This window comes from Mytilus galloprovincialis, chromosome 8 (assembly GCF_965363235.1).
Source record: "Mytilus galloprovincialis chromosome 8, xbMytGall1.hap1.1, whole genome shotgun sequence".
Classification (NCBI taxonomy): Eukaryota; Metazoa; Mollusca; class Bivalvia; order Mytilida; family Mytilidae; genus Mytilus; species Mytilus galloprovincialis.
In genome coordinates this window covers 28,637,628-28,781,806 of record NC_134845.1, presented here as the reverse complement: position 1 = coordinate 28,781,806, position 144,179 = coordinate 28,637,628, and the positions used below count along the sequence as shown (strand labels likewise).

At 31.2% G+C, this 144,179-nt stretch overlaps 1 protein-coding gene across 4 annotated transcripts; it reads right to left on the bottom strand.

Annotated features, from left to right (window-relative positions):
- Positions 1 to 45,378: 45,378 nt before the first annotated feature.
- LOC143085490 (glutamate receptor ionotropic, kainate 2-like) lies at positions 45,379 to 118,390 on the bottom strand. Of its 4 annotated transcripts, none has more exons than XM_076261865.1 (13): positions 117,951 to 118,390; positions 87,234 to 87,374; positions 80,951 to 81,196; positions 80,196 to 80,374; positions 79,439 to 79,492; positions 67,873 to 68,085; positions 66,607 to 66,711; positions 65,874 to 65,897; positions 62,960 to 63,103; positions 60,964 to 61,176; positions 58,807 to 59,624; positions 52,574 to 52,748; positions 45,379 to 50,301 (listed from the first exon to the last, which is right to left on the bottom strand). In XM_076261865.1, the coding sequence occupies exons 1-13, from the start codon at positions 118,021 to 118,023 to the stop codon at positions 50,140 to 50,142; spliced, it is 2,547 nt and encodes an 848-aa protein (XP_076117980.1). In that variant the 5' UTR covers positions 118,024 to 118,390; the 3' UTR covers positions 45,379 to 50,139. The 4 variants fall into 4 exon arrangements, with proteins under 4 accessions (XP_076117980.1, XP_076117981.1, XP_076117983.1 ...); XM_076261866.1 differs by having other exon boundaries at positions 62,960 to 63,088; positions 117,951 to 118,389; XM_076261868.1 differs by lacking the exon at positions 79,439 to 79,492.
- Positions 118,391 to 144,179: the final 25,789 nt, after the last annotated feature.

Here is a 144,179-nt window from a genome sequence, read left to right as displayed (position 1 = left end):
AGCAGAAAATAGATTGCAAAAGAAAACAAAGTAGACAATTGATACATCATATCATATCATCTAAAGTGTTTTCTCAAAATAACATTTATCAATCGCTTACCGGCATATATAGAGTCAATATTATCTCTTATCTAAAGCGTATAGGCTATTGACGCTTAACAAAGAATCTTAAATTACTTCATTGTTCAAAGATGAAGTTTGAAATATTACATTTCAAAAGACCAATACAAATGTATAGTTGTCATGATCAGTTAGAAGTAATGTCCTTTCGTTAAACAAAATTGATTTGACACATTGCTTTTTTTAACCGAACAGGAAAAAAAAAAACGATAATAGTAATGGTAAACATTTCGTTGAAATCTCAGTTTAAAATTAACGATATTTTACATTCGTTACAATAATTTTTACCTAAATCCTTAATCATCGCTCGTATTTTAATTATCATGGAAAAAAATCAACACATTGTCTGACATATACATAGATCGACGTTTATGATATTTTCTTTTGAATACAAGAATCATTTTCAAAATTTCATTTGAAAAAATATCAAGCTAACTTCAAACAGACCAAAGTTTTACCTTTAAATAAGATACAATCCGTGTTCTTTTTTGCAGTAATTATTTTTCTTGAAGAAGGTGATTCTAAAGATAGTTTTCCGACAGTCATATATAACTAGACCAACTTATAAACGGACAAAGAGTTTCTTCAAAGACTTCTGCTTTTCTGCTGGGTATTTTGAACATCTATCTTCAAACTTCTTAACCGCAATTACGGGTTATTTTACTCAACTCATTTATCTCATCATATATAAACCATATCGTTTTTCATTAATGTCTATCTTAAATGTTTGATCGCTTCTTTTTCTTCGATATATCACGCCGATATTATATATATATTTATACATATAAAGTAACAGCAGATAAAATAAAGACGAACATCAATAAATATTTCAAACGGCGATTAAGTCAGGATTAGAAATCCTTAAAATCTTAGAAACTGAACATGGTTTTAAGATGAAAGATATTTGTGTTTATTATGTAATCTTCTTAGTCACACAGTCTAGTATATTATTCACAAGTTTGAGGGAACTAAAATCAATTGTCTCGTACAAGTATAGCCTAAGTTTGTTAGGTGGACTTGGCCGTATGAGATATTTGTTGCACTGTCAACATTGTTCTAAATCTACTCCAATCTGAAGGCATGGATGTTTTCTGAAATGTGTTTAGTATAAAGTGCTTGGTTAAGTATAACAATTCCTGATATTGGTATGAAGGGGAAACAAGCACACAATGATTGAAAGAGACGAACAGAAACAGACTTTTGCATTGAGTACAATGGAGATTATTGTCTGCTTAACATTCAAATCAAAGGATGATAAAGGAAAATGTGCCCACATAGTCTCTTCATTGCTGCTGTCAGCCATATTATGATTTAAAAGACAACACGAGGGAAACTTACATTTGACCAAATTTCATTCTTGAAATAGCTGCCGAAACATTGACATCTCAGCTGTTGACCTAAACCTTTATTAGAGTCTTTTTCACCCAATGATACATACCGTTACCGAATTAAGTAAACGTTAGACATATGTTTCGAAAGACAACATCTGGAAGCTAAATTTTGCATGTATATTTAGAACTGATGTTACATGTATATTTAGAACTGATGTTACTATATTTAGAACTGATGGTACTATATTTAGAACTCATGTTACTATATTTAGAACTGATGTAACATTGATTTTTAAATTATTGACACCAAAATCAACAGGATTTTTCTCTTTCCATGGGAAAATATCTAGCCAATGTGGTAAACTTTAGAAAATTTGACTGGAGACTGAAATGTTGACGCCCGTACGCCCAGAAAACTGGACGGTCGAGCATCAGGACGTCATTCATCATATATCTTAATCCGAATTTGACTTCGTCATATGTTGATTCTAAAAAACTAAATAACCTCTGGATAATTTTAAATCTCAGTCTTTTTCTGATATTAGTTCTATCAAAAGTTTTGATTTTTTAACCCGGAATCGACCATTCCCCACAAAACAAAACGTCTAAAAGAAATAGTCCACAATGCATTTCAACATAAGGGAGCTACCATTTGATTTTTATGGGGGGGGGGCTAGGATGAAAAATTTTGTCCTGCATTTTTTTTTTTAGCTGTAATCTCTGTCCTGCCTTTTTATTTTTTACTCTAATCGGTCCTGCCTTTTTTTTTTTTTTTAGTTTATCCTGACTTTTTTTTACCTAAATTGTCGTCCTGACTTTTTTTTTTTGCAAGTGTCACATCCTGCCTTTTTTTTTTTTACTCAAAACTCCTGTCCTGCCTATTTTTTTCAAATTTCATCCTAGCCCCCCCCCCCCATAAAAATCAAATGGTAGCTCCCTAAAAACGGTAGCATACGCTATACATTTATTATTTGGTGATACCATTAGCCATATTTTGTTAAAAGTGAACAAACAGCTAAAACATTCTACACAGATGAACAAGTGATCAAGATACTGGAGTTCCTTATTGACAACATATTTGTTTAATTTTGAGGCAGATTTTTTTTAACAAATTGTCGGCATTCCTATCGGAAGTAGCTGTGCGCCTCTCCTTGCAGTCCTATTCTTATTTTCATATAAATCGGAGTTCATTTAGACACTGTCAAAAACAAGAAGATAAAAGAAGCCAGGTGATTTGATTGTACATTCATATATATTGATGCTGTTCTTTCCCTTTACAATCCAAACATTTCTTATTGAGTTCCATTTGTATATCCCCTAGAACTCGAAAGAAACAATAGACACGGCTTCCTCCGCCTCATTTTTAGACTTATACCTCGAATTTGAGAAACACGGTCTTCTCAGTACCATAATCTATGGAAAACGTGACGACTTTAATTTTGAAATCTTAGTAGCAATATACCAACTTCCCCTGCATATGGAATATACATTTCCTAGCTTTTTCGGTATATTCAAGAGCATGCAGCTCCTACTCAGACTTTTCAAAACTCCACCAATACCTGAGCAGAAAGTTGATGAACTTGTGGTATGTCAATGAACGTCTCATCCTTTCTCTGTTAAAGTACATCGGAAGGTACCTAAACCTTGTTGATAACTATTCCGTATCAACTTCACAAATAATACACGATAGTCTTGAAGTATGGATTCTAGGTACTGACCATGATTATTATCTTAATAACGTGTTATGGTTTTAATTTATTTGTCTTTATGAATATTACTTTTACTGTTCAGGTATTTTTTGGTAATATGCATTTAACTTATACTTCCCGTAATTGTGGTATTGTTCTATGGTAAACTTTTTGTATTTGTGTCTTTCATTTTTGCTAATGTGCTTTGTTTATATGCTTTATGAGTTTCTGTGTAGCAAGACGTGACTCTGTACTTATATATTCCGTCATTGTGGTATTGTGATATGTTATTTTTCTGTATTCTTGTCTGTCATTTTTGCTAATGTTCTTCGTCTATATATCGTTTTTGTGCTTCTTTGTTACACATTTGCATAAACAGTGATTAAGATTATAACACAATGTAGACTGCTGTACCCCTATTTTTGACATTTTACCTATTATGTCTTTTGTTTTGTTCACACATACCGTTGTCAATATGATGTAATTTCATGATACTGTTATACAAGTGAACGGTTAGGCTAGCTATACAACCAGATTTAATTCACCAGTTTTTACTTAGGAAAATGCCCGTTACAAGTCAGGGATACTTTTGAAATTTGTTATCCATTCGTTTGGTGTGTTTGAGCTTTTGATTTTACAATTTCAAAACGGATTTTCGTTTTGAATTTTACTCGAAGTTCAGTAATTTTGTGATTTTATTTTTCATAATTAAAAGAAAACACGCATTAAACATTATCTTAAAAGAGGGACGAAAGATACCAAAGGGACAGTCAAACTCATAAATCTAAAACAAACTGACAACGCCATGGCTAAAAATGAAAAAGACAAACAGAAAAACAATAGTACACATGACACAACATAGAAAACTAAAGAATAAACAACACGAACCCCACCAAAAACTAGGGGTGATCCCAGGTGCTCCGGAAGGGTAAGCAGATCCTGCTCCACATGTGGCACCCGTCGTGTTGCTTATGTGATTACAAATCCGGTAAATAGTCTAATTCGGTAGGTCACATTCATGAAACGGAAGGGGATTGTAGTTACGACGTAAGGAACATATCCGATATCATTTGTAAAACGGTTATTCCATAACGGTCAACCAACTCGTGATGGCGTCCGTAAAATTTACGAAGGGATGATTTCAACTTCACCATTTGGAACTCTTGGTTTAATAGCTTCCTTGTGAGCAGTAACCCTCTATCAAGAAAATCATGATAGGAAATGCAAGCACGGGAATATCGTATCAATTGGGATATATATACCCCGTATGCAGGTACTGCTGGAATGTTGCTACTTAGAAATGGAAAGTTCACAATTGGAAAGCTGAAATCATCTCTTTTGTCGTAAAGTTTTGTTTTCAACCGACCCTCATTGTCAATTTCTAGATGTAAGTCAAGATATGAAGCCGACTTAACTGTATCTGTAGTATCCTTTATCTCCAATTCGATGGGATAGATGCGTTCCACATAGTCACCAAATTTTGAATTGTTTAGTGAAAGAACGTCATCTATATAGCGGAAAGTAGAGTTAAAGGATATTGCTAACTTCTTATCTTTCTTCCTAAGAAGTTCCTGCATGAAGTCAGCCTCATAATAATAAAGACACAAGTCGGCAAGTAGAGGGGCACAGTTTGTTCCCATTGGGATGCCGACAGTCTGTTGAAAAACACGTCCTCCGAACGTTACAAATATGTTGTCAATCAAGAAATCAAGCATCTTGATAATATCGGTTTCAGAGAATTTTTTGTTTGAATCAGAGTGATTCTTTACAAAGTATGATTTATCCCTCCCTAAGACAAGATACTTGTATCTACGTTGGCCATTCTTTTTTATGAAGCAAAGTAATACCAACTCTTTCAATTTGTCTTTTAGTTTGGAATGTGGAATACTTGTGTAAAGAGTAGAAAAGTCAAATGTTTTAATACTGTTACAAGATGAAAGAGAGTTAGATTGTATGTACTCTAAAAGATCTTTGGAATTTTTAAGTATCCACATCTGATTCACGCCACCTCTAGTATAGGCAGTTTCACAATAACTTTGAAGCCCGTCTTTGATTGCTGATAAAATAGATGTTAATAATTTAGAAAGAGGTTTCGTGGAGCACTTGGAAGGCCCAGCAATATACCGTTGTTTGTAAGGACACTTATGTAGTTTAGGTATCCAATACAGTGATGGAAGATCCAGTTCTTCATCTTTGGTTAAACATTGCCGAAATCACAGATTTAACTTTATTCCAAAAGGTACATGTATATCTTATATTCATTATTTGTTATACGTTTAGCGTTCCCATGATAACATTGTACTACACAAGTCTTCAAAAAATCTTCCGAAACTACAAATGTCAACTTTGCTTGAGGGAATTGGTCACTTATTACAAGTAAAATAATATGGTTGGAAGAAAACGAAATCAATTAAGGATCTGTGGCGCAGCGATAGCCCAAAACAATTATCGAATGTTTAGATGTTATCGCCAGCTCGGACAAAACAAAATAGTAAACCACTGATAAATCATCTAGAAACAATTTGTATCCATAATTTATCAACTTAGGTGGACAGGTCAGTAGAAGGTCAGTTTCAATCTACTCCTCCGTAATTATATTTGCATTTAATCATTTGTGACAACAAAATGTATAGCTTATGAATGATTAATATAAACAATTATATGGACAAACTACAATAATTAAAAATACTCCCGAAGATACCACATGGTAGATCATAACACTAAAAAACGAATAAAGACAACGATTATTTAAAATAAAAAAACAGTAAATAAAACCCATTGAATATATCAAATATTTTCAGTTTATTTTAATGACACACTATTGGCTAGAGATATTTTTAAGAGTTATTGTTTTGTTGAAATGAGTAATTCATAATCGACTTTTTCTGTTTGGATTTTTGGTATATCTATATTTTCTCATATCAGTATGTAAATTAAATTCAAAAATTATGTTTAACACAGCACGAAGACATTTTTTTTATTGCAATTAAAAAAACAAAACACCTGCATAATTATTGTCTATTTGCTGAAGGCCGTACGGTTGAATATAATTGCATGCTTACATTCACTTCATTTAAACTTTGATGGGTAGATGTATCATTTGCAATCATACCACATCCTTTTATTTCTATATTGAAACATTAAAACAACTCATCTCAAACTTCCAAAATGTTACTACATTTAATCACAAATATCATCTGTCATTTATTATACTGTAAGTCAATAACATGATCAATGCTTCAGTATAAATAAAGCGGCCAGTCACCATGATTATCTGTTTATAACGCTAAATTGTATTTATACAGGAATACAAATGTAGTAGATATTATATTATACAGTGAGCGGAGCTAATGTAGTGATCTGTGATGCTCCTTGCATGACACTTGATGGTCGACCGATGACACTTGTTATCAGAGAAATGGAATAGAAGCTGAATTCATCAAAATTGGATTTCTAGCTGAGTTGTTTGATTGGTTATCCTTATATATGATCAACATTGACCGATCATCGACTGAAGATGAAATATTTGTTGAGAAAATTAAAAGTAAACAACATTATTTTATGTGTGTAATATTTGCGTGGGTTAATATATCCGAAACATATTTCGATTCATTTATCATGTTCATCGACTGAGGTTAAAGCGTTGGTATTACGAACACCAATAAACGAACAGTAACTCCTTAACACAACCACGTCAAACTCTCATACACAATGAGGGGTTAAAAAAACGGCCAAAATTGAATGTTATAGTTCATTTTCTTTTAGCATACGCGCGACACTTTTATTTTCAGTTTAGCATAGAGTTAAAGACTTTCGAACACATTTCTTTTATCTGAAAAATTCTTATTATTTAATGTCTACTTTTATGGTAATCAGTATTAATCATTATAAATGACACCACAAAGTTAATCCATCTGGGACTTTCTATTTCATAACGTTTCAAATTATATAAGTAAGAAAGTGAGTAAAATTAAGAAAAGACATGGCACAATGGCAAAAAACGTCAATGAGACAACAACCCAATGAAACAACCTGGAAATGGGTTAATTTATACTTACTTCGCATCTGTAGTAACTTAAAAGGCTGAAAATTAAAGATTACATGTAGTGCCGATTTGTAAAAAACGTGATGTGTCTGGGACGACTTATACGTATATGTAGATGGTTATTGTAGAAGCTAGTTTCTTTGGCATGCATAAAGATGGTTATTGATGAAACCTACGTATTTTTACCTCTGAAATCGCTAGTATGTGCAAGTTTTATCTTTCTGGTCTAAATTTGTTACAAGTGTTCCTTATAATTGAAGCTTGCACTTTAAAACAGTATTTGTTGCATAGTTTTCCTTCTTGACTCAAGCTGTGTATTGTAAAAATATCCATATCCATTTAGTTGTAGTACAAAGCACTTGAATTGTGATTTTTCTTTATTAGTATTGCAAATCTATAACCAATTTTCATTACACTGTCACTATTTCTATTAACTTTTCTTGACAAACTTACAAACAGTAATTACCGTCACTTTGCAGATTTCCTATATCTTCACCAGCATTGAATGACTGTCTACGTATACAAAAGTGAACATGACTTTATGTTTAAGTAGCGTACAATTTCCTTGCAATAAAGTAACGGAGATTAATTATCAAGAAATGTCTGGTCCGATAACAAATAATGAATGCATGACTCCGATTCTCGTAAACTGCAATGCAGTACTTTTAGAAGGCATAAAAAGGCAATGTCTTATACATAAAAATTATTACAATAATAAACCTAAAACAAAAACAAAGCAAATAGCGAATGACAGAATCTGATTCGCGTAATGAGCAATACAGAACGTTAAGAAAAAAGTAAAATCACAAAAATACTGAACTCAGAGGAAAATCAATTCGGAAAGTCCATAATCACATGGCAAAATCAAATAACAAAACGCATCAAAACGAATGGACAAGAACTGTCATATTCCTGACTTGTTACAGGCATTTTCAAATGTAGAAAATGGTGGATTGAACCTGGTTTTATAGCTAGCTAAATCTCTCACTTGTATGACAGTCGTATCACATTCCATTATATTGTCACCGATGCGTGAACAAAACAAACAGACACAATAGGTAAAAATGTCAAAAACAGATACCAAGAAAATCAATGCATAAGACATAATAATGAGATAACTCTCCATCTAAGTCACAATTTACAAAAGTAAACCATTATAGATCAAACATTCAAACATATATTACAATAATAATACATAAACAAAATATAAAACAAAAACAAAATACAATTTGAAAGCAAATAATGAATGAATGACTCTGGTATTCGTAAGCTGCAGTACAGAAATTTAAGCATGTATACAAATAGCGATGACAAAAACATGAACAAATATTGCAAACATGAAACAAAACACAAAAAATAAAACAAACATAGATTGAATGACTGACTCAGATTCTTGCAAACTACAATACAGAACCTTTAGAAGGTAAACAGAGGGAATGTCTTAAATATAAACAAATAATTCAATAATGAAACTAAAGCAAGTCAAAACAAAATAAATCAAATAACGAATAACTGACTCTGATACTCGTAAATAGTTATCGAAGGTACCAGGATTATAATCCAATACGCTAGACCCGAGTTTCGTCTACATACGACTCATCAGTGACGCTCATATCAAAGTAGTTATAAAGCCAAACAAGTTCAAAGTTGATGAGCATTGAGGACCCAAAGCTGTCAATCTATTCCTGGGATAAGAAAATCCTTAGTTTTTTCAGTTTTGTAACAGGTATCTTATTAAAATGACCATATAATTGATTTTCATGTCAATACCGAAGTGCTGCAATACAGTACTTTTAGAAGGTATAAAAAGGCAAAAGAAAAATTAACATATATATTACAATAATAAAATACAAAACGTAATACTAAACAAACAACGAATGACTGTCCAATTCTTGAAACTGCAATACAGTTTGATAACTTCTAGAAGGTACAAAAAAGCAATGTCTTATACATAAACAAATATTGAAAAATAAAAAACAAAAACAAAACAAAACAAAACAAAACAAAAAAGTAAATAAAGATTGACTGACTTTGATTCTCGTAAGCAGTAGTGCAAGTAACGTCTAGCAGGTGCAAAGAAAAGCAATGTCTAACACATCAACATATATAACAATAATAAAGAATAAATAATGACTCCGATTCATTAAACATGCAATGCAGAATATTTAGCAGGTATAAAAAGGCACTGTCTTAATCATCAACACATATTACAATGATGAATTAACACAAAACAAAACAAATAGCTATTGACCGACTCTGATTCTCGAAAGCATCAGTAAAACTTACGTAAAGCAGATAAAAAAGTGCAATGTCTAATACATAAACATATACTACATGAATTAAACAAATACAAAACCTAAAACAAAACAAATATTGAATGACTGACTCTGATTCTTGAAAACTGCAATGCAATTCTTTTGGCGAGTATAAGAAAGATATTTTTTATGCATAAAAACATAAACAAATATTGAAATAATGAAGAAAAAACCCAAACAAACAAAACATAGCAAATACTATACGACTGACTCTGATACTCTTAAGCTGCGGTGCAGAACTTTTAGCAAGCATAAAAAGCGGAGTATAAAACATAAAACATATATTACAAAAATTAAACAAATCCAAAATATGAAACAGAACAAATAGTTTAAACATATATAATAGATTGTACCACTTTATCCACTCGAGACAGTTAAATTTTCAAATATAAGGCACAGGGTCGCCGAGCGTATTAAATATTTAAAATATTTAACTGTGGAGAGTGGATAAATATCGTATTACACGATATTTGGTGGTAGAATCTTTTTCTCTAATGATTTTCAAACAATATGAAGGCAAACGTATTCTTTCTTTTCGAATGATCTGCAAAAAGATGTGTTCTCTCTATGTGACGTCATAAGGCATGGTCGCCTTTTTTCATGCCGTCACAATAAGAAATTCAGAGGAAAGCAAAAAAAATCGACGTCATAATCGGATTTTAACCAATGAAGAACTGAGATCAAACGAATCGCACGTTGATTAAAACATTTTTAAACAATGGGTGCAGAAAGGGATAAATTGACGAAGAATTAGAGAAATATCTATAGTGGATTGTGAAATAAGTTTTTATTTTTTTTTTCGAAATCTACAAGGGTGTCTTTTATGTACACATCTTGCGTAGATATTGCTCTCTCTGAACACAGGTCAGTCATTCAACGTCCGCTTCCTTGAGACTGTCATCGTGTCTGGAGACAATACTAGCAAATGGTGTCATGGGAGAACAAAACATGCAGTACAAAAAAAAGGTATGACTTACTATTATTGTCGTAAACTGTCATACAAGTACAGCACGATTAACAGATGTAAAATAAACGATGTATTGAGGATACTAATAAAAAATGCTAATACGAACACATTCATTGTAAAATACTATTAAGATGCCTAGCATGGCGTAAAAATAGTATAAAATTTAAACAGCACCTAGCAAAAACAACTCTTTTAAATAGGGAGACTATTGAAAAGGGACCATTGTTTTGCGGAACTTATATCACGGAACATAGCTTGACAAATTCCAAAACATTATAAGTGAAAACATATACCCTTCTAGTGAACATATAATAAGTCTTTACGACTTTAGAAACAGTGTCAAGTCTTCAGGTTTTAGTATTTATTTTGGTGATGGGAATCTATGTGGAAAGTTTAAATCAAATGGAAAATCAAATCAAAATGACCAGACACAAAACATAAACCAAGTTAAAACCTAACCCACATAGGCTCTACACGTCGACCAGATTTCAAGGGTTGCAAAGTTTTAATGTTTACTGGGTGTAGGATATCGTCTGTCGGCAGATTTTGTTTTCATTTACAAAATATGTTCTATCACTAGAACACCATGACAAGACGGTTACAATCTCGATGAAAAAATCATTTATAAAGAATGACATAATGGTTTTTTTTGTAGCCGTTAAACTGGGTATGAGAAAAAATGTCAGAAGTCTAAACAGTTTAAATTGATCTGACAAAGTATAAAACCTGGTGTCGAAACGTTATTAATTCATATAAATGAAAATTATATTATCTAATAAAACACCATTGATTCTGGTGTCGATCATAATTTACTATTTTGAGCTCGACAATATTAACCAAGATCACATATCCGATATGTTTACAAAGCTATCTTATTTCGTCAATGTTTTATAAGATAAACAGTGAGCACAATTTCATTGTTTACGATTGATTTTATATGGCATTAAAAGGCATGTGTCCACTAGGACAAGCATTTAAAGTCATTAAAAGCCAAATGTCCACCGAGAAAGATTTTAGAATAATTAAAAGACTTGCGTCCATGCAGAAAAGGTTTTAAAGTCATTAAAAGCTTAAGGCATACTTAATTTCAAGGAAAACATTAAATTCATTAAAAGGCATACGTCTACTGAGGTTATAGCTCATCAACGGCCTTAAAAGTATTGCACATAATTTCATCCTACCAGCGGTGTCACTCCGATGTGGAATCTTTAAAATAATTTTAAAAAGTTCATGTCAGAGTAATTAAGTTTTGCAAAATTTTTACACCTTTATTGCAGATCTTAATAGAAAGATCGCCTTTATTTTCAGGTCTTCTTCTGTAATAAGATTTTTGTCCGATTACAAGAAATAAGATCAGCACTGTTTACAAAACTTTGAGTTTTTCGAAAAACTAAGGATTTTCTTATGCCAGGCATAGATACCTTAGACGTATTTGGCACAACTTTTTGAAATTTTGGATCCTCAATGTTCTTCAACTTTGTACTTGTTTGCCTTTATAAATATTTTGATATGAACGTCACTGATGAGTCTTATGTAGACGAAACGCGCGTCTGGCGCACTAAATTATAATCCTTGTACCTTTGATAACTATCTGATAAGAGAAGAAAAAATAACGGAAATTTTGATCAACTTCCAATTGTTTAGTTTACTTGATTGATAATCCAGTGGAAACTGTGATTATAAAGGGTAGTACTTGTGCACCTATATATGTTGACTGATTTAACGCAACTTGAAACCACACATAGTCCGCTTTGTATCGTCATTTTCATAATATATACTTTAGATGAGAACACACAATCCTCCTATAATGAATAGTCTCACATTTAAATCTGTATTGATAAACATTAACCAAAGACATCAAAGACATCAAAGTAACAATCTAACAAATAAAAACGCAATCTTGTAATGATGGATTTAAATGGAAAAAAGAAACATCCCTCCATTTGTTTTTAAATTTAGAAAAGTCAAACCAATTACAAACACAATTCCATTAAACTATTGTTATCATGGTTAGAAAATACATGAAATAACACCAATTTACCTGTGAGGATATAAATTACGTCATTTTTTGTGACGTTTATCAATTCATGTGATACGTAGTTTATATTACGTCGTAAAACATGTTTTCCTCTTAAAGTTGATGTGTTTCCCGTTGTTTTTCTTTGTAACCAGGGCTGCGTTCAATATCGTAGCGGCTACGTAGCGCTACGTAGATTTTCATTATTGAACGTGTAGCTATATACTAGTTGTTACATAGATATAGATAGCAGCTACGTAGCTGCTACGATATTGAACTCAACCCTGGATTGGTTTTGACTATTCAAATTATGGCTATAGTTCAGCTGTATACTACTGTTTACCTATAGGAGAAATTCTCTTATTTTATATGAAGCTGGTTTAGCCAAATTGTAGTTGCTTGCAATTGTGTTATTTGATGCTGTTAATTTCATGTTTCTAGTTTAAATAGATTTCTTTCTTTTTTCAATTGACATAACTCTCCGTTTTCTCCTTACTCCCAAGAAGATTTAAAGATAGTTATCTGATGTTAAAAATATGTTTTAAATATATTTAATATGCAAGGCAATAAAGTTACATGAGGGAATCGCATAATCTTAAAGCGGAGCGAAAATACAGTTGTGTTAAACTTCCAAGTAATCATGTATCGCACGATAGGTGACTCCAGCCGAAGTCGTAATATCCTTGACATTTTTTAGGGTCATGTAGAGCGTCGATTTCCTCGCTCTACATGACCCTACTCTAAAAAATGTCAAAACTGTCCATCCCTGTCTAAAATGTTGTAATTTTAAATTAGTAAGTTTCTTAGTTAATTTTCAAAATTTGTTTTTTTTTTCACAAGAGAATTGATATCATATATAATCTTCTACACAATTTGCATCAAAAGATGCAGTAAATGCAAATATTTGTGTGATGGTTTCACGTAATATATGATGTTTGGATTTATTGTATAAATCGAAACATTTTCAAAAATACCTTTCAGATCCTTTCATTAATTGAAAAAAATTGCAAGGTTTGTATATACACAACATTGCAACGATTCTGATGGTATAGTTTCCCCTTCAAAACAGACTCGTTTTAAAATTCATCACTTGTAGGATTGTACTGATATTTTGCACCAGGTAAAGGTCAAACATAAACAAATTTCTTCTTTAAACTGACACATTCTGTCTGATCACTAGTGAGTGTATGACAATTTGAATATATTCTGACTACAGTCTGGTCTCAAAGGAAAATTCTTGTTATATGGTAGGATATTAATCAGACAAAGTATAATAATTTGTACAAACTCTTAACGATTATAACGAATACAAACATCAACTAATTAGCTTCACTGATTTTTGCATTGATTTATTTTTGAAACTAAATGTTTGCATTGACATCAAATAAAGAGACCTTTAAGTAATTTCCCTCAAATGATATTTGTGTACCCACAATAATATAAATAAAATGACAAATCTTCCAGATAAGTCATTTGTTGTACTGAAGTAGACCTGGTGGGGGTTGTTGAGAATTACAAAAACGTTGCTACAAGCAAGATTCATTTGACACATGTCCAACATTGAACTTTACAAATCCTGAAATTGCCCATTTTGTGTTTTTCTTTTCTTTTTTTTTTTTGTGTTTTTTTAGACGTTTGAAAAAATATAAATTATGACAATTCTAGACAGCTACATTTTCTTCTCTTCACTAGATGTGACTTTCGTTTGATCAATATGTACTTTATACCAAGAATGTTTGTGTAAAGAGATTGGAATGGTTTTAATTCAAAGAAGTCTACACAATCAACTCAATGATAAAATCATATAAATATATGCTATCATATCTTATCATTTCCAAACGTTCGAAGTAATAAAAGAGCATTTTTGCAATCTTTTTCATAAAAAAAAATCAAATGCATTATTGGTTTCATCTTTTAAAGTATTTTATAAATAACAGTATACAGAAGGCAAGTTTTTGGTTAAATTTTCTATACGTTCAAGACATGGTAATGCATGCATTTTTCAGAAAACAGTTTATTGAACAGTAATGACCCATCTTTAATTTACTAGTGTGTAATAACATTAATGTAAATATCTGTTTTATCTCGGCCTCTAATATGTGGTCTACAACTAATCTTTAAGTGCTACATGTACATACAAGTTCCTTAACCTAATCATTAAAAACTTGGTGACTATGTTTAACGCATATATCCCATCTAACTTAAGATAAAGAATAAATCAGATACAGTTTAATTAGACGAACATCTGGACTTACATCTAGAAATTGACAATGATGGTCGGATGAAAACAAAACTGTAAGACAAAAGTGATAATTTCATATTCCCTATTGTGAACTTTCCATTTCTGTGTTGCAACATTCCGACATCGCCTGCATACGGAGTATATAGGTCCTAGTTGATACGATATTCCAAAACTTCCTGGTATAATTTTCTTTCAAAAAATTGCTGCTCACTATGAAACAACTAAGCAAATAGTTCCAAGCGGTGAAGTTGAAATCAAACCTTCGTACAGTTACGGGCGCTATCACGAGTAAGTTGACAGTTATTGAATGTCTGTTTTACGGAGGACAACGAATATGTATCACGTGTCGTTTCATTTTCAAGAATGTGACCTACCAAATTTCACTTATCAACGGATTGTATTTACATGAGTAACAAGATGAGAGCCACATGTGGAGCAGGATCTGCCTACCCTTCCGGAACACCTTTGAACACACCCGATCTTTGGTGGGCTTCGTGTTGCTTATTCTTTAATGTTCTATGTTATAGTGGAGTTCTGCGGTTTGTCTATTGGTCTTTTCCCTTTTTTAAGCGATGACGTTGTCAGTTAATTTTCGACTTATGAGTTTGAATGTCCCTTTGATATCTCACGCCTCTTTCTTTAGCTTATACCAAAGATCTTATCATTAGCTTTTGTAGTTAAGCAGATGATAATGGTGACTTGGTATTGACTAGTTTTCAAATGTAAATAATTCTTTATATTCTAATTCAGTTAGGTATATAAAAAAGAAGATGTGGTATGATTGCCAATGAGACAACTATCCACAAAAGACCAAAATGACACAGACATTAACAATTAAAGGTCACCGTACGGCCTTCAACAATGAGCAAAGTCTCTTTTATATTCAATGACCTTGTATTTGATTTAATATGTAGAGTGTGGTCAAATAAATATGCAAATATTGCATTCCTTATAAATGCGGCTTATCTTGTATTTGTGTAACTAATGATTTAAGACTACCTTCATTCCTCCAAGAAATATAAAATGTAAACCATATTAACAAATGCATTTAACGTTAAATTGCATTACCTTTCAATTTTATCTTTTTAAATCAAACTTTACTATTATTTTAGCTACCAGTTTGAATATATAGTCATTTGAATAATTATGTAATTATAGTAAACTGAGATAGCATTTATCTAAGACAAAGTTGATGTTTGTATATAAATTGTTTTGCTGTAACGTTCAGACATTGTTAATGTTTCGAAACGTGATAATGCCTTATTGTGAAAGAAACGCCTTTGCAAAATTTAGATGTGGGGTGGCGTGGCTCCTTTTAGACTGGAAACTGGAAGGAATGAAAATTTGCCACTGGAAGAGAGATGTTGTTTTAATTGATTTAATACTGTCGAAGATGAAAATCATGTTATTTTACAATGTCCTCTTTATAATGATCTTAGACAAGTTCTTTTTACTGAGTCTCTAAAATTGATTAACATTTTAATAGTTATACAGATTGTCCGAAAATGGTATTTTTATTTTTGAATGAAGATATTATAAGACTATGTGCCAAAACCTGTAATTTTATTCTTAAAAGACGCCGAGACGTTTTATATTTTAAATAATAATTAAATACTTTTGTTGTATCATTTTACCATTCAGATTTAATATTTATTATGTACATAAACATATTGTTTTAGTTGATTATCGTCTCTCATAAATCTGTACAGATTGGATAATGTATACAAAATGCATCTTTTATAAATGTATTGTGTAAATTTATACATAAGGTGAGACGTAAATAAAATATTGAATTGAATTGAATTGTATTCAGTTAGAAAACCCAAAACTGATCATTGAAGTCCAAGAGTTTCCACTGCAAGTTATCATAATTGTATTTCATTCTGAATCTTTAGCGTATGTATTTGCTTGCGCATAAAAGGTTATATTACGGTATTTTTTTCATTTATCGAGAATAGTTCTCATTTAACCAGATTGACAGGTGTATTATCGATACAATTTGCTTGTATTTACATGATGACAGTTTTTTAGCATTATGTCTTTTATTTTGTAGATGCATATTACTGTCATTGAGGACATCAATCGTTTTGGACACTTTATTGAAATTCAATGTCAAATCTATACTATTAAACGAGAAGACCTCATTTTGTGTGTCGCTTCTCTTCCTTTCACAATAAATTAATCATCATGCCTCTCTGTTCTTTCGGTAACATGCATAGTCGCATTTGTCATCCATTCTTATGATTATTCAGATTGAGTTATTTTGCGAGAAAAACGACAAAATAGGTGTCCGGATATTGTTTCCGTTATCAGACTGACCTTTAGTAATAGATAAGACTTCCGGTTTTAAACATGCACAAGAACAACCAATCGTAGGATAGATTACAACAAGAATGTGTCCAAAGTACACGGATGCCCCACTCGCACTATCCTTTTCCATGTTCCATGGACCGTGAAATTGGGTAATTATCTAATTTGGCATTAAAATTAGAAAGATCATATCATAAGCAACAAGTGTAATAAGTTTCAAGTTGATTGGACTTCAGCTTCATCAAAAACTACCTTGACCAAAAACTTTAACCTGAAACTCCCACTTTCATTTTCTATGTTCAGTGGACCGTGAAATTGGGGTCAAAAGTCTAATTTGGCTTAAAAATTAGAAAGATCATCTCATAAGCAACAAGTGTACTAAGTTTCAAGTTGATTGGACTTCAGCTTCATCAAAAACTACCTTGACCAAAAACTTTAACCTGGACGGACGAACGGAACCACAGACGGACGGACGAACGGAGCCACACACCAGAAAACATAATGCCCCTCTACTATCGTTGGTGGAGCATAAAAATGAAAAATAAATAAGCCAATCAGAGCGTTCTCCATATCATGGTTTTTAGATCGCAAGAACCACAACTATTATACCTCCTTAGAGACAATTATGTTTTCGCGTTTATCCACCTGTAAACTACAATATACAGAGACTCTCTGTATTCTGTCTACTTTTTTTTGAAATATTTACTATCTAAGGGGTCATACCAGTTGCATATATATTGAAATAAGTAAAACATGGAAACAAGAATGTGTCCATAGTATACGGATGCCATATCGGCACTATCATTAACTATGCTTAGTGGACCGTGAACTAGGGGTAAAATCTCTAATTTGGCATTAAAATTAGAAAGATCATATCATAGGGATCATATTTACTAAGTTTCGAGTTGGTTGGACTTCAACTTCATCAAAAACTACCTCGACAAAAACGTTAACCTGAAGCGGGACAGACGGACGGACGAACGAACGGACGAACAGACTAGAAAACATAATTCCCATAAACGGGGCATAAAAATTTAATGTTGAAAGTGAAAACTTTAACCTGAAGCCGGACAGAAGGACGGACGAACGAACAAACGGACGAACAGACTAGAAAACATAATTCCCATTAATGGGGCATAACAAATTATTGTTGAAAGTGAAAGTAGTGATTTGGTCAAAATGAAGTAGGGTAGAGATTAGAGGGAGGCAGGACTTATTCGGGACGTCGGGGTCGGGTGTTTTTAAGCTCGGGATTACGGGATTGATCTTTACGGGATGCGGGAATATTTTTTTTAAATTTCGGGAAGTCGGGATATGAATTTCGTTAAAATACGCACCTCTGGATTTTATGTTTTTAAGCCCGTGATTTCGGAATCAGGGCCCCTCAGACCACCCCTCAAATGAGCCTTAGTCATTTATACGAGACTCAAATCCTACCATCGGCATGTTAATAGGGCTCACAAAAGGAAAAGAACTGATGGATTGTCATAGAAGAACATTTTATTAGAATAATAATGGTCTATAAGCAGTTTCATTTATTTCATGTTTAATTTAATTTGACTTTTACCAAAAAATGCATTGTAGCAAAGGGGAAGAATAATTGTGGTATAAGGCCAGAAACACGAAAAATAATTGAATTTAACAGAAAGGAAACACAGACTTTGGAAAAAAGGAGAGGGCTTTTGATACCTTATATGATCAGAAAACGGGAGCGATAAGAGTTCGGTTTTTAATTAGATTGAAATTTTCCAGTCATAATATCTTTTACAAACATTCATCCTACAACAGTTTACAAGCTGTATATGCCCGTGATTTCACGGGTGTGTTCTAGTATTATATAAAATAAAACTGATTGGTTTGCCATCTCAATCCCTTGGGTGTTGTGTGATTTATTTATTAAAATGAAATTATATATGCTTTATATTCGTATGAATGAAGTAAAACAACAAATATAATTAACTAGACCAGCAAACAACTTTTGAGAAACTAAGCTGGAAAACAAATTTGAACATAAAATTTGTGGTACATGACATATAAAAAGTAAAACAAATAATAAGATCCAAGGAAAAGTCAAAACGGAAAGTCCGTTATCAAAAGCTCGAACACACAAAACGAATGGATAACAGCTGTAATATCGTTGACTTGTTACAAGCATTATAACTCTATGAAATGAGCTTAAAGAGAGAATATTGATGAAAAAAATATCGTCCATATGTTAAAACCTCCTAATAAACTGCAAAAAGATGTGTAACAATTGAATAGTGTACCCTATTTTATGATGTCTCGTTTAACAATACAAATTGCAATCACTGAACAATTTGTATTGTTAAAGGTGATTGAATTTGTAATACAAAATGCATTCATTGCCACTTATTATGAAATAAAACACTGTAATGCATTACTTGCGTCACTTGTTAGTCTTGTGTGGATGAAACGCACGTCTGGTGTATCACATTTTAAATCTGGTACCTTTTGTTAGCTATTATTCGTGTGTTTCTCTGTCCTATATGTTCTCCCATTTATTTGTATTAGTCCTGTCATGTAATGTTGTCATTTTAATGTTTTATTAAAAATAAACGCGGTAGGTTCGGCATGCCACAAAACGAGTTCAACCCACCGTTTTTTTTTTCTTGTCCTGTACCAAGTCAGGAAAATGGCCATTGTTGTACTATAGTTCGTTTCTGTGTGTGTTTCTGTTGTGTCGTAGTTCTCCTCTTATATATGATGCGTTTCCCTCAGTTTTTAGTTTGTAACCCTGATCTTTTTTTTCTTAATCGGTTTATGAATTTCGAACAGCAGTATACTACTGTTGTCTTTATTTACGGCAATAAACACTTTTTGAAAATAATAAGTTTCTTTTGAAACTGACAAAATGGCGTCAGAGTAAAATTGATGGAAGCCGAGTGCATAACAACATTTGTTTTTGTATTATTTTGAGGCACCTGTTTTAGATTGATTTCTTCATATTTTTATATGCGTACATATTGACCGACCATCAGTTTCAATGCTGTCTGCGTACTAATATACTAAGTCTCAGAAAAGTATTCTCTCATGGATTCTTCCTTGATGAATTTTCTTTACAGCAGAGCGTTTATTTTCTATTTTAGTATATGATGATCTTGAAATTATCTTTTAAGATAGTCATATCGAAATAAAAAAGACTTTATAAACTAATAGCTTTTATATCAAAGAACTGTGTATGCTATAGAGATGTCCCATTTGGCATTGATAAACAATCGAGCCTGCAAAAATAATTAGAAATTAACTGGAATGTTTCAAAGCACATACACCAGCTGGTAAACAACTGATACGACATACATCTTGTAATTAATCTCTGTTAACAAACTTTTAAAAACTGCTTCGAAATAACGCCAAAGTTCTTGAAAAAAAACAAGACAAAACCCACATGACATCATGACATCATGCATTCATGTTCGAACGTCTCAAAATCTCTGAAATTTTGCCAAATTTTCAATCGTAGTTGTCACGGCTAAATTCACAAAATTTTGAATTTATGAATAATAAGGCTTTTCTACCTCAGGAATATATTACCTTAGCTGTATTTCACAACCTTTTATGAGTCTTTGGTCCTCAATGCTCTTTAATTTCGTACTTTATTTGGTCCTTTTAACTTTTTGTTATTCGAACATCCCTAACGACACAAATACAAAATTTCAATCCTTGTATCTATGATGAGTTTATTTGTACTTGTAGTTACTTACGTTTGAATGGATGGAGACATACATTTGCTTACCCTTGCTTGTGCATAAAATCATCCAAGGCTTTTTTTAGTGGGGTTCATATTGGTCTTTTTTTAAATTGTATGCAGTGTTTTGTAGACTGTGACAGTTGTTGGTGTTTTTGTTGTTTTATTTATATTTTCTTTGTCAACGTATTGTCATTTTTTATTTCTTCGATTTAGCATTTTGATTGTCGTTTTTGTATCTATAGCCTCTGTTTGAAGTTAGGGTTTTCTTTAGCTGTTTGTATCATCAAAAGGTGCCTTTGACGAGTTTTTACGATGTAAGTTTACAATCCATTGATCCGTTTATTTAATGAAGGTAATCACATAAAACATATTTAGGTGCTTGTTAAAGAAATATGCATTCTCCATTTGTTAATGTTTGAAAATGTTTATCAAACTACCTGTTATAATACATAGTTCTGTGTTATCTAAAAGCTTGTACCTATGAATTTGTCAATTAACACGTTTACTATCAATGCACATCAGTTTACAATAAATTGAGCAGATGAAGATTGTATTGATAAAGATCAATCGTTTAATTTGTTTTACATAACTTGAAGAAAAAAAGTAATGCCAATCAGAAGAAAGAGCAAGGAAATCAAACGAACAAGTAAGATTTCCGCATTAAAACTACAAATAACTTATTTAAAAATTCGAAAATAGATATAGGAATGTGTGGTATAAGTGTCAATGAGGCAACTCTCTATCCAAGTAAAAATTTTAAAAAAGGAAACCATTATAGGTCAAGGTATGGCCTTCAATATGGTTCACTATCCTGTACAAAACAAAGCTATGTAGCCTTGACGGTCCTGAGTGGTGAACTTAATTTATTTACATATACTTTTCTTATTAGAATTACAGGGTCGGCTCGGTGCCTGATGGTGTTTAGTATGCAATTAAATATTTCCCAGAAAATGTTCATACACCTGTGTAATTTCTTGTTATGTCGTCAAAATCTAACTAACTTTTAACTAATATATTAGGTACATCTGTAATCGAATTAAGCAACCAACATTTGATGATAACAGTTATATTGGTAAATGGGTCATACACCGTATTCATCATTATAGATACTCTTTGATATAACTTTCTCGTCGAAAACAGTTCATTATCCTGCAAAGTGTTTTTCATTGGCATGCAAGGATTTTATGACAGTTTCGATAACAAAAATCAGAGCTTGCCCTTTTTATTTTGCTGTTTGCTATTGACGAATCTTTAGCTTATTACTATAAACTGTCTGTATGACACTATTTACTAAACAAATATCCTTCAATATTTATCTATGTGATTTACTTTTAAAATATTATTGTATGAGTTTAACTCTTTGACAATTCGCTAGATAGTGAATGAACTAGAAAATATACCGATGACTTTGGACCCTCACACATCTATCTTGATATTAGAAAACGCAAAACTAACTTCGGTAAGTTTAAAACTAACTTTAGGTACTGTGGTAAGGTCTACGTAATTAATATTATGAATCAGAGAATCTCACAATCAGCTTCAAAAGTCAAGGATACTTCTGAAATAAAAGATTATTTCAGTGGTCTAAGTAGTTTTACTACTGTAATCTAAAACTAGTCACCACTGAGGTTGTAACTTCGAACCCGACCCGTGCGGGTGCACTCGACTACATTCTTAGTTGACTAGGATCGTCAGTTTTCTTATTGAAGGTCTGTAATTTTTTCCAGGCATTCCTGCTTCCTCCACCATAAAAAAGCTGGTCGCCACTAAACAGCACAAAAATGGCTCTTAAAATTGGCATAAAAACATCGTTTATCAATCGTTCAATTTCTTTAAACATTAGAAGATAAAAAGCAAGATAAAGAATAAAAACTGATAATACCGAGGGATTTGCACGACTATCTAAAGGAGCAATACAGGATGTGACGACAGGCTTTAAGTAAGTTTGTATTAATCTTAGTATTTGTAAGTACAATGATTTCTCCATGAAAAGTTAATACTTTGTAAAGCATGCATTAAACGGCGTACATACTAGCGAATTCAGATATGTGCCGCATTAGTATATATTTAACTGATTACACTGCTTATGATATATTCTATATATAGAACTTCTGATAATACTGGAAATATATTCACTCTCTAATTAGACGAAACGATGCACTTATATAACCATCTGATACGCGCTGCACCAATAATTAGTTGTTTAACAGTTATTCTAAAGCTGGTTGCTGATAAAATATGTATTAATACTTTTTTAAATAAGTTCAGACATATATATAAAGCAAACTCATGATTGTTCAGGTTATTATCATAAGAAAGTGCCATGTGAGCTTTTTTGGGGTTTCATATTTAATTGTCAATACATTATTCCATAATCAAGCAGTAAGCCGGTCAAACTGTTCCTATATGTGTGTGATATCGTGCATCACGATCTGTAGTGTTGACAAAACGAATAACTTTAACATGTCTGAATATCTTACGAAGCTTTTGTTGTTTTTTTTTTCGTTGTATTTGATGGTAACAAACAATAAATTTACATATAATTTACTAAGTTCACATTTTCACATACAGTTGTTCTGTAGAGTTCTAAAACACGATTAGAACTGATCAATTCTAGATCTAGAATCGACTCAAATATGATAATCTTATTTGTAACCAATTTAAATTCAACACAACACCCACTTATACGTAATGCGTGGGACTAAAACATTTCTATATTCTTACATAAATGTTTAATGTATTGGAACTCTTATAATTAAAAAAATCGTTTCATATTATCCAATCACAGGAATGTACATTTTGTTCAATGTTCCTTTGTACTTAAGATTTAAACCTAAATTTGTATTAGGAATCCTTTTATGTAACAAATGATCAATTGCTAACAAGAAAAAACGTTCATACCAAATTACTTTTATACCCATTAAACTAAATAAACGGAACACGTGATACGTCCATCAATTAAGTCTATCACTGCTTCGTGGGATTATTGCGTTTAATGTGATGGATGGGACGGAGCTTCAGGAAATTTAAGAAGCAAAATAACTTTGACAAACTTAGTACCAACAATGTCATGCAACAGCGATTATAAAAAAATCACAACAAAATACAGTAAGTTGTCAATTACTGATAGTCAACCTCGTAGTCAATTATATACAGTAAGCAATGATCAAATGTGACTGTATATAATTGACGTCAATACGCCCTGCTTTGAGTATTTATTCTTTATGATAGAGTATGTGGTGTTAACTATATACGCCAGTGTTAAAGATATATAACTGGAAAAAAAACATCAGTTAAGTATTGGGGTTTTAAATTATTAACTTCTTTGCACGTTTTATACCTTGAAACTTGTAATCCATATAAGTTTTTGTAATCATTGTAGGCATACGTTTGCGGTTCATTTTAGAGACTTTTATATAACTGCATACAATATTATAATGTAAGTAATTTCTCTCTTTATCAACAGTGTCCTAATGATTCAATACTATTTTCATCGAATAACTGAATATTAAATATGTCTTTCATTAGACGATAATAAATATAGAGAAAATCATAAATGCATTTGTACAATAGTTACAGTATTTGTATATGTGTTTTTAACGTTAATTTAGCAATACAACGCTGTAACTTTTTGACATTTAAGTATATTCATTAAGGATCCATGTCATCATTATCTCATAATCATTCAAAGAATTATATATAATTCTACATCATTATAAAATCGTGAGAAAGGAATGAAATATGTTCATAATCAATACAATGAATAATAAAGATATTACTGAGTATATTACGCAACGCCAACAATTGTGTCAGCAGCTCAATAATTACTGTAAAATATTGGAAAAAAGAGCTGAGACGCTTCACAAATGATTATGTTTTTTTCTGTAGCCACACTGAAATAAACGGGATTTCTATTCGGAAACTAAAGCATGTCTCTGAAGTTCCATAACTTCTATTTTTGACTGGTAAAACAGGTACAATAATTTTTTTTAGAAAAGGAAAAATATTAATTCAATGAAAGAAATGAAAATTAAGATGATGTGTATATATTATTGAGATATGTTTATATTTGAGGTACATTTATTTGTTTAATTACTGTGGATATATATTTTTTCGCGGATACTAATTTTCGTGATTTGAGGAAATCTTGTATATTCGTGGATATATAATTTCGTAGGTTTTGTCAAAATCTGCATACATTACTTTAGAAAATTAGCAATTTGTTGAATATTTAAATTCGTCGTTTCTTTGATTTGTACCCCGATATTTACGTAATTGATATCCAACGAATATTAATGAATCTACAGTATATAGAATGTCCAGTAATGTTTTCATTTTCACAGATTTTTTCCGAAAGTCCGCTGCTTCCAGAAGTTCATTACTAGTAAAGGACTTCTTATACAAAAAATGTATTTGATTTATATCTTGATCAAAAGTGATTTCTCGTTTGATAACGTATGAATAGTTTTACAATATTTTGAAGGTCGGATTGTAATATATGAACATATTTTTATCTTTTGATAGCTATAGTAAGATCATGAAAATACTTTCTCAGTATTATCAGATGGTCACCATCATGTAGTATATAATCATCAATGTAAGCAGTCAAAGACATTTTGTCATCATTTAATATGTACCGACACGACACATAGCTAGTCTGTTTGTCGTTTTATAAATGTTTTACATTGTAACAAACTTTTCATGCTGAATACATTTTATTAACAATACAAATACTACGATAATTACAGATTTGCCTGAGCTACCAAAGATTTAATACTCAATTTTAGAGTCTTACTTTTCATCAATACACCAAAGATTTGACTTATTGATTTTTTTGGGTATATAGTTATCAGTTCTATAGACTTCCTACTTTTTACCATGTTTTTAATCACTGAATGTTTTTTTATATATAACTCAGTTTAATATTTTAATGACTCCCAAATGAAAGTGAAAATAGCAAGTGACGAAATATTGATTATATAACTTGCGTTCAAATTAAATCATAGATCATAACTTAAATCCTTAATTTTTAAAACACATCATTTATAAATCCTTCTAAGAATTAAAATTTAATACGGCAGTCAAATTTGGTCTATGTTACATATAAAAAAGTTTAAATAACGAAGTTGGAGAGTGCAGTGTTAAAATGGCCTCTGTGCACTCCACCTTCGCATTTAATCTTGATCAGCGGAACAGTCAAAATGACATTTTAAAACGTGTAGCAAGTTAGGCTTTAGATACTCTCAATAATATCAGTATTAAAAAAAGCTATATCACATGTACAAGCTAAACACTAATACATATGACCGTTTAAAAAAAGGCTTGTGGTTATATAGAGCAAGCTTTGAATACTTATCGATAGAGAAATTATTCAGTCTTAGACTTCGAATATTGATGTAACTTTTGTGTAGAACAAGGGAAATTATTCGTCAAAATGTATCCGAAAAAAAAAATTATGTTCAAGTAATTTTTAAATATTTCATTTAATTTCTTATTCATTTGTAGTAAACAAACTATCTGGTCATTGTCTCGTTTGCAATCACACCGCATCTTCCCCCTTTTTTAGACCTGGTCTTTGATTATGAATGATAAGCTGACATCATCTAAACTTATTTTACATCGAATAACAAATGTGACCAGACTTTTAAGTAATGTTCCCTGATGGTCACATTAGTGGAACAGACACCGTCGAAATAATCAACGACCAATGATTGGCCAACTTATTATAAGAGTGTAAATAGTTAACTTAAATTTTACATCGATCCTCTTATATGGTTACCAGTCGTCTCTCTAGTGTTATTGACGAGTCTGGAAAAGATTGGAGTGCCATTTAAAAATAAAAATGTCAGTGAATGATCAACACAAACACCTGCTGTAACGTATTCCGCGATGCTTGATCGTTGCAAGTAATATAGTAGAGAAGATTCGATACATCAATGGGTGCATTTGTTATGAAGACGATACGCGCGTCCGGCGTACTAAATTATAATCCTGGTACCTTTGATAACTATTATGATCATCATTTGTTAAATACTAGATCAACAATCAATATCTTTTGGAATGGAAAGGGGATACTTTTGTATTTTATTGGTTAGCTACAATGGGGTATCAAAAAATGTTAAAACACAGTAAAAACAAGAATCCTAAATTACCATGTTCTTGTGTAAAAAAACAACCATATGGGCAATTACATTTTGTAGATCATGTTAAACTGCTATAAAAAGATGATATAATTTTCACTAACAGAAAACTATACACATCATTTTTACTTTACTTACTGACTTGTTAGCCGAACAATCTGATATAATACGTTTTTAATTTAACGTTTTAAAATGTGCATACATTGATCCATATTTATACATTCCACACAATCAAATATAAGAGTTAATTGCCAAAGACCGTTTAGTATTCCACACAGCATACAATTCTTAAATTGTTTGATTAATTTTAATATTGTATACACTGAAAATAGCAAAAATACCATACAATTATATTGAAACAAATACACATACCATTTCCGATACATGTGACAAGACATTGCATGAAAAAAATATCTTCGTTTTGCTTAAAAAAAATAGTAGGAAGATGCTTAAGGGATATCAAGACTCGTAATTCGAAGATAATTGGACAAAGTCATGAACAAACACGACAAGAAGACAAATTACAGTCTGTGTATTCCATACAAATTATAGATAAAAAGACTGAGCAACGTGCACACAAACTCCAACAAATATCGGACAAATCTCAAGTGCTCCTGGGTTAAAGTAGATTATTCTCCACAATGTAATCACACAATGCATTCATTACAAACGGACAAAAGTAGAGGTTTACAAACTAACACAAAACATTAACAACTAGAATCATTTGGCATAGAGAAATGTAAGAAAAAACACTTGACTATAAAGACAGACTACATGAACCATAAATAACATGACAAATGTAATTTTAATATGCAGTTTCTTATTTCCTCTTATATATATGTGATGTGTTTTCCTTGGTTTTAGTTTGTAACTCGGAATTGTTTTTATTTTCTATCGATTTATGACTTTCAAACATCGATATACTGCTGTTGTATTTATAAGGTCAATATGTACAATATACCATGTTCTGGTTCATACTGGATTGTGTTTACCTTAACAAAGACACTTGTTTCACTACTGTTATAACAAGCGTCCTGTAATTTGTATATACCTTGTTTTACTATAACAAGTAAATATTCAGCACTATATCATGCAATATCAGTCTATTTTCACTGTAGAGCAGATCTGGTGGAGTAATTAGTTCATTGGAGCCAGTTTACTTGCACTGCAGACCCTACATGATATAATAAGTAGACTAGCATTAGATCAAGTCTACTTTGAATGTATACCCGATATAATGTTATAAGTATACGATGTTATATTTACGAGATCATAGACGCCAATCTTATTTCACTATAGACCTGATCTGATGAATAAGATCATTTGACCCAGTCTACCTACACTGTTGCCTGATCTAATGTAGTATGTATAAATAAAGGCAACAGTAGTATACCGCTATCAAATAGTCATAAATTAATAAACAGATTCAGGTCACAAACAAAAACAAAGCTTCAGGGAAACACAACAACTATAGGATGAGAACAACTGAACAACAACATAAATACTAAACTGCTACAAAAACCACTGTCATATCGATTATTAGAATCAGTCTACTGTCAATGTGGACACGATCTTATGTAAAAAGTCATATTTATAGGAATCATTTTACTTTCACTGTAGACCCGATCTAAAGTTAGAAGTTTAAGATCGTTGGATCCAGTCTATTCTCATTGTAGAACTATCAAGATTTAATAAATATAAAACCGTTTGATATTTTTTTTTCTCTAATTCTATGGGAACCCATTGTATAAAAAAAAAATAATCAACGTGTGGTTGCCGGGGATCCCAGAAGATGCTTGGCTGAGTGAAAGGATCATAACCTTTCACAGCTCCCTGAAATGATCAAAATGTTCTAACAGGTGTTAATGAAATCGACAATTTCGTCGAAAACGGAAGGCACTCGAAGGGGATTTTGGGTTTAGAAAACAATTTTTTTTTCTTTTTATCATTAGAGAAACTGATTATTACATAATAACGAGTGGATTATCGGATTTATCCAGTCTCGATAGATAAATTATCAATGTTAAAGTCCTCGCCGAGGCTCGGACTTAAAATTGATAATTTAACTATCGAGATTAGATAAATCCAATAATCCACTTGTATCTATGTAATAATCTATATTTATTCAACAACAGCATTGCACGCAATTACTTCACTGACACATCTATCTCAGTGAAAGTCCTTGTTTTATTAGTACCAGAAGTTCAGGGATTCTTCAAGTAAATAAACTGCATATTGTTAGTCGTTTACAAAATATTAATATAACATCAATAGATAAATAATGCTATTCTATTATATTAAAGTATTTATGTCATCTGGCGTCATTTTCGGAATTTCATAGTTCATCCGAGTTTGGGTTGATTTATAACTTATTACCAGTTTTCATGTGTTTCAAGATAACGTTTTTTTTTAATCAATATCGAAATCGATATTTCTACCTTCACATTAAACCCAATATGGTATCATACAAATAAGATCATTGGAATAAGTTAACTCTTATAACAAAACCCTACAAGATAAGACAATTTTAAGATCAAATGTGTAAGTCTACTCTCAAATATTAGTGATTACATTCAAAATGAAAAAAAGGTAGAAATAAACTGACAACGTCGTAGCAAATTATCTGTCCCTAGATGATACATGTATCTGTTTCCAATAATGCGCCGTATTAAACTAGTTTTACTTGAAAATAGAAACAAACGAAAAACAAAAACAAATAATTCTAGAAGTGAGGTTATTGAAGAATCGATTTAAATGTTCGATGAATATAAGGCATATGATGGTCATTAAACATTATTCTCTTCAGAACACACGGTTAAATGTGTTTCTTCTTCTTTTCTATTATTTCCCCACCTTTGCATCAGTGAGTTTAGTTTTCCGATTGATTTTGTGAAATCACACTGAAGTCCAAAGATATGTTTGTGATTTCCTTTTCTTGATGAACACGGAACGTATAATGATATCATCGTTAATCAAATACTAGTCCATTCCATAACTCCAATTTTGTTTCCTTTATAATTGCTTCCCTGTATGGCTTCATTGTTGTCTACCTAGTGCCTCATTAGATTTGCAATTTTATCTGATACATTCACTTTTTACTGATGGAATATAATAAGATACTCACGTTTGTTGTCAAGTCTGATTCATTAGATGCGGGTGACATGTGGTCATGGTCATCTGTATGGTGCTTGAGTTATAAATGAAGTATATGGTTATTGCTAAATACAAGACAAATAAGTAAAAGGTTTAAGGATGTTTAAACTTGAATAGAATTGAATCAAGAAAACCCCAACCAGATCGAGGTACCATCTTTTATACGCTATTTATATTCATAAAAGAGGGACGAAATATACCAGAGGGAGTGTCAAACTCATAACCCATGTAGATTTAAAGAAAAGACAGTAATTTCTTATAACTTCAAATGAGTATTAAATTATGAATAAAAGAATATGCAGTTATATTTCATTGAGACAGTTACTCGACGAAAAGAATTACCAAAAATGTTCATCCTGTATAATGAGGGAAAAATGGAGAGTACTAAGACATCCTGGAAATTCTGTAACATATCCAATACAGTTACAGTTATTGAAATATAAACCTAGTAACTTATATAACTATTAGCAAGAAATATATACATTCACTAATATTTTTTTGGATAAAAATAAATGAATACCGTTTCTTAACAGAATGACACAGCTCATTCTCTATGCTTGGCATTACAGAAGTTTAACCAATGTTTGATCACAGCCTTGCCTTGTTTCATTTGATTTCATAATTTTTTCGACTGTTTGTACTATTCTTCTATATTACTTTAATACAATATGTTCTTATAAAAGCAATACCAAAACAGCTTATTAACAACTTAGCTGTATTGTGTAGCTATGCTTTTTGTCAAGTGTACCTGTTCGAAGACAACTTGACTGATTAATCAAGTCCTGTAAAGACAGATAATTCTGAGAAATTAGCCCATACATCAACATTTAATTCTATTGTAGATGAATAAATATTTGATAATGTTCCATTGCATGGAGACTACCCAGCACATATCGATTTCGTTTTCATCTTCTTTAACATTATGAGTAGTACAATTGTATTGTTATATTTACTTTCTGGAAGTTTTATTTTAAATTATGACGGTACCCCTTACGACATCGCTCATACATAAGTAAATAGCGTGTAGAAAAGTTGTATTTTCAGCTTTAGTAATCACTTTTTCTCCACCTATCTCTTAAAAATATTAAAACTCGGACATTTTTAAAAACAATAAAAAAAAATCCCTACAAAAATTATTTGAGAATGTTTACAAGGTTTCCTCAACTATATGTTTTAATAACATAGTAATACACAACAATAATAGATAACATGACGTGGTCTGTGATAAGAGGTACCAGTCTGTCACAACGAATCATTAATCGAGTTAGTTTCCACTTGGAACGCTGTTTGCGAAGTCATCATGAAGTACACCTACTTGTACCATTCCAACTGCTCTACGACGCTCATTTTGGCGTAAACGAAGCATACGAAAAAGATTTTTTTGAATGTAACCTTCAATTACGTTTTGTTATCCAGGATTTATCGGATATCAATTATTGTTTTATAATCCTCATTTAATTCAAAACCCATTAAATTAAATCAAGAAATTATTGTACAATAAAAGTTTGCATCCATTGCTTTAAAAAAAGAAGTATGCTTGCCAATTATGTAAAAATTAGCAACTACAGGTTCTTGTTACTGATTTCATATCAATGAATAACGATTTAAATCTTTTCTTCATGCTTAATAATAAAATGTAAGGTAACGAATAGACATACGGAACAAACATTCAAAATGTTTCAATAGAGGAATGCATTTAGTCCACAAAGAATACATTACAAAAAACCTGTTAACTTAGCATTTTAAAACAACTATTTAAATCTTTATTTCCCACATTGACGAAATTGGATTTAGCAGTGAAATCCCATCATGTGATGTGTCGTGATGAAGCCATATACAGGAACACTGATTGGTATCATTTACAGTGAGAAAGAAGAAGACAGCCTGGTCTATTTAATTTACAAAGAATGATGAATAAAGAGACTGATCGTCTTACTGAGCCCCCGATTGCAAATATCTTTATCCGTTTCTATTTGTTTTAATATGTTTTCCTTACGCTGGTGATACCATCATCTAATTGATCAGATTACAAACAAATGTAAATTCGTAAACAGTGTTCAAGTTCACTTTTATTAACAATGGAGAGTTCTTGGTCATTGCTTAAATGAGGAGAGTCATTTTGACATAGACAGATCTCAATTATTTAACAAAATATACTTCAAGCCATACAACACCAAACCTGTTTTGCTTTGAGATAACAGTGTTTTAAATTAATTCAGACATACACCACATGAGCATGATTTTCGTTGAAAAAAGAAGATAATCACCTGTTTTTTCTTCAAATTACATTGCCTTTCTAGAATGTCAGTTATTTTTTAAAACGTTTAGGCGCAAGTGATATCTGATTGACGTTGGCGTCAAATTATATTAACGTTCGGAGTAACACAGGTTTCTGATCTATCGATCTGAAAATGCGTTATAGGTTGTTTTCTTGTGAATCCTTGTCTCATTGGCAATCACACAGCAAGAACTATTAATGCATGCAAAATGAAGTTTTGCTGCGTGTTAATTATCATTCTAACTAGTCCCTATTGGTTAATAATTTCTATAGACAGCTTGAAAAAATGAAGCATTCACAAAATTATTTTCCACAAATAATGAGAGACATATTGTTGAAAAATAAAGGCAACAGTAATATACCGCTGTTCAAAACTGTAAATCGATAGACAAATCATAAAATCGGGGTAACAAACTAAAACTGAGGGAAACGCATTAAATATAAAAGGAGAACAATGACACAACATTAAAATGTAACACACACAGAAACGAACTAAGGCAGCAACCATTTGACTTTCTGGGGGGCTATGTTTTTTTTTTCTGTGCAAACTTTTTTTTTCGCCTTCGGCGAAGAACAATCTATTTTTTTAGCGACAAACCGAAGACATTTTTTTTCTTTCAATTTTAGCATTACATATAGTGGCAGCTGAGGGTGAAACAAACAATTTTTTTTACTCAGGGTTCAAAACAAATTATTTTTTTCACCAAAACCTGGAAACAAACTTTTTTTTCCAAAAAAAACCATAGCCCCCCCCCCCCCCCCCCCCCCAGAAAATCAAATGGTTGCTGCCTAAGCATTAGACAAAATCCGATGAGCAAGAGATGTGTATCCTTTCCAATAGTACATAAACTACTAAAGAACACACGTAACATTATTCTAATATCTTTCATTGGACTAGTTAAACTCACATAAAAAAAACATTGAGAATCATTAAATGAAAAGCACGTAAATATGTGTTATTGATATAATATGAAATAAAACTTTGGTGCAAGTGATGCAACAATACTGAAAATCGCATAAAAATGCACGTAGCTACTGATAGCAAACCCAATGTATACTTAACCTGTGAATACATGTACGGAATCCAACCGTCCTATCCTATTATATCAGTCAGACAAGTTCACTTCGATGAGTGCTAAACAGATAATCTAAACTTCAATTTGAGAGGGAAATCCACAAAATGTTTAGTTTTTGTATAAATTAATCTTCTGTTTAGTACATCTCAAATAAAATCTTAAATCATCAAAGTCGGTGCGTGTTAATTCGATGATATCTATTATTCTATGTATATGTACTGCACAAGATAAATATGATGCAGTAAGGTGCAAATAGTTAATTCGGTGTACTTTTCAATTGCGTGACAGAAAACATTTTAACTTCATAATATTCTTATCAAGAATTTCTTTATTACAGGAAATGCATAAAATGAGTTTCCTAGCGACTGATTACTGAACGTAGACGGGAAATAATCAACCTTTTTCTACATGTTACAGATAGTTACTGTCATGTCATAAGAAGAGTAAGACAGAAAATATATTACAGGAGGGAAACTTTTTTGTCTAAAATGTAGATAAATTTTATTTTGAGCAAAAGTTTTGCATGAATGGTAAGATTAGTAATTGATATTTAATAAAACAGCTGAAATGTGTCCTCTTGTATCTGTAAAGGATATTTTTATCGTTAAACTGTTTAAGGTGGCATGAAAAAATGCAAAGATGTTTGCAAAATGAGTAAACTGTGCTCATCCAGTAGGGTCGTAATGGGATACCTTCTTGACGAATAACAATAAAAGTTCTTGTTTAATGATGTTAACGGTTATTTTCGATGCATGACGATTACATGTAAATATACACTTTCTTTTGGACGATAAAATAATCGACAGGTTTTGACGTATCACGTTATTTTTTTCCAAAAAATAATGGTAACGATAATTATTTACAAACTCGTACGAATCACGATAAGGATATTTTGACGAATCACGGTAAAATTTAAACCAATTTGACGTTAACGGTTACCGAAAATGACTGTTTGACGACTGACGGTAAAGACCATTGATACCCTCATTCTGATTACTCATTTCTCTATGGTAATAAATTCTTATCAAAATATATTATTCGTTCACATATCTTCATGGTCGAAATTAAAGATGACATTAACTTTGATGTTTTGCAAATCTGCTCAAAAATTCTTGTGTGAAGTCTTGCTCAAATGAATAAAGGAACTAGTCATATGTCCTTAGATGAGTTGAGTCTTTTCCAACTGATTTTTATAGTTTATTCTTATGTTGTACTTTGCTCAATGTTGACGGCCGTAAGGTGACCTATTGTGTTAAATCTCTGTATTATTTGGTCTCTAGTGGAAAGTTGTGTTTCATTGGCAATTATAACACATATTCCTGATACTTATAATGTAGATGCATCCTAACATTTTGAGCATATTACACATTATACAAAATTTAGTCCTCGTATCTATGATAAGTTTATTTACTTCTACATTTTTATAGATAAGTATGAACATGTTTCTATTTAACCTTCAAAAAAATGCATTGCATTAGGTTTAACCAATGGTCAATGGTTTACTGGACTGTCTGGTAACAAAGTAAGTTTGTGTATAACTTCAGGAAACGACATTGTACGTTACAGTTCAGATAAGAAATGTAAACTTTTTACCCTGAAATTTTTGTTGTATGTTTTTCTCAATCATACAAAATATGAAGATGCGAACAGTATACTATGTATAAAAGGCAGTTGATTATACGAATGGTGATTTAGACTCCGAAAGAGATCACATGCAGATATTAGTTTGATATATTTAGATGTACAAAAAGGCAAACAGTATACCGGTGTTCAAAAGTGATAAATCACTTGAGAAAGATACTACATTTACCCAAATGTACTGAGAGGACTTTTTTTTATGAAAATACGGATGTTCTTTTATATGTCGTTTGTCGTTAATTAGGTTCATGGATAGTCGACAAATAAATCTTAAGTAAAATTACACCAAGATATCTCAATTCTTCCAATACAATTTAACAAATTAGCAGTGTAAAACCAAATCATGGAAAGATATGTCCGCATTCACCTTTGTCGTGTTGAGGTAATGTTTATAATTGAAAAACTATGTTGTCTTTATATCTGCTATCTAAATAAGACTTGTTTATCTATTAGGAGGATCAAATTTTCCGTGTAATGTGGAAAGGAAGCAATTCCTCAATCAAGACATAAAACAATCGATTTTAGAATGATATAGGTGTTGCTGAACAGTAAAACAACCAACTAATAGTCAACCTAAATTGCTTAATTTAAAATATGGTAATAGAGCAAGATTACAATTATGTTGAAAAGTCACGGAGATGTGAAAGTTTTATGATAAAAATGCAAATGCAAAAGCGCCGATACACTAATGGTCCAGTAATCGAATTTCATAAAAAAAAAACAACATGTTCTTGCATATTGATATGATTAATCTAAAATTTGTTTTTTAGTTAGTTTGCATAAAATAAAAATAAACATTTTAAAAATAACCGCCATGTTAATTATTTGTAACGGACATCAAATTTGTTTTCTAGGTTTTGAAAAGTAGTTTATCCAAAGTTGTGAATATTTCAAGCTCACACATTAAAAGTCATAACGAGAAAAACTCAAATACTTGAAAATTAGATTGTAATTCTCCGACGAGATTAGTCCGACTCTGACATATTCATTTTATACAATGTTAGATAGTCCAAAAACAAACAGGTTTGAACTGTGTTCCCCTGTCTCGCCCTGCTTCACACTAAGCTTTGTCAAACTTTTACGACAATATGCCCTGTTAAGGGAATTGTGCCAATAAACTACAAATTCTATGTTATTTCTTGATAAGCACATACTAGTAAGTATTCGGTTTAATATTTATCAAATCTCTATTACAAGAGCAAATATCTAGCCTCCAAAATATTTTGAACTGATCGATATTTACATTCGGTGTAAAAAATTTCTGATTTCATAATTTGTGTATACAGGTTACAGTTATGTTTCTCGAGCACATACTATCAATCCGAGATGTTATGGAAATTGTATTGCATTGTTCAAGATTCAGTTTGCAGTTTGTTTTAACTGTGTATGTGCTTATTGTTTTGTGTTTTTCACTTAATCTGAGTTGTGCCGGATCTGTTACAGACCACAACAGTCATGTTTTTCTGGTTAAATATTAAGACATTTTAATTCATATGCTGTCAGTATTATTTGGGCACACCATTCACTTCTCCAACCAATGCAATTTGTAAATATCTATATTATGTTCCAATGTATATTGTATTAAATAGATTCTGACCTTATTATGTTGATCTCTAACTACTGATTATAGACTTTCTGATATGATTAACACATAAGACACAAATAAAAAGACAAATGCAAAGGTTCACCCTTGACAGCAGATCATTTAATAACCATAGATAGCTGCAAGTTTACTGTATCATTACAAGTATGGATACTATGCCGGTTAATGTTATTTAATGGACGATTGATGTTGCTAACGTCCCGTTTTAAATATTTAACGCATTAATTCAGGATGAATATGTCGTTGCAGTATGAAACAAATGCATGATGTAAATTATAACTTAATGTATCGTCCTCATAAAACTTGATAAATTTGACAGATGCTGAGTTTGGATAGAGAATAAAAGAAACATTGATAAAAATATCAACTATAAATTTCTAATTTGTGTCTTGTGCATTGTCATATCTTGTTAATGACTTTTAAACTTGAACAATAAATCGCATGTAAGAGTAATAGGAGTTCATCATAATATAAATGGTGTATTTGTATTTGGAATAATGTCATTGAAAAAGTCTGCACTTAACTGGACATTAACCATGAATGGAACATTACTGGCGGTGTTGATACGTATACTATCGAATAGTGTGCGTCAATATGTGGGGAACACTAATTTTCTGTTGCATCCTACAAGGAATACTATGTAGCAACATAATACTATACTGTTACAACACGTTCCGATGTTATTGGAAGGTCTGCTCAAATGTTTCACCACGCAACATCCTGTATCTGTCTGTCCCAGTAGCCTGAAATTCAGTGGCTATGGTTTGTTGCTATCTTTCATATTTGCTTTATAGATATAGGAAGATTTGGTGCGAATGCTAATGAGACAACTTTCTATCAAAATTATAATTTATAAAAGTAAACCATTATAGGTCAATGTACGGCCTTCAACACGGCGCCTTGGTCAACACCTAACAACGAGCTATAAAGGACCCCAAAATTACTAGTGTATAACTATTCAAACCGGAAAACCAATGGTCTAGTCTATATATAAAAAAATTATGTCCACATTTACCAGACCGTTGACTTTCTCCTTTTCCTTTACATTTCGTCATTTGATGATGTCCTCTGTAGCTTATTATACGGTATGGATTTTTCTAATCGTTGATGGTCGTACGGTGACCTTTTGCTGCTTACATCCACGCAATGTGGTCTCTGGTGAATAGTTTTCTCATTTACAGTCATATCACATTTCCTTGTTTTAATGTTTAAAAGAAGAAACGACAAACATATATATAACGACAAAACATACACAATGAAAATCCTGTTGGGTTTGAAAAGATTGGAATTCTTTTGTAATTTTAATAATCAAATATAACCTACAGGGTATGTATAGGCTTTATGTGTATAATAGAGTTATACGTTTTCAAAAGAAGGAAGACTGCACATGTTGTGTTTTTTTTCTTTCGATTGACACAATATAATGGAGAAAAATGTTACATTTTATTACATTTTTCTCGTACAAATGTAATATAAAAAATACTTAAATCAATGGTGTCAGTTAATTATCTTAAACTTCGTGATATCAATAATAAACGTTTGACATGATTAGGCGCCTTAGAACCTAAGTTAATGCAGTATAAAAAGACTATACCCACCTACTTAATAAAGTAAGATATTACAAGATTTCACTTTTCAAATTATGATACATTTTGATGTCTTTCATTGAACTTCATATGACAAGTTGTTCCAAAATTTTGGAGATTGATTTGGTATGATTGCCAATGAGACTAATGTCCAACACAGACCATAAGGATGTGAATGCAAACAACTAAACGTCATCGTAAGGGCACCGCCAGCAATGAATAAATTAAATAAAGTAGGGGTACTGTATAAAAGTAGTAAGCTTGAAAATGATTTGGACTTAAATAAAATGAGAAAACATGGTTTGTGCTAAAAGCAATGAAAAAAAAAACAAATATTATCTAATTATGTTTCATTGCATTCGTTGTGAAAAAGAAATGATTCGTCAATTTGAATTTCCTGATCATTTAAGTTATCGATTGTCCCAAAATTAAGTTCCAGAGACTTTATTGAAATTATTTGCCTCATATATATGAAGTTATTTGAATTAAATTTAAGTCATTTTTTTAATTATGAAAGGTTTACTATGAAATAGTATTGTTCTAAGCTATGGAATGTTTGATTTGGTATATATTGGAAGATCAAATAATGAACTTCGCATAAGTCCTTTAATTTGGTAACTTGTTACAGCTGAAAAAACGCAATGAGAAATTCTGACGTAGTTGTGTTCAATTATTATTCATAATAAAAAGAGATTACATTCTTTTGTTTCACAATCAAAAGTGACATCCGTTGAAGTATAACATGATTTTGTCATGATAGCTGCCTATTATGTAAATAGATATCAATAATTAATAAGATATGATCAGGAAATTATTGTATTAAGTAAACAGAACGTCATAAATTATTTTCTGGATGGTTAAGTTTTCATCTATGAAAAATGTTAGAGTTATTAATTCTATTGATATTGTTTTCATTCATAACTGTTTGCTTATTCCTGGTATTGATATCTTTGAAAATGATCACAAATCTAATAATTCTATAGCCCTACAACTGGTTGTTAGTTATTTTGTATCATTTAGTTTCCATTGATTTTTGTTTTTATCTGATTAATTAATTGTGTTTTAATGACAATTGAAAACTGGGAAGGTAAACATAACAGTTTATTTCGAGAAAGACTTAAAAAAGAAAAATAGAACAGAAGATACCAAAGGGATATGCCAAACCTTAAGTCGCAAACAATCTAAAAACGCAATAGCAAAAAACGAAACGACGACCAAAAGACAAACAGGAAAGAATATGGTGTTAATCATATCAGTACCGAAGAATTAAAATGCAAAAACTAAGAAGATGATACCCCAGGAAACGTAAAAGCCACCAGGAGAGGTAATGACGAAAGTAAAATAACACTTTATTACTCTTATGCTTCTATATGTTTTCTGGATTCACCGTTATCAGAATAGCTGAAACCCAAACATTTAAAAGCATCGGATTAATAAATTCGGAGAAACTTTAGGAGCTATAAGACCAAAAATGACATAAAATGACTTTAACCTTTGGTATATGTTGTGGTAATTTTTATCGCTAGATTGTTGTCTCATCGATGTTTACCAACATTACATTTTAAACATCTTTAACCGACTTTTGTCACCTGTTGTCTATATATTTTAGAGATAAATCATATGTATGAATTACATTTTAAGAATTAATATATGTCTTTGGAAATCAGTTTCTTTCTTTCATAGATACTTTACTCTCTTGAACAATTTGTATACCAGTACTTGTGATAAAATAATTCATATTTAAAAATTTCATATATATTTAAGCTTACATGTTTAGAAGATGTTAGCTAAAATTCAGTCACATGCATTGATTGTGAAATCTGTACCATAAAGTATATGTGAATACAATACCCTTCGACATCTTTTACATTTGTGCTGACGAGACACTCTCCAACTAATTTCATTTCTATACAGTTGAGACATTTTATGAAGTGCTAAGTTCGTATATATTAACAGCAAAATCATAAAATGAGATTAGTTTTTTACTTTCATATTTGTATTGAAATTAGAAAATGGTCTTATCCAATCTAAAACTAAAAATGCAGGCTCACTATGTACAGCTTTTATTTACTTACCATTTTTCAAGCGTTTAGTTCCAAAGTCAAAATATAATATGATCGTTACCGTTATCTAAAAAAACAAAATAGAATATTGCGACACAGAAGTTTTTCGAAAATATATTTTTTTCTAGCAGTTGAAGATCATAATTGAACGTTCAAATGCTTCTTTTCACTCATTTTTAAGTATGTTTTAGCTTTAATCAAGAGTAAAAGAAATATATATTTTGTTTTCCATGTCACTGAAATGTATACTGTTCAACAAATGACATTGTCTGATTCATAACATGGATACAGTAAAGGGTGTAGCAACATATGGTATGGCTATATATACGACACCTGCAATCGGCAATCCTCGGGTGGATCCGCTATGAATGACGACACAATATCACAAGTTTGACCATAAGTGATGACGTTTCGTTATATACAATAACCGGAATATGGCCATATTGTGTAGGTTATAGATACGATATAATATTCCAAAAGAAGGGTTATAACAAACCAAACAATAAGAACTTTCTCAGTGAAACTGTCTTAGAATAGAGGTGCCAACATTGTCTGTTCTATGACATTAAATCACTAAACTGCATTACAAATATATAATATAAGTATTTTCCTACTTTAAGGTTACTTCATAAAGTCGTAGTTAACCACAAAAAAAAAATGACGTAGGCTTTTTTTATTTGATTAGTTTTTTTTATATTTTCTGTACTGAAGCCAAGTAAGAAATCATAAAAATAATGTACTAGATTCATTATCATAAGTTAACGAAATCGTGATCAGACATTTAAATTCTCAGTCTGTTTGTGAGCTCAAATTACATTTTGAAAGGCCCTAAATCGACTAGGTGATAGTTTAATCCGCAATCATACCACAACTCGCTATTCTATCTTCATAACCGTACATTTTAACTTGGAAATCCAGATTTTGTTTCAATAATTCCTTTTGTATATTACCACTATATTTTGTGATAATATTATTTATGTGACTCGCACTTCGTTATCAACAAATAAACTCATTTGGATTGCTCATTCCTAATAGGTCTATCAATGTACTTATGAGAAAATCAATATATTGAATGCACTTTAACCTTTTTCCATAAACATTCATCTTCATTTCCTGTATCTTACAAGAAAGGTCAGAAAGATCTTATAAATAAAACATACCCATAATCAAAATCAATTTCATTGTAAGTTAATTTGATTCGGTGTATAATTTTCATATTGGCCAATTGTTCATTTCTACTTAGCACAGACATGTGAGTGTATATCGGCCGAGCGTGGCAACTGACCTCTTGATAAACGCATATATTTCAATTGTCAATACAATATATCACGTGACTATATAAAAGGGAACGCAGATATATGCCAAGAAAATAATTATCAGATTGGACAAAATATTAGAGTTTAGCTGCTTTGTAAACAATTAAGATGAAGAAAGAGAACGAGAGAGATGAAAACAAAGAATTTCTGTTAAGAATGTAAGAATATTAGCCCCGATGCCGATGTACGATAAGTGTTTGTGTCAAAGTTTACAACTAATGGCTATTCGAAGAAAACGTAAAACCAAACTTATATTACACAGAATGTGTATACAAAGAAAACAAAGCTTAAGAATGTATCTCTTGAAAGCTTGCTTATTATAATCAAAAGAGGGACGAAAGATACCAGAGGGACAGTCAAACTCATAGATTGAAAACAGACTGACAACGCCATGATGGCTAAAAAATAAAGAGACAAACAGACAAATAATAATACACAAGACACAACATAGAACAGTAAAAACTAAGCAACATGACCTCCGCCAAAACCTGGGGGTGATCTCAGCTGCTCCGGAAAGGTAAACAATCCTTCTCCACATGTGGCACCCATCGTGTTGCTTATGTTATTACAAATCTAGTAAATAGTCCAATTCGATAGTAGTTCACATTCGTGAAAAGAGAAGGGGATTGAAGTTACGAGAGAAGGAACATATTCGATATCATCTGTGAAACGGTTATTCCATAACGGTCAACCAACTCGTAATGGCATCCGTAAAATTTACGAAATGATGATTTCAACTTAACCATTTGAAACTCTTGGTTTAATAGCTTCCTTTAGAGCAGCAACCTTCTATCAAGGAAATCATGATAGGAAATACAGCCGCGGGTATATCGTATCAATTGGGAGATACATATGAAGGTGCTGTTAGAATGTTGCTACATAGAAATGGAAAGTTTTACAATTTGGAAGCTGAAATTATCTCTTTTGTCGTAAAGCTTTGTTTTCAACGGACCCTCATTGTCAATTTCCAGATGTAAATCAAGATATGAGGCAGACTGAACTGTATCTGTAGTATCCTTTATATCTAGTTCGATGTGATAGATTCGTTCAAAAAAATTTTTGTATTATTTGGTGAGAGAGCATCGTCTATATAGCTGAACATAAAGTTAAAGGATAATGTCAATTTCTTATCTTTCTTTCAAGGAAGATCCTTTATGAAGTCATAATAATAAAGAAACAAGTTGGCAAGAAGAGGAGCACAATTGGTTCCCATTGGAATTCCGATAGTCTGTTGAAAAAGAAGGACGAAAGATACCAGAGGGACAGTCAAACTCATAAATCGAAAATAAACTGACAACGGCATGGCTAAAAATGAAAAAGACAAACAGACAAACAATAGTACACATGACACAACATACTAAACTAAAGAATAAACAACACGAACCCCACCAAAAACTAGGGGTGATCTCAGGTGCTCCGGAAGGGTAAACGGATCTTGCTCCACATATGGAACCCGTCGTGTTGCTTATGTGATTACAAATTCGGTAAATAGTCTAATTCGCTGGGTCACATTCATAAAAAGAAAGAGGATTGAAGTTACGACGTAAGGAACATATCCGATGTTATTTGTGAAAATCACGTCCTTCAAACGTAACAAATATGTTGTCGATCAAGAAATCAATAATCTTGATATTGTCAGTTTTAGCGAATGTTTTGTTTGAATTAGAGTGATTTTTGTCAAAGTAGGTTTTATCCCTCCCCAGTACAAGATTCTTGTACCAACGTTTGCCATTCTTTTTTATGAAACAAAGTAATAAAAACTCTTTCAATTTGTCTTTTAGTTTGGAATGGGGAATACTTGTGTAAAGTGTAGAAAAGTCAATTGTTTTAACACTATTGCAAGATCAGAGAGTCTTATATTTTATATACTATAAAAGATCTTTGGATTTTTTTAATATCCACATCTGATTGACGCAATCTCTAGAATAGGCAATTTCACAATAACTTTGGATCCCGGCTTTGATTGCTGATAAAATAGATGTTAATAATTAAGAAAGAGGTTTTGTTGAGCATTTGGAAGACCCAGCAATATGCCGTTGATTGTAAGGACACTTATATAATTTAGATATTCAATACAGTGATGTAAGATCATCAAGTCTTCATCTGTGGTTGAATTCCAAAGGAACATGGAATAGAACTATATTATCCAGGATTTCCTCTTTGGTAAGTGTCGTGAGGGAATGTGTTGAGTTTCCATGCGATTTCCTCTAGTTTTATCTTGGTTTGTATATTGTAATTCTATTAACTAAATATGAGCATCAGTTCAGTACTGGATAAAAAAAACCCGGAAAAATATTCTCAAGAAATGACGTTAATATTAGATTATCTTCAGCGTTTTGGTTAGGGTTTCTGACTCATCACACATATAAAGCATTTTTTAATCAATGTGCGTATGATGAGAATGTTCAATTTCAAAGTTTGATAGAAAACTCCTGCTACAGACTCATCAGTTTTGGTGTTTATTTTCGTTTGAACTCATATGGCTGTGTTACTTCAAAAGACATTTAAGATGACAGATTTTCAATAATCATATTTGAGGAAATATTAATATCCTGATTGAAACCTATTAATTTAGAAACTTGCATGGTGCTTGCAAATGACGTCTTTAATTCAGCCGTCCATTGGTAACCGTTTAAAGTAACATATCAAAGACAGTATAATCATATTGCTTTCTTTTTAAGTACATCAAGTTTAATGTAAAATATCAAGTATAAGTCATGATACATTTGGTGTTGCACCTGACCTCAATTCATTGAGGATTTGTAAAGGGTTTCCTACTTGAATTTAAGGATGATCATAAATGTTAACACATAATGAATCAACAGCTGCGAAATGAGCGTGTGAGAAGTTTATGAAATAATCATAAATAGTTTCTGAGATACGGTGTGACATGTGAAAAAAAACTCCCCTTTTTTTTTACAAAAAACTCAATCACTCTAAAATAAAATTTTAAATCATCAGTATACAGATCTTAGGATTAATAAAATTAAGAAGTGTGTGAAGCTAAAAGCAATAATCAGAAATTGTTTTTGAGATACAGCGCGACATGTGAAAAATACACCCCCTGTTTTAGTTAAAGTCCCGTTACTCATAAAGTTTAAATCCTATTTTCACCAAAAAGTATACAGATTGTTTGACCATCATAAGAAACAACAATGTAAAGTTTCATAAAATTTGGATAAGCGGTTCTCAAGTTACGATGCGACATGTGGACGCCGGACAGACAGACAGACGGACGCCGGTCATTTGTATCCCATAATACATCCCGTCAAAATTTTGAAGGGCGTATAAAAACAGAAGAAACAAAAAAATTCACAAATAGAAGCTGAAGATTATTCTATTGATGCATCTGGTCTTGTCCTTTTGGATTTTCGAGAATAGAATATAGGTTAGATCTTTCACCTAAACTTTTCATATTTTGAACAATTCTGTCATTTTAAGTTTTCATTCTTTTGTTGACATATATGTTTCATACACTATCTGTTAAATAGACAATTACAAACTATATCAATTGCCCCACTACTGTCGTAAAGTATACTTTATTACAATTTATCTATCCCCAAGATAAATATACGCTTTGACTAATAGCCGTTTTCGATCTTTAATGTGATATCTTAGTCAAATCGTAGAAAAGTCTAATATAAAAAAGAAGATGTGATATTATTTGATGGGCAACCAAATGTATATTATTCAATATTTAAAAACTAGTCTTATTTTACCAAGAAACGTAAAGTGATCACTAAGATGTGTGCATTTTCCAATATGAATCGAAAACAACACATTTTGCATGAAGTCTTTATTCATTGGAGTTATAATTAAATCATTTGTGAGTAAGGCACAATCTTAAAATATGAGTGATATGATTGTTTTTTGAAGTAAACATTCGCCTGAACGTATGGTTGCATGAAAAATAAAAACAAATGTGCAAGTTCATTCGTTCACGAGAACGTTAAACAATCATTAAAACATGAGGTAAATGTAAAAGATCAACATACATATATATCAACTATACAATAAAAAATGTATTTACATGAAATTGTAACACAACACAAAGTCATTATTGTTTTTGAACAGAAATCTTTTGACTTATTTTCTATATGATAACATAGGTTAAACAACAAAGATTTTTTTATATATTTAAAGAATATCTAATAAATTGTGTTCTTAAATAGTGACGACAACAATGTTTTTTTATAATATTTAGGAAAATGGATAAAAACATCGACATTTTCTATGCTTCTAAGGTATAATAGCTGTTTGTTAGTGAGTAACAAACATGTCATTTTGATCAACAGAAGGACATACTGGCGTTCTTGTACAACGCATGCTAGTATGATAAATACATCTAAATTTTTATACATCAAAGCAAGTTATTCTACAAGAGGAGATACAGAACACATAAGGAATTTAACTATTTAAAAATCAGCTGAACATTGTAATCAACATTCTTTTTGTACGGAGAAAATAAACTTCTTGATGTTTTAAAAAAGTGTTTGTCAAACTGTGTGATCCCTAAAAATAATTACTTTGATAATAATTTGTTTTTTTAAGAGACAATCAAGTTCATATCTTAATGTTTCTATAAAAAATTCGTCTTTCACCCTTGCTCTGACAAAGGGTTACTTTGTTTTTATTATTTTCTGTATACGGTTGTACTCTTATAAGCAATCAAAATAAATTGTTCAAGTTTATATCTTTCAACGGTAAATATTATTTTTTAAATGTGTTTTGATATACTCTAATCTCTGACTTAAAAAGCGTGCTGGTTTTTTTTTTTTTTTTTTTTTGTTTTTTTTTTTTTAGGTAAAAAAACAGAAGAAATTTTGACTACTATGGGATTGACATTTGTAGGAGTACAGAAAAAAGGGTAGTAAACATGGTTCTTAGTACAAATGTTGACATATCAATATATATAGGACTTATAATTAAAATATATGATATTCTACTCCAATTACTACTTCATAATACTAAAACTAGGATTTGAAAAACAATGAAATTCTACAAATGAACAGCGCTATTCGGCACTTTTCTGGACACTTTATTAATTCATTATGTAACTATATAATATCTACTATATCTAGCATAAAAAACATTATACAAAGGTATACATGGGTAAAAAATTGCTTCAAACATATTTTTAATTTTTGTTGTCATGGAGCAATTAGAATGATCATCGAAAGCATATGTTCTAATATAATAATAGCGGTTTTTGTACTATCGGTTGTACTGTGTAAACGCAGCTCATTCACAAACTACGCCTCTTTTGGTGTGTTATATAATACTCAGAGATATGATGTTTCGAATTACCTACTGGTTCCCAGATATGAATTCTATGTTTCAGCTCGTAAATACATTACCTGGGAATGAAACTAGCATATAAACTGATGCATTACTGCCAAATTAAAATATGTGGAAGACGCAAAGTGAAGGGAGGGTGGTACAGAATAACGGTAAAAGTTTAACTATAAGAAGTTCGGGTATAGATAAATGTTGAGAATATAGCCCTATATTTTGACCCATGACAAAAATAGTACTGCATATGAGCGTTCTATTCTAGTATATATAATGTTTACAAATCTTCATAGTTTTACTGGTACAGTTTTGGCCGTAAAGATAATATTCCTGTGAAAAATTACATTGTCTATATTTACAGCACTGCAACCTATAACAGTTAACAATAATAATTGAGAACATGCACTTCAAGGAAAATTTGAATATCAAGTGGTGCAAAGCAAACATAACTTTCATTTCATTAAATGATACATGTAAAACAACCCTGATCATATATACCAGGCTCATAACTTTGTGCGTCAGACGCGCATTTTGGCAACATCAGTGATGCCCAAGTTCTAGATGGGTAGCTGGCCAAATTAAGTAGGAAGTTTGACTTTACGACATCAGTGAAGAGTAATGGCATAAAATGTAGTCAGCCATATTTTTGAAATTCCCGCACCCGGAGGTGTCCTTCAGCTGGCCCCTAAATACATTCCAGTATGGTTACTTTCACAAATTATGACTTTGATGTAGTGTTGTTTCATTGGTACTCATACCACATCTTCTTATATCTATATGAGTTTGCCATACAATTGGAACGGTTGTATGCTTAATCTACAAATTTGAATAGTTGACCAACTACAAACTTTATCTGAATCTTTATGTGAAGATACAAAATAAACTGTAAGATAAAATTTTATACAAGCAGTATATATTGTATATCACTCCAATCGAAGTCATTTTTTAAGTAATTACAATAGTCTAATTTTCTAACATCAAACTTGAAATAAAAGTAATGACGCAGGTAACAAAAAAGTGAATATGATTAACCTGAATTAAGTATAAAATGTTTATATACATATATTGCATACCTACAAAAGATATTCATATTGACATCAAAAATGCATATAATAAAACACGTCTTGTAAGCATTAAGTTGTTTATCCTAATATTTACATAATTGTTGTGAAAACGTTATTCATAAAATTTCTTAAAATTAACAACTGTTTCACTAAATTATATTTGACAAAAAGCTGTAAAATTGCTTATCTAAGATAAGTTACCATAGTTGTATTTTCGTCATTTGTAATACCAGTAGTCGACCAGTGCACCAAAATTGGAAGGACACTAATCCAAGTTACGTCTGAGTTTGCTCCGGTTTATATCAGAAAAAATTTTGTCACACACAATATTTGTATAAAACCCTACCATGATATGAGATATGTTGGATAGAAATCGACCTAATGCAATTGAATATCATTACAGGTGTTAACATTAATCGGGTTGATACGGAAAGGCCTTTAAATGTTTGATTTTTTATAAGAACCCTACAAAACAGACCAAAACGTGTCTCTTATTTTGATAGGAGCGTCACTGGTGAATCTCGGTACCTGTGATAACTATTTACACCACTGGGTCGCTGCCACTGCTGGTGGACGTTTCATTCCCGAGGGTATCACCAGCCTAGTAGTCAACACTTCGGTGTTGACATGAATATCAATAATGTGATCATTTTTACAAATTTCCTGTTTTAAAACTAAGGATTTTCTTATCCCAGGCATAAATTACCTTAGCCGTATTTGGCACATTTTTTAGGAATTTTGGATCCTCAATGCTCTTCAACTTTGTACTTGTTTGGCTTTATAAATATTTTGATATGAGCGTCACTGATGAGTTTTATGTAGACGAAACGCGAGTCTTGCGTACTAAATTATAATCCTGGTACCTTTGATAACTAATATTTCGTAATTGAATGTTTTAAAATGAGTCAAAGTCTTTTACATGTACATATGTACGTGCACCTATACCAGTGATTATGTAAGGTTAATAGATGAAGGCCTAACTATAATATTCTATCTAGTATAACTTAAGCTGTGGATTCATTTTTGGCTCGTTATGTATTCTATTGTATTCCATTGTATTACATTTAATGCTTATACTGATTCTCTTATGACGTTATGATGTTCGGAATAATTGTTTGTCTTCGACATGACCGGATCAGGCGTCATGATTTTGTCTGCCCACTATATTATTGTTTTTATTGTAATTCGTTCTTAAAACATTAACGGAGTACGGCTCGACCTTAAAGTAGACATTAATAATTCACGACTGTCAAAGTTTCAATGTTGCATTCTAAGAAAAAGAGATAGTTAAATTGTCATAGAACATGTACACAGTCTATTGTCATAATATGAAAAGAAAAAATGTTCTTTTATGAAACCTGCAATGAAAACATGAATAACGAGGCTTTATACTTATATTATGTGTGACAAAAGAATATGATGGTGGATGGCTTGCTTGTTCAATGCTTGCTCCTTGACGTTAAATTTTTTTTTTATAATATTTGTCAGTCTTATTTTATCGGTTTTGTTTATATGAATGTATTACGAATATTCATTCATATTTTGGAGTTAACCGGACTAAGATTTATAGTAAACTATAGAACAACTAAAATTGAAAGCAACAAAGACCAAATGTGGAATTGACATTATTATTTACATCTTTTGTACTATACTTTATTTTCATATCTGGAAGACAATTATCTTTTTCACTTCATATTTTTGCAATCGTCACTTCTTTTTTATTGAATATTATAATTAATACAATTAGTTTAAACAAGTCACAATGGATGTTAAAGGGAAGCACAAATATCAAAAGGTCACAAAGACATTATTTTTGCATTTGATTTGATTGATCCAGTTTATCCATTTTCAACATTCCTTTCCAGTTGTTTAATTATTTACATGTTATCTTTGTATTTAAAACTATATCAATTCTTTTTGTATTCATACCTTGTAGTTATTTATTATTCTGTTATCTTTTTATAGATACGTTTTTAAAATTAATTGCCGATTTAATCAAGGTTGTCCCTGCATAAATTTAAGAAAGAAACTTTATTTATATATTATGCAAACAAATATCAATTTTGGGTAAAAAAGATACTTTTGGCTAAAAAAGATACTTTTGGCTAAATAACAATATACATATGAGTTGATGAAGATATTGATGGTTGTGTGTAATGATGCATATATGATTTTACTAATTAATGCTATAACTGATCGTAGCTTTCCCATTTACTATGAATAGAATTTTCACCAATACTCAGTGTTCTTGCTAATTTACAGCGGATTTCTTCTTCTTTGACATCAGCCGCAGATGCCACATGATTTTGTGTGCTAGCTACATTATTTTCCTCTCGTTCTTCAACACTCTGAAATAAAACAAAACTGTGCAAGTAATGCGATAACCGTGACAACCATTTCAAATAACGCTTAAGCTTAATCGTCTAGACACTTGAAAATAAAAGAAATGTTTCTCATGACATCAATTATCGATGTGACCCAAACTATTCAAAGATCTACTTGTTGTCGGAATATATTGGCTGTGCAATCAATAAAACAAAACAATTGTTTGACCACACCATTACTAAATGTGACTGTTCTTACTCAGTAACAGTGTCTGGGGTTACTTTTTTGTTGAATTGTAATTTTTGTTTTTCTTGGAGAATGTGATCTCAATGGTCATGAGCACTTATTTTATTTAGATGATAAGGTGAAGTTTGCGTTTTTGATACCTGCAAAAAGTAAAAATACAAGAATTTTATCATTATATTGTAGTAAGTTAACCCATTCTTCCGTGTTAAAAAAACATGAGAATTTCAAGCTTTAATTACTTTGAATACTTCTATTTTTGGTACAAGTTGTAAATTTAAAATAATTCACGTAAAATAAAATACACACGCACACACAAAAACCGGTTTTATATGCTTCAATTTAAACGGGATATTGCTTTACTGTCTGCAAAGACTATATCCTATAACAGGACAATGATATCTTGATATGGACCGGAAATGAATAACTTTCTAGTTTAAGATAAAAAAAAATATTGAAAAATAGAATAAGTAAATTGTGCAAAAGAAACTATACAATTTTATTCAATGAGTTGATAAACGTGCGAGGATCTTGGTATGGAGAAGACGGAACTAAGTTCAGAAGACGGAAATAAGTTGAAAAACTTGTGTCTACTCCATTTGTTTTGAACAATAAAATATGTTTAAACTAAACTTGGTAAAAACTATGAATCATAGCGCTGGAATGAGCATTTAAAAATTCCTTTATATTTGTTCCTTCTATTAAACAATGCATCCTTTTATGGTAGTAACATTTGTTGTAAATAACATCTTTCAGAGTCTGGAGAAAAATCGAAAAAAGGGGCATTTTATTGTCTTCTTTTCATATCACAGAAAATAATTCATATCTCTACAACCTTGTATAAAAAAAGGAAATGGAAATGCCAAACATATGCGAATTTTTCCACGTTTTCAAGTACAATGTAAGTAAATAATTATGTTATTCCTTTTTTTTTCTTTTGTTATTCCAGGGATAACCACCAATTAAAAAACATTAAAATTTATGGTAGAATCTATAACATCTAGCAGTTAAAATAGTAGTAGTTGCTTCCGAGTTATTTGGGGATTGAGTTTTATGGACTTTTCTGTCCATTAATTATATTTCTATTCTGGCATAATGGATTGTATTGTCTAAAAAAATGCATCAACAGTGTTGTTTGGAATTCATTACAACATATACAGTGCTTCACACATAAAGAAATAGAAATCAGTAAGAAAGTATTTTAAAAAAACAAAATACTTTCTTTGACATACATGTAGAAAAAAAAAATGTGGTGTTGTAATATGCAATGAAAGATGTTAAGATCGAAAGTTTAGATATATTTGTAACACCAGTGCAACTCAAACGGCTATATAAACAAGCTGTTTTATACTATATGTTCTCTTACCATTCATTAAAGTTAATCCTGCCGGGTTCATGCATTAAATGTTAATAAGTGTCAAAAATGTTAGAGAAATGGTATACATAGTTTGTTAAAAGGTTCGAGACCGTATTGTAATGATTTTCAGCTGCAGAATGTTGGAATACTGTATAAAGTTAACTTGCTATAATTCTATTCGCTTTATTGCTTATTTTGGTTTTAATAACTAAAAAAACACATCGACTTAAACGTTTTCGCATGCATCTCGGTTAAATATAGCACGTCCGTATTAAAAGATGATATTCTCTTCACAGACAGTAACGGGTAATGTCATCTCTTAATTTTGAGTTTAATAAAATAAAGACAATAATTATATGTTTACTTTTCATCTTTATGAATCTTAGATATAAAAAAAATTGTGATATGATTGCCAGTTAGACAATTATCCACATGAGACCAAATGTCATAGAAGTTAACAACTTTATATCACCTTACTAATTCTACACATCATTACACACAATTAGTCAATGCATACACTAGTTTAACCTATTTGGATAATTGCATTGTATTATAAAGGAGGGGACAACGAATGTTTAATCGATTAATAACATAATTCTTACAGTTTTAATAAATTATTCGATTTTTAAAATATAAAAAGAAATACTGATAATTTTGTTATTCAATGAGTATTATATTTCTCGTCTTTTTATTACCTTTTTCCTTCTTTTTGCAAAATATTTAAAATATAAGATTTCGCAAACAAAAATCAAGCCAGCCAGTCCTATACCAGCAAGCAAAACAATAAACATCCCTGAAGCAACTTGGATTTCTATCTCTCTACTTTTGGCACTCTGTCGAGGATCTGGACAGTTTGGCCTTCTCCACCACCTACAAAATAGATAAACTAAAGCTGCATAAAAATATAGTAATCAAAATTAAAAAAAACAAAAAACAAAAAAACAACATACCGAAACAGATTTTTTTATACACAAAACTGTAGAAAATATCAACATATTTATACTGATGGAAGTAGATGAGAGCGGTTTTGTTTTTTCTCATTTTGTAACGAGCTGTCCATTGCATGAAGATTATTTTCATTTAAATGCATTGTGTTACATAATCATAATTATACAAAGAATGAATGAATAAGTAAATCGAAATATTCATCAATGCCTTCAAGAAGACTTAGAATAAAACGAACCCCTGAAATCATAGGAATAGTGGCGCCCATATTGTAAGCTTCCACTGATAGGATAAAACATATGTTGCACGAATTAATATCCATACCAATTTCTGTCAAATAAAGACATAGTCATTTCCGAACATGTAAGACTAATGATAGACATTTGACTACAACTTAAATGACCTTCATTGTTTCTCTTGGGGTTTCTGTATTATTGCTTTTTCTTCTTACAATTTATGTCAACTTTCTTTCGATTTACTGATAATTTACAAATAAGTTTTTGTAATTAATGCTGGTGGAAATGAAAACTAAACGTTTTCAGAACATTAAAAAAAAGAAGGGTAGAAATTAAGCTTCTTGCACAATAATCTTGTAATAAAATTAGTTAAAATGGATAGCAAAGGTCAAATGTGAGCGATACTGGGGTAATGAGAACAAAACATCATCTTTCAAACAGCTTTCCCCATTAACATTAATTATTTAAAAAATCACTCAATATATGTCCCACTGACAACTACTTTAAAGTAAACCCTTGGCAACATAGGTATTGTTTAGCTCCTTTCGAATTTTGTTACGCCTAGATTTCAATAAATTCCTAAGCTAGCTTATTTTTCTAATATATGTTTAACGAAAAATAAAAAAAATACTCTCCTATCAATAATGAAAACAGGAATCCATACTAACTATGAAACTATCTACACGAGGATTAGTGTGAATAACATGGGATAATTTAAGATTTAAATAGTTGTCATTTCGCTCAATATACGTAAACCATAAAGAGCTTAGCTTGGAGATTTCAAAAGAACATATCACTGATATGCCAGTCACATGTATATTTCTGCTGTTCCTTTTGTAGTTATCCTAATTATAGTTTGTGTTTCAATGAAATTTCATAGAGCACACATTAAGTGATTTTCCCGTCCCTGAAATGTATTTGAAAAGACAGAAGGGGGAATACAATACCTGACAAATGTAACCATTCGACTTAATCAGAAAACAGAAAAAATATCATACATCCGACTTGGTATATGTATTTGCCGAAGAAAATAGTTTTTTAAACCAGATTTTATAACCATCTAAACCTCCCGCTTGTATGATAGCAAATTCCAAACGAAAATTCCCCGAGCAAAAGGCAAAATCAAAAAAACACATTAAACGAATGGATAACAACTGTCATATTCCTTACTTGGGCAACCCAAACAGACATCAGAATACATAAATTCTATGTAAGTAGTTCTCTGTTGGAAGTTGTCTTATTTTTAATCATAACCGTCTTCTTATTTATTTTGTACACTTTAAACGTTTGGTGGTATGTGCTTTAAAAGTGTCACCTTAATTAAATGTGTAAGTCGTCACGTCGACTTGCTCCTTTTCGTCGTTTGAAGTCGACTTCAATCAAATGCATTATAAACCTAGTGTTCCCCATAAGAGATGATGTGCTTATACGGAACAATTTAAAGTTTGATCTAATTTTTCTCCATCTATCAATCTAATGTGACTAAAATAAATGATAATGCAGTAAATCAAGATAGTAATATGGAACTTACTTTTCACCATCAAAGTTGCTGACTGATACCATTTACACAACATGCTTACATTTTAAGGTTTATCTCCATATAGATTTGACGATTTAAGTTGAAATAGGTAAATGGGTGTTTAAAGGTCTACCATCTTGATGCATAGGGGTTCTCTATCCTATTTGAACATTCTTGATTTTGTATTGATTTTTGATTGAACTCGTTGATCTTCTGTTTATAATTCTTCCCGGTTTTTGATATTGTGTTTTAATTCTACTGTTTTTGATATTTTGTTTTAGTTCTACTGTCGAAACATACCTTTTCAACAAGAGGCTAAACATACCATGATAAATTAATACTCACAAGGAGAAACAAACTGACGTCGTGATGGTAAAATATTAAAGACGACGATAGACAAACAAGTACACAAAACAATTCAAAGAAAATGCACAATAGGAAAAAACTTTTAAAACGACGTTTAATATAAAACTATATAAGCAATGCAGTCAGCATATACAATGAAGGTTAAAAGTATGTCTTATACGTGATATGATTATAAACAGAAATTGTCAATTCAGTCAATATAAGTAAACCATAAAGAGCTTAGCAAGAAGATTTCAAAAGAACATATCATTGGTATATCAGTCACATGTACATTTCTGCTGTTCCTTTTGTAGTTGTCCTAATTATATTTTGTGTTTCGATGAAATTCCATAAAGCACATAGAAAGTGAATTTCCCTTTCCTGAATACTAATAAGAAAACAAATGTATTTGAGAAGATACCAGTTAGTTGCTAACCCAGTTTACTTTGACAAGAAGATATTTTCTAAGTAACTGAACAAAATAATTTCATATATTTCGTTAGCGTGTTAAGTGTCCTGCTGAGAATCATAATTAGAATGTAAAGAGTTTTAGTAAGTAAAAACTATGGTAATGGCAAGATATTTTATAGAAAGATAGCTTTTGTCAATAACTCGAGGGAAATAAAGTTCTATGAAATGACTACGGCAGTTATACTTAATCACTTTAACAATAGCTTAGTGATGGAATAACGCAAGTTTATAATAATATATCATTCTTAGTGAAATAGTCAATACAATTTCTGCTGCATTAACAAAATATGCTACCCGATATTTTCGTCATATCAGGCACAGATCTTAAATTATGTTTTTTTTTATTGAAACAAGACAATTAACTGAGTTTTTTTTTAGTGCACAACAAAATACTAATATAATCATTAAGGATTAATGGTTCATTCGTCAACGGATGTACTAAATGACTTGATATATTTCATTGAAACATTTGTCAACAAAAACATAAATAAGTTATATATACTTTTCGTTACGTTGAAAATGATGCGATAAAAAAACTTTGCTTGAAGTGATACTAGTGATCATTCACGCTTATGAATAATGCATGAATTCTGACGCATTGTTCATTCGATTTTTATTTCAAAAGCTATAAAATTTTCATATCAAAGTAATATAGGTAATAATTAATTTCTTTCGTGTTTCTTTTTCTAGATCAAATTAATGTTACCATTGTCATGTGATATGGCAACCCCAAGAAATAAAATGTTTTCTTGTTGTTGTCTGCATTAAGGAACCCACCCTTTTTGTTATTAAATTGTCCTGTACCAAGTCAGGAAAATTACCATTGTTATATACTATAGTTCGCTTCTGTGTGTGTTATTTTTTGATTGTTGTGTTTCTGTTGTGTCGTAGGTTTTCTCTTATATTTATTGTGTTTCCCTCAGTTTGAGTTTGTAACCCGGATTTGTTTTTTTTTTCTCAATCAATTTATATGAATTTCGAACAGCGGTATACTACTGTTGCTTTTATTTACATTCCTTTAATGAACAGTCATGCCTTCTGATGACACGTTATTTGTTGTTACGGTCAAGAATTTTACATGAATGTTAATGACAGATCAGATAAGTTAATAATTACAATTACATAGTATACTGTATTTTTCACACAAAAAATGGCGTTAAACACTTTTTTTTTTAGCTTAATTAAACCTTTTTACTGCAAGTCACTAGAAGCAAACTATTTTTCAATCCAAAACATATTCTAAAATTAATTAGCTGATCAAGCAAGCAAAAGATAAAAACTTTAGTCAAAGCCGTTCAAAAATCATAGATCTGTATGAGTGGGATACACTTCTTAATTCAAAATAATCCAACCTTCCAATTAATTTATGACATACACATCTGATTTCCCCCCCGTTTAAATAATTTAAGGACACTAAACCTTCAATGGAGAAGCTCAGAACTCATGATAAATATTAGATTTATTAATATTATGCAATAAAGATAAATTACATGTTACGTGATGGTGCTGTCAAAACGCAACTGATGATGTGTAGTTTATGCAGTAATTTTGATTTATAGAGTGTACAGGCTGAATGATGCTGTCGTCTCAGTTTCAGTTTGGTATCGATTTTATTCGATCATGTTACCAAGAATCTACATTTCATTTATGTTGCTTTAAAGACCAACACATTTATTTGACCTATACCTATTCTGCATTTTGAACTGATTATTTATGCAAGTAGCATATGGGTAGAAAATCTGCTATTTTCAAAGGTTGATTTTAAGCTATTACATTTAAAAGGTGTTATATTGGAGAAAAAAATAGCCTCTAATTCAGTTAAAACTATATCAAAAGTACAGATTTTAAAATGCCTGTTAATATTGAAGTTCAATCTCACAATAATCACAAAAACATGAATAAATAATAATGTGACATAAAATTACCACGAAGGTGCGTAATTTGGAGTACGAATGCATCAATTTGTTAGTTACAAACAAAAATAATTAAATAAGGAAATGTGGAATCATTGGCAATGTGTAAACTATTAAGATTGTTTTACTTCAGTTCCTCATATCAAAAAATGAAAGCGACCTACAGATATTAAGATTGTCAAATTTATTCTCGTCATATTTCTGACGTATGAAGGTATTACCGAATAGACAATGGCCTTTTTATATCAGAACACCATATCTCAACAAACTATGACAAACCTTAAACGCAATTCAGTTGAAATATTCACTCAAGACATAATAGATCTAAGATGCAAGATAAATGAAAACTTTCAGTGTCATCAGGTCGTCCACTTTGAGTATCAACTACTGAGGATTCACTTTTTTCGTGGGTACCATTTTTCGTGGATTAAAGGAAACTTGTATCATGTATCTTTAATTTCGTAGTTTTGCCGAAATCTGCATACAAGCCTATAGACAATTTGTTTTTCGTTGAACATTTAGTTTCGTGATTCACCTGTATCCACGAAATCCACGAAAAATGGTATCCAACGAATAATAATGAATCCACAATACATACATTTATATGACAATCGAAACGTATGAAAAAGTAGTGCTAGTTAACATTACGATGCTATTAAAAAGTAAAATCACAAAAATACCGAACTTTAAGGAACTCATATTCAAATGGCAAAATCGAAAGCTTCAACTGACCAAATGAATGGACGTGTAATTCAAAAAGTAATCGACAATCCGATAGGAACGTATTATGTTCCTCTTCTTGTCAACTGTTCCTTTAATCATATGAGTCAGCCTTTTTTCAGGAGCTTACTAGTATGAAATTAAAAAACAATTATAGCCTTATCCTTCATATTTTAGTTTTGATATATATATAATGTGTCCTAACAAAATAAAAAAAAGTGTGTCCATTTGTAAGTTTGAAGTCGCCATCATGAGTCGGTTAATCGTTTTGAAATATGTGTGTCTAAATGACGACGATATGTTCTACTTGATGTTACCTATTATTAAGAAGTTTTTGACGATCTTGTTCTTTATTTATCAAGAAGAAATATATTTAAAATATATAGACGATGTATCTATTTTATACTATAACGATCCGATTATCTTATAAATGTTTAAGGTTAATCTTCAAAGCGGACTACCTGATCATACTTATAAGTGCAAATTTACTATTAATCATGGATATATGTCGTGTTAATATTTCGATTGAATGGCGTTTAACGTTTGTCAATTTATGTGAGAAACTTGGTGTGCTGAAATTTATATGTTCCGAAGGGCATTATTTATATTGCATGCTTTGGATACTGATAATAATATATTTGATCTTAATCCTTAATCTATATCTATAAATATACACATATATACAAAATATATGTAGCCTCCGTATATTTCAGGTCTTGAGTGACTGATAAAGTATCATAAGAAATATAAAAGTGAGAATGAATAAGAAATTTACTTACTTGCCCTCTAATCGATACAAAACCCCTCTTTCGTCCAACTTAAGAAGTGCCAATGAAATACTCTCCGTGAAAGGCGAATTTTTCCGAAGTGCTATTCCATACCCTTTTAGGTCAAACGGGTTTCCAATCTCCATCAAACTACAATTTTGAGCAGTTCTATGTCTCACAGTAGGCGAATCCCACAGAAATGCATATTTGTGCTTCATAGCACGTTCAAATCCATCATCAACTCTACGAACTATCCCTGACATACTCATTTCAGCCCACATTTTTTCATAATATGGAATAGTAGTCAGCTTAAAGAAGTCTTCAATTTGACTACCTTCAACAGTACCATATTTATATATACTCTGATCAGCTAAATCAGAAGCTGATTCAATAGGAATGTGTGCATTAGAAATTGTCAAAAAAGCGGCTAAATTTGCTGTATATATTGATATCACAATAAGGGAGAAAAACCACCACACACAACTTATTATCCGGCTTGAAATACCTCTGGGTGACACTTGAAGGTTTCCTCTAAGTAATGTTCCCCATATATACCAAAAACTTTCCATTGCATTATCCATTCGCTTTTCCTGTCTATCACAATTCATACGACTTGTAGAAAACAATGTTAACGCAGCAAGAATGAATGAAAAAAATATACATATCCACACATTTTTTGATAAAGGTAGTAAAAATTGAAATGGCGATACACTGCGTTCAGGCTTTCTCACAACCACACTAGTTCCTTTAGTCATAAATGGTTTAGAAAAATCCACAACCTCAGATCTTCCAGGTGTTATCTGGAATGGTGCTAGAGCTATATCTGCTCTCTACAATAAAAATATATAGAAAATTAATGCTAAAATATGTAGTTTGAAAATTATTCTTAAACAAAATATTTTGCAACCAAATCCAACATGTTCCTTTTCTTGTTATTGTTTTAATATGATCGTTATCATAAGGTTGATCAATCCTTATTTGAGTTTTGATTGACGAATCGAAAAAATGTGTGATTTCAGTAAGCTTCTAGCAGTGTTAAAGCTAAAGTATTTCCCGAAAATAGATTTGCCAAAAATAAAATAAAAACATTCAGCATAAATATAAGAACCTGACTTTAGTGCCATTATACATAAAGGTGCCTACAGTTTATTGATTAAGTAGAAATGTACTTTAAGAAATTGCAAACGGTGTTTTTTTTTCATCCTGCATCTTAAGGGACTACTTTGTATTGTGAAAACCAAATAAGTTAGACAATTTTCCTTTAAGAAATGCCTCATTTTGGGTATTGTTTTCTTTCTTTGCATTATCTTTCACGTTGCTTTATAAAACTGCCTTAAAAGTTATAATCAAAGGTATCAGGCGTCAGACGCACGTTATGTCTTCACAAGACTCATCAGAGAAGCTGAGATATAAACATAACATGATATCACCATTTTTAACGTAAATATATTAGTAGATGGAGTTATTTGATCTGGTAGTTTTCATTGTGAACTCTCTGTAATATTAGTGTTAGTGTAATATTTTCTTATTTTTAATTTTGCGTGCAGTATTCTACTGAGCAGGATAATCAGTTGCAGAACACACTTCTCAAAAACAGTATGTTGTTCCTCCCATTTGTTCTCTTTTAACATGCCAATATGACTGTCGACAGATAGACCCATTACAAATGCCATTAATAATATCTTTGTTTTAAAACTATAAGTATACTGGTGTCAATTGTATTATTTATTTTGTCATGCTTAATTCATAATGCTCCTGATCTTTTTGGGATTTACAGCTTGTCATATTGGCAATGTACTTATATTGTTTATGACAGTTTGTAAATTCGTACATTCTAATTAAATTGCTGAATAAATTGATGGTTATCATACTTTTGTGTTCTCATAAGCATTAAAGAAATTACATGTACTAATCGTTTTCGTAGTTATTGTCATATTGAGATCCGTTTTGCTCAGTCTATTTTGTGTACTGTGTAGTGTTGTTTGTCTGTTTATATGTAAAGGAGAGAACGTAGGATCGCAAATGAGACAACTCACCAAAAAAAGACCAAAGGGCACATAAATTAACAGCTAAAGGTCTATTTGTCTGTTTGGGTTTTTTCTAGTCATTTTTGTGTTATTTCAAAATAGAACAATGAAAAATCTATGTTACAAACATATTAAAAATTACCTTTTGAATTAATTCATTGACCATTCCGGTCCATCCATATGATTTTTTGCTGCCGAATTTTCCGTCTGGAACTAATGAAATGTTGTATTTGAAATTTAATAATTTTGAAATTTCATCCAGTATGCTTACGATAAATCCTTCCAACTGGTCATTGAAATTACCAGTAAAATTCTTATCTTCTGTTTTGTTTTTCCATTGAACAAATGGTGGTTCCTGCAACAAAACAATGTATGATTCTTATTTTTTTATACGTATAACGCTACACACATTTATTTTCCATATTCTGAATATTTTCGGAGACCTGTATTTTCGGTGGTTGTTTTGGGGCTTAGGTGAGGGCCTTTGCTTCATATTTTGTGTTCTGCTAATACATTGTTTCTAATGTTCGGCAAAATAAGCTCTCTCTGTGTTAGACCACTTTAGACCACAGAGATTTCTAAATATCTTTGTATAAGGGAATACTTTTCTTGAATATTGCTTAATTTTATATCTTCGCCATCAAAATATAGGGAAAGTTAAATTTCGTTTTATAACTTTAGTTAAACTTATCTTTACACAATGTAAAAACACATTGGGGAACAAACAGTACTCGTTCTTACTTTTAATACATACGATGGGTGACAATAAAGAGCACGAACTGCTTAACCTTCTAGATGAACTGAATTTAGCGTCAGTTTTTGTTAGCTTTGTTTTGCTTAATCTTTAGTATTGAATATCTTCTTGGTTTCTTTCGTTTATTTTTTGACACATTTCGTAGTATTCAAATAAAAGTTCAGTTTCTGTATTATGTAAGATGTTATTGAAATTGTTTTAACACTCAGGTCTACAGCCAAAACCCTACTGTCTCCCAGCAACATAATGTTTGCAATTCGTCATCAGCTTGATATAAAATCTTAATATATTGATTTGCAGTTTTAAAGATAAGTTAATTTAATGTAGATGTGCTATTGTATACAATAATCTTATATACCAGGATTATAATTTAGTAATAAAGATGTGATTTTCATCTACAAAAAACTTGTTATTGGTGTTCGAATCAAACAAGTTGGACAACCAAATTAATTGCAAAGGTACAATAATTGAAAACATAATAAAGAAAAAATATACATCATTTGGATAAGACCTTTCCTTTCTTTGTGTGAAAAAAAACTAAATGTTTGGAAGAATTTTAGAATATAATGAAGGTTCATCATAACTTACGAATGTAAAGTTTTAAGGCATAGCAGGAACTGGTAATATGATTTTTGAATTTTGATAATTCCACAGGTGGAGCCCACATGAACTAAGTTTTTTTAAAATATGTTTGAGATGTTCCCCTTTGTATTAGTATAAGTAATTTGTTTTGATTGTCATGGAAAATAGATGGACAATGGATACCTGCGAATCAATAAAAAGTTAGCTCTTCTGTTTTTTTAATAGTAAATATCTGGTTCTGGTAAACAAGCACACATACCCTTCATTTTTTCTGTTTTGTTTGTTCCATTATTCATATCCTTTCAATTTATTATAGTCTTTTAAAAAGATTGTTATATTGAAATAGAGTAGCAAACTGTGTAAATTAGTAAAATGTATCAAATAAAGTATTTCTTTATTATGGTGCCTTCTGTACGTTGAACTGTTCTTCTTCATTTTGATGGAATACTTCACACATGCTCTACATATGTTATTAAATTCTTTGATATTTGATAAAACATTTTACAAGATGCATGTATATTTAGTTTCAGGTTTTTAATACTCTTCAAAATCCTTACTTGATTTCGGTCTTTTAACATCTTTGAATTCAGACTCCATGTCAGGAATATAGCAGTTGTTATCCATTCTTTGATGTGTTTAAACTTTAAATTTTGTCATTTAATTAGGGACTTTCAGTTTTGAATTTTCCTCAGCGTTCGGTATTTTTGTGATTTCACTTTGGTGGATGACACGAGCGTCTAGCATACACATATTTTGTATATTTGTTGAGTTTTTGTTTGGCAAATCAAGCTAAATAACTTACAATTTTTGTAGTGACAATCATTGTTTTCCCTCCATAGACGTCATTACTCATTTTCATCATAGTCTGATATGACTTGGACGGTAATAGTCTTTCTTTCATAGAACTTTTCCCGCTACGCCACGTTCCTGACTGAAATAGAGCACTCTGTAAGACGAAGGAACAGAAAGAAAAAATCAATGCATGTTCAAAAGTATTTTACTTGAAGTACATGAGAATAATTAATACAAATTAATATATTTATTCAGTAATATCTAAAAATAGTATCTGCCTTATCTTATGACTCCAATACATTATTTGCAAGCATTAATGATCTATTTTTGAACTCATCGTTTTTATATTAATTTATGAGTTGTCCATTACTAATTACTATGCTAAGCTATCAATGATTATCGACGCCTCAGTTTTAAAGTTAAGCAATCTAACATCAACACCATTAAAGTAAACCTATAACCATAAGCTAAAAACCAAAAAACATATTTCAAATTATTCTATGCTTTAAAATATGAAACCATTTAGTGAAACTGATTTGCTTGAGAGTTTCGGAGGAGAACATACGTTTTTAAGCTAACTATGTATCCATCTTTCAAAAGAACTATTACTATAACTATTACTTTTATTAACAATCACAGTTGAAATAAAAAAAAAGGATTATGTTTATTTGTGACCTATATTTCTTTTGTAATATCCACTTTTGCACAAATACAATTTATTGCAAGGATACGAACAAATGACATTGATTCTTTGTACTGCATTAAAACACTTTACATATGAGTTACCAATAAAGTGTATGCATACACTTTTAAATGTGACCTTGGCATATATTTGTCATTAATTCAGAAATAAAAGGTTAAACAACTTAAACTAAATTATGTTTGTTTGTATGAAAAATCGGAACTCAAAAGGTTAACAAGTCAAATGTGTATGCAACGTTAGTAATGATAATTACACTCAATTTTTTTCTACTCTAGAAATTCTTCATACGAGTACTGGTAAACATCGGTTGTGTGCATGACCATGCGGTAGTCTTAAATCCAGTAGTTAGTAAAATGTGTAGGAGAGATAAAGAGAGATAGAAATATAAATACAAATATCATGCATAGATGCATTGAAAAATGTCATCGAAAAGTGAACGGAGGAACGATTCACGTTAGGGAATTTCGTTTTGAAATTTAGACACTTGTACTGCTATATTTCTGTTAATTTGGAAAGGAAAAAAAGTTCAATACGACTAAAACAAATAGCAAAGGCAATTTTGATTTGTTATAGCGAGTTCCGATTTAAAATGTTCGTGATGAATTATTTAACTCATATACACCATTTTGAAATTCATTATAAATCTTTGAACAACATAAGCTTATTTATATGCATTAACATTAAACGAAAAAGAGCAACACATATCTTCAGAAAATTTATCGGTTCAACGATAGGTTTTACAAAAGAGGATTGCTTATACATTTGGCACATATGCCAAGGTCTATGAATCATTAGGTATAGCTATAAAAGTTGTAAATTTTATCACGGAGTCACAAATATGTACCACCAGCATACTAATGGGCAAAACGAAACACAAATGTTATCGAAGACAAAATAAACACCAAATTCTATAACAGACGAAAAAACTGCTAATTCGATAAAACATCAAATTTTATAAAGGACAGAAAATCATCAAATTCCATATTCATTTAAAAGAGGGACGTAAGATACCAAAGTGACAGTCAAACTCATATATCTAAAACAAACTGACAACGCCATGGCCAAAAAGGAAAAAGACAAACAAACAACAACACACATGACACAACATAGAAAACTAAAGAATAAACAACACGAACCCCACCAAAAAACTAGGGGTGATCTCAGGTGCTCCGGAAGGGTAAACAGATCCTGCTTAATGTATAAGACGGAAAACCCCAGCACACTAAAAAAACAGATACACCAAATTGATAAAAGGCAAAAAAAACACGCCAAATTCAATAAAACAGCAAAAAATGACACTAAATTCTATAGACAAAAAGAAACGTCAAATTTTATTAATGACAAAAGAATAACCAGGTTCACTAAAACAGCAAAAAGAAACACATAATTTTATAAAGGACAAAAATAAACACCAAGTTCAATAAAAGACGAAAAGCAACGCCAAGTTCAATAAAAGATGAAAAGCAACACCAAGTTCAATAAAATACAAAAAGAAACACAAAGTTAAAAAAAAAAGAAACAGATCCAAGCACATCTAGCCCCTGATAAGATTCTTGAACTGAGACGGACATATTTATAAATGATAAGGTCAATATAAAAAGATTCCCATTCAGCGAAACTGATTTTATTTCACTGTACTCAATCTTTTCCCATGTTCCTGTTAAATTTCAATGCGGTATTTTAAGAACTCTTTCTAGTATTTTATTTCCCAACCAATTAGATCTTAGATATAAAGAAAGATAAATTAAAATTAAAATTTCAATAGAAAATTAATTTTTCTTCAAAATCTGCATGCAAAAATGGCAAATAGCATCACTTGTATTAGATGTCATGTACAGAAAATGTTGTTTATGTATCAAAATAGTTTGAAAATATAACACCATTTTCTAAAATATGTAAGTGCTTTTACTAGAAGAACTATCGTGGCATAGTCTCATAAAACAATTGAGAAAAGTTTGAAAAAAAATATCATCACATGTGAAAGGTGGTAATCGTGAAAGCGGTTGACTTATGATTTTTTCTAATAGACTTATATGATAGTATTACTGAAATTCAAAGTACACAAATATACTATCAGAGAAAACATTAATTAATCATTATTTCGAATACCCTCTCCCACGTAGTGATTTTAAAGTGCGCTATTAGTATAATATAGGAGGTATATATATGTATATAATTGAGTGCAGAGTGAAATGTTACAGTTCTGGCTCGCAGGACATACTTGCTTCCCAATAAACTTTAGAATCTAGAAGAAGTTGAGATCGAATTAGATAAAAGACATTTTACAATTTCATATTTGAAAGATTCTGTTGAATTATTTAGGAAATTGAGTACATGATTTTGATATTGGATGAGTTTGATACACTGTAAAAGCAGGGGTTACTTCTTTGTGAATACATGTGATGTTCATAAATAATTAAACATACAAATAATAAATATGATATAACAACTTTGTAGACAAGCATAAACGTTAAATTTTACCACGATATAATTTAGTTCAGTGTGTAGAGAACATCATAACGGGAAAATTAGTACCGAGAAAGCAGGTTTTTTTATATGTTTAATACTTAGACAGTGACGTATCGGCATGTAGTGATATATCACGTGCATATAATTTTTGTAAATGCAATCTATTTTTTTTTATTTGGCGGAAGAGGCTAACTTAAGAGCAAAATAATACCACATCCTAATCTACCATAAAATTAGCGCACTATACAGTATACTATTGTAAATTTGACTTTATCATAATGTACATTAAATTATTATATGTTTAAAAATGTAATTTGTATATGTTTTAAAATGTAATGTGTACATGTTTGAAAATATAATGTGTATATGTTTGAAAATGTAATGAGAATATGTTGAATTTCTAAATCTAATAATGGATAAAACACAATTTTGACAATGCAAACTGTGTAGTTTCGTAAAATTAAAGAAATAAATGTTTTACGTACCGTTCCATTTTGTACTGTTGAAAGTGTATTCATTTGAAAGAAAGTCTCTCTTCTTAGACCAACCTTGGTATATTCTAAAAGTCCAGTGCATCCGTCTATTTTGATCTAAAACCATTTGTTTCATTTAATAAACGTTTTAATCTTTAAATTGTTTAGTACTTATGGAGAAAATATATTAATATTAATATGAACCTTCTTTTATTATTTGGTATTATATATACCAACTAAATATGGAAACTTAATATACTCATCAAAGATACTTGGCATATACTTTCAAACGCCATACGCGCGTTTCGTCTACAAAATAATCAACAGTGACGCTCATTTCAAAACAGTATGATGACCAAAATTAACTACGAAACTTAATAGTATTTAAAAAATAAATTTTAGATAGTTGGGTCAAATCTACAGACAATGACACTATACACATATTTGATGTCGCTTTACCGAATGGTTGTTGAGCTGTTTTAATCTTTGCAAGAAAGTTTCTCTTCTTGTTTACTAGTCAAAAGACTTGATTATTTTGTGTGTAGCTTGTCACCGTTGGGTCAAATATCATAATGTCGGTGTCAAATAGTAAGTTAGGATTTAAGGTATTGATCGGAAAACTAGCAGATGTACATGTAGTATATAAAAGGGCATAAGATAATAAAATGCATATAAGTAAATAAGAAAACAAAAGCAAATTTCTCGTTTCTCGTTTTATATAGATTAGACCGTTGGTTTTCCCGTTTAAATGGTTTTACATTAGTAATTTTTGAGGCCCGTTATAGCTTGCTGTTCGGTTTAAGCCAAGGCTTCGTGTTGAAGGCCGTACCTTGACCTATAATGGTTTACTTTTATGGATTGTTATTTGGATGGAGAGTTGTCTCATTGGCACTATTACCACATCTTGACTTCCTATATCTATTAAAATATTTGATTGATTCAATATTCATGTTTCTTATATTTTTGTGACTTCAAATTATTCCAAGTTACATGAACGATGTTCCAAACGAAAAATTAACATATTAGCGGTTAATCGTTGTCTTTTAAGAAGTACCGTTCGACTTAGAGGATAAGGTTATGTGCTGAACGTCAAACACTCTAATCAAATCAGGGCTCATATGCATTTTAAAAACTACATAAGTTCAGAAATGATGGATTTTCTATATGTTCCGATAAATAAGTACTACGATTGGATATTCTAACTGGTTTTATGCAGATCAGTTCAGACTTTTATAAATTTTATACAACGATTTGAGTTTTACATTTTGCTGGACTTACCTTTCGTAAATTTTTTCTCATTTGTACTCGAGATGAGTTTTTATTGAGGTCTATTAACTTATTGAGTACGTTCATTGCATCGTAGAAAACAGCGTTAGTAAGATTGTTGGATTGTAAGGCACATGATTGAGAATTTCTCTCCATAACAATGAGCAATGATGTAAGATTGGCACGGGAGTCTTCATACTGCTCTAAGGCAACTCTATCCGCATCCTGTAAGAAAACAAACATAGTTTACGTTAAAAAGTAAAATCACACAAATACTGAAATCAGAGGAAAATCAAATCGGAAAGTCCCTTATCACATGGCAAAATCAAATGACAAAACACATCAAAAACCAATGGACAAGAACTGTCATATTCCTGACTTAGTACAGGCATTTTTAAATGTAGAAAATGGTAGATTAAACCTGGTTTTATAGCGCTAAATCTCTCACTTTGTTGACAGTCTCATCAAATTCCGTTATATTTACAATGATGCGTGAACTAAACAGACACAATAAATAAAATAGTCAAAATATGGGTACAGCAGTCATCATCGTGTAATAATTTATAAGGAACAATTCAACAGAACACAAAAACATCTATCGACAAACACATTCATTGATTCATATGATGTATACCAAAGTTAAAATCTATCTCAATTAGGATCTCTAAGATTACAATGAATTGAACGGAAATTACAAATCATATATTTTCATTTTTATGAAGAACCGAACAAAGTATGCAACGTTTATTTCACAATATATATATGAAACTGTAATCCACCAATACAGCTTTTATTTGAATCAATGTAGCACTTACGATGGTGCTTAGATTTTTGTTTTTCTATAACATCTGTTAAGTAATGTTTTCCTTTAACAGATTTAAACTATTTATACAGTATATCAAGGAAAATCCTAAAAAAAACATATGGGAGAGGGCCATAAATGCGAGTAATAGTAATGTATAGGATAGGATTAGGAATTTATCATACGAGTAAATACTGTCTTTAGATTGCATTTCTGTAAATATAGACAATGCAATTTCCCATAGGAACTCCATTTGCGACTAAAACTCTGCCACTTCACTATATATCTATGTTATGAATATTATATATCTCCCATAAAGAGCCGTGGCTTGTGACACAGCTGTATTTACAAAGTGCAACCTATAAGTTTAAAGCCTAAAATATAAAAGTTTGCTGAGAACGAGCTTTTTTTTAAAATAATTGTTGCTAATTTTACCACTTGGTTTGTTTAATGTTAAGAAAAATAATAATTATTAAAATATACTCTAATTGTTTAATGTATAACTGACTTATACTGAAATAATGTTGAACTTGTCGTCAAAAAACAACTTTTAACTGTTGAATAAGCAAAACTACCACGTTGAACCTTTTTCAAAACAACGTTTTATTACAAATTTGATGATTTTCTTTTCAAATGGAATACTACATTGTACCTAAGGAATTTCCTACTGATCGATTACCTGTCAGTAACAGACTAAATAGCAATTCCACAAATGAAATTACGAAACAAAAAGAAATACATCAACGAAAATGTAGTCTGAAATGTCTACAATTGAAGACTGTTATTTATGGGTTCAAATTAACATGCTTTTCTTGTTTCTTTACCATTGAAGTTTTCAGTTGTAAGAACATGTCAAACAAAATTGTTTCAAATTAAATTGAATGTTAAGTGAAAATAATTTCACTGAATTTAAAACAGCAAGGAAATTAACACACTTTTCAATTTATTTCCCAGTTAAGAAGTTGATTTAGCTGTAAGATCGCTCGCTATTTTGTGTTGACTGTTTAAGGAATATTTTGAGAACATGAGTTAAACAAGTTTTTCTATCAATGAACGGTTTCACCTACATTATGACTGCATAGTTCACTGTTTAAGAAATAGTTTGAGAACATGAGTTAAACAAGTCTTTCTATCAATGGATGGTTTTTTCCAACATTATGACTGCATAGTTCACTGTTTAATGAATAGTTTGAGAATATGAGTTAAACAAGTCTTTCTATCAATGGATGGTTTTTTCCTACATTATGACCGCATAGTTCACTGTTTAATGAATAGTTTGAGAATATGAGTTAAACAAGTCTTTCTATCAATGGATGGTTTTCCCCTACATTATGACCGCATAGTTCACTATTTAAGAAATAGTTTGAGAATATGAGTTACACAAGTCTTTCTATCAATGGATGTTTTTTTCCTACATTATGACTGCATAGTTCACTGTTTAAGAAATAGTTTGAGAATATGAGTTAACCAAGTCTTTCTATCAATGGATGGTTTTTCCTACATTATAACTGCATAGTTCACTGTTTAAGAAATAGCTTGAGAATATGAGTTAAACAAGTCTTTCTATCAATGGATGGTTTTTTCCTACATTATGACCGCATAGTTCACTGTTTAATGAATAGTTTGAGAATATGAGTTAAACAAGTCTTTCTATGAATGGATGGTTTTCCCCTACATTATGACCACATAGTTCACTGTTTAAGAAATAGTTTGAGAATTTGAGTTAAACAAGTCTTTCTATCAATGGATGGTTTTTTCCTACATTATGACTGCATAGTTCACTGTTTAATGAATAGTTTGAGAATATGAGTTAAACAAGTCTTTCTATCAATGGATGGTTTTCCCCTACATTATGACCACATAGTTCACTGTTTAAGAAATAGTTTGAGAATATGAGTTAAACAAGTCTTTCTATCAATGGATGGTTTTTTCCTACATTATGACTGCATAGTTCACTGTTTAAGAAATAGTTTGAGAATATGAGTTAAACAAGTCTTTCTATCAATGGATGTTTTTTTCCTACATTCTGACCGCATAGTTCACTGTTTAATGAATAGTTTGAGAATAAGAGTTAAACAAGTCTTTCTATCAATGGATGGTTTTTTCCTACATTCTGACCGCAAAGTTCACTGTTTAATGAATAGTTTGAGAATATGAGTTAAACAAGTCTTTTTATCAATGGATGGTTTTTTTCTACATTATGACTGCATAGTTCACTGTTTAAGAAATAGTTTGAGAATATGAGTTAAACAAGTCTTTCTATCAATGGATGGTTTTCCCCTACATTATGACCACATAGTTCACTGTTTAAGAAATAGTTTGAAAATATGAGTTAAACAAGTCTTTCTATCAATGGATGTTTTTTTCCTACATTATGACTGCATAGTTCACTGTTTAAGAAATAGTTTGAGAATATGAGTTAAACAAGTCTTTCTATCAATGGATGTTTTTTTCCTACATTCTGACCGCATAGTTCACTGTTTAATGAATAGTTTGAGAATAAGAGTTAAACAAGTCTTTCTATCAATGAATGGTTTTTTCCTACATTCTGACCGCAAAGTTCACTGTTTAATGAATAGTTTGAGAATATGAGTTAAACAAGTCTTTTTATCAATGGATGGTTTTTTTCTACATTATGACTGCATAGTTCACTGTTTAAGAAATAGTTTGAGAATATGAGTTAAACAAGTCTTTCTATCAATGGATGGTTTTCCCCTACATTATGACCACATAGTTCACTGTTTAAGAAATAGTTTGAAAATATGAGTTAAACAAGTCTTTCTATCAATGGATGTTTTTTTCCTACATTATGACTGCATAGTTCACTGTTTAAGAAATAGTTTGAGAATATGAGTTAAACAAGTCTTTCTATCAATGGATGGTTTTCCCCTACATTATGACCGCATAGTTCACTGTTTAAGAAATAGTTTGAGAACATGAGTTAAACAAGTCTTAGCTTTATATCAAGGGGTTATTTCCCCTTCATACATTTTGACTGCATAATTCAACTTAATTCAATAAACAAGCAAAAAGGATATATTGAAAATACTATCAGTAAAAATAAATACTGATATTTCAAAGTCATAATTTGTTTGGATAGTAGAAAGCTAACTCAATTTTTCATAATTCTAATATAAATGAAATTTTGAGACAGAAAAGATGAAATCGTGTTTCAATATACATTTCCAATTTAAATTTAAGCCCTCATCTTCCCTCTTTCATTTTCATACAAGGGAATGTTTTTTCAAGTGTCTACAAATTACGGTTGTTAAGATATGTATTCAGTGGAACTAACAGTGGTACGTTTGTCGTCCCAATATTTGCGAAGTATTCGTATATGGGTAGTCTTTTAGACTTTCAATACAAATGGAAAAACGTTATGTGTAGATCAAGGACATATTGTTTTTCATGAGTATGGTCTGATATCGATTAACATACTGTGACATTATGAGTGAGAGGTTTAGCGCTTTAAAACCAGGTTTAATCCACCATTTTCTACATTTGAAAATGCCTGTACCAAGTCAGGAATATAAGAGTTCTTGTCCATTCGTTTTAGATATGTTTTGTCATTTGATTTTGCCATGTGATTATGGACTTTCCGATTGGATTCTCCTCTGAGTTCAGTATTTTTGTGATTTTACTTTTATATATAAGCTGAGCATCAACGCTTGTTTTGCTTAGAAACGGGAAGAGACATGACTACGAAAATTCCAAAAGTTCATTGATATATGCATATTAACGCTTAAAAAGAACACATATTTTATCGAACATAAATGCTGATTTACTTGGTATGCAAGATTTATATTGCTGAGCAATGTTGTAAAAAGTAAAATCACAAAAATACTAAACTCCGAGGAAAATTCAGAAAGGAAATTCCATAATCAAATGGCAAAATCAAAAGCTCAAAACCATCATACGAACAGATATGTTTATTTATTTTAATTTTTAAGCTTGAACTTGATTAACAAGTTAATTTTTGCGGATAAAATCTGGTTAGTTATTGAACATATATCAACGCCTTGACAATATCAGTATGCACACATAACATAAAGCCCACGCATTTATTACCTTGACAATAAAAAAAAAAGAAATCAATCGAAGTCTGTACAAACAAACGTCTTTCAAACATTTACCAAAAATTCAGCCAAAAGCCGTTTCCTCTGATCGATTAACTGTCACTCTCAGGCTTTAAAGCAATAGAAAATTAAATAACGCAATACAAAAAGAACGACCAAAAAAAAATGTGTTATCTATAATAACATTTTACTGCGTAATTGTAAAATTTCACTTAATTTTGATTTAATCGCAAACGTTGAAAAATTAATTTAATTATTTTTCTACTTGATTGTGTTCATACCACATTAATGCAGTTAAAACAATACATTAGGAAAAGTGATCGGTAAAATATGCAAATGTACTTAAAATGTGCAAACACTTCATTCATCAATCTATTGCTACCAATGATTAAGATAAACCACATCCCGTTTTTCGTGTAAATTACTCGGGTACTTTTCTATGTAAAATTAGGAAAATAAATATTTCAAATTTTAAAACTATGATAAAAAATCTAAAAAATCCAATACAATACACCAATTATGGGATTATTGTTCAATATGTTTTATCTCTATATATAATGCGCATGATGATATAGTTAAATCGTTACGCCTGCGTTCAGTAATGCACTTACAATTATTTTTTTAAAACACTCTTGGTTATACAATATATATTATTTCAAAACAAAAACATTTTCTTTTGTGAAATTTTATATTGCTCTTTGCAGATTTACGTTTTTTCTTTTACCAAACAATGGTGAGTTCGGCAACATTAGATCTTTTTTTATCTAGCCACGTTTTATGCGCATGTCATAGTTCAAGCACCTTATTCATTACAGTTATCATGCTGTTCAATATGTTGGAAGAACAATGTGTTGATAGATCATTTATCTAATTCACTCATTGCTTTTACCGAATGTGGAGGGCAATTTAGCTTTTTCTTTTGCTTCACAAAAAGATTTTCTCCAGTCCAATACTTCATCTGGCCCACTGTTAAATGTACATTAAAGTGTAGATATATGAAAAATATATTGTTTGTGGTACTGTTAAAATCGCGTTATTGATATTACTTTTACTTAAGGATCTTGACATACTATGAATGACTAAACTATTTTATTCAATAAGACTACTTTTTCTGTTTAGTCTGTTTTTTATGATATACATTTGACGTGAAACTGCACTTATGTATCCCGTCATACTTTGAACCACACCATTATTTTATTTATTATTATTACTTTTACTGTTAAATCGGGTTTTTGTTATATCTACTTTACGTGAGTCTGCATTTATGTATGCCGTCATACGACAAAATTATTTTTATGTCTACCTGTGCGAATTTCAAAAGCGCAATTTTACACCAGTAATGAAAACCTTCTATCATTTATGGGTAGACTTTACATAGATAAATTATGCCGTATTTGACGTGAAACTGTACTTATGTGTCCCGTCATACTTTGAACCACACCATTATTTTATTTATTATTTTTACTGTAAGTCTGTTTTTTGTTATATCTACTTTACGTGAATCTGCATTTATGTATGCCGTCATACGACAAAATTATTTTTATGTCTACCTGTGCGAATTTCAAACGCGCAATTTTACACCAGTAATGAAAACCTTCTTTCATTTATGGGTAGACTTTACATAGATAAATTCAGCCGTATAAGAAAAGCAAAATGAGAATGTTAAATTTGATGTATGCCTTTTTGTGCTACTTTGTTACATTTGTTGTTTATGTAGTGATATTAAGATGATAACACAATATTGACTGTTGTACCCCTATTTTTGACATTTTTACTCTTTGAGTATGTTTGTTTTGTTCATGCATCGTTGACAATGTAATGGAATTTGATGCGACTGTCATACAAGTGAGAGGTTTAGCTAGCTATAAAACCAGGTTCAATCCACCATTTTCTACATTAGAAAATGCCTGTACCAAGTCAGGAATATGACAGTTGTTATCCATTCGTTTGATATGTTTGGACTTTTGATTTTGCCTTTTGATTTTTGATTTTCCTTTTTGAATTTTCCTCGGAGTTCAGTATTTTTGTGTTTTTACTTTTTACTTGGACGCAAAATGAACATATATTTATTCACATAATAAATCATTTCACGACGGCATAGAAATTGGTTCAAAAGCACACACAAAAAAAGATAAATGGTTTATACGGTGGTTTGAACATTTGATTCCTAGCTTTCAAAGCTCAAAACTTAATTGAACATAAACGATAATGTAAGATGGTTTGTATGGTTGCATACGAAACGTAGCGTCAAACCTAACAGGCTCAAAATTTAATTGTCGAAATATTTACCAAAGGCAATTCATTATTATCTAGACCTATTTTACAAATGTTTAATTGATTGATCCCTTAAAGCTTATATTTTTAAGTTGATAATTATCCTGTAAAGTTAGCAAATGTTCAACCAAAGCTTTAAAACGCAAAGTTGTTTTTCAATTTCATTATGGTTTTAATTTTGCCAATTTGACTGAACTGTGACTTTGCACTCTTTATATATATATATATATATATATATATATATATATATTATATTAATATGCACAGATCTAAAAGCTCTGGATGATGGATAGAGTTGTTTTACCTTATTATTTTATATCTAACGCTGACGGATGTTCTAGTTCAGATATAATAACATTATACTGGAAAGACATGCTTATTCCAGATCACTATAAACACGCAAAGTATCATCTAGAGGGAATCTGGAAGGCTGCTATTTATAGGATAGTAAATATGAATCACCATCATTTTATGTCTTTTATTGATTAAGTGTAAATAATATTCAAAGTTCAATAGAAAACGAGGTAAATTCGAAACAAAGTTGTGTGCTCCCTTTACAAATGTTTGGTTTTTTTCGTATTTAAAAGAACCTGTACCACTACTATACAATGTCAAGGTTTGTCAAAGTGGTTCCCGACATATAAACATTAATGTATGAGGTCCTGGCATTAAACGAGTGGCGAAAGTTACCACAGGGAGATAAAACTCACAAAATGTCAAATAGACAAATAATAGTACAATAGTTAACAAAGGTACCAGGATTATATAATTTAATACGTCAGACGCGCGTTTCGTCTACATAAGACTCATCAGTGGTGCTCACAAAAGACACAACATAGAAAACTAAAAACTAGGCAACACGAACCCCACCACAAACTAAAGGTGATCTCAGATGTTCCGTAAGGGAGCGCAGATCCTGCTTCGCATTTATATCATTTGTACATGATACACGCTTAATTTAGTACAGATCAAAAGCAATGGCAAATCACTAAAGGTTCCAATAAGCATATCGGATTAAACGTTTAATATGATTATTTAAGTTTCTTCGATAACATACCTATTATCGGTAAAATGTAGATTTAAGGTCAAAATTGAAGATATTAACACTGATACATTAGAAGATAACAATATAATGCGATTAATCCCCAGATTACCAGAATTTTAAAGTCATTTAAGGTATTAACAAAGTCCCAGAATAAATATAACAAAAATAGGTAACATGTCCGTATAGATTAATCGTGTAAACTTTAGTCTCTATGGTCCTTGATAAGTCTTCTAATTAGCTGACATACACTGCACATTCTATGTATTACAGCAATCATTTGGGGTCAGTTGGCATTTATATGTAATGATTGCTAGTAATTGTTATACAGGGTAATTTTTTCTGTGCAAGTTACTCAGCATGTGAATTTTATTTTATTTTGAATCACTCTAGACCCAACTCATTTAGGATACTGCCTGACTTCAGACTATATATTTCAATGGCTGTCTTCTTTGTTAATCTTTTGTGTACACTTTTGTATGATAAAATGTTGTGATATTTTCTTTGGCAATCGTTTACTTTCTATACAATGAACGTTTTAAATTTGTAAGAACAGTATACAGAATTCTTCTAAAACACCGACATTTTCGGAATAATATTATCTGGGCTCACCTTCGTATTACAGGATTTTTTCTTAGCAGTTGACTGTAAGAGTAATGAATATTTGTTTCTCTTTTTTTTCTTCGTACAAATTCATTGTATTTATTCATAATTTCAAATATCAATCCTTCAATTCACTTATTGCACATGTCTAATTATTAAATATAAAGAATATTACCAGGGATTGTCTTAATTCCACAAAAAGACATGTCGTTTAAAGCTATTTTTTATTCTTTCATGTTTAGTATAAACTTGTTTTGGTACAATAAAATCTTAATTACTGAAATATAAAAGAATGGAAAAACAAAGAAATGACCATTCGATTTCAAAAAAGTAAAGTAAACACACCAAACTCTTAGGTAAATTCAAAGGAGGGGGTCAATAAACATTGACAACATTAAATGATTATACTTCAAACGATGAAAATATAGCAATTAATTATTGGCAATTATGAGCAGGTAGATCATGATTTCATTAAGATAGTACAAGAAATAAGTAGATATTAACACGAGGGATTAATGCCCAACCACTTTTGTAATTTTAGATCTATTTTTCAAGTTAGGAAAAGGTTTTTGGTTCATAGTTTCCTATTCGAGTATGTGAAATGCCTTCAAGCAAAACAAAACATAAGATATTAAAGCCATTATTAATAAAGTAATAAACACTCCATCATCTTAAGAATTATTATGACTAGGCAGTTAAGTAGCAGTTAAAGTGTTTAGAACTCTCGGAAGTAGCAATTTTACTCATCGATTTTTTTGTTGCTCTCGGTTAACGACAATTTATATGTTAGAGCACGCAATCCACTATCAGGTACTTAAGTCTCTTTTTACTAAGTAAATATAATTAATTATCCCACAGAATGTGCATCAATTCAAACAAAAACAAAATTAATCAGTATAAAGCTAAATCACTTGGGTATATAAAAATGCCAGCAAATGCCATTCAAAAAGCTGTGTTTACACTTTTCGATTTTTTTGAAACATTAATCACAAATTTATTTATATCAATTATTTGACGAATTGGACTGTTAGGTCCATAAAAAATATTTTATTCCATACTGAGTTATTTGTCTCTCTCATGCTGGAAACAGATTCATTATTGACCGATTAATATTTCCTCTATCAAACAGCATGCAAACCTAAATCATCTGATGTTCAATAGAAAGCGATATATAATCGAAAACAATATAATATAGTCCATTTACTATGACCTATTTTGTTAATGATTTGCTGCTGAGTCCACAGGTCAATATCATAAAATACGCGATCCCTGCCTACATATCAAATGTCAATTAATTATCTTTTTCTGAAGATAGATTGATTTTAAGGCGTTTTCAATATTTGCAATTGTGACTCTTCAATTTGAAAATTTGGTTCCCTGGCAGAGATTCACTTATTGCGTATTTCATTTTTTTACATGACGATTAAATATTTTGGTCCAACTAATGCTTGACATAAAGGATATTAAATGATTTAAACTTGGTAATCGACCATTCAAGGGTAAACACATGATTGGTTATTCTAATGAGTTATTGTACATTGAAGTAAGAATAAAAATGCAAATGCAAACCTTCAAATACTAAAGTACGTATAAGTATTCGCAAGATATAAAGGTAGTTTGAATTAATAAATCTATATTAAGACAATATACGTGATGCAAACAACGTGATTCAAAACGCGCTGAACTCTGATTAATGATACCATAGTGTGGACTTTGCTATATAAGCCACATAAAAATCGTTTCATAACAACTAATTCTTTTAGTGTTTGTATTTTCTCTAATAATCATTAACCTTTCTGTTAATGAACTATTTCTGATGATCAAAATCAGTCAGGAGCAATAGATAAAGAGATACGAACCATGTCAGCAGCTTATAGAAACTGTTTGCATTTCTTTAAACCCTTCTATGCAATAAGTTAGACGATGAAGGCTATATGTCTGATCCCAGGGACAAGTTCCTATGTATAAAGGAGGAGGTCCAGTAAGACCCTTTTTTGGCCCCAAAATATAGAAGTTTTACAAAATTGTTAAAATGTAAACTATTAGTCATTTATTGGAAAGTAAAATGCGTCTGCTACATAGATATGGGCAGTTTTTGACAATAAAATGCACATATATCGGGTACTAGCATCATTAACTCATGATTTTAGCATTTTAGTTAAATTTTAGACGATCTCCGTCTTAAATGAAAGTGAATTCAGGTGTGTTCATTCTTAAAATTGAAATATAAGTTGTATTTGATGATAATACATAACATATGTAAAGGTTGAGGATGAACACAGATGCGGTCACTTTCATTTTTGACAAAAACATCTGAAAAGTGATATTTTTTTGCTAATTTGATAGATTTTTCATATTTAAGCTTTAATCGGAGCGTTTTTGATCAGTAAATCAGTTAAAATCTTTCACATAAACTAATTGAATCAACTGAAATAGACATTAAGAGTTTAAAAGTTGTCCAAAATCTTTCGTCAGATGAACCTGAAATTTGAGGCCAAAATCGGCCCTTTCCAGACGTATTCCTTTACTACGTTTACCAAGTTAACTGCTAGCCAGGACTATTACTTTCCACATTAACCATTAACCAGGGCTATGAATAAAGTTGCTTACCGAATTTGTACCTTACTAGGTCAATGGATAAAGATATGAACCAAATTAATCAGAACCAGACCAATAAAGAAAGGTACTGCATTTAACACAATAAACCACTAACAGTGCTTTAAATATAAAAGCTTCTCATCAAATAAGCCAATAACCAGGAGAATGGATAAAGGTACTTACCAAATTAACCACTAACCAGGCATTTGGACGGGATAACATATTCAGGTATAAAGCCTGCAAAACAATTAAATGGTTAGGATGAAAGAGCTATTTTCCTTACTATTTCAACTCACAATAAACCTATCTAAATATGGGAATACATCCTTGATACTGGTAGTGCTGCTTTTATCCTTATTCTGACATAAAAAAACAAGACAAGATTGTAATAAACTAAAACCCTTTTTAAAAAGGACCATTGAAAACGAACATTCAAATTAATTAACGAGTATAGAAACGTTATCAATGTACAACACGTTGTTTTTTTTTCAACATTATACTGGTTAATGGTATCATGAAGTTTAAAACGAAGCTTATACCTGTCCGTTGAATTTCACAGGACCTATATATTCCTGTTAATAACTAAATGCATATAACTTAAATGTTATGGCAAAGCCACCTTGTCCGATATTTTTAGTGAATTACAAGTTGCATTGCATCACTTGGTTATAAATTGAGATAGTATTTAGAATTCAAATATTTATATATTTTGAATATTATAATATATGGTTACAATAACTTAGTTTACTGAAGTTATGATAACCTTATGTCAGAATTGTATTTCTTCATTTATTGCTCTATCATGTACAGTGTTGTTGGTTTTAATTTGTGAGGTTTTTCGTAATATTTTATACAATACCAAATATTATGTTTCACTGACATATCTTATTTCCACCTGTTCTATTTAAAAATGTAAACATTAAAGTGTGTGTTCACTTACCTGAGTAAGAACAACAGCAGCATTCTTAGATGAACACATTAATATAAAATTTCCGAAATATTTATCACGAAGCTCTTTTAAAATCCTTTTCACATTATTACTAGAGGCATTATTGAGTACATTATATGTCTTAATGTCAGCAGTTTCTTTATCCACTAATCCAGAAAATATATGTGGCACTGAAAAAAAAATTAAATTTAACTTCAAATATGATATTTTTGGAAAAGAATCGTTCAGTCATATCTTTTGGCTATACAATATGCATGCAAATACAAAGAACTAAATCAAGCAATAAATTTTGATAGTTCTTATAGTTGTAAATGCATTTAATTTAATTATCTAAACGTACTGCACTTTTTGAGTTTATAACCTATTATGGTTAAATATTCATAGAAAAACGGACGTTTTATCAGTAGTCCCTTGAGTCATGACGGTGACCTTGGAACTTGTTTTAGACTTTTGTGCCAATAGCTGCTTCCGCTTTAGCAACCGAAAAGGTTACCATTTATTAGGAACACTTAGAACCAAAACACTGCGGTAACAAATCTGAAATAACACTTTGGAAACTAATAGATTGAATATAAGACCTAAAAGGGATACCAAAACACATGCAGGATAACCTATGCTGAAGGGAGTTTCGAGTTAAAGGGTGAAAACAATTCTTCATCGTTTTGCTATATATGTATGCTTCATTCAATATGTTAGCTAGCATTCCGCGGAAATAAAGAATTGATGACATGTTTTTATAAACTCACCTTGTGGATGATCATAAACAAGTCCAAGCTTTTTCCATTTCAAATAATTTAACATATCGTTTATAGCTAATCCGTACACATCTATTCCTGGAACTATACGTATAAGGAAGGACGATTCAGTCCAGTGATAAGGAACCATTGAGGTAACAAGAAATGGTATTCTGACACTCTCACAACCATGTGCAAAGGCTTCGTTAAATGGTCCAATCAATGCTGATATTCCAGTGTGGTTTATCTTATTAAAAGCTGAAAATAGAAATGAGACATTATAAAGGTAGGGCTAAATAGTTATCAAAGGTACCAGGATTATAAGTTAGTACGCCAGACGCGCGTTTCGTCTACAGAAGACTCATCAGTGACGCTCATATCAAAATATTTATAAATCCAAACTAGTACAAAGCTGAAGAGCATTGAGGTTCCAAAATTCCAAAAAGTTGTGCCAATACGGCTAAGGTAATCTATGCCTGGGAAAAGATAATCTTTAGTTTTTCGAAAAATTCAAAGTTTTGTAAACAGGAAATTTATAAAAAAATGACCGCATTATTGATACTCATGTCAACACCGAAATGTTGACTACTTGGCTGGTGATACCTTCGGGGACGAAACGTCCACCAGCAGTGGCATCGACCCAGTGGTGTAAATAGTTATCAAAGGTACCAGGATTATAATTTAGTACGCCAGACGCGGGTTTCGTCTACACAAGACTCATCAGTGACGCTCATATCAAACTATTTATAAAGCCAAACTAGTACAAAAAATGTGATTAGATTTTATCGTTCAAATTATTTGTAATTTATAGTTAAAAAGAAAGACTTTCGAAATGTTGTTATGATCTTTTCAATAAGGGTTGTTAATTGTTTTTGTTCTCGGCCATACGATTTTTTTGGACCATACATATATGTTTATGAACATAGATTGATCTTATTCTCATACTCTCCTATGATCTGATCCTTTTTTGTGGTGTATGTGTGGAAAAGTTGACGCTTTTCCATCGGGTTTGGTTAGTAACCGGAATTTGTCTTCTCTCAAGCGATAATGACTTTTGGATAGCGGTATGCTACTGTTGCTTTTATTTATTCATATATGTTTGCCTCTGTACAATGTTTGCATTATTGTTGTTTTTCATCTAACATATTAGCATAAAAGTTTTTTTTTAAATGTATTTAAACGATTTAAAATGTAAACTTTTATTCATTAATTTCGAAAGCGAAGTAAAATTTATAAATATACTGACGTAGAGAGACCTTTTTCAGGTAAACAGAGAGTAGAAAATTTCAAGCAACAGCGTGAAAAATTACAATTTCCCAACTCCATCTCGCAATCAATATTGGTAAGTAATGAGTATTTATGAGTGTACATGATTTCAATGGATATTAATCACGATAATATAGTAGAAAAATAATAAATGACTTTTTATGTTTATGATGTTTGTTAGATTTTATATTTTTTGCATAAAATATTATATGACAAATTCATGGCTGTTTCTTTAACTTTGTTAGTGTACAGGCCAAGACAAATCTGTTCTAATTGTAGTTTATACTATAGAACAAAAACTGTTCAATTGGAAGATAAGTTTATCAAACTACTATGAGAGAGCCACAATCAAATCATCGATAGTGTAAGAACTGACTGAATAAATTCGACTTATACAGGCTAAACATATATAATTGCAGGTTGGATCAACACAAAAAAACAAATGTATAATTATATGGACATAAAATGTCGTAGCATATAAAACTAAAATTGAGAATGGAAATGGGGAATGTGTCAAAAAGACAACAACCCGACCATAGAGCAGACAACAGCAGAAGGTCACCAACAGGTCGCCAATGCAACAAAAAATTATCGCACCCAGAGGCGTTGTCGACTTGTTATATTGGACCATCTTCCGGTACCCACTTATACATATGCTGAAACGTAAAATTGATTTGTAATTATAATAGCTTTTTTCTAAGGTACAAATGTATTTTTGATGATTTACCTTTGTGATCTATTAAAACACATACCATGTTTTCTATGATTTCATTACAAGAAATGATAACTGGATGTAAGGTATGAAACAACAACCAAATGGTTCGAAAGGTCAACAGACATAAAGGGGCCATAGTAAGAGATATTGTGTCAGTACCAAATGTCAAGCTCTCAACCGAGGTTTAGTTGGGAAGAGAATAATAGAGATGTTTCTTCATCACCGAAAAGATAAAAAGAACATTATGATATGACTTTTTGAACAGGGATATAAACAGGTATTCCTTTCACTTTCATACACATATGAATTGTGAACTTTGAAAGATAAGGTACTCAGGACAACATACTAAACCTTTCTGAACAGTTCTTCAGTCTTTCCGTTGATTTTCAAATATATCCAATGCGGTTAATGTAGTACTGTTCAGACAATACATGTGCTGTCAAATAAGATCAATCTATGTTCAGATTTTTTAGTTGTAGTCATTTACCATCAACATTCTAGTGAAGAGTCTGGACACCTCTAAATAGTATTGAATAGACCGCAAGTAAATTGTCTAGACAGTACCGAATTTACCGCAGTGGTTCAGGCTGAACATTGGTAGGATGTCTAAATAATTTATTTTACAGACTTTACAGACGATATTCAGATCAAAATTGCTATTTTGGACTAAATGTTTTTTTTGCCAATGTACTGCAACATTCATTAACGAACTTAAAATTTATCTATAGATCTCTTAGGTATTCTACTAACGAAACACAAATAATCAAGATTTTATAAGCTAAATACGACTGAAATTATCACCTAACAATTGCTTTGGTTGCACAAAAATTGGTTGCGCTTCAGTGTCTGAACTTAGGAGAGATATTGTAAGTCTATTATAAATGGTGATGTAATATTCTTTCATTGCCAATCAAACATTATTACCGGTACTGTCAAGTTCCTGGCTCAGACACTTCCGTCTTCATTAGACTTTTTAATGTTATGATTGGTGATGTAAGCAGAGCAGAAAATGCTCACCATGTCAGAGAACCTAGTCCAATTCAATTTAACTTTGGTTTTTTTTCAAATGAATGATTTCATAAGATTGGACAATTTTATTGAAATCAAAATATTTTTGTGTCTCTTCTCTAACTCTTCTTCCGTTAACTTCGTTGCATCGTTGCATATCGTCAGTAAAAATGTCATACAAATATTAGATGATACTATAACTTCAGGATTGTTAGTGATATTTTATTACACTACTGCAGTACTAACATTGATGGCTTTATTGTACAAATGATGCTCTCCAGAGAAATTCGGTAAATTTTCTAATCAATATTATAGTTTGTTTTGATGATTAAATATGTAATATGATAACCCGTTTCTTTGTTTTTAACTGCAAAAAGAGAAACAGTGGATGTTTATGGTTCTATTGATTCGTCTCTGTTCCTGAAGCATAGTTTTTCTTCTACATAGACCTTAGTTAGCATTGCCTCATAAGTGATAAATTTGGAGCTACATATAACCGAATTAATATTGACATGTGTCTCAACTTCAATATATTAATGAATGATCAATAAACAGTTATTAAGCCTGTCACTTTTTTCAATTGGTTGATGACTTCACAGATTCTGAACTTTAATTGATTGGTATATATTTCTATTAAAGGAATTATTTCGTTGGTTTTAACACACGTCTGGTCTTTATAACATTATAATTGAACCTATAGCAATAAATAAATTAAGCCAAAACGAAAGATCTAAAGGACAGTTCGTAAACTCGTTAGATTTATAACCTATATTACCGACAAAAAGTGCGTTTGAATTACGCCTTCTTATGATAGTACTGTTTATGGAATCGCACCCCTCACCTTTATGTTTTTTCTTACTTTTACTTTGATCTGCAGTATCCAAGTAACAATGGTTGCAACCTTAATTGGTACCTTCGGTACTTGCATTCTGCAGCTTTTTTTTTGTGCTTCTTATTTTATCATTTGATAGGTTCTAGATAAACAAAAAAACAACCATATGTTGATAGCTGTAGTTTTTCTTTGTTGTATGTCAAATTTTATCTTAGGATTCTGGTGTAGTTCATTGATGTGGTCTGTTGAAGTATGTGTGTGTGCTTTGCAGTTCTTTTAGCGATTCCTGTAATCCCTATTTTAAGTATATTTGTGACATTTTGTTCACACATCGTTGTCAAAATAATGAAATTTGATGCGCATGTCGTACAAGCAAGAGGTTTAGCGCTATAAAACCATGTTCAATCCACCATTTTTTACATTTGAAAATGCCTGTACCAAGTCAGGAATATGACAGTTGTTGTCCGTTCGTTTGATTTTGCATTTGATTAGGGACTTTCCGTTTGAATTTCCTCGGAGTTGAGTTTTTTTGTGATTTTTACTTTTCACAGTCATCTTTATTCTAATACATAATGGAAGATATTTACCAATTATTATCCATTGATTAAGAATTGTTACATTTGCAGACTTGAATTAGTTGCTGATTTTTTTAATGCTGTTTTGGAAAATTTTGCGAAATATTTCAGTAGGAATTAGGCAATAACATTGAAGAACGCATTCATGTAGGCAGATGTTCATTTGTCACAAAACATTGGTAAATGCAATTGGATTCTGTATACAAAATATCCCAAAAGAACTCTAATGAATACTAACAACAGTTCTGATTTATTATACAGGAACGAAAAATAAAAAAATAAAAGTGAATAAAGGATACATGTGAATTGATAATATAATCAACATTCAGCCAAAATATACAGAAAAGGTGCTGCTAATTTCAGTTTCTGCATTTACATTGGTAAATAGACTAAATATTGTATTTGAAAGAGGTCTGGACAATCAGCCAGACGAATACATTCTATTCGCAGAAACTTTCAAAATGATTCCAAATTTTGTTCATTATCAACCTGTTTAAAAGTGAAATCGTTTGGAAAACAATTGTACAGTTACTTGATATTCATTACTTAATAGTACCTTTTAATGCATCTTCAACGGTTAAAACATGGATTATGTAATGCATTGTGTGGGCTTCATATATGACTATCTCTTTATTTCTAATGCAGTAAACATGTGAATCGTTCATCTTCGTCATCTATTTACAATGAGACACTTGTCAATTTTGTATAATAAAAATTACTATAATTTAGATTTATCTATTGTAATATGTTGTATTATCTCATCAGTAAACACGTGAGTTTTTTTCCGGTATTTTTTTTCTACATGCATACATTTCTTATTGATAAAAGGACAATAATAGCCACATTATTTATGTATGTGCCTTTCCCAAGTCAGGAGCCTGTAATTCAGTGGTTGTCGTTTGTTTATGTGTTACATATTTGTTTTTCGTTCATTTTTTTACATAAATAAGACCGTTAGTTTTCTCGTTTTAATTGTTTTACATTGTCTTATCGGGGCCTTTTATAGCTGACTTTGCTTTGTTCATTGTTGAAGGCCGTACGGTGACCTATAGTTGTTAATGTCTGTGTCAGTTTGGTCTTTTGTGGATAGTTGTCTCATTGGCAATCATACCACATCTTCTTTTTTATAAGCTAGTGGTTTTCGACATGTTGAAAAAGAATATTTCTGCTTTTATACAATATTTGGTAAAAAACACTATGTCATAGGAATAAAAAAGTACATACAATGTATACATTCAAAAGTCAAATAAACCATTTGGAAAAAAGGACACGAGATCCCCACCAAAAAGAGGGGATAAATTTAGGAACAAAAAAAGGATCAGAATTTCTTGAACCACATATATTCATTGTCTTAGTTAAATTTTTTGATGGCACATCACGTTGGAAAACACAAAACTTAAAGAAAAACTACAATTCCCATATTATTACACGAGATTTTTAAAATTATCAGTTAAAATCACTTAAATGCACATGCAGCTCTGGAAACAATGCACAAAACAGAAATTTATCTGTTGCGTTTCGAAAAACAATATTACGCAACCGTTGAATCATTAACGCGGATATGTTGTAACTTAAAGGAATGGGAAATGTTTTGAATGAAATATTTGACAGGAGATTGTTAATGTTTCGTTGTAACAAAGTTATCTTAGAAAACACAATGAAAGATATTTTCTTGTTAGTCGAACGGTTCTTTTATAAGTACAAGCTATAAATAATCTTTTATAGCTAAAATTTAAAACATCTGGGAAGATCTTGGATTTGATATCTATCACTTTATTAAGTCATCAAAGAGTGGAAATGATGAATGACACTCTTTAACATTATCAAAATAAGAGATCTTGAATTACGTTTGTTCTAACATTGCACTTCCAACAACTTCCAATAAAAGAAAGCACTTACCACTTGTGAGTTTTTCGAAGTACATATCGCCTTCTGGGGTTTCTAAACATTCATATCTTATCTCTGAGTTATCATTCGGATACTTGTAATGATAGGATATGTCAAATTCTATCCATGTTGAACATTGGTCATGAATAATTCCTGAAATAAAGAAGATACAGATACATTCAAATATTATGTGATATTCAAGACAAGTATCATAATATATTTGTTTGCATATGATTAAGTGTTCATATGTAATTGTAACATTGTTATTTCATTTCCTAACTCAGAACCCTACACTATTATATCAAACAACATATTCAATAGGTAATAACAACATGATGTATAGATCAATTACAGTGTAATTTAATATCTCATAAGAGTTAAAGTTTACAACTTGAATGGAATACTGATTGAATTCAAATTTCTAAAGGTGTATAAACTCTCATCATAGAAAACAGAATTTAACTTGTGTACGACAGTCGCGCGTTTAATCTACAAAAATCCTCATCAGTACCGGTCGAATCAAAACAAACTCGAAAAGTTAAAATGAATTACTATGCAAAAGAGGACTGTGAAATCAAAATTCAAAGTAAACAAATCCGCATTTTTTCGTCAAACATATTGTGTAAACAAATACTGGTTGTTTGTAATTATGACCATATTAATGTTAGGAAATTTGATGCGACTATAGTAGAAGTAAGAGGTTTAGCGCTATAAAACCAGATTCAATTCACCATTGTTTACATTTGAAAATGTCTGTACCAAGTCAGGAATATGACAGTTGTTGTCCGTTCGTTTGATGTGTTTTGTCATTTGATTTTGCCATTTGATGGGGACTTTTCGATTAAAATTTTCCTCGGAGTGTAGTATTTTGTGATTTTACTTTTTAGTTGGTGTCTAATGGACTGAATGGCATCAGCCAAACTACCGATTGATTTGTAATGTCTTTGATCTTTGCAAAAGAGTAACGAAAGATGCCAGATGGACAGTCGATTTCATAGATCGAAAATAAACTGCAACACCATGGCTAAAAATATAAACAGACATAAGACAAATTAAAGTGCACAAGACACAGCGTAGAAAAACTAAGGCCACGCTAATTTGATTTCTTGTTCTACGAAATTTCTACTCCAAAAATTAGGGCCGGCGATCATCTTTTATGTGTTTTTTAATTCATTTCAACACGATTCATATGAGACATTCAAACACTTAATGTTTAAGTGCAGATTCCTAACATTTTTTAGGAATGAATTCCGGCTGTATCGTTTCAAAAATTAAAATTCAATTGTGTTTGTGAAAAAAAATAGTGAAGAAATAAATACAGTTTCAGGTTGCTACATGAAGATTTCACTCAATTTACTCAAGACCATTGAAGTTAGCGTTCTATGATTAAGTATTATGACATTAACAACTAGTACACATTTTATTTAACAATAACTTCGACAAACAAAAAATGAGGTGAAAACATTGTTTGCTTCGCGTACCATCCAATGGTCAAATACAAACTAATGGTATACACGCATTACACACATTTTGAAAGAAAATGATTTAGTTAAAACAAGACCACAGGCACCAACCAAGAGTTTCAGACCAAGGCATGTCTTATATTAAGCGATGATTTTAGAAATTCCGAATGGAAATATACTGTAGGCGATCTTATTCAAAATGCTGACCAAATTACAATTTATTCCATCAAATCAATCAGTTCAACTGGTCAGAAATTTCACTTAAATTCTGAGGAGGAACCACAGAAGTTACAGTGTGATGTTAGTTAGTTTCCAAACAATATTTGTGGTTATGAATTCTCCATTTACAGTACATACATCCGTTAAAGGTTTAGGCGCAAGTATCATAATATCCATGAAATGAATTCAAATGATATTCGTTTGTATAAATATTTTTTTTTATTATCACGTTTCACTTTGATGAATTGACTGTGGTTCAGTTGGTTAAAATTGATGACCAGTCGAAGAGTTTGATTAGATAAAACAATTCGCTTTTTCAGACAGAATCATAAATGAAGTGCAATTGGCGGAGAGAATCACTTATAATCATGTCAAAATAACACACCATGGTTTTTAAACTCTGAAAGAGGGACAAAAGATACCAGAGGGACAGTCAAACTCATAAATTGAAAATAAACTGACAACGCCATGGTTAAAAATGAAAAAGACGAACAGACAAACAATAGTACACATGACACAACTTAGAAAACTAAACAATAAACTACACGAACCCCACCAAAAACTAGGCGTGATCTCAGGTGCTCATGAAGGGTAAGCAGATCCTCTAATGTGATATTTTGGTAGCTATATATAACGTTTAATGTAATTAGTTATGTATGAAACCTTCCTGCATCTTCAACAGTTTAAAAGAAACAGGTCACGTTTATAATGAAGTACATATACCATATAATTTGTCTCATGATGGGATAATGTAATTATGCTCGTGAGGTTATGTCGGAATTGTTAAGTAATTTTTATATACTATTTATCTACTTAACATACCTTTTCTGCAAGATAATAAAGATAACGTGCATTACGTGTACAAACTATCATAATTATCTAGTCTATCTTTTTATCCTTTTCATGTGGCCTACTTTTAACTCTTAATATAATGACTAACGAGTGGTAGCCAAGTTCTGTACAATTATGATATCACATTCCAAATATCTCCAGAGACAGACTAGGTTAAAGATACCAGGCAATGACTATTACAGTGTTAAATACGAGTGTAATGTTAATGTTACCAAAATAATTGAATGATCCATATCACTGATCCCAATTTCCTTTAATTCATAACAGTCATCAACATATTAAAACTGTTTGGCAGTTATGTTGTATTCATTTAATAATTCTCTTTGCATGTAATTGTGGTTTAATAGGGAAAGGGTGTATTTAGAATGTGTATATAACATCTTTTACCATACTACAACAATTACTAAAAACATGAAAAACGTTAGCATGGTATTTATTTAATCGATGTGGTGTCATATATCTATATAATATGTCAAGTCCATCATTTTATAGTAACATTGCTCGTGTTAAAAAAGAGTCTATTGCATACAGGTTATGTGTACAGATATGTTACATCGTCATTATATCTTAGAATATGCTTTCCTTCATAACATCCCCTTCCTACATACTATGTTTTTCACTTGTACAAGGTAAGCTTTTTCTTGTATCAATTATGTTTTTAATTGAATTCCGTTATTAAAGAAACATGTGTTGTATAGTCTTTTGTCTTGTCAGTTTTGTTATCTTGATGCCGTAGATCAATATTGTCGTGTTCTTATTAGTAGATACTCATTTTTGTGCTTTTCTGTGGTAAATAAAAGATGTCATAATGGTTAATTATGCTTGTTCCAAATGGCCTTATTCATATAAGACACATTTGTACACACACGCATTAGTCTCATGGTATCGTTTGTGGGTGGTAAAACCAGTTTTGCAGTAATCAAAGCTCACCTCCAGTTCACAATTTACATAAAACAATAGAACAGGCGACTCTGCAAAGACACAGATCACATAACCCAAAAATACTACATATCGATAATCGATAATAATAAATAAAACAAACAATATTTGTAAATTTAAACTGTTGGGAAAATAAATTAATTTCAATTTTTAGTGATAATAAACTAGTTGGTAGTACAATATGAAAAAAAAATACCACAAAAATGGATACGTTTTTGCTTATCAACAAGTTTAAAGAATATCTTTTGATTATGTATTTCGTTGATAGTCATTTAAAATCTTCATTATTATGGTCTTCAGTTACCATGTCAATCAGTTACCTCACCTGTTGCAATTATGTATGCAGATGCTTATAGATCAACTCCGGACTGGATTATTTTGCTTTTAAACATATCCTTTACTTTTTCAATAATCAAATAATAGTCATTTAACGCTAGTGTAGCCTTGTAGAGGTATTAGCCTGCTCTTTTTCGAAATCAAAAGGATGTCTTTTACGTTCAAGAGATATGGCTCTCTCTTGACAGGGGTCAGCCATTTATCGTCCCCTTCCAATGGACTATCATCGTTTCCTCAAGAACAAAACTAGTCGTAAATGTCATTTTACTAATACTATGATTTAGAAAATGACAATGACCCATCTCGAAATTGTACAAACCGGGTAGATTGCAATGCTGGTGAAATGGATTAGCTAATATAAACATGTTAATAACTCAGACCTTATAAATGAGAGGAGAAAGATATTCAAAAGATAAATGAATTATAATAATAAGTCTAAAGCTTCATGACATTACTGGCAAAGAACTAGATATGACAAAATGACATAATCTAACATTTATAAAATGTAAGAGCAAAACGCATCCCCTCGATCTCAAACTGTTCCTTGTCTGTTTTTGTCCCTTGTTTTAATTGATTTGGTGTTCTTCAACGTTCGGTAATTTTAAGAATGCAATATTAGTTCTTGAGCACGACTGAGTTAACATGAATACACTTTATAAGCTCTTTTAAATTCAAACTTTAAAAACATATCATATTATGCTGTTTCCCTTTATATTACAAGCTACAAATACCAGCATAGTATTGATAAAATTATATAAGTTGATACAGTTCAATATATTACAAATGTGTCATGGTTAATTTATAATATACCTTTTGTTATGTAACAAGCTGTAACCGTTGACACAGCAGTCGTTATCGAAAATTTATATGAAATATTAATGTAACATGGACATGATATATTTCTTATCTTGTTTCTGAAATATTAGATAGGTTTTACAAAACAGAATGTTTTTTTTTTTTTTGCTGAGGATACGAATTTCTACAATAGTTTGGATACAACGGCTAATGTTATAACTCTTTCTGATTCAAAATAACACAAGGAATGTATACTAAACAACAGCATCGTAAACACTCATCAAATATACTTAAAAAGGGTGAAAGATACCAGAGGGACAGTCACACTCATAGATCAAAAATAAAAATACAAGTTGTTTTAAGTTGATACACCATGGTGTAAAAGGAACAAAGAGAAATGAAACGGAACTGGACGATACAAAGTCAAACTAATCTATAGCGCAATACAGCAACTGTCTTTTACGTGAAATGAAAACTCGTGGGAAAAAGACACACACCAATATTTAAAACACAATTTATAAATACGAGACTTAGCAACATGTACACCTTTCTAACAGAGGTGATCCTGTGTGCTCCGTTAGGGTAAACCCATCAGGTAGGTACAAATCTGTTGAGAAGTCTCATTAGATATATTACTTTTGAGGAAAATGAACGACAGTATAGTAACGACAAACAGAACATATATTTCGCCTATGTGCAAACCAACGCAGGCTTTAAATTGTCGCAGGGATGGGTTCAACTTTATCACATGAACCATTAGCTTAATGGATTCCCTGTCAGTAGCAATGTTTTATCAAGAAAACAATTATAGACAATGCACGCTTTTGAATATCATATCGACTGGGAAATGTGTACTCTATACGAAGGGGCTGGAGTAGTAATTAATATAAATGCATACTGTACAGTTAAGAAGCTAAAATATTCTCTTTGGTGTAAAGCGTGTTTCCAACCGACCGTCATTTTCAATTTCTTTGTGAAAGTTGGGTTATGAAGCACTCTTAAATGTGTGATATTCTTTATTTCAAATTCGATTGAATAGATGTGTTTAACATTGTCACCAAACCCTGGCGAATATAATGAAAGTGTATCATAAACATAAAAAGCAGAACGTGAACTTAACGGCTTCTGTAATATAGATGAATGATAAAACAACATTGAAAAAGTTAATTGGGGTATTTGAATATGAAAAATCAACTGTGGTTACTCAGCATTCGCAGACGATGTCGAAGCTAACAATTACAAATTGACACGTCTTGTATATGCATTCAGGAATGGAATTTGAATTTAGTTGTGTTGAGATCCATATTTCAACAATAACACGTGGGCGAATTAAAACGGTATAAGTTTGACAGGAACAAATACAAATAGACAAGTCTGAGATTTTTCTGGTAAAGTTTTTAACTTCAGACATACAAAATACCTACAATATCAAAAGGGCAATTGACATTATCATGAACTAATTGCATGAACTTTTATAATTCTGCAGTCTAAGAAAAAGACAGGCATCATATCACAAACGTTCAATTTTGTAAGAAGATTGAGTTTCTTCGGTCTATGTATGGCAGTGATGTAGAGTAATATTCTGACTATGAGTGATATGTATTATTAGCGTAAAGTGCAAAATTGATCAATGAAATGAAAAAAAATTTGAAACGGAAAAAATGATAAGAATATACGCAATTGTTTTATAGATCAGAAAAAAAGAAATTGAGTGGTTTTTCAGAAGTTAGCTTTGCTTAGTGTTTATTGCCAACGTAGTGTGGTTTTTTTAAACTTGATAGCTTCTCGTGCTTTTAAAGATGACATACATGACTGTATATATTAATCCACAATGTAACTATTTTTTTAAATACATTAGATTCGTAAAACACTGCGTTGAAACAATTACATTTTCAACATATCTAGTATGGAAAAAGAAAGTCACAACTACCAATTCAACGTTTTACTTAAGAGAGACTTTAGTAGTATTTTGAAATAAACAAATATTGTGCTTGCTAACAAGCAGGATGTGCATATAATGATGAGATTTTTCTAGAGATAAGATGGCTGCAAAGAAACTGTTGAAAACTATGATAACGTGAATACTGCAAACTAATATGACCATTAGGAAAAACCGCCATATTCCATGCATTGACACAAAGTCACATTTTGTGTAACACTGTGTAGCAATGGCGTTCTTATCAGGGTTTTGACATTAGAGCTTAGCATTATCGACATTACTCCTGTATTCTTCGAGAAAGGTTATAACGTGTCCTCCATTGTTGCGGTCATTATATCATTAACACTGCCATATTTATAAATAGACTGTTTAAAAAACTTTGAATTATTCGAAATATTAAGGGTTTTCTAATCAAGATATAGTTTTGTGAGCTGAATTTGATCAAATCATTGGGAAAAGCGGTATTGTTTACTCTCAATGCTCTGCAACTTCTTACTATATTTGGTCATTTCACTTTTTTTATTCAAATGTCACTGATAAGTCTTTTGTACATAAAATGCGCGTCTGGCAAACACAATTATATGCCTACTATGTGTAATAATATTTTTATACCTACTGTAGTGATAAGTAGAATGAAAGTAAAACGTTATAAATGTTGAGCGTCCAAATTACTTTTCTCCAAAATGTACCCGGATGTATAACTACCTGAATTGTATATTTTTGAACATTTGCGCCAAAATCGTACATTACACTACTTGTGTGTTCTTCTTTGATGATTATAATTTCTTGAGTTTTTTTTTTTTTTTTTTTCTTTACTTGGAAAAAAATATTTAGAATAGAAATGTTATGAAACTTCTAATTTAAAAAAATGATGCATTGGTTTTTTTAAAACTAAATGACTAGCTTTTTTCATAAAACTTATTTTATATACTTTTTTTTCCCCAGAAAATTGTACACTTTATCCAAGTTTATATGAAGTTCACTATCTTTTAATTGTTTGCCTCAGTGAAGAACTCGCCGATATGTTTTCCGTATGCAGTGAACTCACCGTGACCTTTTTCGTAAAAATCCGGTGATTGCAATACGCATGGATCTGTCATTAAAAAAAATTATTTTATTGTACATATTATACACGTGCTCAATATCCATGCTTCTTTGTTGATTGTTTACTATATATGTAAACTACGGATTCAAAACACGACAATTAATAAGCTGCCATATTTTCACATTATAACAGACTGACAGAAATATTTTTTGACGATTATGCGATATGGATGCGTAAAACATGATAATATCGTGCACAGAAGACTAAGTTTATGATATATACATGTATTGGTTCAAGAATTGGATAAACATTATTTTTCACCAGTCACTCATTTCATATGACTTTAATCGTACATTCTAAATGTATTGTAAAAATGCTAAATTGAAAAATATCTTCAATATTCATTAGTGAATATTATGTATAAAAGATTATTTATAGACTCTTAACAAATATTTGTGACATCAAAATTCAATAATATTTTCCATAAAAAAGCAATAAGGTGCATACATGCTTTTCTGTTTACGAAAGAAATCAAATAAAGAATTTAATTTTTGGAACTGATTATATTGTATGGTACATTAATTTGATTCATACGACTGATTATATAGTATGGTACATTTCAATTTATTATATTTCATGAATTTATATTTCAGAATATAATTCAATTTCGTCCTAATTTTCTAGATTTTTGACGTTATGACTATTTTTACTGAGGCTCATACAGGTGGAATTTTCAGTGTTAAGTTCTAAAATCGAGTAATGGCTATAACGCCATTATTTCTTCTTTTCATTATCTCAATTGATATATATATTGATATTTTGTTCCAATTTTTTAAACTCGCTTTTAAGCATAGTTTAATGAAAAATATACAAGATAATATTATTGTTCAATTAAAAACAATCGTAGTTCAACGTTAATTGCTTGCTGCTTTATCTTAATCCCTATGACGAGTTTGGTTACCTATTTCCGACAAATTGATTAATGAGTACAGCCTCCTGCAAATTTCATTTTTTTTTCAAATTCAGCCGTTAATTGTAATCAGAATGTATTGAAACTTTAAGTGGAATACAATGTCATTACAAGATGAAGCTTTCACGAAAGATTATTTGTAATTACAGTTTTTGTTCAATACAAAACCAATACTCTTCACTCATACAAATCTAACATAAGTTTTATTCAGCTCATTAAACACTATCATTACATTGGATGAGGAATTTTCATAGAATTCAAAAATAAAAAATCTGTTGAAATTATTTATCTACCAGTTGGAATGAATAGACGTGTTTATATAACAATAAGTTCAGGTTAATCCGGTTCTTGCGGGTTTTTTTTAGCAGAGAATTTATTATAAACTAATATCTTCTTATTTGACGAGAATTCCATTTGGCACCCCAACTTCTGCTGCTTACGTAAAGACAAAAGCATATTACAAGTTTTTTTCATGAATGTCATATGTTACTATTGTCTGAACGTCTCTTTGATTACATAGACAAAATATGAAGAAAGAAATAGGGTTGCGGTTTAACGTCAATAAAAAAGCAACCCAAAAGAAACTTTCAAAAAGAAACTACTGGATGTTTTTACAATTGAAGGGGTCACTTTAATATTCAGAGCTCCTAATCTTCTCGAGTCTGAAATTAAGGCAACAGAAGTATACCGGTGTTCAAAAGTAATAGATTATTTGGGAGAAAACAAATCCGGGTTACAAGCTACCTACTTGTCTAACGCCTGGCTGGTCAGTAAAGTGACTAAAACCAATGAAAACACATAAGTGGAAAACAAAGGAACATTAGGAAAACTGAAGTGCAACAAAATCAAACGCCAACATACACAGAAACGAACTATTTGATAACAAAAAATGCCATATTCCTAATTTGATATGATGGATAACTAAAAAAGACAATATTGATGGTTCAACAATACAAAAGTCGTCAACATAACAAACAAACAAAACACGTCGATATAAAATAAAACATGATTGGGTCAGGCATATGAACATGCGTAGAGGGGAAACTTTTTGAATGAGTGTTCTCTGTTGTCTATTCATGTTGTCATAATTGTAATGATTTATGTTTTGGTAAAATATATTCATTCATCATACCTAAATGGCTCTAAGCCATCTGAGTTGACGCTTACATGTTTGAGTTGCAATCTAATTTAAATGTCATTGATATGTTCATTTTCTATAACTTGACTGTTTTTTCTCAAATGATACATTATTTGAAAAAATTAAAGTTGTTCTACCATACTGTATCGAGTTCCGTGACCTTTTTGACACAACTGTATGGAATTTCGGATTTCAACTTCGTAATTTATTTGGCTTTCCAATAGTTTTAATTCGATTGTCACTCATGAGTATTATGTAGGCAAAATGTTTGGCATACAAAATTATAAGTAGGGTATCTTTGATAATTTTTTACACTAATTACATGTTTATAAAACTGTATAAGGTTTGTATTTTAATCTGCTTTTCAAGTTGTTTCATTTGTGAATAACATTTATTATTAAACCTAGTGAGCACTAAGTATTACAATAATTACAATTTGAGACATACAATACTTAAGATTAGAGGATATTCAAACTGTAATGTAAACACAAGATACCTAGTTTCTTTTTTCTGCGATAAACGAAAAACATGTAACATGTGATTTAACTGTTTCGAAACCCACTTAAGCAGTAGGGTCCAGATGAATCCTTTCAAAACGATTCCCCCGTTCCCTGCCTAACATCTGGCTGGTTAGTAAAGTGTTTTGTACATACAACTACCGCAAAGCATACAAAAATAAAACACGCCTTTGAAAAGATCTTTTAAACAGGTTTTTTTTTCGGACGACTATTTAAAAATCACTGATATTCTATTTTCAAACCAGGTTATTGACATTTCCCAGACAATGGTTCTGAAAAACAATCCTGCGACTATTTTTTATGTTATTTGCAATGCTTTTAAAACAAGCAATTAAATACCAAAAACATCTAACATTTGTTAGGAAGACTAAATGGTCTTCAGCAAAATATAGATCAACTGAAATTAAACTGATAAGCCATTTGGAATTAAGATTATATACTGATAAGACAAGTAATTGCCAAATGTCAAATTATTAAATATTCACCAAACCGGCTGAAATGGATCATTGTCATAGAATCGCCTAAATGAGTTAAATAACAAATGTATGTCAATTAGGATGAAACTGGAATCCGTAATTACTCATTATCTACTTGGTAAAACATTCCTAACAATAAAATTGAGAATTCAGCTAAAACTGAGAATGGGGAGTGTGTCAAAGGAACAACTGCCAAAAAAAGGAGCAGAAAACTGGAGGTCCTTAACAAAGCAAGAAAATCCCCGCGCGAAGCACAAATAAAGCACAAATAGTTAACATAACATGACGCCAGGCAGTTTGAAAAATCATGTGAAATAAGAATATTTTTTAAAAACGAATGAGTCTGAAAGAAGCCATATGCAAAAGGACTTAGCCTACACTCCAATCCCGAACAAAACACAAATAGTTAATATATCATAAAGCCATGCAGTTTGAAAAAAAAACATTTAAAATTGCAGCTTAAGAATATTATTTTTTTATAAACGAAAGTCTTAAAGAGGCCATATGTAAAACAAAACTTAGCCTACACTCGTGTTCCTTTTGTCAAAATTTTCTCCGGCTTTAAAATGTTTGTTTGCAAAGTTGCCATTACTTGCCGCCTCACGAAACATCAGCAATGAGAACAAGACATTTCGCGACGCAAATGGTCGGTATAACTTAATTATTATTTTGAGTTTGCTAGTTAACAACATCTTTACAATCCTATTTTTGTATGACGTAAAAGTAGTGATATCAAGAGATTTATTTTTCATGTGAAATATCAGTTTTTATTTGACTGTGAAATCTCTATATTATTGCAACCAATAAATGATTAGAACATTTAGATTAAAGGTTGACAATGAAAGGGAATTTTTAACACAACAATGTATGTTATTGTCAAACAGGCGAAACAAAATATTTTTATTTTTTCTTAAATTTGTATATATGTAAGAACTTTAGTTTGTTAACGTAAAATTAAAACTACACTGTAAGGCTTGCATTCACATTGTTTCTTCTGACATCATGCAGTTACAAATATGCAAATATGTTTGGGAGTTCAGCTTTCAACCCACTCATATTAAGAGGAAGATATGAAGATGTCATTTGCTGCAACAGACAACACAATAGGTTAAATCAGAGCCATACAATAGAACATCAATACAATATGATTACAAGAAAAATTACATTCTAGTCACGCAACCTGCAAAAGCTTTGTTAGCTACAGAAAATGTAAACAGACTATTTCATTATTTTATGTTATCAAATAAAATTATATCATTTGTTATAGAATTTGTTCGACCGATTTGATACTGAATTCAATAATTTAATAAAATGTTGCTCTGCTGGCAAATCTCGATATGGAAACTATCCTTATTAAAATATTCATCCATTGGCCTAACGAACTGGCCTCGATATGGAAACTATCCTTATTAAAATATTCATCCATTGGCCTAACGAACTGGCCTCGATATGGAAACTATCCTTATTAAAATATTCATCCATTGGCCTAACGAACTGGCCTCGATATGGAAACTATCCTTATTAAAATATTCATCCATTGGCCTAACGAACTGGCCTCGATATGGAAACTATCCTTATTAAAATATTCATCCATTGGCCTAACGTACTGGCCTCGATATGGAACTATCCTTATTAAAATATTCATCCATTGGCCTAACGAACTGGCGTATAATCTCGATATGGAAACTATCCTTATTAAAATATTCATCCATTGGCCTAACGTACTGGCCTCGATATGGAAACTATCCTTATTAAAATATTCATCCATTGGCCTAACGAACTGGCCTCGATATGGAAACTATCCTTATTAAAATATTCATCCATTGGCCTAACGTACTGGCCTCGATATGGAAACTATCCTTATTAAAATATTCATCCATTGGCCTAACGAACTGGCCTCGATATGGAAACTATCCTTATTAAAATATTCATCCATTGGCCTAACGAACTGGCCTCGATATGGAAACTATCCTTATTAAAATATTCATCCATTGGCCTAACGAACTGGCCTCGATATGGAAACTATCCTTATCAAAATATTCATCCATTGGCCTAACGTACTGGCCTCGATATGGAAACTATCCTTATTAAAATATTCATCCATTGGCCTAACGAACTGGCGTATAATCTCGATATGGAAACTATCCTTATTAAAATATTCATCCATTGGCCTAACGTACTGGCCTCGATATGGAAACTATCCTTATTAAAATATTCATCCATTGGCCTAACGAACTGGCCTCGATATGGAAACTATCCTTATTAAAATATTCATCCATTGGCCTAACGTACTGGCCTCGATATGGAAACTATCCTTATTAAAATATTCATCCATTGGCCTAACGTACTGGCCTCGATATGGAAACTATCCTTATTGAAATATTCATCCATTGGCCTAACGAACTGGCGTAGAGTTATGCATGGAACAAACACTCAATGGCTTTAAACCAAATACTTTGACGGAGAGATAACGATTGGAGTCAACCGTATTTATCTGAAACTGCCTGAAACTGTTAATACTAGTCTTACTTACGCAACCTATTGCTCGTAGAACGGTACCATGTCGTAGAGGATGATAAATTGTTATTTAGGACACAATAGAAAACAGTGACGTTTTGTTTCTTAAATTGACATAATTTAAAGAGTATGCGTTAATCGATGATCGTCTTTAAATACTATCCGATATATAAATAATTTGTGATTTCGAAAGTGGATTTCGAACAATAATGTTAAATGCGTTTATATTTAGATGCATTTGACATAAATTTCTATGTCATGGTTATAACTATAAAAGTAAAGAGATTCATATTAAAACGAGATAAAAAATAATACTTAAGTACAAATATTTTAAATTGTGCATTATCTTAAAGAAGAGTATCAAGAGATTTTATAGAAAAATTACGGACGATAAAACTACTTTAGCACATTTTCTTGAAAGCATTCCTGATTTTTTTTATAACAGCAAGAAATAAAGGCTACTTTGATTTATGTCTAGACTTGAACATATAAACTAGTTCATTCTTTTATATTACAATGTGTGATATAGTATGAAAATTTACTTTACGTGCTCATTTACTGTAAGCCTTTAGTGAGAAACAAGTATAGGCCTACACTAAACAGTTATCTATCTGACTTTATTGGTGATTTTTTTTATCTAATTTAAAGAAGTTAATCTGAATTTGTAGAATATTGAAGATGTCTTTTTTTAAGTAGGTCGACTTCCTTAGAAATGAAAGCTCAAATGTTCATACTAATATTGCAATTTTGTTTCAGACCATCAATACAACTAAGACGTTGTGTATACACAGAGGTTTCGTCGAGGGAATATATAGGTGATATCATTGATTTTAAAATCATTGTATACAAGTTAATTAATCGGACTTTACTAATGTTGCTTCTTTTATTGACGTTATAAGAAAATGATTTTTGCAAAAAATGGCTATAATAATTGTATCTATTCAATTCAGCTTCATCAAAATGATACCAAAGATAGAAAGTCTTGGCTTAAATCTAGAAATTTTCTTTGAGATATTGTTATGAAATTTTATTAGACATGAAATAAAATCTCTAGTAGGATAGTAAACATATCTGTGGTAGGATAAAAAAATAAGTGGGGCGAAAGATACCAAAGGGACAGTCAAACTCATAAATAGAAAATAAACTGACAACGCCATGGCTAAAAAATAAAAAGACAAGCAGACAAAAATAGCACACGAGACACAACATAGAAAACTAAAGACTAAGCAACACGAACCCAACAAAAATTGGGGATGATCTCGGGTGCTCAGGAAAGGGTAAGTAGATCCTGCTCCACATGTGGCACCCGCATATTTTTAGTGTATAATCTTGTTTCTAGTTGGATTGGTGGGAGACACTAAACACGATCATGCTATTTGTGATGACGATTGCAAAAATTGAAAAAAGCCTACTTTGATTATTAATTCAATGTGTTCTCGGTTACAAATACACTCCTTCTACATAAAGTACAGAAGTGCAATTTACGATATGAGAATAAATCTGAGAAATATGAAGATTCTATTAGAGAATGTAAAGATTGATTTTCCGTCATAATAATGTCTTTATTTCATCTAAAGTAACTTTGTTCTATTACTTAACTATACCAAAGTCATGTAACATGGCGGAGCTAAATAACACGCCATGAAGCTTATTGCAAAATTTCTGTGGAATGCAGCCAATGTAAGCAGAAAGACTTATTAACATCGCGCTAAATATTTGCCATTATTTTTGGATTAAGGTCAATTATTACAAAGCATAATATATAACATGTTTTGAACCATACACAGTTTTAAAAAACTCATCAGTAGCTTATGATTAATGATGTTCCAGAATAATAAAAAACTTTTTAAAAGACTGTTAAAAATTGTAGTAAAAAAGCTAAGAAATTAAAAAAAAGTCAGAAAAAAATCAAGGTTTGCGAGATACAAGCCATTATATATGATTTGGGGGGAAATAATTCTTTCGAGATTTTTCATATATTCAACATTGGCATTTTTTTCTTCCAAAAACGATAAAAAAAAAAAACATGGATTTTACAAAAATGACAATTTCATTTATGTGTTATGAAGTTACGGAAAGAAAATAGGGTTTAGTGGGGTCATTTGTTTAATTGCATTACATGTATAAAACCTGAGGGTTCTGAATATCTGGCAAAAGTTCAAAAACAAGAGGAGCTAACACCCTTAAGTGCACAAGATGTGCGTCTATTATATTAAACTCGTCAGTGGCACTCGAACTAAATATTTTACTCAACTTAACAGAAAGAAGAACAAGAATTCAAACTAATTAATCTATGCATGTGGTAGGAAAACCTTCATGTTTCGATTTATTTCAACAGTTTATGAACAGTCAATTAATAAAAAGTGATAGCTTGTGTTTATTTGTATGCAACAAAAAACTATATTCTTCATGGAACTTTTTTCACATATTAGACTTTCAAAAAGGTAGTTTTAGTCATGTAGTCTCATTGTTATAGCGTTATATTTAACGTTGCCATAAAATCGCGAGGTTTGGCTAGCCGCAAATCAGGTTCAACCCACAATTTTTCTGAAAATGTCCTGTACCAAGTCAGGAAAATGGCAGTTGTTATTATTCGTTGTTTTCTTCTTATAGTTGATGTGTTCACCTCCGTTTTAGTTAGTAACCCGGATAGGTTTTCTTTCAATCGATTTATGACTTTAGAACAGCGGTATAATACTGTTGTCTTTAGAGCAGATTCTCCTCCAAGAACGTGCATGTTATATACATAAAAAAAATTACAAGATTGATTCCCAAGATGGTAAATTTGGTTATTAGATTTGTTTTTAGAGAAATATCAAAGCCATTTAAAAGAAGTTTGACATTTGTACTTTATTTCAACTATTATGTCATATTCTACCAATTGACTTCTTTCGTCGTGCATATAAATAGTCTTTCAAGACAGGCCAGGGATTTGTATAAAAGAATGTATGACAAAACTGATTCTCTCCCTTAACCGGAAGTTGGCATTGCTCAAGACCACTTAATGATTTCTACAATGAAAACTTTAACTCTAGGGAAATATAACAAATACAATATAACTGTTTGCTATAACTTTATTATAGAGTGCAATTGAAATAGACAGTTGTTTGTTAAGACACATACATTCACTGTTATTAAGATATAATTCATTCATAGAAAGGGTCATCATACTGAAGGCGATGACATAACCTAGAAAAGACAAATAGACTTATTCAGTTTAAGTTCGCATAAACTTTAATCGTTCTTCCTCAATACTCGTTCATTTTCTTTAATCTATGAAAATAAGGAGATTGGTATTATTGCCCATGAATATGAAAATAAAATGAAGTGGTATGGTTGCCAATGTGACAACTATCCATCAATTGAAAGTTGTAATGAAATGAATGTAAGCAATTATAGGCAACCACACGGCCTTTAACAACAAGATAACACCTACCGTATAAACGGCTATAAAATGTAAATGATTACCAACGAGACGACTTTCGACCAATGACCACATATATAGGTCATCCTCAACAATTAAAAAACAATACTGTATACCAGGCCTTACAACAAAGGCATCCGAATGACGAAAAAGTAACAAATAGCAAAAGAGAAAACCAAAAATGCCTAATTCATGTAGCAACAACAATATAGAAACAAAATATGGCAGACAGCAAAAAACGACAACTAATGAGGCTCTAGGTGCAGATTAGTAAGGACGTGTTTATACACGAACACTTTTGTGTGATTGGATGACAAATTAGTCTTGGAGAATATGATGTATTTACTAGTATTAGTTGAACTTGGGATTTGAATTGACTTTCAGTAACCCATGCGTACTCTTATATCGGAACAACTTCTGTGTTATATTGCTCTTTGTTTTTGTGTTTAGTGTCGATCTGGTTATAATCTTATGCCATTTGTGCTCTATGCTTTATTTGTCAGCACCTCTTTTCTTTATCTTGCTTGGCCATTTTTGTATATGCTATTGGTCATCACCAAGACCTCGTATATGTGAATATATGATGTATAAAACCAGGTGTAATCCATATTTTTTTTTATACTTCCATCCAAAGTGAAATAAATATCTTGGTTAATCGTTTGCTGATTTTCTAGCACTTATCTTCAGTGTCATTACGAGGCGTGAATTTAAAAAAAATGCATTTTATTGTAAATGAAACCATTTAATCCTGTTAAGACCAATGATTCATTGAATTAAGAGGAAACGATAAATGCTCGGTAAATGCATTTCGAATGATGTTCTAATCAAAGTAAGTAATAGTTACCAGTATAATGTAGTTTTCTATCAAAGTTGCTAATGCATGCAACATTTAGTCGTTTTGCTTTTCTCTAACTCTGATCGTTTACAACAGTGTGTAGTTAGAATGGATTTTATGGTAACGGTATCTGAGTAACACACGATGAGTGATCAGTTTATTTGAGAGTTTAATGCAGAGAATGGTCTGATTGTTTCTAACTGCAATGAAAGTTTGAATAACGGACAAATTAAATTGAATTACAAGAGGACGTGGGTTTTCTAAATCAAAGAACAAGAGCATTATGAATGAAAAGGAATTGACATTTTACTCAATTCATCTTAAAACATATTGAAACTGGGTTTATTTATTTCCAAGACATGATTTAAATAGGACCTGAAGTAGATTTGGTACGTCGGTTTTCTTAATCAAAGAACAAGAGCATTATGAATGAAAAGGAATTGAAATTTTGACTCAATTCGTCTTAAAACATATTGAAACCTGGTTTATTTATTTCTAATACATGATTAAAAAAGGACCTGCAGTAAATTTGTTAATAGGGACGTTATTCGAAATAATTTTGTTCTTTTCTTGGGTTTAAGAAACAATATACAAGGATGGTGGTTTTCTTTTATAAGTTATTTTAAACAATAACAAGCAGACATATTATACAGTCCCTATAAACACCATGTATGTTGGCGTTTGTTTTTGAAGCATTGCCGTGTTTCTGTTATTCCGTTGTTTTTCTCTTAAAGTTGATGTGTTTCTTTCTGTTTATGACCCGTATTTGTATGTGCTTAATCGATTTATGACTATTGAACAACGGTAAACAACTGTTGCCTTTATTTACAATAGGTAAGAAGGTATAAAACAATCATTGCCTTTATTTACAATAGGTAAGAAGGTATAAAACAATCAAAAACCACAAGTCTAATAAAAAAACAGACAATCAACATATAGGCCAAAAAAAGGTACACAATAACTAACAATCTCACAAAACGCTACACACAATCTTGTCAATAACGGAAAGCTTCTCCGGGTGCTTCGGAAGTGTACGCAGTTCCTAGTATGGTCCACTACTGGCATCTTAAGTCAATAATCTCATAGTGCATAATATCAATGCATACTAGTTTAACAAGGATTATTAATGTAGTCGATTAGCGTCATAAATATATCAATTTATCATGCTTTGATATTTAGAACAGTGTGTCTGCAATCCACCATGTTTCTTAGGAATAATAACTTTCTCGCCTTTTGTGTTATCGAACAAAATTGTAACTTGCCTGTCATTCAAGAAATGCCTACCGTATTTGGTGATAATTGACCAACTTTTCCCAAATCTCTATGGACTTAAGATAGCTTCAGTCTAACAAACTTTTTCTGTTATGAATTAGTCATCATGAAACTCTTTAGGGGATATGTCGTGGCATGGTAATTGAACTATTGTGTCATTTGACTGACGTATTTATTAGAAATAATTCGGTAAATAATTCTTCTATTCAAATAAAATAAATGACATTAAAAGGTGTAAAATAAGTTGTCTGTATTTTTAGTGTCAATATTTGGAGTATTTTCTAAATTCTAATTGAACAATATTTGACTGAAGGATAAGCATGAATATAAATGCATTCATACATGCATCCGAATATTTCATCTTATAAGAGCTAATTTTCTTATGATTGTTGAGTGAAACTTTTGGTTGGGTTGCTTTTTTTTTTGTTTGAATAAACTTTCAAACAATAAATATACATCAAATAGGCATAGATGTAGTTTTAATCTGAATATTTAATGTAAATTTGATTGGAAGTTATCCCATTTACAATTGTACAATATACAAACAAAGCAAACAAGTTAATCATACATTAGAAAATAAGCTCTAGCCATCGATATTTTCCTATTCATTTTCTCATAATCTTTTTGAAAATTAGGTGCACCGTTGTAATTAAATAAAATCCTATACTAGTATCAAAAAGAAAAGATAGAACAGTTATATTCCATATGGTAACTATGAGAATATGAAACAACGGTATCTTTTTTCAAATAACATATACAAACCCCATTTGACTTGTAAACTGTTTGTTAATTCTTACTTTACAGTTGGAAAGCTCCATTGTAAAATACGAACTAAGTTTAAAACGAAAAGCATCCAAATTCTCTGGGTCAAGTTTATGCCCTGCAGAGAATTAAAATCGTACCATAGTGGCGATTGAGATCAAAACCATGCCGAATCAATTATGAAGTTGTGTTACTCCTCAGAAGATAAACAAAATATTTATTTGAAAGTGATATATATCAACTGCATTTTTGCTTTTTGGAAAATAGAAATATAGTCGAAACAAATAATTGTACCTTCTTTATCAACGATACAATGCTAGTATAATTAAAAGACAATTGTCATTTTCGTATACGCCAATGATACTGCAACCTAATAAAACGAAACAAAAACAAAAACTCCTACAATATATCTTTTTTTTTTTTTAGATTTTGGCCGCTTCCTTTTTCAATTCATCATTTTATACTCGTATAAAGACAAATAAGTTTACTCTTTTATATTGTATTAGAAACAAATTGGACGTGATACAATATTCTCCCTCCAGATACAACAGCTGCAAATAGATACTATTGTCGTCAAGAACATATAACCTATGCACAAAAGTGTACTTTTTCAATAATTTACTTCAGTAATTGTATCTAGGTATAGTAACAAAGTGTCTTCAAGATCAAGAGAAATAGATCCATACCCCCTAAAAAAGATTTTTGTCACATCATCACTATATTTTCATATATGCCTAGAGCACAGACAAGTCTAATTAATCATTACTTCATACGTGTTATGAATAATTAAAATGAAAATATCAATATCAGTATATTATATCATAAATCATCTATAAGGAAAATTTCTTTTTGTAATGCCCTTGTAATTTTTTTTAATTCCGTAACTATTCCATCATATCCCGCCTTGTGACCTGTTGCGTGCATTAACTTAACTATATCTCTTATATTACGGATATGAAGTACGAGAATTTAAAGAGTTGTGAGGTATTTCTTTTTTGAGACAGGAATCCAATGTCAAAAACAGACAAACTAAAAGACATATAAAGCAACAACAACAGACAGGTGTTAACATAATATATCAAGCTCTGGTTCATTGGTAGTCTATAAAAATTGTGAATACAGACAGAGATGAAGCAAATTTCTACTGTTTTCATTTCACAAATGGGTCATTTTCAAATTTGAATTTACATTTGAAGCTCATGGGAGTTCTGCATACATAGCAGGGAATCATAACCCTGTCGAAACACCATGGATTTCAAGTGTTTCTGTTAGGCCTCTCCCGTGATTCCCATGAGTGTGTGTATATCATTGGTGATATAGGTATGCATATAACATTATGATAATATATCATTTGGAAGCAGTAAATGGGCGCTTATTATTGATTGTCGTTCAGGCATCATTCATGAAATGATGAACAAATCCATTAAAAAGTCATTAGTAGAGTATAAAATATAAAAAAGAAGATGTGGTATGACTTCCAATGAGACAACTGTCCACAAGAGACCAAAAGGACACAGACATTAACAACTATAGGTCACCGTACGGCCTTCAACAATGAGCAAAGCCCATACCGGATAGTTAACTAAAGCTATAAAAGGCCCCGATATGACAATGTAAAACAATTCAAACGAGAAAACTAACGGCCTTATTTACGTAAAAAAATGAACGGAAAACAAATATGTAACACATAAACAAACGACAACCACTGAATTACTGGCTCCTGACTTGGGACAGGCACATACATAAATAATGTGGTGGGGTTAAACATGTTAGCGGGATCCCAACCCTCCCCCTAACCTGGGACAGTGGTATAACAGTACAACATAAGAACGAACTATAAAAATCAGTTGAAAAAGGCTTAACTCATCAGATGGACAAAAATACAAGTGGACGTGGCCGGGTACTTGTACATCCCCACAACAAAAAGACACTAGGAACAGATCTGAGAGTACTCGCAGTTATCTGACAGCTAGTTCAAAGCCACTAACAACTAATAAAAACAATCATGCATCTAAGACTAAGCTATCAATCCAATGGATGTATATATATTCAAAATTTCTTAACTGTATCTTGGCATAACAGTTGCAGAATTGTTGCTCTTCAACTTCGTACCTTATTTTGCCTTTTAGCTTTTTAACTCGCTGATGAGTCCATTGTAGATGTCGTACCAATACAGTTAAACATTGAACATACATGTAAGTTTATTTTAATATTATAATGTTCAAGTGATGTTGTCGCTTTAAATTCTTTATTTGTTTGCTGTTTTTAAATTTATTGGTATAATTTTTTTTGCCTCGTCCATTTTGAATTAAATTATAATTTCTTAGCCAGTATTTTGCAGCCTTAAATGGTCAGTCTCTTTCTGTTATATTTCTTGTATATGTAGTCAAACTTTTTGATTTTGTTCCCCTTTATGCACTGTGTTTGTATATTAATACCGATTTGAGTACTCTGACTGTGGCACCGATGATCTTCTATTTGTTTATTTCGTACACAAGTTTCCATGTATTCTCTTGAAGGTCATAACTTCATACTTTCATTATCAGTCTCGTGTTTTATTTTCGGAACCATATCATACATTATTAATTCCGAATGGCTATTTAGGATAACTAACTTGTCTATTAAACAAACAATTGTCTGTATTATGTGCCATAAGGACGCCATAACAATGTTCTGCATAAATTATTCAACAAAATAATGGCCTCAACAATTTTTGATAAGAAAAGTTACTGATTGTAAAAGGTTTTTCTTATCGGCACTACAAATGGATGGGAAATTAATTAACCGACATCCATACAATCGCGGGTTTCTTCGGTGTTTTTCATTCAAACTTATTTGCTAATGGTAGTACTAAACTAACCTCAAAGACACCACAATTTGCACTTTTAAAGTACATCTATATTTAAATATATATGCAATGAAGCGCTTCATTTACTTTGCATTTTTGGTTTGAAGGTGATATAGCAAACTACCTCACAAGTAACCATAAATTAACGCCCATCTTAAACCATAATTCGTTCTATATCGTTAGACAATTGTTATTACTGTATAGGAAGTTCTCATTTTTAAAATGACAAGACATTTTGAAAAGGAATTCAAGAGCATGCAAATGTATGTCTAACACCCACAAAAAAAATTCAGTTGGCAATGAAATGATAAAATATTTACAATAAATATACCCAATTTGAGGTGTGCACAGAAGACTTCAGTGCTTCTCTAACAAATCATTTGAAATATCCAAATGTTGTTCTTGGATTTTTACAAATTTTGTTCAAATTTGATCAGTTTCAATTCTATCATCGGGTGATTTTCTTTATCAAGCAAAAAAAGAAAAATTTTGGTTTCCAAACAATTTTTTGAGAAAGACTTCATAAAACCATCTGAAATTTGACAATTTTGCAAACCCACAATGACACAGGTCTAGTTTGAGTTTTTTAGGGACTACTTAAAACAGGATCCATTCAAATTTGACAGATTTCGCTGTTGTCGTTACTTTTACCTCAGGTTTTAAGTCTTACAATAGGTATACTTTTTTCACTTCACCAAGGTCAACTTCAGAAAGCATCGACCAACTTATTTACCGTCTGGAAAGATTATTAGTGACCTCTTAACACAGATCCATTTAAAAGTTTGACCGACTTAACTCATGTGTTGAATAGTTATGCCCATTTTAGAAGCACATAAATAGCCACCACATTATTTGTTTGTTGACAAAAACTTGAGCAAAAATCAACTCATTGTAGATTCTAATTTGTAGATAATGTCATCACGCTTACGTTCACTATGTAGTTTGTTTTCAATATTATCAATTTCAACAACTGAGAGGTTTGGCTAGCTATAAAAACCAGGTTTATTTCATTATTTTCTACATAAGACAATACTTGTTCCTTTTCAAGTATATTAGGACAGTCGTTTTTCATTCGTTGAGTGTGTTTTAACTTTTAATTCTACCATTTGATAAGGGACTTGCTGTTTGAATTTTCCTAAAAGTTCGGTATTTGTGTTATTTTACTTTTTTAAAACTCAAACTACTTATTCTTAAATCAAACATGCATTTAAAATATGCCAATTCTTAATTAATTAAAACTACGGATGACTTGCAATAAGAAAAAAAACATAATTTACAAGTAAATATCAGGCCTATGGCAATGTTATAATTCACATTTTTGAATTTTTAGTATCCTTTAAAAAAAACTCCACGTAAGGTGAAACTAAAAGTACAGGTTTTAATTATTTCTTAGAGCCTACATTGTCATAGTACTAGATTGAGAACGCCGTTTATCTAATGAGCGATATTTGATAAATGACATATCATGGTTAACATAGACGGTGCTTGATAAGTACATATTTGTGAGGAAATGTCAGAAATTATGCAATTGGTTATAATACGTGTCATTGAAAATGCACTTATCTATGATATTGATTTATAAAGTTGCAATTTACTATCAAATGTCAATTTACAATATGAAGAAACAGACAGACATATATATATGGATCAACGAATATTGTTACTGTTTTTCACACATGAGCAGTATAACGCTAGTTATGATAACAATGTCATAACTTCTTTAGACTTTCTGAACGTGTTCAACTATGTACTGTATTGTAATTTAATCCACGTATACTATATGTTGCTGTTAAATATTCGTACAAAAAAGGAATCTTTGTATACATACAATACAGTCACCAAGATTCTCATTAATAATACTTGTGCTTTAGCTTAACTTTTGGCGCCCACAATAAGCTCATTAATAGTACGTTTGCTTCTCTTATTTTTCTGCAGTCCACAGGAAGATCATTAATAGTGGTTTTGCTTTTGTGCTTACTTTTCGGCTGTCCACGAGAAGAGCATTAATTGTATTTTCGCATTTTTATTACTTTTTGGCAGTCCACAAGTCAAGCTTTCATAGTACTTTTGCTTGCTTTTCAACAGTCACCAAGAAGCCCATTTATTTTATGTACTTTAATGCATGCTATAAACAACAAGTTTATTAATTGTACTTTCGCCTTTCGCGTACTTTTATGAAATAATATATTCATCAATGTAATCTCTATACGTGAAAATGCATATAAATGGTAATTTTTGGGAGAAATCGCCTCGAAAATCAACAGTTATTAATAGTGTTTGTTCAATGTACCTGTTTACGTTTCTATGTTTTCATTATTACAGCATAGTATATGCAATATAGAATCAAATGAGCGAAAATTGAAAATGAAATCTTTTGATAGATTTGAATAATAAGGGTCTCTAGACGAAATAACGGACGGGCATTCATATACCCTCCTAGCCCTGAAAAACAACTCCAAAACACGCAATTTATTTCTTCATTTACATTTGTATAATAACTTAATAAGGCCATGATCATTGTAAACCGGAAGTGTGCGATAAATGAATTTAAATACTTGATTACTGTAAAATCTTTTGAACAAATCTTTTGAACAAATCTGACCTTTCCTAGTCTGCATCTAAAATGCTGCGCATGCACGAAGATGACGTACAATCGAGAAGAGGTGCACGGCCGGAGAATTGTGGCTTTTAAAAATGTGTATAATGTGTCTTAAAAGCGAGATAAGTGTACGATATAATGCATTCAGTAAATTGGTTGCATGTACCGACGCTGTGCGATGCTGCAATCCGAAATATCGTTATTTACCGTATTCGCAGGACAAACGTTTTGCAAGGAATTGTGTCGTCGAGGTAGACAAGTTCAGCAGAGGAAGTGTGATGGTGTATAGAGCAATATCCTTAACAAAATAAAATCAACAGTATGCATCACTGGCAATTGAACGCCGCTCTTTATAAAACCTAACTTGTAATACCTAGTCACATGCATGTTATGGTCCCCCGTCGGTAGATTTTCCAACGCGAGAACGTTCGATCGTACACTGTTTGTCCTACTATGGACTTTCTGGTGAATCAGAAGGTAACATCCTTTCTTTGGTCTTTCACCGGCAGAATGAATAAAGTATTCATGAGATTTTTTGAATCGGCGTTATCGAATACGACAACCGCGGCCGCAAAAGGACTAATTTTGATGCCTTATATGTCTATGCCTTAACGGTCCCCAGTTACAGTCTGCTCGTGGGAATAGCAGATATCAACATAAGCATGACATTACCTGATTCAGAGCGTTTTGAACTTTGCTTTGTTAAGGTCTGTTATTTGCATAAATTTTAAATTATGAGCAATGATTTTTTTTCATTTCGCGGGAGAGTATATAACTAACCGACAGAACAAATATTATATTCATGTTTATACTGTCAGATAATGTAATTGAATTCAAAATTATTTAACCAACTGAAAATAACAATGAATTAAATGCCATGAGTTCTAAACGTTAAACAAAAGATATTTAGGAAATTCATCGTGACCAAGAAACGGAGAGAAAATGAAAGATATTTTCGTATATAAACAATTCAAGCATGATAGATATAGGGAGATGTGGTATGAGTACCAATGAGACAACTCTCCATCCAAGTCACAATTTATAAAAGTAAACTATTAGTCTTGAAGTTAAAAGCCAGAGTACATTGTGCTTGTATATCTTGATGCATTATTTAAACACATCAATCTGTTATTTATCATTCTCCAACACAATAGTGTTTTTGATTTTTTAATTTTAGATAAATGAGTTGGTTTTACCTAGAAGGTAGGTTGCTAGTTGTCTTGATAATCAGTTAGTAAGTATAACAATCCTTATGACTATGCATAACGACCATTTGCGTACTCCAATCCAGCTTGAAGTGAATTAACCATCTGTTGTGTTTGCCTACATTTTCCATTGTCAATATACGGTCTCCATAACAGTTTGTTTATTAGTTGTTACTATTACAAAACGGGAAATCCTAAGCCATTTTATGTAAAACCTTGTATCCTGCAATTGGGTGTCCTACTATACAGATACAGCCCTACAGATATCGCTATGCTGTATCTGTATACTATACAGATATCGCTTTAAAGCTCCGCCCACTGCCGGACTGAGTATTGTTTGAACCTGTGTGACCTCAGAATGTGTATTCCAGTTGCATTCCAATGACGATGACACTTGTCGATTTCAAAACTTGAATGTGTATGATTGTGTTACAAAATCAACCATGTCAATTTCAGCATGCATGTTTAGTGAATTTCAAGTCTGAAGCGTAGGACAACTCGTACACTTCTGTTTCAAATTTGACAATGTTTTGTTATTTGTTTTTACTGTTGAAATTAGTTGTTATGTTAAAATAGATAATTATACACCTTGAGCGATGTATTATTGTTGACCATTCGAGATTCTTTTTTTGCGAACCCGTCTTCAGCGTAATGTGTGATTTTGATATTACTACGCGGGCCTCAAGGGATTACAAATTAAATATTAATTAAATTAATTAATTAAATATGAGTATGTTAGTTTTTGTGTCTTTCAAAACACAAACAATAAACAGAATTAATTGCAGGATAAAGACAATAACTGTTTAGTGTCTTTAAATATCAGCTGTATTTGTACTCGGCTCGAAACAGGTGTAGTAGCTCGCTAAAAGCTCGCATACACCTTGTTTCCTAGCCTCGTACAAATACAGCTGATATTTAAAGACACTAAACAGTTATTGTCTATATATGTCTACGTATATTGAAATGATACGTGTATACTTGAAATAGGCGGGAAATACCATGGGAACTTCTTAAACACATGAGTCGAAAAAAATCTGACAGAGCCATTGCAAAAACGACAAACGTCGATACGACATATAAATCCACAAAACAATATATGGAAGGTTACAGATTGAGCATCAAGAACCCCATAAAAACCAGGGGTGGTGTTCTCGAAAGTATCCCAAGATTCGTCCTAAGTCATAGATAAGACCGATTTTAGGATGGACTTAGGATCGACTTAGGACACTCTTAAGTTGCGTCTCGAAACTATCTCAAACGCATCTTATGTTAGGACGTCCTAAACATATCCTATGTGCGAAAGTCTAAATAGTTAAAGTAATTGTTTGATAAAACATTTATTAGAGACAAAACCAATTAATAAAATTGTTTATAAAATTTTGTAATAACATGTATTTAATTAAATGCATGATTTCAAATGTAATTATAAAATAATATCAAATAGGATTTTGATATAAACTGTAAAGCAATTTGTTTTGAAATGAGAATATTGAATTCGTAGTGTCATCGTATCGTAAAAACACGAATTCAAAGTTTAAAATCATGCACAAATTCTATATACGAGTTAATAACCGATCGTGCGTTTCTTTTCACGTTCATCTTCACGTAAACAATGAGAAAAAAGCATGCACAAAGTAAGGATGAAGATATGATGATCTTAAGACACCTAATTAGGTGTCCTAAAGTTAGGACGAAAATGTGATATATCGTAAGTTAGGAGAGCTTCGAGAACACGACTTAGGACAAAGACTAGTCATAAGATGGTCTTAGGACACGTCCTAATCCTAAGATAGCTTCGAGAACACCACCCCAGGGTTGTGCCACTTGCCATAGGGCCAAGATATTTATGGGAACTAAGACCAGTTCATATCCACGCTATGATGAACATTTCACTATATATCTGAAATTGATTGTCAATATTGGCTTTTTGTAGCAAGCATGAATTTGCACGTGTAAAACGGTTTAATCATTTACAGGGAATTTTAAAATATATAAATTAGAATCAACTACACGCTCTAGATATTAAGGAGAACAAAGTGGTGCGTTCTGTAATCCGAATACATATTTGAATATTTTAATATAGCAATATTCTAAATAGAAAATGTAAAAATGTCCTTAAGTCCCCCATCCGTAACTTTCAACAGGACAAAATGGAAAACAGATCAAACAAAACTGAAGTTTATGAATATATATTATCAAAGAAAATAACGGCAAGTATTTGCATCAAAACACTATTAAATTCTTCAATGGCATTTCCTATATAGCATGCACTATTTTTCATTTGACAAAGAATCGATGGACGTCTGCAGTTCTGAAATCTCTAAAGGGAGGTATCAGTTTGTGTTGCAAACAATAACTTCGATTTCTACTCCTAAATATAATTATCGCCTCAAACCAAGTGGGTGTAAGAAAAAATATAACTTTATTAAAATAGTTTTCTAGAGTTTGCATTTTCCATCAAATTCAAAATGTTTGTTGATTACTTTGAAACTGCTTAAACCATTGATTTTTAATACAAGGAACTCAAGAGTTTATATAAATAATCATGAATTGTTTGACTGTAACGGAATATCTGTTAAACTATATACTTTGTGATTATGACCTTGACCGAATTTTTACTCGCCATTACCAATAACAGTGGAACTAGAACGAACTGGTTATCTTTAATAGCACCTGAGTTTAAAAGGTTCATTTTGACCTTAAGTTGTCAAACTTTACTCAGTACTCGGAGTGCAAAATGTGTGTTCCTAAAAAAACAGTTAGGTGCTGTTCAATATTTAGATCTACATGAATGGTTTAAAAGTGAGGGTTTAGCTAGCTATAAAACCAGGTTTAATCCACCATTTTCTACATTTGAAACAGCCTGTACCAAGTCAGGAATATGACAGTTCTTGTCCATTCGTTTTTGATGCGTTTTGTTATTTGATTTTGCCATGTGATTATGGACTTTCCGAATTGATTTTCTTCAAGTTCAGTATTTTTGTGATTTTACTTTTTAGTTGACTGTTATTTTTCTTTTCGTGTTTGCAATGTTTGTCAAAGTGTTGCTGCTCTTTTTGGACGAATAATGTTGAAATTCCTTGACATCTACGAACTTCTTTATAAAGTTGAATCCACAATTGATGATTTCATTTGTAACGGTTATAAACAAACTGATGGTTTAAGTGGTTTCTCTTTTAGTTTTCATCATTTTTATTTTAACATTGTTTGCATATTTCTTTCAAAATGAGTTCTTTATTAAAATGGAAGCAAACAGCTCATATAGGACTTATTTATCGTTAATAAGTTAAGTACACATTAACCAAACTATACGGTACAAAAATGGGTTGGTTAGTTTTGTTATTTTTATCGACTCAAACGCCCCACTTATTGATATTTCCTGACATTATTATTTTTCATCTGAATATAAGAAAGTACTCTACTTATATTAACGGTTTAAAATTATAACAACCAATACCACAAGCATATGGTGTAATAAAAACACCCAGCCTTCTAAAGAAACAAATACAAGTGCTTTGAAAGTACGAAGAAAAGTGCGATTGTAACAAGATAAGCTTATTTTATCAGTCGTATCATTTCTACATATGAATACAAACATGTTTCGTGGTAGGAGGTTGAAAAGAAGTATGCATTAAAGATTTGTCTAACACAAACATAATTACACAAATAGTTAGACGATTATAAGATAAAGTTTTAATGAGATAACAGATGGATGATGGGTTATATTTTTGCGTTATATCAACATGTGGAAAATTTTAGAAAAAAAAGGAAAAAGAAAATTATAGAATTTAATTTTATTTGAACACGATCATCAAACAGTGGAAATCAGATGAGAGACCGAGAACATTTCAATTTAATTAGTAGTTTTGTCATAACAACGTTACTAGACAATATATTATCGATTTTTTAGTTTTTTGTGTAAAAATATTAATTTCTGATTTTTTGGAAAAGTCAAGACCTTTGCTAGTATTAAAAATCTTTGTTCGATTATAAATGTATTAGGTTGTCACAAACTTTTCAGATTCGTCTCATTCACATTATATTTCAATGATTTCTACCCAAAAAAACAACATGATTAAAATATTGATAGAATAATCATACGCACGATAGCTCTCATACTTTTCAGTTTACATAACATGTGATATTTTAATTAAAGAGTATCCAAAAGAAGACGATCTCAGTTTATGTCAATAAAGATGAAAACAGTCCATATATGAATTATTTGCTTTCTAAAAGCATTTATTTACATGTAACTTTGAGATCGTCGTCTAAAAAAGATGGCAATATTGTAATTCAAAATTAATGTATAGGGTTGCTCTAATCACGTGTGATACATTCTTTTGCATGCAGTGATGGTATGATCAAAGATGACAAAAACAAAACGAACGTTCGTAATATTTATTTTACAGGCATTCTATGGGTATCCTTTGATTACTCAATTTAATAAATCATATACTGTTGCTAAAGAAACGCTTGAGAAAAGAACATTTGCATCATTGAGGATAGGGTTTTCTGTGTTTGTGGCAGCACGTAAGAGGAAGATATATAAGAAATAAAAATACAAAAGAAGTACTTACCAACTTTGTAAATGTCTTTTCCGCAGGATACATGAACAATAAGAAATGCTGTAATATAAGTAATGAACCACATAACGTTTACTGTTTTAAAATGTGTATGGGCTGAAGATAATTCCCCAGCAGTGTCAGCCTGGTGTTATCACTTTAGTCAGCTTCATAACTCCATAAACAATAACCCTCTAACTAACCCATCATATACTATTAATCGCCAGTTAAATAAATGTCAATATTTTTCTTAATTGTTTATTATTCAGTAACATTCGCCGAATTCGATATTGTATTACTCCAAAATCGAAAAAACCTGTTCACTTTGCCGCATTTGTACAAAAAGCAAATAATAATTCAACAACTTGTAACACACTATCCCATGTTTATCTTTTAAGATCAATTACGTCTCCATTATTTAATGGTTATTAAGAGTTATTAATTAATCACTGTTGTAGGATTAAGATGATAATAATATAGAAATGTATTTTGTTGTGATCTGATAGACCTCCAATGTATGTAGGATACCAGATCGATATAAGGCGATCAATATACTCTCTTTCTCTGCTTCTCTTCGTAAACTTTTATACTCTTATGTCAACAGTTAAAATGTCTGTTAGTCAAATTTACACAATTTATCTGATTTTTTTCCTGTATATTTTTATCGTAAAAATCAGCATCCATAATGTTACGAAGAACTAGACCTGGAATTTAATTTTCCGTTGCGTTCATAATAATTATAGAACATCTTAGCAACATAGATAAGATAAAAAAAAAACCAGAATATGAAAGAACGCATTTTCTTTTCTTGACTACATTTACTTATAGTATTTAAAACATTGCACGTGGACAGTGTTCGGGAAATGAACAAATATACCTATCTGATGTCATTCCTTCAGAGCAACATGAAACGTATCTTTTTAACAATTTTTACATCATAATTTTAATTTCAAATTTTCTGAATGTTCAAGTCAGTGTATTTGATTTCACTTATCAGCTTTTAGTTCAGAATTAATTGGAACAATTCTGATTTAAATACTTGCATGTATATTTTTTTCAAAGTTTGAAGCCCGCTGTGTATATATATTTAGTTAGATTAGTCTGTGAAAAATCCAGTCGAACACACGTGAATTTGACTTCATGGCAAACAAAAGTATTGACAAACTGAAAGAGAATATTGCTTAGTGAAGAACAAGGATTAACTAATTGTAAATGTCAATCACTAGCTACCTAAATCAATGCCACGATAATTTAGTTGAACAATATTATACATTTGTTTCGGAAGCATCAGAAACAATCTGCATATTCGCTCCTTCCAATAAGTCATCGTATAACACACAGAAAAATCATTAGACCTTGTTTAGTTTTCATTATTTTAAAAGCATAGATTTTCCAATTTCATGAGTACTTTTAGCCCACATTCGCATTCATAAATTAATAAACTCCCATTTGACCAAGTTTGAATCCATCAAATTAAAATTATACGAATTATTCCTTTCCATGTGATTTTATAGTTTTTTTTTCAATTTTCGTCTATGAGCAATCCTAATAAAATTAAATATATAGATATAAGAAGATGTGGATTGAATGCCAATGAGACAACCCTCCATCCAAGTCACAATTTGCAAAATTAACCATTATAGGTCAATGTACGGCCTTCAACACGGAACCTTGGCTCACACCGAACGACAAGCTATAAAGGGCCTCAAAATTGACTAGTGTAAAACCATTCAAACAGGAAAACCACGGTCTAATTTATAATATATTGAAAAAGGTGAAACTCTTATGAACTACAACCATATTAAATATAGTTATGACATGGATACTTTGTCATCGGGGGGAAGTCTGTAAGATTGGTTTTCTGGAAGTAAAGATTCAGAGTCTTTCCAAAATCATTGTAAATTTGAATTTAATTAATGATATATAGTATCTTTATATTTTATATCGTGATGACTTCATTACTGCGTTTATTGGTTGATAAATATCACTTCTACTTATATTGTTGGTCAAAATTTAGATTCATGGCAATTTAAAATTATAAGCAACATAATTTGAATATATACGGAAGCGTATTAGCGCCACACACATTTTTTTTTTTTTTTTTTTTTTTTTTATTTTTCTTCCTACGCAAACATTTGTTTTATCTTATTTCTTATTTAAGATTCAAAGGAAACAGTAGTTATTAATGGAGGAGGCTGTATATAATAAAATTTATCACCTTTGTAGTAATTGCAAAGTAAACTGCTTGAATAATTAGATCATATCAATGACTAATAATGAGCAGAATAATATAAGAAGATGTGGTATGAGTGCCAATAAGAAAACTCTCCATCTAAGTCACTATTCGTAAAAGTAAACCATCATAGGCCGAATTACGGTCTTCAACACGGAGCATTGGCTCACACTAAACAACAAACTATAAAGGTCCCCAAAAACGATATCCAAGTTACTACTAGTATATATATTACAAAGAAAATTGAGTAAATTGCGGTTATACCTAAGAAAAAAATCAACCCTGCTAATATAGCTATAACCGAATATAAATATACTTCCAAAGTAAGCTCTCGTTTGAGAACTGTGTAAAGTAGGTTACATTCAAACAAGCTACCCTTTGGCAATAAATGTATAGAATGAAGATGTTTTATTAATAAAATTATGTTCTCTCTATTCAAATTGCTACCCAAGCATCTTAAAAATACTTCATTACATTGAAATAAAAATTCAATGACTTTCTATCAAAGAATCTTGATCATATTCTGAGATTTAAAAAAAAATGTTTCCTTATTAATAATTCATTTTAAAGCAGAAAGATCATTTTGTCTATTTGACTTGGAGGTTTCACAATTGTATGACATTATTTTTGATCTTTCAATTTTAATATGACTATATACTAAACTATATCTATTTTCTTGTTAAATTGTATACTTTTCTGAAGCACAAATCAGTCTTAATTTATGTATAATTGCACTTCAATTATTCCATTATTCCTATGCATATTTATTATAATGATTTGGCCTTGTATGTATGTTTCTTTTTTTATCTACTAGTAAATCACATCCGAAATGAATGACGGACGGACATATATACAAAACTTAATGAATAATTGAAATAAAGATATTTGCGTTATACCTAAGAATACCTATGTTTGCGTTAAACGCAAAAGGTTTGCGTTAAACGCAAATGTTTGCATTACAATACAAAGGTTTGCGTTATATCGCAAAGGTTTGCGTTTAACGCAAAGGTTTGGTTATAACGCAAAGGTTTGCGTTATATCTCAAAGGTTTACGTTTAACGCAAAGGTTTGCGTTATATCGCAAAGGTTTGCGTTTTACGCAAAGGTTTGCGTTAAACGCAAACATAGGAAGAAAAATTAAAAAAAAATGTGTGGCGCTAATACGCTTCCGTAAATATATTATTATCAATATTAGATAGTTTTTCACTTTGTTAAAATCCGAAAAATGTATAATTTAATGGAATTATTTATAATGCACTTTGAAAAAAAGAAATGGATGCACAATTTGATAGATCAACAAATGTATTTGTAATGCTCTTGGAAAAGAATGATTAATGATTCCAATGGGAGAAATAAAAACAAATAAAAAAGTAAAACAACAATAGACAACATCAGGGTTACAACCAGAATACACATCTAAATAGAGAAATATGTAAAGAGTCGTAATGGTGATGTCATAAAAAGAGGAAATGGAGACAAGATAGTGGTTACAATAAATGGAACATTTAAGAGGTCATCAGCAACACGACATTACATAACAGTCAAACAATTCTTGACATCGTATGAAAACTTTCGAAGGTATGACATCTTAATTACCACACTGGACCCTTGGTTCAGTAGCTTTATCATATCCAGCAACCCTCAATCAAGGAACTCTTGATTCTTGATTGTAAACAAAAACTATGAACTGGGATATATTTATAACATATTTATATAGTTATACAGGCGCTACTGGGTGTTGGTACATAAAATGGAAAGTTAACAATTGAATAATTGACATCATTGCTTGTGTCATAAAGATTAATAACGAACTGACATCAATTATGAAAATAAGAAGATGTTTTTATGATTGTCAATAAGAACACTTTCCACAAGACACCAATTGATACAGACATTAACAACTATAGGTCACCATACGCCTTTCAACAATAAGTAAACCCCATACCACATATTCCATTGTCCTTTAATTGATGCAAGTCAATGAATGGAAGCGTAATTATCTGTATATGTAGTTTTCTTTATTTCAAATTAGAAAGGGTAGAAGTGAACAAACATTGCACAAGCTAAGCAATATTTAGTGAGAAAACATCTTCTATTAAGCGAAACATGAGGTTAAGACTCAAGGATTGTTGCTTTTTTTTATATTTCTTCAATGCTTCTGTATAATGCTGGTCTTTTTCGAATATAAAAACCGGACATTATAGACCGACTTGAATGGGATAGTAACCCCAAAGCACAAAATGACTATAAAAACATTTGCCAATCATTTGATTGAATTCTCACAATTCTTACCATCACGCATTTCAAAAAAGTCATGTTAAAGTTTATACAAAGGCATGTAACAACACGTTTACTCTCTTTTTGAAGTATTCAAACTTTGAGGCAAAGAGACGACGTTAATGTTATATGTTATCCCCACCATTGATAAACTTGTGTTTTAATCTCAATACAGTGGTAGAAATATGCAACTACACTAATCACTGCTTACTGTGACATATAAAAAGTATGTTGACTCAATTCAAACATTTCTGTCACTTTAATGATATAAAGATAAGGGAGCGGGGAACTTTTCAGCACTTTTATCTATAATTATATAAGATATATTGCTTTGATTTAAGGAATCATTATGGCTGTAATATATTTTCTGTCTATGAAGAAATAACATAAAAAATGTGGTGCACACTGAATAACTCGCGTAGCGAGTTATTTTAAAGTGTGCAACACATTTTTTCTATGTTATTTCGAATAGACATTAAAAAGTATTACTGTCATTTCTTATAATTTAATTCTTAATTCCATTTTTAACCCGAAGTAAACCATGAAAAAACGTTGATGACGTCAAGGTCACATGGCAAAATTATGTCTATGAGCTGATAAACAAAACAACGTCAGCCAATTAGAAGACGCGTTACATCCAAAATTAAATTATTGTGTTATGTTTAAACATTTATGGTGTTTTCCGTTAGTCTGTTTGCTTGTATTAAGGTTTTTGTTTGTTGTTTAAGAACAAAGTTCAACCTGTCTTACTAACCTGTATGTTTACCTAACGACTTGACATGTAGTATTGACCAACAGTATTACCACTTGGGTAATGTTCTGACAAATTGGTACCAGTAATTCATCATCCAGCTAATGAATCGGTAAATATTAGAGACAAGAGACACATTTAACATTGATCTGGCATTTTGGTTGATCTATCATATAACCTTTGTTGTTATCGATATTGTGTAATGAATTATCAACGTAATGCATATTGCTACATGTAAAGTAAGTGTCGGACAAATAATACAAATTAAAAATCACTCCATAATTCGAGCAGTCGTACAAATGCATTTTGACCAAGTCTATATATCCAAATTGAGTTACACAAAAAATGAGAAAAAAAAACAGTATTAATATAGAAATTACGATCAATTAAGATCAGGTTATCGTTTTAACTTAACATAATTATCAATGGTAGGGTAGTAAAGTGTGTATAAAAATTGGAAAACATTATTTGAAGCAAACATACGATACTCCTAGCCAAGGAGCACCCTAAGGAACCGTACAGGAATAAATTATGTATTGTTCGAGCTTTATATTACGTTGATTGCATAGAACAATGACGGCGTGCACATGCATAGAACAATGACGGCGTGCACAAAGTTGACGGCAACTGTAAAATGCACTTTTTAAATAGTTTTATACAACGTTACCGTGTTTATAATATTATTGAATAAGAATATGAATAAGATTTTTTTTATGATAAAATGATGAATGCGTGGCATTAAAATCCACTTTACTAGTAAGGTAAATCAAAATTTAATCTATAAAGCATGAAACGGACATATAGAAAACGGCAAAAATACGGTGTAAATTGTAACATTAAATAAGCATAAATTAAAGTTTTTGACCTAAAACTTATACAAATTCAACATATTTTCCTGCATTTTCGTATAATAGAATTGTTCGGATTCGGACTCGGACATCACACGAAATTGATCGCAAAAAAAATCAAAAACGAGCATGGTAGATAAGTTTGGAATGATCTTCGTTATGTGTAAGAAGTAGTAATTTGGAAGGACTAATAATCGAAATGGAAGAATCGGCAAGAAAAAATATGCAATTGCAATGTTTTTATTTTCAAAATAACTTGGTATTCCAAATGTGCATAATCAGAGGTTTAAAATAATCTGTAAAATATGAATGATTCGATAGTCCAGACTGAACACCTGATTTTTTTTTAATGTCCAGCTATTATGTTACAATCTAAAGAAATGACGTTTTAACGCTATTTTCAGAAAAGGGTCCACGACATAGTCGCTAATCATTTCCATTTCACTGCTCTTAGCATATATTTATTCATATTTCCTGAATGTGCATTTGCTGCACTTTTTTGTTCGAAAGAAAAACGAAATGTGTTGAACGTAAATATTTAAAGTTATGTGATAAACTAAGTGTCCAGTGTTTTTGTAACGCGCTTGTTTTCTGGGGGAAAATGCCGACGTCGTAAATGGATTTAGTAATTTGAAGACGTTACGTTTGTGGACTCAGCTTTGTGCACGCCGTCAATACATTTGTACGCATCATACAATTTATAACTGTGCAACAACTATATGTTTACACTTCCAATGCACCCGAGTTCACCTTCGCTTTACTGTGTTACTTAATTTTTAGTTATTTTGTTGAGTCTTCTGTTTTTTTTTCTTTTTTTTTCTGGCACTGACAAGTTATCTGTAATTTTATGTTTATGCTTGTGTTGTTACATTGCTGTCTAGCGTATGTCCTACATCATCCTTAATAAATGTATAACACGATATTGTTCGTGGTCACACTAGCAAGTCTGAACAGTTATGTGGGCCGTGTTTATCACATTCTTCGTATGCTTAAATGTTGGCCATTAACTGATTTCAGTGATCATATCACATTTTCGGTCGCTTTTAACCTCGTCTAGACGTTGGTCAGGTTAGAGTTTGACGTGGGGTTTGCATTAGTAGATGTACTTTCTCAATATGTAAGGAGTGACACGTTAAACTACAACACAGAAAGTTGACGAAAGGATATTGGTCCATACATAAAATAATATTGAATTAAAAGCTTTCTTGTTAGTAATACACGACTATTTGATAATGATTTTTGACATCTCTTGCTTGACAGTTTTGAATAGAACACAAATTATACATTTGGCATTATGTATGCTAGTGGGTATTTTCTTGACAACGTAAGTTCAGTCATCTATCATAAAGACTTTGTATTTGTGGAAATTTGCAATTTTGATGCATTGTTTTAATGAGAATATGTGGACCCATGTATAAAGACATAATCTTAAAATATGACATTTACAAAACGTAATCAAATTGAGTGCTGTGAGTATTCTAAAATTACTTATAGATTTTTCATTATGGAATCAATAGATTGTTATGTAAATTAACAAAACATTTTGACTTTGGTTAAAGTTTTCCAATACTCATTTTAAAGTGTATGCACTGCTTTTGTACATTTAATAGTTGGATTGTTCTAAATGAGTCTTTGATGAATTGATTCGAAATTCATTTGTTTAATGAAATATGAAACAAATTAAATTATTCTTTTATGACAATTTAACTGTTTATATTCCAAAATTAGTTCTTTTAAATCAATGTTTTCATATGCATTAGTAATTAGAATTTTTATCATCATAAACTGGGATCAATGGCATCAGTCACTTAACGGAAAACAGACTAAAACTGATCGAACCATTGAGAGGCTTCTCAATTAACAAGGTATACAAAGGATGGCAATTTTCATGTATTGAAAAATTCTCGACAAAGATAAAACTTTTGATTGAAATTTAATATACGTATATTTTAAAAATATTAGTTATGTAATTATCGCCATTGACCTTCTTAATTACATATGACAAAATTCTTCTTTTGACTAGTGTGAATTACTAAATATATTCCAATGCATCCCAATTCTACTTAAAACGAAATGCTTATGCCCGTGCGGCAACGACTTATAAACAGATATATCATGTTAAGGAGGGGTATTTGCGAAAAGTACCAGTCGAGAGAATGTTAAATTTCTCGAGCCGTAAGCCTTCTCAAGACTAGTATTTTTCGCAAATACCCCTCTTTAAGGAAGTTCGCTACTCAGTTTCAAAGTAACAAGCTTTTCGTAAAACTAGTATATAGTGATAGGGGATTAATAAAGAAACCAAAATAGCAAAACAAATATATAGGTCAGTGTGCTTGTTTTCGAGATACTAGCCATTGAAATTTTGGCGGGAAAATATTCTCTCTTGATTTTTCATAGCTTTATCATTGACAAGGTTATAATAAGTTCTCAAAAGCTATTAAAAAATAACAACAATTTTAAAAGACTTTTACATATGGCTTATAATCATACATGTAAAAGATTTATAAAAGAAAAAATGGGAGTCAATGGGCAATTTTTTTTTAAAGCATTCAAATGGATAAAACCAGAGGATTCCGAAAATCTAACAAAATTTCCAAAACATGTTATACCACTTTCTCAGGTTAGGGGGAAGGTTGGGATCCCGCCTACATGTTTAACCCCGCCACATTATTTATGTTTGTGCCTGTCCCAAGTCAGGAGCCTGTAATTCAGTGGTTGTCGTTTGTTTATGTGTTACATATTTGTGTTTCGTTCATTTTTTTTTACATAAATAAGGCCGTTAGTTTTCTCGTTTGAATTGTTTTACATTGTCTTATCGGGGCCTTTTATAGCTGACTATGAGGTATGGGCTTTGCTCATTGTTGAAGGCCGTACGGTGACCTATAGTTGTTAATGTCTGTTTCATTTTGGTCTTTTGTGGAAAGTTGTCTCATTGGCAATCATACCACATCTTCTTTTTTATATGACAAGCGAACATCCTTAACATGATATATCTGTTGAACTACACCGAATGAATGTTAATGTTCACAAACGCATTGAAGATCGTGACGTTACAATCGTCCAGTCGGTTAGTGTATTTTTTGGCAAATACCACGGCAGAGAGGGTAAAAGAGGCATATCCTTTTGGCAAATACCCCGGCGGCGTTAACAAATGAACTATATTCATTTGATAATAGTAAATTGGTGAAAAATACACTGGCTATCAACCAATCAAAATCCAGTCCTGATTCTTACATAAGGTGTAATTACAGTAGAAATACACCAAAGTGTTTTTCTATAATTCCTTATTTTCAATAAAATGTCACAGGATTAGCTTAATTTCGAATATGGACACTTTCTTCGTGTTAAGAACTGATTCCAACCATTGCTATCGCTATCATATAATTAACATGTGCTATAATTTATACTAGAACACACTCTCGAAATCGCGGACATATACAGCTTGTGAACTATTGTAGGATGATTTTTAGTCAAAGATATTATGTATGGAGAATTTAATTAAAGGTATGAAAAGCTTTCTCCTACGGAAGCATATTTACGGAAGCGTATTAGCGCCACACATTTTTTTTTATTTTTCTTCCTATGTTTGCGTTTAGCGCAAACCTTTGCAATATAACGCAAACCTTTGCGTTATTACTCAAATATCTTGATTTCAATCATTCATTAAGTTCTGTATATATGTGCGTCTGTCATTCATTTCGAATGTAAATTTTCTAGTAGATAAAAAAAAAAGAAATATACATACAAGGCCAAATCATTATGAAATACATCAGAAAAGGATATAATTTAACAAGAAAATAGATATAGTTTAGTATAAAATAATGTCATACAATTGTGAAACCTCTGAGTCAAATAGACAAAATGATCTTTCTGCTTTAAAATGAATTATTAATAAGGAAACTTTTTTTTTAAATCTCAGAATATGATCAAGATTCTTTGATAGAAAGTCATTGAATTCTCTTTTCAACATAATGAAGTATTTTTAAGATGCTTGGGTAGCAATTTGAATAGAGAGAACATAATTTTATTAATAAAACATCTTCGTTCTATACATTTATTGCCAAAGGGTAGCTTGTTTGAATCTAACCTACTTTACACAGTTTTCAAACGAGGTCTTACTTTGGAAGTATATTTATATTCGGTTATAGCTATATTAGCAGGGTTGATTTTTTTCTTAGGTATAACCTCAATTTACTCAATTTTCTTTGTAATATATATACTAGTAGAAACATGGATATCGTTTTGGGGGGCCTTTATAGTTTGTTGCTCAGTGTGAGCCAATGTTCCGTGTTGAAGACCGTACTTTGTCCTATGATGATTTACTTTTACGACTTAGATGGAGAGTGTTCTTATTGGCACTCATACCACATGTTCTTATATTATTCTGCGCATTATTATTCAATGATATGATCTAATAATTCCAGCATTTTACTTTGCAATGACTACAAAGGTGATAAATTTTAATATATACAGCCTCCTCCATTAATAACTACTGTTTCCTTTGAATCTTAAATAAGAAATAAGATAAAACAAATGTGTGCGTTATTACGCAAACCAAATGCGTTATGTTTGCGTTATAATTCAAAGGTTTGCGTTATAATCGCAAAAAAGTTTGCGTTGTAACCCAAAAGTTAGCGTTAAACGCAAATGGTTTGCGTTCTAGATAACGCAAAGGTTTGCGTTATATCGTAAAGGTTTGCGTTTAACGCTAAGATAGGAAGAAAAATAAAAAAAAAAAGAAATGTGTGGCGCTTATACGCTTCCGTACTCTCCCTTTTCCAAAGTCCGATATTTGTTTCCTTTATGTTAAATTCAATTATTTCGTGTTTCTGGCCTCAGACCACAATTATTTTTCTCCTTTGCTACAATGCTTTTTATGGTAAAAGTCAAATCAAATTAAAAATTTGCACCGTTTCAAACATGAAATAAATGTAACTGCTTTTATATAGACCATTATTAGTCTAATAAAATATGCTTCTAGGTCAATCCATCAGTGCTTTTTCTTTTGAGAGCCTTATTAACATACCAATGGTAGGATATGAATCTTGTATAAATGACTTAGACCGACTAAGACTAATTTGAGGGGTGGTCGGAGGGGTCCTGATCCCGAAATCCCGTCTTAAAACCATGCAATCCCGAGATGCAGAATTTAAAGAAACTTCATATCCCGAAATCGAAAAATATATTCTCGGATCACGTAAGGATCCATCCAAAAATCAGGAGCTTAAAAACACCCGATCCCGACGCCCCCAAAAAGGTCCTGCCTTCCTCTAATCTTTACCTTACTTTCATTTTTGCCAAATCACTATTTTCACTTTCAACAATAAATTTGTATGCCCCATTTATGGACATTATGTTTTCTAGTCTGTGCATCCGTGCGTTCGTTCGTTCTGTCGTCCGTCCGTCCGTCTGTCCCGCTTCAGATTAAAGTTTTTGGTCGAGGTAGTTATAGATGAAGTTTTTTTACTTGTTTATGCAAGTGGTATGACCCCTTAAATAGTAAACATTTCAAAGAAAACAGTAGACAGAATCAGGGACTTTATATACTAACATAGAAAGTCCCTGACAGAATACAGAGAGTCTTTATATATTAAAGTAGTATAATCGTAGTTTACATGTAGATAAACGCGAAAAACAATTGTCCTCTTTAAGGAGGTATACTAGTTGTGATTCTTGTGATCTAAACACCATGATATGGAGAACGCTCTGAATGGCTTATTTATTTTTCATTTTTTTTATCTATCATACGATTGGGTGTACTTGGGTCACATGTTTTACTTACTTTAATATATATGCAACTGGTATGACCCCTTGAATAGTAAACATTTCAAAGAAAACAGAGAGTCTCTTAGACTATATATTAAAGTAGTATAATCATAGTTTACATGTAGATAAATGCGAAAAATAATTGTCCTCTATAAGGAAAAATAATTGTCCTCTATAAGGAGGTATAATAGTTGTGGGCCTTGCGATCTAAACACCATGATATGGAGAACGCTCTGATTGGCTTATTTATTTTTCATTTTTGTTATCTATCATACGATTGGTTGTATTTGTGCATGTTTCAAACCGGAAGTCTTTTATATGACTAAAAATCAATCTGATGACGGAATCATATCCGGACTCCTTTTTTGTCGTTTTTCTCCCAAAATAACTCAATCTGAATAATCGTAAGAATGGATGACAAATGCGACTATGCATGTTACCTATAGGACACAGAAGCATGATGATTGATTTATTGTGGAAGGAAAAGAATCGACACAAAACTAGGTCTTCTCGTTTAATAGTATAGATAAAGGCAACATGTTCACACCAGAAATATCAGCACTATTCATCGTTTAATGCAATGAAATTCAGAACCAATTTTGCAGCAGTTTGAGGAGTCTGTACTACAGTTTCTCGTCTAAGATGTTGCTGTCTGTCATATTTGTTGTAATTTATTGCCGTTTTGTCATCAATTAGGCCCTTGGATTTTTCGTTTACATTATAGCGGTATAAACTTTGCTTATTTTTGAAGGCTGTTATAATTACTGAAATCAACAATATTTGGACTCCGCTTGACAGTTGTCTCAATTGCAATCATACCACATCTCCTTATTTTATGATAAAACTTTCTAATGAGAACGGAAATGACGTCATCTTTTTAGCTGTTTCCTTTACCACCTGATACAAGTTTTTCACCAAGCCCCATTCTTGTATATGTGACGTCATCTGTAATCTGTAATTCAGTGGTTGTCAGTTGTTGATGTGTTACAAATTTGATTTCCGTTAATTTTTTTAACATAAATTAGGTTGTTAGATTTCTCGTTTGATTTGTTTTACATTTGTCATTTCGGGGCCTTTTATAGCTGACTATGCGATATAGGCGTTGCTCATTGTAGAAGGCCGTACAGTTACCTATTGTATAATTGTTACTAGTTTCTGTATCATTCGGTATCTTGTGCAGAGTTGTCTCTTTGGCAATCATACCACATCTTCCTTTTTTTTTTTGGTCTCTTTGACACATTCCCTATTTCCATTCTCTATTTTATTGCGTTTGATTTCTGAATTGACCTTCATCAAAACTTTGAGTCTATAGTATGTATCTGCGACAGTGTGTATACGTGAAACTTTTACTGCAATAGTTTGGAAATATATTGTATTTTAACTATGCAGAAAAAAGAGTTGAACTAAGTACTAAAAATATTAAAAAAAACAACGAAGTTTAAATTCGATGTTCAAAACATTTAAAATAGGTTCAAGAAGTGTAAATTTAAAATACATTATGTTTAAAAATGTAAAAAAAAATTCGTTGGTTTGAATAATTAATAAAGAAATGATGCTTACAATACCGGAACTCTTCGATAATGCATTTTTCGAAGGTTAGTTGATCTGTAGTATCATGTTTTCTTAATTTTAGAATGTGTTTCCCAAAGGAGGACCCTGCTGATACTTTAATTACCTAATCATGATAACTAGTTAAAGTCTTTGATAGCATAAACTACTGAGGATATCATTGTCTCGACACCAATACAATTACAAAGAAGAAGAAGAATCTTTTGCAAATAAACTTAAAGCATATTTATAATAGGACAAATGTATCACAATTTTGGAAAATATTTTAATCAAACTTTTAAATTGTGTAAATATTGGTTAAAGTTTTTTACTGACATAGGTTCCTAAATCAATTCTCTTTTTTTTTTTATTTAAATAGCTTCTTGTAAAATTTAACAGACACGCTGACAACACATTCACATTTAAATCTATTTAAAGGGAGATAAATAGGAAGTTATTAGGTAATTAGTTTTAGTGAGATTAAAAAATGATTGGTTTATATTACGAAACACAAGGGAATAAACTTTTTCAATGTGAATACGAAAATTTGAATACTTTATTTCTGATAAAACTACAATTACATAGTTATAGAGAACATACATAAATGTAACTACAAGGTACAATTATTACAAGCATGTGTGAACAATACAATGACATTAACTTGGAGGACTGACTTTTACATTTATAACTTTGATAAATTTACATAGTTTTTCTAATATTACAATATTACATGAATTAAACAGTTGATCAAATTTATAGATATTAGGGTTTACCAGCAGAATGTAGGTAAATATTTCGTTCTTTCAAACTTAAAAGTTCCACAATTTATAATATAAGGGTACTAGTCACCAATGTCGTTTGAGTCACAGCGACGGCAGATTCTGTCTTCTCTCGGTAAACCCTGCCACCTTCCAGACTCAATCGGCAAGTGGTGATTTCCACATCTATATTTGGATAATGTTTAAATGAATTTGTAAGGTAAAACAGAAAAATATTTTTCAAATTAAAATGCAACATTTTCTATCAATTTTTAAACGATAGATTTCAAGTTTACATTCCTAATGACTAAACGTTGAAAATTACATTCATTGAAGGATAATACTTTTTTCAAACAATCATTTGAGAATTTTAGGTGTAATAAAAAAAAGCTTCACAGTTATACTGTCTGAGAATTTTCAGTCTATTTTTTATATATATATATTTCTTCTGTATACATAATATGCGGTCAGGGCTTTGCTCATTGTTAAAGGCCGTACGGTGACCTATAGTTGTTAATTTCTGTCTCATTAGCAATCATACCACATCTTCTTTTTTATATAATAGAAGAACATTACTCGTATAGGTCCCTTATGTTCTTTAGTAGTGACATTGCCCATTTTATTTCGATCCACAAGAATATCAGGAAAAATCCGACACTGGACACCCTTAAAATGATTGTGACCAAGTTGGTTTATTTTTTTTGGAAAAGGTCTATGCAAAGTTAAAATGTCGGTTTGATAAACAGCCGTCGGCTGATATAGTCTCGCGTTTTGTTTTAGCAGTTTTTATAGACTCTCCCTTTTTGAATTTATTTTGGACTTCGGTATTTTTGTTATTGTGTCTTTTTTCTTTGAAGGTGCAGAAAAGATAGTTTCTGACGCCTTTGGTATAATAGTTCACGCAGGCTCTTTCAGGAAGTGCACACTTTCTTGTCATAATTTTAGTTTTGTTTGTGATTTATTTACATTCCATTTAAAAGTTTTATATCTAGAGGACAATTTACAGAGTGTCTCATGTGGAGCAGGATCTACTTACCCTTCTGGAGTGCTTGAGATCACCCCTAGTTTTTGGTGGAGTTCGTGTTGTTTATTCTTTAGTTTTCTTATGTTGTGTCATGTGTACTATTATTTGTCTGTGTGTCTTTTTCATTTTTAGAAATTGCTTTGTCAGTTTATTTTCGATTTATGAGTTTGACTGTCCCTATGGTATCTTTCGTCCCTCTTTTACTAACTTCGTGTCTCTCAGTTTTTAGTTGCCTTTGTTGTATTTTGTGCACTATTGTTGGAGTTTTTGTCGTTATGCATATTTTGCAATTGCATTGTCAGTAAGTTTTCGACTGACGAGTATGAATGTTTCTTTGCTTTCTTTCACCTATTTTTTCAAGCATATTTACGAGGATGTACCTAAGGTCAGAAAAATGAGCACGAGTTAGACAGTTTTGGCTTTAAATGATGTTTGCAGCTCTTTCGTTAAATGCCAAATGCAACAAGAATTAAAGTATAATACTGCTAAACTCTTTCAAACGCTTTCGAAAAGTGGGAAAGCCAACTACTTGTTATATTATTTTCTGTACAAATACATTTTGTATTTTGTATAACAGATCAATTTTTAGCATGTTTAGATACAATGTGGTCCTCTGTTTCGCATTTTATTTTTAGCATCCTAGTACCTTGCATAACAATACTTTTTTCTTGGCAGAAACCATAGATTCTTACATTTCACATTCCATCAAAACATAAGACAGGTTCACTTGCATACAAGTGTTTGATGATATCTTTCTAACAATCATTGTAGAAAGGTCTACTGGGAACCCTGCAATGGCGCTATAAAATGCTTCTTTTGAATTTATCAAGGTACTCTTTGATGATTGTCACAAGTGTATGCGAGTTGAAAGATCTAGTTGTGATCAATGATCAAATTCTTCAAATCATGTGTCCATTGTCGTGAGAATTCATTAAAGGGTACATATTCAAAATAACACTTATGTCTTTCTTATCCATAACAAACAAATTGTTTGAATTTAAAATTGATTGAGAGAAAAGATTTTCATGTTGATCTTTCAAAAAGGCCTGTGAACATTTCGCTTTAGGTGATTCTACAAATACAATGTTTATTATGAATTTACACCTAAAAGGATGGATTACTGGGGTTTAGAATATGGTTACCGGGGTTTTCTCATAGTCAGAAATAAGACCCCACTCGCCTTTGATAGAGAGGGGGCGTCCAGTGGCTGTGTAAGGTATAAAGATAAGCAGCCACATCAATTCGGATAGAGAACGTTGAATAGCAGCTCCCACAAATAGAGTGTTCTTAGTTGTTTATTGGTTTAATAAAGAAGCCTTAAAAAAATCCTTTCAGTTTCGAAGATTTCTTCATAAAAGCAAAACAATCTGATCCTGTCCAAAATTTTCTCTTTTTCAAGTGTCACTTTGTCATGGATCAGTTAAAATTTCAAGAACACTTTTTAACATGATGTTTATACATGTACATAAAAAGGGATAAAATCAATTGCTAAAAATAACGTACAGTATCATTATATTTGTTTGTTTTGTTCACACATCATTGTCAATATAATTGAATTTATTCGACTGTCATACAAGTGAGTTTTTTTAGCTAGCTATAAAACTAGGTTAAATCCACCATTTTCTACAAAAGAAAATGCATGCACGAAGTGAAGAATGTGACAGTTGTTACCCATTCGTTTGTAGTATTTGAGCTTTTGATTTTGCCATTTGATTAGGGACTTTTATTTTGAATATTCCTCGGAGTTCGGTATTTTTGTGATTTTCCCTTTTTCGGTATTTTTTTTTATTATTATATTTGACTTTTTACAATGTTTACACACGTGGTCTTGCTCCTTTTGGAGTTCATTCGATTATTGCAGTTTATGATTGTAAACATTATATATATTTTTTGCCATTAATGAGATTAACTTTGGTAAGCTAATGTTGCCTCTACCTTATACTTTACTTTTTTTAATATAAATGAATGTCAAGCTATGGAGTTAATCCAATTCATTATTAACTGTAGAACTTCTATACTTTTTCAATACCAGATTATTTACAACTGCGACCTTTTTGTTTGTATATATATTATAAGGGTGTTACCCTTCAGACGGATATCAAACAAAAATATAACTATGAATGAGACTAGAATTGAACATCAATTATTATCCTCCTGATTATTGTGTGACCAAGTGCAATATCATTATTTTGGCAGCTAATACAAGAAGTGTAGACAAAGTATCTTAAAAGTGCAACAGTACCTTAAAACCATGATCGAATACCTTGGTTAATGTATTATAAATAATCACAGGAAACCGTTTTGGGGTTTACACACACACAATGGGTTTTCTATATATTTATAATTGTTTATAGGGTTTTTAATTTTTATAGACAACACAACTGACGGGTAGGTAATATATATATATGTCAGAGTATATTACTATATGCCATGTGCTTCTTTTTATTTCGATGTCTAGTTCATTACGTTTATGACTCATAAATTTGAATATCACTTTGGTATCTTCATTCTGTCTGCTAGGAAACCACAATTCATGAACACAGAAACGTATCTCAATATTCCTGATTTGGAGAATTATTTGTAGATTAAGATAACATGTTTATTCATTCATATTCGTCAAAAGGCAATCTTATTACCATCCCATCGTTTATCATTGCAATAGAATAAATATCAATTGTTGATATTTGGATTAGTTTTCATCGATGAACTTCATTTAACCATAATCCATACCCATTGTTCCTATATCTCAATTGATAATCTTCGAGAAAACTTTACTTAATAGAGAAATTATCAAAGTGGTTTTCATGTATTAGCACTGCATATAAATAACCGACATTTTCCGGTGAATGCTCGAATGTTTCCGGCACAAGTCAATGATCTTATAGGGTTTATTCATTATTGTTTGTAATTATACTTCCACCATCTATTATCACTGTATATCCGTTTGATGAAATCATATAAACACAGAACTAATGTGAAATAAAGTTTGACTTTTCAAAACAGTATGGTGTACTTATCAGTATTATCAATTAACGTCAGTATTGGTTTCTTGTAATTTGTAGGGAAAACAACAGTTGTTTAATTTTATTGATTTTTTAAAGAATTTTTTACTTCATTTTTTTTTTTTTTTTTTTTGTTACTTTTACTTCGGGTTTCAGTTCATTATTATATGTAATATGATACAAACTGCGACATAAAAGGGAATATTCTCCGTCCTGAGTGTCATGAATAACAGATGGTGGAAGGAAAATGAAAACACTAATAGAGGCAAAAGTAATAGACCGCTGTTCAAAACGTGAAAAATCGACTGAGAGAAAACAAATCTGGGTTTCAAATCAAAACCGAGTGAAACACATTAACTATAAAAGGAAAACAAGGAAACAATAGAAACACTGAAGTGCAACAAAAAAACATAAGTCAATGGAACATACATGGAAACTAACTATAAGAAATGGAAACTAACTATAAGAAAAAATAGTTGTTTGAACCTGGTTTTGTGGCTAGAATATCCTCGCGTTTTATGCAAAAACACTCAGGACAGAGAAATACATAAATAAATAATATGACAGTACATCTTAACATGTTTTGTTGTATTGTTTTTAAACTTATACATTTTAGTTGTATAATGTTAAAGTTTAACAAATTACTTTTCTAAAATAAATATTAAATAATAACATATATATATATCGGTCAGCTTGTTGGTCTGCATCGAGTGAACGCATCCGTAAACAGGGCTATCTTTTTCATATATTATAGGTACTGATTGATGATATGATATTAACACCATACGTATTAAGCTTATGCAATTATGATACTAAATTATTTGTGTTATAGAGATTAAGTAAGGGAAATGCTTTATGATAAATGTATGAATTTTGATAATGAAGACTTATGCAACTATGTGTGAACCTAAAGGTGGCACAGTAGTATTTGCATTCCAGAATTTAGGTTGCTCTTTTGTGTACCCTACCTAAGTCAATGTATCTGAACAGTGTGATTGGACAAAAAATACAGTATCAACTAAACACACTTTCCCAAACTGAGGGATGAATCGGGTGTAGAAAAATATGAAATAATTTTACAAACAGATGAAATAAATTTTTGAGAATTGTGTATTCACTGCATCATAAAAGACATAAAAGCACTAGTGGCCTTAGGCTATTAAAAATAGCAAAAACAGTAAACGGTCATGATACACATTCAAATTCATTTCTAAATAGTAAAATGAAATTACTTCAGTTAACTGTGAATGTAGAATTTTTTGCAGTGTTAGAAAGTGGTGAAAATTCTAAAAGGCTATCATTATCCCTTATGGGCCAGGAAATACTACCGTGCCACCTAAGTATCACATACATTTGTTTGGTCTTTAATACCGATACTGTCTGACAATCTGTTTATAATGTCTTCTCCCCTTCATGGTGTGTTCCCAGTTTTAAAACTCATTCAAGAAAATACAATTTAAGCCCTACAAATAAACGACCAATCAGAAGAAACTGTTGTTTAGTAAAAGTTTTACACGAATTGTACAAGACGGAAAAATGACCAGTCAAAACAGATTGTTATCTACATGGTGAATAGAATAAAGATGATAGAAGAAAATGCGAAGAAGGCTTAATTTTTCCCTAAAAAGAGAGGGCTTTGTGACGGAACCCCTCTCCTACTCAACTAGTGATACACACCCGGTTGTCTTGCTAAAATCCGACATGTAAAAGTCATAACTGGATAATAAGTTATTTTACGATTTCATGTTGGTAAATGTCTCTTTGCAAATCCGCAGACATTACCATTTTCATGAAAAAAATATAAATTATTGATCATAACATGTAAGTTGATATCCTAGATTTATAAACGACTGAATATTAGACATATATATAAATACCTTTGTCAGCATCCATTAAACTAATTTCGTACAAACGGGGTTGTATGGTAAATGTGTGACTTTTGTTTTGGCATGTAAATCATACATACACAATGGCATATAGTAGCGGAACATGTTTGTTTAGTTCAAGTGGAAGAAAACAAAGTGAAAATTTTATTGCAATAAACTATTTCCCAATCCACTTTAAATGAATATGTTTAAACTAAAACGAAAATGATCATTTTGTCGAACAATATTGATTAAACCCACGCTATTCTACACAGAATACAGGTAAAATCAAATCTCAACGTTAAAATTGGGACTGAAATCTAGTGCTTGGTGGTAGATACAGTTTTAATCATCAAAGAACTGCAATTCATAATTACCCGACCATTGTATATTCAGAAAAAGTCATTGTCTGACTTACCACAGTTTATTGAACATACCGGGTTATTAAAGGCACACGAATTTCTTAAAACAAAAGTCATAAATGATGTGTGTCAGGATTAGTTTTCGTGAAACAATTCTTTCAATCCATACCCACACTAAAGTCAATAAAAATTGCAGCTCTATAATGCCGAGGCTTAGCAATGAAAATTGAATAAAGCCACACGAATATTGCAGGCAAAAAATGCCGGAACGTGCTGTTTTTAGACAGTTCACGTCAGGGGCAGAGTTTAAATAAGAAGGTATAAAACAGAAGTCAAAATATACTAGTCAGAATAAGTATACCTTTCTGATAATCATTTTGGCGATTTTATCAGAAAATTACTTTCGTTAGTTTAAACATATTCATTTATAGTGGATTGGGAAACAAGTTATTACAACTTATACTAATCCCTGTCCACTTTGCGGGTGCGTGTGCTACCTTGTAGTGGCATTTGCTTTCTCTTTTTTGAAATCTACAAGAGTGCATTTTACGTGCAAGAGATGTGACTCTCTCTTAACACAGGCCAGTCATTTTTTGTCCCCTTCCGACGGTAAATCTTCGTTTCTCAAGACCATACTCACAAATGGTGTCAAGGGAGAGCCGAAAATTGAGTCCCTGACATTACTTTCGTTGTTGACACATCCATTGATAACGTGGAACTCAGATATTTAGTGTATACTTCATGATTTGAATATTAACTATGACGTCATCAGGTCAACTTTCGTACTACAGACCTTTTTTAGACAAGAAAGAAATCAATAAAATCTATGTTTATACATTAATGTGAATAAAAATTGCATATTCGAAAATGCGAATAAAATATTATAATCTAGTATTGCATTTTAAACTTTCGTCAATATATGTATATGCTGTTGAATGCCTATTCCATTGAAATCACAAAACCGCTACTAAAATATTAATAAATAAAAACACAAAAACAAATTATAAAAGTTTCAAAAAATAAACAAAAGCAAAAATTCCTTTACGACGCAATTTCCGACGGGTTAAGGTTTTGACGAATATCTTTGTTTGTATTGATGGGTTCTCCTACTTATGAATTATAAGTATATATTATGCCTTTTTGATCAAATAAAGCCATTTCATTAAAAACATTTTATAGTGTCTTTTAATTTTGTAATGTAACACTACTGTCTCCGGTTAGGGCCGCCGCCTTTTAACACATTTAAACCTGATGCATTGTTATGGACCTGTCCTAAGTCAGGAGCTTGTTGATCTGTGGTGGTCATTGTTGGTGTGTTTCATAGTTGCTGCTCGATTTTCGTCTCTTTAATATAGATTAGACCGTTAGTTTTCCTGTTTGAATAGCATTACACTATTCATTTTCGACCACATTTTCTTATGTATATCAAACCATGAAATTTAAAACACATAAGAAGCCCTACTGGTCAACCATCATTATAACAAATGTAAATTCCACGTTCGTAAATTTCTATCAAGAAGCATTCCGTAAAAACATCAACCATTAAAAGTGATTATAAATCCAATTTTATGAATCACTTGCATGATATGCGTCCAAGGATAACTCAAATGACTGCATGGTCAAGATTTATTAAACTGCCTTTGACAGTAAATATACAGATGATTTCTTTTTACAACTCATTGAAGTTAGATTTATTGTACGTCTTTGAATTATACTTTTTCATTTTACTGGAAGTCCCTTATTCTTAATATGGTTTATTCATTTAATACTGAAAAAAATGTGTGAACGGAAAAAAAATCATACAGAATGCATGTATGAAATTGACCTACAGAGGACATTCTAATAACGAGGTACAGAAGAATACAATTACTATTTCTCTTGTCAGAAACAAACTGCTGAATAATTAGATTCTGTCTAAAAGTTTCAACAGAACTATCCCTAAACGCTAATTTCCTTAGATACGATTGGAATTTTATCCGCCAAACGATGGACGCACAATGACCAAATACAACCAATTATTACAGTCTTAAGAAAGCTTTATTCCAATTAATTGGAACTTCGTCAATAAGCTTCTGTTATAATTATCAAAAATATCTACACTTTTCTTCCGGAGAAAGGAATAAACCAAACAAATAACAACATTTTGTAGTTAATGCATTAAATGATACAAAATTGTGATGATATAATTAAAGCACAAATTAGGAAGACAGAGAAATCTGGTGCTGAACACGTTCTTTGCATTAAATGTACATTATCCGTTCTGAACCAATCCAATATGTATTGTATAAATTAGGAAACACTTCTTATACTATTTGTGAAGTGTATGGTCACGTTTCTCACTTTAAATCTAGTTAGTGTGGGTGAATGTTATTCATCGACGATATGAAAAAAGGGACATAACTGTATTATTGTTCAATCCCTTCTTTTTTGTAGTCGAAACATGTACGAATTTGCGTTAAAGCTTGGTGACTCACGTTTCGTAGATGTCTAAAAATGATGGCAGTCCTACGTTGTAGACTGATAGAAAACTTGCACATCAGAATAAACCATGAAACTTTGGTTTGAGTAATCAATGAACTAATAATTGATACCAGGAATACATGATAACAATTATATACACCAGACGAGCCTTTCGTAAAAACAGTAAAAAGCCAAATGCAGTACAAAGTTGAGGAGCGTTGATGACCCAAAATTCCGTACGTGTTTGCCAAATACACCTGATATCGTCTATTCCTGATTATTCCAATAGTTATCAAAAGTACCAGGATTATAATTTTTATTGCGCCAAATCAGGCTTGGTTATCAGATAACATTCACATGTTTATTTAATAATACAAAGCAGACAGTTGTGTTGTTTGTGGTGTCAATAAAAGCTGGAAGTTGAAAAATATCAAGGTAGCATTAAAAATGTCAAATAAAGTCAAATAAATATAATAAAATGGCCAACAGAAACGCCAATACAAGTAATGAAAAGGAGGCAGTTCACAAATGAAGAAAGTATGCCTTGATTTGTGTATAGACAAAAAAACATATGCGGGTTTCTCTTTAACACATGTCAGTGGCAATTGTTTAGTCCCCCCCCCTCGATAAAAAAACAACACAACATTGTTTTTGTGTAAATCATTTCACATAAGTGCACAAATAAACTCATTATAGATACCAGGATTAAATTTTGTATTTAAACCAGACGCGCGTTTCGTCTACAAAAGACTCAGAAGTGACGCTCGAATCCAAAAAAGTTAAAAAGGCCTAAAAAGTACGAAGTTGAAGAGCATTGAGGATCAAAATTCATAAAAGATTTGCCAAACACAGCTAAGGTAATCTATTCCTGAGGTAGAAAAGCCTTAGAATTTTAAAATATTGAAAAGTTTTGTAAACTGTTAATTTATAAATATAATCATATCAATGATAATTCATGTCAGCAGAGAAGTGCTGACTATTGTATGAGAAAGAAATTGTTTCTCTTTTATGTGCTTTTGGGCTTTGAAAGATGAAAACCTTAATCCTCACAAACACAGTTGTATTGTTGGGTCAGCATTGTGTTCTAAAGAACATCCTTATTCAAATATATGTCCAAGTGCATACGGTCTAAGTCTCTTTCCTCTAAGTAGTTACACACTTGACTTTTTTCTATCTTCTACAAACCTACTCTATTTTTTATATACTTTATACCTGACAGTGTAGTAGTACACACTGCGATATTACTGAGATGTGTGTTGACATTAACCCGTATGCTAGATACTAGTCCTTATGTTACTACAACACGTACTTTAGATGGTCGGTCATAACTTGTTGAACCAATAAAATTCAAAACGTTCAATTATTTACAGTTACAATTCGAATACCTCGAGAAATTTCTATTTGATATGAAACAAAAATACAGCTGCAGAAAATCAATGATACTTCAATGTATTCCCTCTGAGCCATGTGATGTAGATAATCAAATTATGGAGTTTAATGCCTATTAAGAGATAAATGTCGTGGATACAATATTTCTGCACCCTGATTAAAATATATAAATTAAATAAATAACCTAACGATGTGTTGAGCAGCGTTTTATCTTTACTCCAGAGACATCATTTAATCAGGCAGATGATATGTATAGATAGCAATAAACTTACCACGCTATTGGTCCCCGAGGATCAACACAGCTCTACAACTCATGGTTATTAGTTCAGAGTAGGAATGTTATCTTAAATATTAGTCAACTTTCAACTCGCAGTGCGTTCGATTACGTCAGCGGTGGAAATTTATATGGCTAGTCAAGCCATCACTATCTGATTAATGTAAATGTAATGAATAATTTGTGCAAATAAAACGTTAGTAGAACTTATATCTGAGATCACCCCTAGTGTTTTGGTGGGGTTGTTTATTCTTTTGTTTTCTATGTTGTGTCGTGTGTGCTGTTGTTTGTTTGTTTGTCCTTTTCCTTTTTAGCCATGGCGTTGTCAGTTTGTTTTAGATTTATGAGTTTGACTGTCCCTTTGGTATCTTTCATCCCTCTTTTATATCATAGTATGTGTACGTTTTCTGGACATGATGTTTAAATTATTGCTTTAAACGTTTGTTTTTTATCAGTGCACACTACACATAAACTTGTCGTCTCGAACAAACATGGACAGAAAGTCCTATTCAAAAGGTGGACTGAGCTCCCTTCTAAATTTTAACGATGTATTTATATCATAGAATGTAATTCTGGATACTTTTTTCTCCAAAATTTTAAAATATTAATAAAAAAAAATAAACAGCATCAAAACTGATTCCTTAAGGAACCTCCATATTAAACTTCGCAGATACAACCTTATATCAATCCAAATAGTTGTTGATGACTTTAATTAGTAAGTGTCATAGAAATAACATTAAAATTAAGAATACTTAACATATTTTAATTATTCTTTCTTAACTGTTCGAAGAGTATGGTTTAGTGAATGTCAATTATTGAATTTATAGCTTTTTTTTAGTATGACAACGTTTACCTTTTGTGATCTTTGATGACAATAGAATTGAGAAATCTTGAATATGTGGATATTTTAACTTCTTCCGGTAAACTGAGCAGTCGTCACCTTCGCTCAAAATGCAATCGATTGTTAAATCGCCATGTTAACGGTAACTTACAAAAACATTAGCACTATTTTAGGAAATAACGTTTTAAGCGAAGTAATCTTAAGGTAGATTCATCACACATAATGAATTAATTTGTAATAAATAAATTCGTATATCATTGTCTTATATATTTAATAGATAGTTATCTCATTGTCAGGCAGAAGCATACCACATCTTATTATTTTATATAAAGAAACAGTTCCAACTAAAGTTTGACAAACGTTTAACTGTAAGAGAAATTAGACTGTATGTTTTAATTTTCTTTCCGCTGAATCATTTTTTTCCAGGGTACTACTTTTCGTGGATTCAAGAAACATTGTATGTTCGTGTATGATGTCGAAATTTACAAGTCTATTTAAGTATACACCTAATCGCTATTTATTCCATTCCGGATAAATTATAAAATTACACAACTTTTTCATCCAGTTGAAACTATCTGGGACCCTGTTTAAACAATTCACCATGTATGATACTTTTTAATGAAACCTGTATGATTGTTTTTCCTGGATTGGACTTAATAGCGATAAGGTGTATTGTATGCATTGTTGAATACATATATTCTCTGTTAAATTAGCCATACGAACTTCACAGAATGGTACCACTCGAATAAAGAATTTATATTTTTCCGCAAAACAAGACTGCTCTTTCATCAACTTACATTCATCTCAGATGGAAGATATATAAAATGTGTAGATTCTGTAAAAGTT

Bases quoted from the DNA above. Each gene is read 5' to 3' on its own strand.
- LOC143085490 (XM_076261865.1), bottom strand. From the start codon at position 118,023: ATGTGGTTCATTACTTATATTACAGCATTTCTTATTGTTCATGTATCC. The intron at 65,898-66,606 runs GTACGTAAAACA...AACTTCTTCTAG, and splicing joins CAACAGTACAAAATGGAACG to ATTCTAAAGTTTATTGGGAA. The intron at 61,177-62,959 runs GTAAGTTATTTA...GTTTTGTTGCAG, and splicing joins TGATTGTCACTACAAAAATT to GAACCACCATTTGTTCAATG.